This window comes from Podarcis melisellensis (genome assembly GCF_964234715.1).
Source record: "Podarcis melisellensis genome assembly, chromosome: 8".
In the NCBI taxonomy this organism is placed as follows: Eukaryota; Metazoa; Chordata; class Lepidosauria; order Squamata; family Lacertidae; genus Podarcis; species Podarcis melisellensis.
This window is the reverse complement of record NC_138540.1, coordinates 9,781,351-9,924,242: the sequence shown is the minus strand read 5'-3', so window position 1 is coordinate 9,924,242 and position 142,892 is coordinate 9,781,351. Positions and strand designations below refer to the sequence as shown.

Here is a 142,892-nt window from a genome sequence, read left to right as displayed (position 1 = left end):
GTAAGTCACTTTGACACCAGCTAGGTTGATTCCTTCCAACTCTACAATTCTATGATTCTACAACCTGCTAGGCAAATTACAAATTAAAAGCAATCGCCACCTGTCTTGTCCAGCCATTCGAATACCCCTTTTCTCATTTTCCTAGGCTGTAGTGTCCGATGTTCATGGCACTTTTAGAGTACGCCTACCCATGTACAATAATGAGGTGGTAGAATGGACTGTACCACACCTGGGGTACTGTGTCCAGTTCTGGGCACCACAATATAAGAAGTATATTGACAAGTTGGAAAATCTGCAGAGGAGGGTGACCAAGATGGTCAAGGGCCTGGAAACCAAGCCTTATGAGGAACAGTTATTATGATTAATAATAATAAGAATAGATAATAATAATACTAAATTTTATTTATACCCCGCACTCCCCGGCCAGGGCCAGACTCAGGGCTGCTAACACCAGTAAAATTACAGTAAAAACATAATAGGAAAAAAAACCCAATTTAAAACACAGGTTAAAATGCAATTTAAAATGCAGCCTCATTTTAAAAGTAGCCCATAGATCAAAAACATAAGGGTCAGACTGAGTCCAAACCAAAGGCATGACGGAACAGCTGTCTTGCAGGCCCTGCAGAAAGATGTCAAGTCCCGCAGGGCCCTAGTCCCTTGTGACAGAGCGTTCCACCAAGTTGGGGCCAGTACTGACAAGGCCCTGGCCCTAGCTGAGACCAATCTAACCACCTTGCGACCTCCAAAATGTTGTCATTTGCGGACCTTAAGGTCCTCCGCGGGGCATACCAGGAGAGGCGGTCCCGTAGGTACGTGGGTCCTAGGCCGCATAGGGCTTTAAAGGTCAAAACCAGCACCTTAAACCTGACCCTGCACTCCACTGGGAGCCAGTGCAGTTGGTAAAGCACTGGATGAATGTGATCCCGCGGCCTTGGGTACGCTTAGCCTGGAGAAGATGAGACTGAGAGGACATATGATAGCCATCTTCAGGTATCTAAAGGTCTGTCACATGGAAGACGGGGCAAGATTGTTTTCTCCTGCTCCGGAGGGTAAAACCCAAAACAATGGATTCAAGTTGGACCAGATGACCCCTGGGACCCCTTCTTCCAACTCTACAATTCTCAGTTGCAAACATCTAAGAATATACAGAACTTTATGATGATAAGAACTGTTCAACAGGGAAATAGACTCCCATAAGTCATGGTGGACTCTCCTTATTTGGAGATTTTTAAGCAGAGTGTGGATGGCCATCTGTCGTGGATGCTTTAGATGAGATTCCTGCATTGCAGGGGTTTGGACTAGTATGAGTATCTGGCACAGAGCTCTTTAATAATAGTAGTAGTAATAATAATAATAATAATAATAATAATAATAATAATAATAATTTTTATTTATACCCCGCCCTCCCCAGCCAAGGCCGGGCTCAGGGCGGCTAACAAGCAATAATAAAAACAAATTGAACGAATACAACTTTAAAACTAGATTAAAATACAACATTAAAATATTGAAACATTTAAATATTTAAATACAGCCTCATCACAGGAGGAGAAAGGAAAAAGAGGGGGAGGGAATCTAGACAGGGGAGCATTTTAAAATGAACCAACCAAAGTGGTACAGTCCAGTCTACCACTTCAGGACTTTCATACCTAAACATGCAAAGCAGCTCTCAGCCTCTAGAGGCCGTCCAATGCCAACTGTCCCTTCTTGTGACAGGTCAGCCTTAACTCAGCTTGGTGAGCAAACCCACAGAAGTTGTACAGTTTACTTGCCCACCTGAACAGCATCTGAGCCTGCTCACCTGGAAGCCATTCTGCTTCTCTGCAGGCAGGAAGTCTGAAGGCAAACCAGCCCAGCAGCCAATTTATAGTGTTCAGTTCAAAAAACAACAACACCAAACACATTTATCCATCCATCCAACCATGAACATCAAGCTAGGGCAGAGTCACCAAGAAACAACCCTCGATCTCTCTACTGCCACTACTGAATCATAGGACTTTTTCTTTTCACCTTTCTCCTCCTGAGATGAGGCTGCATTTTAATATTTTAACGTTTCAATATTTTAATGTTGTATTTTAATCTAGTTTTTAAGTTGTAATCAGCTTGTTTTTATTATTGCTTGTTAGCCGCCCTGAGCCTGGCCTTGGCTGGGGAGGGCGGGGTATAAATAAAAATTATTATTATTTGGTTTCAAGAAGCACTGTGAAAACAGAGATATATTGTTAAAAAAACAAACAGGAGTGGGAGGGAAGTTTAATGGCAATATAAACAGAGAAATGCGTAAACTGAGAAGCAAATATGGATGATTGTCAGAGAATCCGAAGGAAGTCTAAAATGTAACAAATTTGTGAAAATCTGTGAAAATTTGGCACAATTGTATTTTTTTGTATTGGAAAATAATAAAAATTATATTTTAAAAAATTATTATTATTATTGTTGTTGTTGCGAGGGATCCCGAGGGTCATTTAGCCCAACCCTTTCCAATGCAGAAACCGCAGCCGAAGCATCCATGAGAGATGGCCTGATCTCTCTCTCCTCTTCACCTCCATCCTTCCCCTTCCCCACCAACTTCACCCACCACTAGAGACCCCCCCCCCCAAAAATATACAGTACTCTTCCCTCTTCTGACCTTCTCAACCAAGACCCAGCCTGGTACCCCCCCAAAAAAATTCCTTCTCCCAGTTCTGCCCCCTTCCTAGCTTTCCCTCCAACACGCCCCACTTTACCTCCCCCCAAACGAATGGGGACCCCCCCCCACAGGGAGGCCCCCTCCCTCCTGCCTCCTCTGTGCCCCCTCCCTCTTCCCCTCAAACGAGGCGATTCGCCCCACACAACACCCTCTTCCCTTTCCTGACCCCCAAGTCTGCCCCACTTTCTCCCCCCCCCTCCCCGACACACAAACAGGGGCAGCCCCACTGTTCACCCCCATATTTTTTTACATAACTATTTTAACCCGCTTCCCCAAACCCCCTTCCCACATTTCGACCCCTTCCCCCTAAAACCCCAAACACTCTCCCCCCCCAAAGCCCCCCTCTTCCCCCCAAGGGCCCCCCCCCGCACCCATCCCGCCTCCTACCTCCCTCCTGTCGCCCCTGGCGCATCGCTTCCTCTCCCTCCAATCCAACCTCCAGTTCCTCTACTTCGTCTCCGCCCATTGGAAGGCCGGGCCGTCCCTTACCCGCCTCTCTCCTCTCTTATTGGTTCCTGCTCACGCCCCTCTCCCTCTGCCCCGCCTCCGCCGACAAGGCCTTCAGCTCATCTGCTCTTCTTCCATTGGCTACCCCGCCCCGCCAATCTGTTTGTAAGTCCCCGCCAACCTTCCCTCCTCTGGAGAGGGCGGGCAAGGAGGGATGAGAAGCTCCGTGTTCGTGGACGGATGCGATTGGTCCATGTCTCCGTCCGTCCAGAAAGCCGGGTTTGGCCAATGGAGAGGTTTCGAGGGCGGGGACAAGAAGCGCCCTGGGAAGATGGCGGCCTGGTTGCCTGGGCAACGGGTGTGAGGCGTATGCGAGTGCGACGTCAGGCCCGGGCCGGTTAATGGCTCTCGCATTTGGAAAAGCAGACGGCAGCAATAGCCTTTAATTTTTGTCTGCTCGATTTTAGTGGTGCCCGTTTCAAACACGAAAGCATTTTATATACTGTATATAAAAAATAAGCTGTAGCACTTAAGGAGTTGAAATCACGTGTTCTGAAGCTACACACATTTGCTTCCCCCCTTTTAATGTTCTTTTCTTGTTAACAAAAAGTGCAAACATTGCAAAAAGAAAGGAAACCTAGGGGTGGGTGGGAAATAACTATAAAACGTTACAGCATGGAAAGACACAGTTCCAAAAGAATAATAATATATTAACTCATACAAAATTTTATTTCTTAAAAACACACAATATTTGTCACTTGCGAATTTCGTCCTTATGAAGAATAAATAAAGTCTTAAATGAGCTAGATACTTAAAGCGCTGAATGACCACATGCCTCAATATTTGTTTGAGAAATAATACCATACAGAATCATAATTGTACAGTTGGAAGGGACACCAAGGGTCATCTAGTCCAACCCCCTGCCATGCAGGAATCTCCGCTAAAGCATCCAAGGCAGATTATATTTTAATGGAGTGCTTTTTATTGTTAGCAGACACTAGACTAGGAAATGCTATACGTAATAAAATCCTTGTTTTAATTTAAATGTAAACGTAAGGGGACCCCTGACCATTAGATCCAGTTGTGTCCGACCAACTCTGGGGTTGTGGCGCTCATCTCGCTTTATTGGCCAAGGGAGCCGGCATACGGCTTCTGGGTCATGTGGCCAGCATGACTAGGCCGCTTCTGGCGAACCAGAGCAGCGCACGGAAATGCCGTTTACCTTCCCGCCGGAGCTGTTCCTATTTATCTACTTGCACTTCAATGTGCTTTTGAACTGCTAGGTTGGCAGGAACAGGGACTGAGCAGCGGGTGCTCACCCCGTCATGGGGGTTTGAACCGCTGACCTTCTGATCAGCAAGCCCTAGGCTCAGTGGTTTAGACCACAGCACCACACGTGTCCCGTTTGTTTTAATTTAAAATCCTTTAAAATAAACACAAGGCTCCAAGCAGATTAAAAATACAAATTCTAGAGGGGTAGTTGGGGCAGATGGGGCTTGCTCACCTGAGAAGGTAGCCCGTTTAAGAGATGGTAAACTCCTAAATCACTGTTGTCTTGCAGGATATCTTTAGGAGAAGAAAAAGCTAAGGCGTAAACCACAGAGCCTAGGACTTGCTGATCAGAAGGTTGGCGGTTCGAATCCCCGTGACAGGGTGAGCTCCCCTTGCTCGGTCCCTGCTCCTGCCAACCTAGCAGTTCGAAAGCATGTCAAAGTGCAAGTAGATAAATAGGTACCGCTCCGGTGGGAAGGTAAACGGCATTTCCGTGTGCTGCTCTGGTTCACCAGAAGCGGCTTAGTCATGCTGGCCACATGACCCGGAAGCTGTACGCCGGCTCCCTCGGCCAATAAAGCAAGATGAGTGCCGCAACCCCAGAGTCAGCCACGACTGGATCTAATGGTCAGGGGTCCCTTTACCTTTACCTTTAAACCCTACACAAATCCAGAGTGGAGTCCCTAAGGCGGTTGGATGGTGCCTTGTACGGTGGTACCTCTGGTTACGTACTTAATTCGTTCCCGAGGTCCGTTCTTAACCTGAAGCACCACGTTAGCTAATTGGCTTCCCGCCACCGCCGCGCAATTTCTGTTCTCATCCTGAAGCAAAGCTCTTAACCTGAGGTACTATTTCTGGGTTAGTGGAGTCTGTAACCTGAAGTGTCTGTAACCTGAAGCGTATGTAACCCGAGGTACCACTGTACGCCTCCTTCCAGCAACTCCTGCAGCCAAGCTGGTGCCAAATGTATCGCTCTGCTTTCCTTTGGACCACTATTAGCAAGGCCATGAGCAGGGTGTTGTCAGTGGGGAGCCTGGGACCCCCATACACACTGCTCAGGCTTGTGCCCCGGGGGAGGTCACTTCAGTTTGACTTCATCCCTGGATGTGCCTTGTCTCTCGAGACAAACAGATCGCAACAACAGTTTGAGACAGGACATTGGCAGAACATCTGCCTTGATTGCAGAAGGTCCCACGTTCAGTCCCCCGTAGCATCTCTAGTGTAATAAACGAAAAATCTGCCCTTATTCCCTTATGGGAGTCACAAGAGCCCTTATAGAGTCCTTTGTAGGTTCTCCATCAGTCGGAGAAAAGAACAGAGGCCAACCTGAGAATATTGAGAAGCAATGCAGCTAGTAAGCCTGATCGTTATTGAACGTAGCATGGGTTGTCAGCACCCGGGGCAAGGCAAGTAATTTGCGCCCCCAACCCATGGATTTGCGCCCCCTAACCCCCAGATGTTGCGCCCGGTGCGGCCGGCCCCCCCCTGCACCCACCACGCTACGCCACTGGTTGCCGTAACAAACACAGAGGCAGAGTTGTCACCTGGGTGTGCTGCAGAGACGGGTCCCTGGCTACCTATCTCTGTTATGTGACCTATTCAATTAACCACAACAATTCAGTAAGCTGGTGCCATGAGCTAAGGTGAGACGGAGGTCTGACGGTGCAATCCTGTACATGTTTAGTCCAAAGTAAGAACATCAGGAGAGTCTTGCTGGATCAGATCCAAAGAGTAATCCCAAAGAGTAAGCATGGAGATATGCTTAAAAGAGCAAAGAAAATTAAAAAGAAAATTAAAAACTCAACTCATGATGTGGAAATTTTTCTCTTTCTCCTGCCAATAGAGGGCAGCAAGTGATTTTGTTTCATGTTGAATTAGTTCATAAAAATCTATTCTTGACTTTGTCAGTTGTGCATTCTGACATTGTAGTAATAATGAAAAATGAACTCTGAGAGAGAGGTGCCTTCTGTACACGATCAGAGTTGGAAGGGACCTCCAAGTCAGCTGCTCAGGGACAATTAAATCTAATTTGAATTTATTGACAAATGTATTTATTGCGACCAATCTCTTCTGAATTAGTCATGATGCTTTAGTCATGATAGTAAAATGGAGCCAGAATGTGCAGGTGCAGTCTATCTCTCAGTATCAGATGCTGCAGAGGCTCAGTTACCATTATTATTATTATTATTATTATTATTATTATTATTATTATTAGCCTGTTTTATGTATTTCCTCCATCTTTAGCACATGAGTGCTCTCAGGGCAGCTCAGTTTAAAAACAAAAATAAAATACAGGCGAACATAGGTAAAGGTAAAGGCACCCCTGCCCGTACGGGCCAGTCTTGACAGACTCTGGGGTTGTGCGCCCATCTCACTTAAGAGGCCAGGGGCCAGCGCTGTCCGGAGACACTTCCGGGTCACGTGGCCAGCGTGACATCGCTGCTCTGGCGAGCCAGAGCCGCACACGGAAACGCCGTTTACCTTCCCGCTGGTAAGCGGTCCCTATTTATCTACTTGCAACCGGAGGTGCTTTCGAACTGCTAGGTTGGCAGGCGCTGGGACTGAGCAGCGGGAGCGCACCCCGCCGCAGGGATTCGAACCGCCGACCTTTCGATCGGCAAGTCCTAGGCGCTGAGGCTTTAACCCACAGCGCCACCTGCGTCCCCTACAGGCGAACATAAAGCCACATAAAACCAAGAAAACAGTAGCAGCAAGTAAACAGTACACGTGAAAAGCATTTTGAGGCCTTAGTCATAGTACCATTGTACTGTATTCTGTCTTGGTCAGAGCACACCTGGAATACTGTGTCCATTTTGGGGCATCACAGTTTAAGAAGGCTAATGTCAAGCTGGAACGTGTGCAGAGGAGAGTGACCAAGATGATCATTGGGTTTAGAATCCAAGCCATGGGAGGAACAGATGAGAGAGTTGTGTATGTTTAGCATGGAAAAGAGGAGACTGAGAGGAGATAGGAGAGCCATCTTCAAATATCTTCAGGGTTGTCTCATGGAAGATGGAGCAAGCTTGTTTTCTCCTGGTCTAGAGGTTTGAACTTGAACCAATGGCTTCAAGTTACGAGAAAGGAGATTCCGACTAAACATCAGGAGGATGCATGTGTATGTAAACACGCATGTATGTAAACATGGGTGTGTGTATGCCAAACTGAGTTGTTGACCCAGGTGGAAGAAAGCCTAGTTTCACCCCTGCCTCCAGAGTTCATAGTCTGAAAGCTTGCATACCCTGAAGGTCCATTGCCCTCTACAGGTAACATCCCTGGACTTGGTTGGAGCAAGTTGCTAAGAGCTTTCCATGGATGCTTACTTCTTGCTACCAAGGTCAGAGCAGGGCCACGTTTGTCAGCAGTCAGTGTAAAGCTGCCTTCCATCACCTGATGCCCAGTGGTCATGGATGATGGGATAGGGAGTCAACCAGCTTGGGGAAAGTTTAGTGTAAACAATGCAGGGCTGGATGTGCTGATGGCCTGACTGGGTCTAAGACAGATCCCTACATTCCTAGATGGATCACAGTTTCGTAAGAGGTAACCGAGAGTTAGTTTGGCTACACAGTGGATGTGCAGTTTCTGAAAGCGTCTGGTTTGAATGTTTAATTGTGTGTGAAAATACAGAAGTGAGCCTCTCTGCCTTGGCACACAAACTCTCCCTGAATATTACTCCCCAAGGGAAAGGCAGCCAGGTCCCTTGACCGCCAAGCTGCCCAATATCAGAGGCATCCCAGATAGCAGCTTGGGAGGTCGGCTCCTGCCAGCCTCTGATTTAATGTTTGTCAGGTGCTGGAAATTTTCTGAGCCAATTGATCATTGCACTCTTCATTGACCCATCCATCCATCAGGGCGAGCGGCTCATTTCCTGAGCACTAGTCCCTTGTCACTCAAGAATTATAGATCCGCTTGGCCGAGGCGTGTAGAAAATAATTGTTTTGGGTGCTTCAGAGGCCTGAGAAATTCAAAAACTGAAATGGGATTCTCTGGCCTGCCTCTCACTTGCTTGATTTGCATCACGGTACTGACTTGTCAGATGAAAAGACAACAACTGTTTTTGAATGCCAGTGTGGCCAAATGTATATCTTTGGAGCCCTCTTCTCCCCTTAGATATCCCTGGAGAATTAATCGATTCAAGATCAGACCCACAGTGTAATGGGATCAGTTCAAGCAGAATGTGAGAAGCCCAAGTGACTTTGAAGGCACGGGAGGCGCCCAACTTGCTAAAGGCGGTGGGGTCTTGTCACTGTCTGGAAGGAGTTCTGCCTGGCTGATGCCCCCTGGGGTTTCATAATGGAAGAAAATAAAGCAATGAATACGTTTTCCTCTTTTGTATGGTTTGTGTTAGATGCTCGGATCTGGAGAAGAGCAAAAGCGGCTTGCGGCATGATCCACCCTGAGACGTGAGAGCATTGTTCTTATTCATTTCAATGATTCTCCATCCTTTTCAATGTTTGACTTAGACCCAGGGTGGCTAACCTTTTGCAAGAGCCAGTGTGGTGTAGTGCTTAAGAGCAGTGGACTCGTAATCTGGTGAACCGGGTTCAATTCCCCGCTCCTCCACCTGCAGCTGCTGGGTGACCTTGGGCTAGTCACACTTCTCTGAAGTCTCTCAGCCCCACCTCACCTCACAGAGTGTTTGTTGTGGGGGAGGAAGGGAAAGGAGATTGTTAGCCGCTTAGAGACTCCTTAGGGTAGGGATAAAGCGGGATATCAAATCCAAACTCTTCAAGAAATCTCTTCTCCCAGTCCAGAGCTTTGATGGGGAGATTGGGGCTTGGGGATCCACTTCAAATGGCTCTGCAAGAATGATCTGGGTCACGGCTTGAGGGTTTGCCACCCATGGCTTGACTGTTTGTGGCATTTCAGATCTTTATTGCTGTTTCCTGAGCTGCCTGCTGAACTTCTGTTATTCCTTCCCAGCTTCTAAAACAGTTTTTGTAAGATGCCCCCAGTTTCCACCAGAGCTGTCCATTTTTATATCTATGTTTTGGTCTCGGTCTTTGTCTAAGATTATCTCTCTTTGTAAAGCATTAACAGCACTTCAGACATCCTGAAGTGCAGTTAAACACTAAACCATACCTTTATGGCAGTGACTAATAAAACAGAGATATTGAAGTCTTAAAGCAAACCATTTCTTCTTGTGCTTTCTTCAGCTTCTCTTAATGTTTGCATGCTTGGCTTAAAAATAGACATAAAATCTAGCATCCAATTAATTAGGGGCTTCTTTTTAGCCAACTAAGGCATTGTTAAATTGCTTAACCAGTTAAGCAGCCCCCCTGTTGGGAGTTATCCACAGGCAAGTGGCGTAGCGTGGGGGGTGCAGGGGGGGCCGGCCGCACCGGGCGCAACATCTGGGGGTTAGGGTTAGGGGGCGCAAATCCACGGGTTAGGGGGCGTAAATTACTTGCCTTGCCCGGGTGCTGACAACCCACGTTATGCCATTGCCACAGGCTATATAAGAAAGGACGTGGGTGGCGCTGTGAGTTAAACCACAGAGCCTAGGACTTGCTGATCAGAAGGTCGGCGGTTCGAATCCCCGTGACGGGGTGAGCTCCCGTTGCTCGGTCCCTGCTCCTGCCAACCTAGCAGTTTGAAAGCACGTCATGTGCAAGTAGATGAATAGGGACCGCTCCGGCGGGAAGGTAAACAGTGTTTCCGTGTGCTGCTCTGGTTCACCAGAAGCGGCTTAGTCATGCTGGCCAAATGACCCGGAAGCTGTCTGCAGACAAACACCGGCTCCCTTGGCCTATAGAGCGAGATGAGCACCGCAACCCCAGAGTTGGTCACGACTGGACCTAATTGGTCAGGGTTCCCTTTACCTTTTTTATATAAGAAAAGCTAGGCCTGAGAACTTGTACAAAGAGTTTCAGCACCTTGGATAGTGACCATGGCCAATGGAAGACTGAAGCCTTGTAGGAAGAACCCAAGCCACTCAAATTCCTTTGCCATGGTGAGGATTGCATTTTTAAGTAACCTTTCTTCTAAAACCTCCCAGGCTACCACTTCTGGGATCCTGTTACAATGGAAGCCTTAAAACGGCACAATTTATGGAAGGAGCAGGCAATTCCTTGCCGGAGTTGTGTAGGACTTTATGCCTGGTAAAATTTGATGCGTTGTCATAAATTACTTTTTGGCTGCAGGTGCTGTTAGATATAAAGCAAAGGTAATTGTTCTACTGGCCCCTCCCAACCCAGCTGGTGGCTTTGCTCCAGATACCTGTTCAAGATAGTAAATGTGGCTTCTGGAAAGCACAGGTCCTTGGCTTTTCCCCATTCTGCCTGTAAAACACACAGACACATTCCCCTACCCACATGGTGGCAGCCATATAAGAATTAGAGAAATGCAATAGCCTCTCAACTACATCCCTGCCTTCCCCCTTAGTCTATGTAGTAGGAAACATCATCCAGTTTGTACAAACTTCACACACACTCACACTCACACACTACATACACCACACTTCTGTTATAAATTCATAGAAAAATCAACCATACATCGGATTTGCACTGTTCCATTTTTATTTTATTCCATATGACAAGGACTATCAAAAGGGGGTGGCTTGGTTCTGGTCAGCCATAATCCCTTCACCATCTCAGCTCATCCACAGGAGCCCTGCCCAGTTGCTATGCCAACCCTGATGATCCCAGACAGAAGACAATCAAGATCACAAAGAACTTGCATATGGGAGTGGATTCAGCATGGACTGAAACAAAGGACAATGATCAGATCTTCCCTCTGGGGGCAGGAAACTGCCAACTCCCCTTTGTCTCCTGGAAGTGACTCATGGGGAGGGGGGAAAGGAGGAGCCAGCCAGGTGACAAGACACTCAGGTTACCACCAACTCCTCCCTCAACCCCTCCTTTCTGTGATGTATGCATGATGTTACCACCACAACTCCTCCCTCAACCCCTCCTTTCTGAAAGGTATGCATGATGTTTCTGGGGGTGGGCTTGACCTAGAGGAGGGGAATTTCAAAAGTTTTTATAAGACCTTGCACACTATTCTTCTGGGTCTTTCCTCTTTCTTGCAAGTGAGGGGAACACCCTGTTGCAACAGTTCAATAAAGACCAAGCCTACAGGCTGCTGTTTTGCTCCAAGTTATCCTGGTTGGTGTCTTTGTTTTGTCCAAGGGAGCCCTCGGATTTTTCCGGTAACAGTCTATAACTTTAAAAGTCTTCATTTCAAAAGGTACCAGTTTTTAAAGTAAAACACCAAGAATGCTTCATTTTAATAATCTTGTGCTCTTAGGAAAACTGGAATCTGCCATACTGTGGTCCATCTAACTCGTTAAAAAAAGCAGGGGGGGGCATGATTTGCCTACCAACACACAGAGCCTGCCTGTCACTAGTGACCTCAGGAAGGAGGGTGTCTAAGTAAATTAAAGACCCTCCTGGTAACCAGCACAGAACAAAGAGAACTTATACCCCAGCCAACAGTCTGGGCACTGGACTTAGAAATTGGACTTCCCTACCAAGAACTCAAGGGTGGCGCTGTGGGTTAAACCACTGTGCTGCTTGGGCTTGCCGATCAGAAGGTCAGGGGTTCGAATCCCCGCGACGGGGTGAGCTCCCGTTGCTCAGTCCCAGCTCCTGCCAACCTAGCAGTTCGAAAGCACGTCAAAGTGCAAGTAGATAAATAGGTACCGCTCCGGCGGGAAGGTAAACGGTGTTTCCGTGTGCTGCTTTGGTTCGCCAGAAGCAGCTTAGTCATGCTGGCCACATGACCCAGAAGCTGTACACTGGCTCCTTCGGCCAATAAAGCGAGATGAGCGCCGCAACCCCAGAGTCGGCCATGACTGGACCTAATGGTCAGGGGTCCCTTTACCTTTACCAAGAACTCAACACTGCTTTAAAAGAACAAAACTTTTATTTAGAAAAAAACACACAAGGGTTCATTTTTATGTCGTGAACTGCCCTGAGATCTTCAGGCGAGGGTGGTATGCAAATTTAATAAATTATCGGTTGGCATCCATCTGTCTCAGGGGACAATGGAGGAGTGGCATTTCTTCTCTTTGTGCTCCTCCCACACTTTGTGCCGTAATTTCTCCTCTGGCCACTGCTGTGGATACACGACTTGCCTGCCTGTCTCCAGGTACTGCAACTGCAGCCAAAATGAGTGCACCTGTGGGGTTTTTTTGGGTGGTGTTGGTGGGGAACCCAAGGTTTGTAGAAGTACAAAAATAGAATAAAAGGAAACATCTGGACAGTAAACTCGCCGAAACATCTGACAGAAGACTGAACATGCTCAGTTAATGGAATGTTGTCTATCAACTGGGAAAGTAGGAGGACTAGAGTAGCCTAATGGGTGCCTGGAGCCCTAAACAGAAGCACTCTTATGGGGGGAAGCAGATGGCATGCTGCAACATTTTGTTGCAGTCCCGATGGTCCCTTAAACCTCACTGTCCATCCCTGATTTATTGCCCTGTGGGAAACGGTGTGGCTGTTGATTTGGAGAGCTGGGAACTGATTGCCTTTTGGTATTTATGACCTCCAAGTGCTGGACATTTAATCAGCAAACATTTGTTGTTCCTCCACCTCCTTCTCCTCTCAGGCACTGGAAGGAGAGCAGTAAAGAATTTTGAAAGCCTTGACTTAAAAAAAAAAAATCACACACACCCCTGGGAAAAAACAACCCCACTTTTAAAATGTGCCTATACTATAATATGGGTAGTGAGCCAGGTGTCAAAAAAGACCACCCATTATATGCATAGTATACTCTCCATGTCACATTTACATACATTTTTGTAACCCAGTTAGTCTGCCAATTGGCCTGGTGCTAGAAGCCGGCTCCCCATAGACCATTGGTAGGCAAACTAAGGCCCAGGGACCGGATCCAGCCCAATCGCCTTCTAAATCCAGCCCACGGACGGTCCGGGAATCAGCGTGTTTTTACATGAGTAGAAAGTGTCCTTTTATTTAAAATGCATCTCTGGGCTATTTGTAGGCCATAGGAATTCGTTCATTTCCCCCCAAAAAAATATAGTCCATGAAAAGATTGATTTGTTTTTAATTGTTTTCTATTTTTCATGTATTTTGCATTTTTCTTTTGCATTTTTGTATCTTTTTTAATTTTAATATTCTCTTTTTTCCTATTCTGTAACTTTTTACTTTTGTTTGTAAAATCTTAATAAATATCATTTAAAAAAACAACAAAAAATATAGTCCGGCCCCACACAAGATCAGAGGGACAGTGAACCAGCCCCCTGCTGAAAATGTTTGCTGACCCCTGCCATAGAGCATGTCTTTGAGGATCCTGCCATCTTCCATTCTTTGGATGTGACCAAGTCTGTGTAAATGTCACTGAGACTGAGTGCAAACATGGTGGGAATATGGACTTGGGAGAGCACATCTTTCTTTGAATTTCTGTTCTGCTGTGTGATACCCCAAATCCTTCTGATGAAGCTTAGGTGTGGAGGGGCCGCCCGTGGCATGTGTAAGTCACCCACGACTCGATTCCATAAAGCAGCGTGCTCAACGTGCAGTTGATGAGTCTCTGTAGAGCTTCCTCGGAAGTGGGCCGACAAGCCTGCGTCGTCTGCAAACAGCATCTCTCGGATAAGGGTCCTCTGTACTATTGTCCTGGCATGGGGACGTGCCAGGTTAAACAGACCTCCATCACTCCTTGAATGGATGCATACACACCACCTTCAGATATCTGAAGACAGCTATCACAACACCACTCAGTCTTCTCTTTTCCAGACTAAACATCCCCAACTCATTTAACCGTCAGAGCAAAGAAACTGGGTCATGCAAAAGGAATGTGTGCATAGGGCATGGTTGAATTGGTAGGCACTAGAGGTGGGGAGCATGCGACGTGGGTGGCGCTGTGGGTTAAACCACAGAGCCTAGGGCTTGCCAATCAGAAGGTCGGCGGTTCAAATCCCCGCGATGGGGTGAGCTCCTGTTGCTCGGTCCCTGCTCCTGCCAACCTAGCAGTTCAAAAGCACGTCAAAGTGCAAGTAGATAAATAGGTACCGCTCCGGCGGGAAGGTAAATGGAGTTTCCGTGCGCTGCTCTGGTTGGCCAGAAGCGGCTTAGTCATGCTGGCCACATGACCTGGAAGCTGTACGCCGGCTCCCTCGGCCAATAAAGCGAGATGAGCGCCGCAACCCCAGAGTCGTCCGCGAACAGTCAGGGGTCCCTTTACCTTTAGAGGTCGGGAGCAGAAAGACCACCAAGGCACCTAGAACCATCGAATCAGAAGGGAGACCAGGGGACATCTAGTCCAACCCCCTGCAGTACAGGAATCACAGCTAATGGGTTAATGTTGTAAAATACAGTGGTACCTCGGGTTAAGAACTTAATTCGTTCTGGAGGTCCATTTTTAACCTGAAACTGTTCTTAACCTGAGGCACCACTTTAGGTAATGAGGCCTCTCGCTGCCGCCATGCCACCGCCCCACGATTTCTGTTCTCTTTCTGAAGCAAAGTTCTTAAGCCGAGGTACTATTTCTGGGTTAGCGGAGTCTGTAACCTGAAGCGTCTGTAACCCGAGGTACCACTGTACTGAGAAATCTTCCTGGTGGATGCTATATTCCCTCTCCCTCCTTCGCACACCTTGTATTTGGAAAGCTGAAATGAAATGAAGCAACAGGCTTCTGCCAAGACATTATCCAATCACTCTTTCCTGAGCATCTTCAAGACGTGGAATTGATTTGGTTCTTGCAGTTCTGATCAAATAAAGCAGGAGATCAAATTAGCCTGCAGATGAATTATGAAGCAGCAGGCTGCGAAGCCCCCAGATCTCAAGGAAAACAAGATACCCTCAGCAGAGAAGGTGAATATCAGAAGTGACAGTTCTCTTCGGATGGTAGATTTTCTGCCCTGCCTATGGATGCTGTTCCATACTTACTGCAGAAACCTTTGTAGAGATGGCTGTTGTTTATGGAGGTCTGTAGCCATGGGCGATGCCTGCAGTCTTTTGAAAATCTACAGGGGGTCACTGCCATAGATATATGAGGATCTCAGGCAGGTGTATTGATATAGATTTAAAAGGGTACTGAGTGCAAGTTCACAGCGTCTCAGTTATTGGAACCAGGTCAAGGTGTTTGTAGCCCGCATCTATGACTGTCTCAAGTGTGGCAGCTGTTGTGTGGAGACTCTGTTAGCTGCAGCCAGGGAAACCTGAACCCAGGCCTCAAATTTCTCCAAGCAGTTTTTATTTTTTTTATTTTTAATAATATTTATTAAGTTTTTACAAATAGAAGTTTAAAAAAGAAAAACACACAAACAGACAAAAGACAGAAACCAAAATTTAAAAAGAAAAATTAAAAAAGAAAAATCACTCTTTCAGATATCGTACCACTCATTAACTTATTTTCATGACTTCCTCACACCTCCCTTTCTTGTATTCCATTTATCAAATTGTTCAGCAAATTCATACCCTCTTATTTTTCCCTTAGTTATTTTTCCTCATATATTGTAACTTCTAATCATATTGCTAGAACCACTTCATTTCATTTCAACATCATTCACATTCAAAAATTTTACAATATTTCTGTAAATAAATTTTAAATTTCTTCCAATCTTCTTCCACCGACTCTTCTCCCTGGTCTCGGATTCTGCCAGTCATTTCCACCATCTCCATATACTCCATTACTTGCATCTGCCATTCTTCCAGAGTGGGTACATCTTGTGTCTTCCAATGCTTTGCTATGAGAATTCTAGCTGCTGCTGTTGCATACATAAAGAAAGTTGTATCCTTCTTTGGCACCAATTGGCCAACTATGCCCAGAAGAAAGGCCTCCGGTTTCTTCCTGCAAGCTGTTTTTAAAGTTGCTGACCAACTCTGGAGCCTTTGAAATTCTTTTGTTACCGTATTTTTCGCCCTATAGGACACACATTTTCCCCTCCAAAAATGAAGGGGAAATGTGTGTGTGTGTCCTATGGGGCAAATGCAGGCTTCAGGAAGCTATCCGCAAGCTTTGCACGCCCGGCGGGAGTTCTACAATACTCTGAGGCGATGGGTTGGGCTTTCTTAACCATCTGGGTTGTATTGATTTTCCAAGTAAGGTCTTGGAAAAAAATGTCCTGGAAAATCCGGACGTACTGCAACCCAGTAATGTTGATTTTGGCGAATTTCCTTAAAAGTAGCTGATAAACGGATCAACTTTTGGGAAAAGTTTAAAAAAAACCCCAAAACTCAACATCTTTTGTGTCCAGATTTTCACCTTTTGAAATATGGCAACACTAGTATATAAAGCCCTTAACAACTTGGGACCAGTTTAGCTGTGACCTCACCCCATAAATGCCCACTCCAGTCTGTGGAACTGGCACTCTTACAGCTGCCACATAATACCACCTTTGTAAGAAATCAGTCTTCTAGTCTGACAGCACCCACACTTTGGAACTCCCTCCCTTGTGCCATCAGGCAGGCACCTTCACTGTACTCTTTTTGGCCCCTGCTAAAAACATTCTTTTTTAGACAAGCCTGTCCAGATATGTGGAATGTTGATATGTGTTTTAATCTGTTTGGGGCTTCTTGTTGATCCTAATTATTTTCTGTGTTTCAAATAGTTTTCCAAGACTGCTTTTATTTTATATCATTGTTTTATTCTTTTTGTAGACTGCTTTGAGGGTGTGTGTTTTTCCCCAAGTGGTATGTAATTAAGGTTAGGCATGGCAATTTAGCCTTGCCATGCATTTGTGTTTTCAATTATCTTACGTGTAAACAGCCTTGAGATGGTAATAACAAAATAAAAGTAATAATAAGAGCTGTGTTGGGTTGGACAGAGGCTCCATCTCGATCAGCATCCGCATGGGCCAATCAGAAGCCCACAAGCAGGGCCGTCTCCTGCTGTTGCCCCTAGCAACTGGTACCCAGAGGGATATTGTCATTGTCTCCAATAGCTGGCATCTTTCATCCATCCCTTATTAGAGCCACCTGAGCCAGTGACCATCGTGTGGCAATAAAGAAACCTCTTCTTGTGGAAAATTGGGGAACTGAGTGGGAGGGAGCTCAGCACTGAATTTTGCATGTTTTCAAGAAAGGAGAGTCTGACTAAACATTAGGAAGAGGTTTCTGACTGTAAGAGCTGCTGTTTGACTGTGGAATGGACTCCCTCAGAAGGTGTTGGACTCTCCTTCACTGAAGGGTTTGAAACAGTGATTGGGTGGCTGTCTGCCAGATTTTTTTTTAACCTATGATTGCAGGGGGTTAGACTACATGACCCTTGTAGGTCTCTTCCAACTCTACAGTTCTTATGATTCTATGAAATCTTCCTTTTTCCTGTAGACTGACACTGCAGGGAAAAAAAGTTCACCCGTGTGAGAAGGAATGAATAAATTGAGCAAATCCCACACATTTTCAAAATAAAAAAGGTCCTTGTTTCCATGGCAACTGAAGTGACGCTCTGTCACTTAAGGAGGCATCTGCGGGGGAGAGAGAAGTATCTTCAGGAGAGCGGTGATCTCGCATCGGGTGCCATTTCCAAATTTTGCTTCTGAGCTCAAACCTCAAAGGTTGGGGCCAGGTTTGGTTTTGTGAATTCCCTCCACCTACCTCCTGGATGCTAGTTAATCAGTTACTCTCTCTATGCAAGGAATTTCTTTATTTTTCATATTCCCTCAGAAATGGTGGTTCTTATGCAAATTCACAGAGGTGGGATTTGCAAGGCAGGGCAGTATCGCTTGCCCATCATTTGAATATAGTATTGCTTAATATAGAATTGATTTTAGAATACTGATTTTAGAATGCTGTGTTACTTTTATTGCTGTTAGCCGCTCTGAGCCTGGCTTCGGCTGGGGAGGGTGGGATATAAATAAAATTTTATTATTATTATTATGAATGCTTCTGGAATGCAGGATGTGGTCCCAGGCACTCTGAGAATCTTAGATGCTCTTTTTTCAGGTCACACACAGAGAGTAAATCAAGTTTCTAGTATTCTTGCCGATTGCAAGCCACGAGATATGTGTTTCTCAGACTGGAGCCTTCATCAGCCAGTCTTCAGCCTCTTACTCCCTCCACAAACCAGACAGATTAATAATAGAACCACAGAATTGTAAATCACAACTAAACATAGTCTGTTTCACTGGGATGTGCTTGATCCATAGATTAGGCTGTATGGATTAAGGACAGACACAAACATCTAGGCTGCAATTCCAGCCTGAATACAGAACATGGTCAGTTGTCTCTGTTAAGTTGTGGGTGAACATATCAGACGACGCAGCGATTCTTCAAACAGCTCTTGTTTATTCACAGACCCAGAACAGAACTGAACTGAAGGATTCAGCCAGCCTGCTTATATAGAGCTCCACTACAATGCAACAGTAACAACTTTCTGTAACTATCCAATCACTGAACATCACTTTCAATTCCTTATTTGCATATGTGGACCTGAGTGAAAACTATCTACAGTATCCCCCTGCTGGCCCAGGGTGAAAACTTCAGTACATAACAGACTCCACAGGCCAATAGTGACACATTGGACATTACAAAAACCCACACAACTAAGTCAGCTACTGAGTCTGAGCAACCTTTTCACTAAAGCTAAATTCACAGCATACGTTCGAAGTACAGTGGTACCTCCGGTTAAATACTTAATTCGTTCTGGAGGACTATTCTTAACCTGAAACTGTTCTTAACCTGAGGTACCTCTTTAGCTAATGGGGCCTCCCGCTGCCACCGCGCCGCTGCCACACGATTTCTGTTCTCATCCTGAAGCAAAATTCTTAACCTGAGGTACTATTTCTGGGTTAGCGGAGTCTGTAACCTGAAGCGTTTGTAACCTGAAACGTCTGTAACCCGAGGTATCACTGTACTATGATACCATTTTAAGCAGCCATGCATTTTCCAAAATTATCATGGGAAGTGTAGTTTGCTAAGGGTGCTGAGAGTTGTTAGGAAATCCCATCTCATCTCAGAGCTATAATTCCTGGTGTGTTTTAACAGCCAATCTCTTTCCCAAGGGAACTCTGGGGATCGTAGCTTGCGGGGGTGGGGGAGGCCTCTAAACAACTCACAGCACCTTTAGCAAACTACGTCTCCCAGAGTTCAAGGTCACTCAGTGAGCTGCATGGTTGTGTGGGGATTTGAACCCTGGTCTCCCCTAGTCCAAAATTGTAACCGTTATAGAAGACTACCACTTAAAAATGTGCACCAAACTCAATCTTTGAGCAATCTTTTGCGCAAACTGGCTGAGTCAATGCAGAGCCTTTCTGTGTTCAAATTCCCAGCAGCTTTTGTGGACTCCTTTTTCTGTCTTCCTAAGACCCCTGTGCAAGAATCTGGTTTCAGACTCAAAGCAAAAATTTGTGGAAAAATGGGATGGTTACAGAAGATATTTTCAAAAATACAATAATAGTTTTGACTCCATGCTAGCATTCGAGTGATAAAGGAACTAAAAGGAGGTGGACAACAATTAAGGATTTATTATGTTTTCAGATTGTATTAGAAAAATTATATAGAAAGGTTTATTGTTTTGTGTACATTCAAATGTAAGATAAAATATATGCAAAGGGACTTGAGAGGAAGTCAAAGTTGAAGAAAATATTTTGGAAGATAAAAGGGGGGGAAATATTACTTTCATTATCATTTTGTGTGCGGGTGTGGGTGTCTGCACATATGTGTGTTGTTGTATGCAATGTTTGGGAGGAAATAATACAGTAAATAACAAACTAAATATTTATGTATGTAATTTTTATTTCTTAATTATATTTAGTGGTAGTATGGCTGTATTGTTTTTTGTAACATAAAATCATTCAATAAAAATTATTTTTTAAAAAGAAAAAGAATCTGGTTTCAGAAACCTTTGGAACGCCAGCCCAGCCGCATCCATCCATCCCAGTTCCTGCCAGCCTCATCTGTCACAATAATCAGACCCCCAAATTCATGCCCTGACTCCTGACGGCCGCTGATGAGGAACTGCCAGGCAGAAACTCATTTTTATCCATTGATGAACAAGCCAGGGGAGCGTTCAGGAAAGCTGCGTTGCACTCGGCAAAGATGACGAACGGGCTGGATAGAAAGAAGCAGCAACTGCCGGTGCTATTTATTTTGCTACATGAGAAGGAAATAACACCTGCATTTTAAGGGGATTTTATTCCCCCTCCCCAACCATTCCCAACACGCATTAATTGCTTTACTTTTTATGTAGGAGAGGACTAGATACCTTATTGTTGCATGTACCCCGATCTCCAAGTGGCAAGGGTGCCTGCGCTTTCGCAGGGCTGGGATTCCTTGGGATGAAGGTCCGTGAAGAGACTGTGGTGTCTTGAGGATAAATGGTTTTATTTACGCAAATATACAAGCTGAGCCCTGCTCGGTATAGTTCATAGCTTCTCTGAGTTCTTCAAGCCCCTTCGCCACGGCAAGGCAGTGATCCAAGAAGGGGATCCAAGAAGGCTGATCACCGAAGAATTGATGCTTTTGAATTATGGTGCTCAAGGAGACTCTTGAGAGTCCCATGGACTGCAAGAAGATCAAACCTCTCCATACTGAAGGAAATCAACCCTGAGTGCTCCCTGGAAGGACAGATTGTGAAGCTGAGGCTCCAGAAGAGAAGACTCCCTGGAGAAGACCCTGATGTTGGGAAAGATGGAGGGCATAAGGAGAAGGGGGCGACAGAGGACGAGATAGTTGGATAGTGTTTTCGAGGTTACCAGCATGAGTTTGACCAAACTGCGGGAGGCAGTGGAGGACAGAGGTGGCTGGCGTTCTCTGGTCCATGGGGTCACGAAGAGTCGGACACGACTAAATGACTAAACAACAACAACAACAAGCTGAGCAGAGGATGAAGAGGCTAACGGCATTAATACCCTGGTTCCCCAGCAGATCTTGCCTCATTGGGGTTCCAGAGAAGCCCCAGGCCCACAGCCCACAGAAATGCAGTGGTACCTCAGGTTAAGAACTTAATTTGTCCTGGAGGTCTCTTCTTAACCTGAAACTGTTCTTAACCTGAAGCACCACTTTAGCTAATGGGACCTCCTGCTGCCGCCGCCGCACAATTTCTGTTCTCATCCTGAAGCAAAGTTCTTAACCTGAGGTAATATTTCTGGGTTAGCGGAGTCTGTAACCTGAAGCGTATGTAACCTGAAGCGTATGTAACCCGAGGTACCACTGTACATGCCTCTGTCTCCGCAGCATCCAGAACAGGGGCCAGCAAACTTTTTCAGCAGGGGGCCAGTCCACTGTCCCACAGACCTTGTGGGGGGCCGGACTATTTTTTTTAGGGGGGGGATGTACGAATTCCTTTGCCCCACAAATAACCCAGAGATGCATTTTAAATAAAAGCACACATTCTACTCATGTAAAAACATGCTGATTCCCGGACCGTCCGTGGGCCGGATTTGGAAGGCGTTGGGCCGGATCGGGCCCCTGGGCCTTAGTTTGCCTACCCATGATCCAGAATCAGCCAAAACTCACTCTCTTACACAGCCCCCGTTTCTCGGTTCTCTCTCCTTGGGTGATGTGGCATCCAGCCAGGTGAGGTGGGAAAAGGCCCACCCATTTGTTTCTCTAGCAACAAAGCAACTTCTTTGGATATAGTAAATGGCAGTACTTAACTGGCCAGCGAGAGCCATTACCTTAACAAAGGAACTGGCTTGACTGGTTTAGCAGCCTCTTCAAGATCCTAAGGAGACCTGCAAGGGATCCAGGGTATCATTCAGACTGACACCCCCTCCCCCAAAATCAACACTGCGTTGAGTTTTCCCTCATTTTGAATCACTATGACGCATCCTTGTGCAACGGAAGTTTACCTTGGCAGGGCAAGAAATAGATCGCAGCTATTTCCTTCCTACTCTAACCAGGATCTCATTTAACAGTCAATCTCTTTTCACACAGAACTCTGGGAACTGTAGCGCGGTCAGGGGAACAGGGGCCTGCTAACAACCTTCAGCACCCTTTACAAGCCCTATACCCAAGGGTCTCAGGGCGGTTCACATAATAAAATCAAGATATAAAGCCATATAATAAAAATAAAAACAACCCAATGTTGTTGTTGTTTAGTCGTTTAGTCGTGTCCGACTCTTCATGACCCCATGGACCAGAGCACGCCAGACACTCCTGTCTTCCACTGCCTCTCGCAGTTTGGTCAAACTCATGTCTGTATCTTCAAGAACATTGTCCAACCATCTCGTCCTCTGTCACCCCCTTCTCCTTGTGCCCTCCATCTTTCCCAACATCAGGGTCTTTTCCAGGGAGTCTTCTCTTCTCATGGGGTGGCCAAAGTCTTGGAGCCTCAGCTTCAGGATCTGTCCTTCCAGTGAGCACTCAGGGCTGATTTCCTTCAGAATGGAGAGGTTGGATCTTCTTGCAGTCCGTGGGCCTCTCAAGAGTCTCCTCCAGCACCATAATTCAAAAGCATCAATTCTTCGGCGATCAGCCTTCTTTATGGTCCAGCTCTCACTTCCATACCTCACTACTGGGAAAACCATAGCTTTAACTATACGGACCTTTGTTGGCAAGGTGATGTCTCTGCTTTTTAAGATGCTGTATAGGTTTGTCATTGCTTTTCTCCCAAGAAGCAGGCGTCTTTTAATTTTGTGGCTGCTGTCACCATCCAAGAAAGTAAAATCTCTTCCCCTTCTATTTGCCAGGAGGTGATGGGACCAGTGGCCATGATCTTCGTTTTTTTGATGTTGAGCTTCAGACCATATTTTGCACTCTCCTCTTTCACCCTCCTCACTTTCTGCCATCACATTTTGAAAGGGCATAGGGTATAAATCAGATCAACCAAAGGCCTGGTTAAAAAGAAATGTTTTTGCCTAGTACCTAAAGGTGTATAGTGAAGGTCCCTGGGGAGAGCATTCCACACATGGGGAGCCACTGCAGAGAAGGCCCCATTCTCGTGTTGCCACCTTCCGGACCCCTCGAGGAGGCGGCACACAAAGGAGGGCTTCAGAAGATGATCTCAGGGTCTGAGTAGGTTCTTATGGAAAGAGGCGGTCCTTGAGGTATTGGAAATGATATCACTTGTACAGTGTGAATGTGTCACTCCCTTGGGTGTCCCACCAAGCTTTGCTTTGTATCTACCTACCACCAGCAGTAGAAGGTCCCCAACCTCTTTCTCTCAAGGGAATGTGGCCCTCGAAATCGAAAGGTTGTGCATCCCTGGTCTATATGGACTTGGAGCTTTCTGGATGGCCGGCACCTGGCTGATCCAGAAATGGCATTTATCCAGGGTGCCGGATGGCATCCAACATTGCCAGGATAAATTTCTGGACTTGTGCAGAGAGGTCAGTCTGTGCTGTGGTGGTACTTGACCTCACACAATCCGCTAACTGGGCTTTTTCCTCCCCTTGGCCCCTGCAGCTCAGCTAGAACTAATTCATTCACTAGCAAAAATTGATTTTGCTTCACAGCCCTGGTCAGCAACCGCTCAAGGAGCCAGCCAAGCATTTTGCTCGCTTACATCCTGTAGCCATTAAATCGAGACACAGACATTTGCTGCTGGGTTGGGGGTCGTGAGGAAACCCTGTGAGTTTTTAAGGTTACAATAAAGAGAGCATCAACAAAGGTTCCCTGTATTTCTGATCTCGGCCTAAGCAGGAACTTGGGTGTTTTGCTTAAGGCACAAAATAAAATAAAAGGAAGTAGTTCTTCATGCGGGACGCGGGTGGCGCTGTGGGTTAAACCACACAGCCTAGGACTTGCTGATCAGAAGGTTGGCGGTTCGAATCCCCGCGACGGGGTGAGCTCCCGTTGCTCGGTCCCTGCTCCTGCCCACCTAGCAGTTCGAAAGCACGTCAAAGTGCAAGTAGATAAATAGGTACCGCTCCGGCGGGAAGCTAAACGGTGTTTCCGTGTGCTGCTCTGGTTGGCCAGAAGCAGCTTAGTCATGCTGGCCACATGACCTGGAAGTTGTACGCCGGCTCCCTTGGCCAATAAGGCAAGATGAGCGCCGCAACCCCAGAGCCGGCCATGACTGGACCTAATGGTCAGGGGTCCCTTTACCTTTACCTTACTATTTTATGCAAGTTAAACTATGGAGCTCATTGGCCACAGGTGGTAGGAATGGCCACCCCAACTTGAGTGGCTTCAGAAGAGGATTGGACAAGTTCTCAGAGGTGAGATGGCTACTAGGCATGATAGCCAAACTGTCTCTACAGTTGGAGGCAGCAAAGCTTCTGAATAACAGTTGCTGGAAGGGGACCAGTGGTTCTGTCTATCTGTCTATCTTATCTATCTGTTGAATAGTGGAAAAGATGGACGGAGGACACAGCTCTGTTGGATTCACAGCTCTTTATTAAAGCAGTTAGAACTGCTCCTGGAATCAGACTGACTGAAGCCTAGCTGGCTGCTTTATATAATACTAAGTAACCTGAAACAGTAACAACTCACAACTAGCTAACCAATCAGGAGCGACAGTTTTCAATCCTTCATTTACATACTGGTGGCCCTGAGTGAGAACTGCAACAACTAATCTTAATACATAACACTATCGTCTCTCTCTCTCTCTCTCTCTCTCTCTCTCTCTCTCTCTCTCTCTCTCTCATCTATCTAAATCAAATAATTGTGGGTTTTTAAAAATTATTTTATTTTGTTACATAACAATACAACACAAATGTTTGAGAGATACAGAAACGAACAATGGTTTTCCTGTTTGAAACCATCGGGTCCATAACTTAAGAAAAAAAAGGATACAGAGTGGAGTAATGATTAATCCAGAGAGATTAAAAGCAATGCTATGAATAATAAGATCATGATTCCACGGAAGCACAATGGAGTGGTCAATAAGAAGTCCTGGAATAAAATAAAATCCATGCTTTGCAGACATCTGCCAGCCATCCATTTGTCATTTCACATGTGAATGAACACCATGCTGCAGAGTCCATAGGCTTTGCCCCATAGGTCAACCCTGGAAACTCTGAGAGAATGAGTGGGTTTTTCAGATATTGCAGTACCTAAACCTGGTATCGGGGGAAGGAGGGCTGCAGCCACCCCCTAGCAACACCCCTTCACCTTGGGTGACTTTATAGCTCATATTCATCAACAGCTGAAGAATTAAGCTCAAAGCAATCTCCCAATAAGCAGGCCTCTGTGAGTTGGTAGATAAAGCACACCACAGGGCTTGTGTGTCTTGACTGCTGTGCCGTAAACCCACAATCACCCTGACCTGCTTCTAGACGAAATGCAATGGATCCTTCAAGAGGCTAATCCTCACCTGGAACTGTTATAAGAAAAACCTGCTCCTTTTCCTTTATGGGATATCCAAGAGCCCGTACGGAGTCCTTAAGTGGGTTCCCTATCAGCAGGAGAAAATAACAGAGGCCAACCAGAGAATATTGAGAAGCAAAGCAGCTAGTAAGCCTGATCTTTATTAAACTGTTGCAACAGGGTCCTCACTCACCACATGCAGGAGAGAGGAGGAACCCAGAACAATGGTGCGCAAGCCCTTATATAGACTTTTGAAATTGCCCACCCTGTAGCTCAAGACCACCCCCCAAAACATCATACATACATCACAGAAGGGGGCGGGGCTGCAGCAGAAATACATCACAGGAGGTCGTCTACAGCAGAAATCTTATTTGCCAGGTGTCAGGGAACTGCCATCGGAGCTAGAGGCGGAGGGAAGGCTCCAGAGGGATGCCGGAGAGGGTCCCAGTAGGGAGAGAGGCAGCCCATCTGCTTGGGAAGGAAATCAGCGTAACACCAGTGGAGAATGGGGGCAGATGGGGGAATCGGAGAGGAGGCTCCAGGACTCCTCGCTGGAGACCAGTGGGGAGAGCACGGGTACTCCGCTGCCCACACCCTACCTGCGCAGAAGACTTCCGCGCAGGGAGAGTAGGAGGAGACTTGGCGTCAAAGAACTTCTTTGCTGGAAGAAGTTCAAGAAACGTCCACTGACGGATTCTGCCAGCGATTGAGACAGCCATGGGTGAAAGGCTGTCCAGACAGAAAGGGTTCAACCAGGCAACCTAGCCAGGAGTGGCGGCAACTTACACACGAGCAACCCCTAGAACCATTACACCAGGATATCTGTTAATGGTCACTAACTGTTTTATCTGGGCAGCCTGGCCATTCTTTTGTGATGGTAAATACTTCCTGAAACCAGGTCACAGGCTCGCCCTATTCATACACAAATACACCCTTAAGACAGGTAAACAAAAGTCAATGGAAAGGCATTCCCATTTCCTTCCTCCTTGCAGAGAAATATTTGAGGTCAATTTGGGAGAGTCAAAATGGTTTGGGAGAGTCCAAATGGCTTTAAGGTTGCTCTCCTGTACTATTTCAGACATGTGGTATATATACTTATGTATGTGTTTGTCTTGTACATTTATGAATGTTTCTTTTATATTTGGGCTCTTAAAATTCTTATAACAGAAGCTTCTGAACTCTGGCTTAATAACATCTTAGGAATCTTCCAGTACGGCTGATTCTGTTGCTGGTAAGGACTCAGTGACCATCAGTGGGGGTTTAAGGGTGTCTCTCCTCTGGCCTCCTGGGTCTCATTCTATAATTTGAGAGTTGATTGAGAAAGCACAGACCTCTAAGTAGGAGATTAGTGTGGCTCAGTGTAATTGAAACCAGGCAAACAGCTGTTGGCTGATAAGTCCATCTCGATCTGGCTTTACACTGTCTTTGCTCATCATCCTTCCTGGGTAAGGGCACTGAGCAGAGAAAATGACACTTTTAATCCGGGCGCCCAGGTGACGCTGTGGGGATGCCAGAAGCAAAAAGGGCACAGGGGCGGCTTTAATTATTTCGCTCGCATCCCAGCTCCAGCGGGGAACAAGTCCCACAGGTTCCAGAGGGACCTTTGGTCTCCTGCAGCATAAAGGGTTAAAGAAAACCATGGCACACAAATCTATCAGCAGCTATTAGAGAGGCATCAGTCTGGATGTTGTCCGGAGTCCCTTCCAGATCTTGGGGTCCTGTTTCCAAGGAAGCTTGGAATCTAAGGGAGGAGGTTGCTAGGTTTCTTTGTGAGACAATGGAACCTAGCAACCTAGCTGACCACGTATGTGTCTTCATCAGCATGCCCAAAGAATGAGCCAGAGCAAGAGCTTAAACTATGTGATGGTGTGACGTTAACATATGAGAGTGCTGGAGGTGAAATAGTTAAACAGGTTACCCAATCAGGACCCAGGGGGTGGAGTCAGAGGGACTATAAAATCAGCTCTGGGAGGGGCGAAGGGAGGAGTTCCTTGGGAGGTTGGTTGGAATGGGAGTGAATTGGGACAGAGTCTGTGGGTAGGTTGAGTTAAGGTAAAGGTAAAGGCACCCCTGCCCGTACGGGCCAGTCTTGCCAGACTCTAGGGTTGTGCGCTCATCTCACTCTAGAGGCCGGGAGCCAGCGCTGTCCGCAGACACTTCCGGGTCACGTGGCCAGCGTGACGAAGCTGCATCTGGTGAGCCAGCGCAGCACACGGAACGCCGTTTACCTTCCTACTGGTAAGCGGTCCCTATTTATCTACTTGCACCCGGAGGTGCTTTCGAACTGCTAGGTTGGCAGGCGCTGGGACCGAACGACGGGAGCGCACCCCGCCGCGGGGATTCGAACCGCCGACCATGCGATCGGCAAGTCCTAGGCGCTGAGGTTTTACCCACAGCGCCACCCGCGTCCCTTAGGTTGAGTTTGTGTAGCGAAATAAGCTGAGTCAGGAATACCGTATTTTTCGCTCTATAAGACGCACCAGACCACAAGACGCACCTAGTTTTTGGAGGAGGAAAACAAGAAAAAATATATTCTGAATCTCAGAAGCCAGAACAGCAAGAGGGATCGCTGCGCAGTGAAAGCAGCAATCCCTCTTGCTGTTTTGACTTCTGGGATAGCTGAACAGCCTGCATTCGCTCCATAAGATGCACACACATTTCCCCTTACTTTTTAGGAGGGAAAAAGTGAGTCTTATAGAGCAAAAAATACGGTAGTTAGGGGCTAGGAAGACATGTGAATATCTGAGAGGTGGTTTAGTGAGTGAGAGCAGGTAGCGGAAGTTATAGGTCTGGATAGGCTCCCCACGATTGTAATCGACCGATACCGTTTATGAAACCACATGCTTGTTAAACTTCAATAAATAAACAGAAGTTTATGTTCCAATTTAACCCTGACTGGACTCAGTATTGTACCAGGTAGGGCCTGGGTGGTGGCAGCGAAAAATAAAGTGGTGGCACAGGGATCAATAGACGGTGAAACGTCCGGGACCCTGTGTGATCCCACAGATGGGACCCTGCAGGCTAAGGAGTGGGCCTTTCCTCTACCCCCTCGCCTAGTAGGAGAACAAGAGTCAGTGGGGTATGTGCGAACTGAGCTGGGAGCAGGCTGGAAGCTGAAGACACAGAGTCTCCACTGCAATGTGCTGGATCCAAAGTTGTGGCTAATGGAGAACCAAGATCTGTTGGGGTGTTAAGGCTGAGAGCCCTCTGCCAACTTTCACTCTAAGGAAACTGAACCTAAGTAAACAGCTGGAACCTCTGGAGGCTCTCACTGTCTCTACTGTCATCCGAATCTCCAAGGGCAAGACTCTGGGGAGTATTGTGTTTTCCCAGGGTTCAGTTTCCTTTGAATGAAAGTCAGTGGAGACTGTGGTTCTGTTTTGTTTTAAATTGCCTTGTTTAAACATGTTGACGTATGCCACCCTGGACTCCTTTGAGAGGAAGGATAGGATATAAATTTTAATTGTTATTATTGTTTTTGATGATGATGAATGTCTCCTTGGAATTTGCTGCCAAGGAGTGTGGTGGAGTCTCCTTCTTTGGAGGTCTTTAAGCAGAGGCTTGACAACCATATGTCAGGAGTGCTCTGATGGTGTTTCCTGCTTGGCAGGAGGTTGGACTCGATGGCCCTTGTGGTCTCTTCCAACTCTATGATTCTATGATTCTATGATCCATGAAAACAGACTCACCTTTGCTATTGCATTCAACAAAAGCTGTGGTTCACTGTTAAATAAGTGTAGGACAAAAATAAAATAGAGCACAATTCAAAGTGTTGGTGTTGACCTTTAAAGCCCTAAACGGCCTCGGTTCTGTATACCTGAAGGAGTGTCTCCACCCCCATCGTTCTGCCCGGACACTGAGGTCCAGCTCTGAGGGCCTTCTGGCGGTTCCCTCACTGCGAGAAGCAAAGCTACAGGGAACCAGGCAGAGGGCCTTCTCGATAGTGGCGCCCGCCCTGTGGAACACCCTCCCATCAGATGTCAAAGAGATAAACAACAACCTGACATTTCGAAGACATCTGAAGGCAGCCCTGTTTAGGGAAGTTTTTAATGTGTGACATTTTAATGTATTTTTAATCTTTGTTGGAAGCCGCCCAGAGGGGCTGGGGAAACCCAGCCAGATGGGTGGGGTGCAAATAATAAATTATTATTATTATTATTATTATTATTATTATTATTATTATTATTCCGAAATTTAGAATTAAGGAAGCAGTTTTATACTGATTCAGATGATTGACCTTTCTAGCTCAGCACTCCATTGGCTAGAAGCAGCTGTCCATGATTTCAGGTAGGGAACATTCCCAGCCCCACCTTACAATTTTCTGGACTCGTGAACGATTCAGGAAGGTCCAAGCCCCCACTTGTCCTCTTCCCGAGCTCCTGAGGCCGCTAAAAGCAGCCCGTAGCCCCACCCTAGCTGAACTGACGTTGGGTTCTGCCTGGGCTCTTCAATTCAGCTCTATTGATTTATAAAGCCTTTTCATTACTGAATTCTCCTTGGCGTTGGCAGTTGGTGGAGTCGTCGTACGTGAGCTTCATGCTTTATGGACTCCTGCAGACTTCAGGAAGAGTCTGGCTCAGGTGAAGAAGGCGTTCTTAGATTGATGAAGGCCCCAGATTTTGAGGAATGCCTATGCAAGGTTTATTAAAAGGGACACCTTAAACTCATTAGCGGGAAGGACCAGATATAAAGAAAGGAGATGAGGGCAGGGGGAGGAACAGGGCGTGTGTGTGAGAGAGAAAGATCAGTCGGAAGAGGGAGAGGGAATACAGTTACTGCCATGAAAATAATTTATGGAGCAATTTTAAATTCACAGGAAGGCAATTTGGGGTCTTGTATTGACTTCTCTCTACCTTTCTCTCCCTTCTCCTCCTCCCTTTTGTTTTGCAAGTACGGCTTGGATGATTTCTGAGCAGGAAAATAAATAAATAAGCAAACACCACCGCAGACTGGAAAGAGAAACCGTGCCTTGAGATCTTCCTTGATTTAGGATGCCTCGCAGGGCTGCAATTCTAGATCCCATTGCCAGCCGCTGCCGACTTGAGAGTCAGGAGTCGTCAAGGTACGAGGAGGGGGCCCAGGGGTGGGTGAACCATTAAGTGAAATAAGCACATGCTGAGGACAGAAATTTCCCATGGCTGGATTTTTAGCATCAATGGTCACAAATTGCTCAGCCATGTGTTCATTTTCTCAGTTGAAGTATATTAAAGAACACCTATGCAACAAGGCAGGCTGGGTGCCTTATCTCTGCTTAGAAGCGGTTGTGTTACATAAGATTAGTTTTGAGGATCTGATCAGAGACTTTGCAATTGGAAAAAGCAGGAGTCATCCCCCCCCCCCAATATAAATAAAGTAGAAGAACAATGGTACCTTGGTTCTCAAACACCTTGGTTCTCAAACGCCTTGGTACTCAAATGCCTTGGTACTCAAATGCCTTGGTTCCCAAATGTCGAAAACCTGGAAGTAAGTGTTCTAGTTTTTCAGAAACCGAAAGTCCAATGTGGCTGTCAGTTATTGTTTCCGGGGCGCCTGCACCAATCAGAAGCTGCACCTTGGTTTTCAAACATTTCGGAAGTCAAATGGACTTCCAGAATGGATTAAGTTTGATGCTTTTGTTTTTGCTATTTATTTTGTGTTTTTGTTTTTGAGGCTGTGGCGGTTGCCCTTTCGTTTATAGCCTGTCTGTGCAGGGGGGAAAGAAAGGGTTAAAAATGTAGACCAATAGGAAAGCTGGAGGCGGAGCCTACATGTGTATAAAAGGGGTTAGCCCGAGGTTTGTTAGAGGGTAGTTGGTTGGTTTTAGTGGGTTGGCTGGTTGGGAAAGGCAGTTGGAGAAGCAGTTGGCAGACAGGGCAGTTCTTGAGTGGGGGGAGGTAGAAGAGATAGAGAGAGGAAAATAAGACTAAGAAAGTAAAGAGTAACAACGTTTGGAATGCCATAAAAGTTTGTTTGTGGCTGAAATAAACTACACTCTTCTTTATTAATTTGAGAACCTGACTGAGACTGAAGTGATTTTACTGGGGAGGGCCTGGTTAGTGGCGGCGGATTAGTGGTATACAGGTCAATAGTCCGTGAGACAACCGGGGGCGCCACATGAACGCCACAATACCCTTCCAAAATTGTGCTAGCAAGTTCCTTTACTTAGCAGAGTTTACATTCCCCTTCTCACACACAGCAGAAATCTGGTTGCAGGCTCGTTAGAACCTCTTACTATTATTATGCAGTACCATCACCCTCAGATTGAATTGTATGTTCCTGGTAAGAGCCCCTTTTAAAACCGTCCTAAAAGAATAAAGGCACCACAGTCTTATTCATAAGTAATAAAAAGAAAGTTTACTCATGATCAGGCAGAGCACAGTGTGATCCCTGAAGGCAGGTGTAAAGGGAATTGGGGTTGCTCGTGCGTAAGTGGCCACTGCTCTAGGCAACATTGTCTGGCTAAACCTTTCCCTGGCTGCACAGCCCTTTCTCCGTGGCTGTGTCAGTCACTGGCAGAATCCGTCAGTGGGCGTTTCCTGAACTTCTTCCAGCATAAAAGCTCTTTGACACCAAGTCGCCGCCTAGCCTCCCTGCACGGAAGTTTTCTGCGCAGAGTGGGCGTGGCCAGCGGAGGTCCTGGGCTCTCCCCGCTGGTTTCTGTGGAAGAGTCTAGGAGCCATCTCTCCGAAGTCCTTCCCTGCTCCCCTTTCTTCCTGGTGTCACGCTGATTTCCTTCCTCAGAGGAAGTGTTCCCTCTCTCCCTACTGGGTCCTTCTCCTGCATCGCTAGGGAGCCTTACCTCCACTCTTGGCTCTGATGGCAGTTCCCTGACAGCAGGCTTGAGGCTTAAAGTAACAAATACATAAAAACAGGTTTACCCCATCAGGGAGATGAGCTGGGGGACTGCTTGGCTGGCAGGTAGCAGTTCATTCCAGGAAGTTCGCAGGATGAAAAGTAGATGGGGGGGGGGGAAGAGTGCAAACATGCCTTGTCCTTTTACCAGGTCTGGAAAGGTCACGCCTACCCATTAGTCACATGTAAGGAAGGATGCTCCAGGCCAGGAGGAACAGGAAGTTTCAACTGGCTGCATCAAACATTCCCTTGCATGTCCACTCTAGCAAAACAAGGAATGTTGTACTTGACTGCTCTCAGTGGATTACGTCCCACACTGGTTTCCCACAGGCATCCGGTTGGCCACTGTGAGAACAGGATGCTGGACTCGACGGGCCATTGGCCTCATCCAGCAAGCTCTTCCCACTTTCTTTATATCCAAAAGGCCAGTGAGTTTTTCGGAATGAAATAATGCCGTTTCACAAAACCCCAGCGCTCCCCTGCCCCTCGTGAAAGAATATATGGCCTGTTTCTACCTTGGCTGCTAATAACCCCTTTAACTCTTTTAGGAAAAGGCCCTGCCTTTCTGCTGCCTCATCAGGATTTTCTGCTTCTCGTGGCTTCTACTGTGGAAAAAAAAAAGAAAATAACTGATGCTGATTCAGCTCACTGCTTGCTTTCAACTTAACTTCCAGGAGCCCAGCGCTGCAGCCTTTGAATGCTAAACATTTCTGAGGCCATATTTGTTCCAACAGCTCCCTTTCATCCAAGTTTTATTTTTTCTTTTGCAAAACTACCCCCTGCTCCATGGCTAAATTATGTTTATTTTTATTATTATGGAATAAAGGTAAAGGGACCCCTGACCATTAGGTCCAGTCGTGGCCGACTCTGCGGTTGCGGCGCTCATCTCGCAGGGAGCCGGCGTACAGATTCCGGGTCATGTGGCCAGCATGACTAAGCCGCTTCTGGAGAACCAGAGCAGCGCATGGAAACGCCGTTTATCTTTCCGCCAGAGCGGTACCTATTTCTCTACTTGCACTTTGACGGGCTTTCGAACTGCTAGGTTGGCAGGAGCAGGGACCGAGTAACGGGAGCTCACCCCGTCGCGGGGATTCGAACCGCCGACCTTCTGATCGGCAAGTCCTAGGCTCTGTGGTTTAACCTCCCGTGTCCCTTTTATTATGGAATAGGATGTCCTATTTTCATCGGAGAAATGTTGGTTTGATGGTCCTGCCTTTCCCATTTTTCACCCTCACAAAAATCGTGCAACGTACCTCAGGCTACAAGACATTTACAGACCTAGGGAGCTTTGTGACTGAGTGGGGATCTGAACCTGGATGTCATTGCCCTATTAAGTTTATTTTTCAATGTGCCTGGTTTCTGTATCCCCCCTTCCACCTTGCCCTGAGATGCTGTTGATGTGGCCTCACTCCGATATGGACTTTGCCTGGGGGCAGTGGCGTAGCGTGGGGGGTGCAGGGGGGGCTGGCCGCACCGGGCGCAACATCTGGGGGTTAGCGTTAGGGGGCGCAAATCCACGGGTTAGGGGGCGCAAATTACTTGCCTTGCCCCGGGTGCTGACAACCCATGCTACGCCACTGCCTGGGGTTTTTTTGGAACCTGATCCATGCAGAAGTCAACCAGGAGCCACAAAGCTTTGGCAGCTTTCCTGCCAAAGCGAAATCATCGCTCAAGCCCCTAATAATGATGATAATAGCAACCGTCTGCAGGAGAGTGTAAATCCTACATAACAAACCTCTGGAAAGAGAAAGGAAAAATAGGAGCGGGCGGAACCTCAATGCGCCTGCAAACCAGGTAATTTGACATTCTGTTGCTAGCAGCCCTGTTGCAGTATTAATAATCTTTGGGTGTAAAATTACTGCATTTTAAAATTTCATTACATCTTTATGTCACGGGACATAAAGCAGAAGAAAACTTAATTAAATTACCTAAAATTATTGCCTCAGCCACTTGCCAGAAGAGACGGGAATGCACAAGGGGGAAAATAGCGTGTGCGTTATTGGCGGCTTGGCTGCAACAGTGTTAAACTGCAAGTTCCAAGATTGTGTGTGTTTTTATTGAAAATGTAAATCCTGCCACAAAGTCCCTATTTACCTCCACAAAGCGGCTCCACCCTGAAACGCGACACCACCCACGTTTTATGGGTCAAAACGGACTGCAAAATAACTGCTAGGCCCCATCAACAGCCTAGGTCCAAAGAAGACTGAAGCCAAGCAACAATTTTTATTGTTTAAAAAACACGCATTTGTTGATTTTACACAAAAAAGCCCTTTACAAATTTTAACATAAATTGTAAATTACTTTATACATTGGCTACCTGTCCTCCCCTTCCATGGTTTACATATTTACCCTTGAAAAATTATTTTTAATAAAATAATTGCAACTATAAAGAAATAAAGTGATGGGAAGGGAGGGGGGGAAACAACAAAGATGCTTATAAAAAAGAATGGGGGAAAATACAAAATGCTATCCAGTATAGTGTTATCTACCCTTGAATGCTAAATATTTTGCCTATACTATTCGAGACATCCATTTTAACATATCCATCTTACTAAAAGTCCTGCTTGCTGTTTTAAGTCCCAAAAGAGTCAATAAAAAGTGTCCAGTCCTCAAATTCACTGCCAGGTGGAGGGTCAGTGTTGCAGGTGTCATCTTCAGGGGGGCTCCTTTCCCAGCTGATGACATTCTTGCGGGGGGTCTTCTTCTCTCCGGACATCTAGGCTCCAACAGATAGGCTGCCATTTCCCATTGTGGTTTTGTTCCATGCAGGAAAGAGAGAAAAGAGATTCTGTTAAAAAGGGTACTAAATCTCATGAATATTAGACCCTCTAGTTGCCCCCAAAATAATCCCTGCTGTTGGTGAATAAAGAATTAAAAAAGAAGGAGGTGTTTTCTAATAAAGAAATGGAAGAAAGTTGCTGCTGGGGGGTTGCTTGCCCCCCCTCAAGAGGACGGCAGAGAGTCCTGCAAGGAACTGGACCCTGGGCGGACACCAGCGACTGGGGGAGCTCCATAAAGCCTGCCTGTCCTGGGGGCGGGACCCCCAACAAAGGGGAAACAACAAAGGTAAGATCGTCCCTTTGGGGGCGGCACTTAGGGGGTGGGACCAGCTCGTGGGCCAGCCCCCATTTGTTAACATGACTATTTTAACAAGGATGGGGTTTTAACTTGTGTGGGTGCTGTTTGATTTGCAGGGTGGGGTTGTTTCAAATGGTTGTTAAATGTGATATGTTGATTGAGATTGTGTGTTTGTGGGCTGGAGTGTTGTTTCAGGGCTTTTGTATTGTTTATTCGTGTGCATATGTTTTTTATTATTTTAATTTAGATTACATTCTGGTATTTTTATTATGAATTTTGTGCAGTGATTATTTGTATTATGTATTTTGTGCTTTGTATACTGTAACTTGGTGTTGTGAACCACCCTGAGATTCAAAATCAATCAATAAAATCAAGAATCAAAAACAACATGAACAAGAAACACAACAACAACAAAAAGGTTTCCTACCGCTGTGTACGGAGGTCGTGAGGGCAGCACCACTCCTCTTGGTTGATCCTGATGGCGTTGATGCTCCTGGCACTGGTCCATACTGGATCCCGCGGAGAGCAGAAGATGGTTTCTCTGCAGCACAACTCTGGTGTTACGTTGCCTTGGCCTGGCGCTGCTGCGGATGTTCTGTCAGGAGGAGAAAGGGGCTCCTTGAGAAACGTCCCATCCAAACAGTCCACCAGATGTCCCAATAGCCCACCAGATGCCTCCCTCACCTGGCATGCGGCTCAGGAAGTCCTGTGGGTAAGGTTCCCTGTGAACACAGCGGAGCAGCCTCCTCACCAGCTCCAGTGGAATTGAGGACCTTCTGAGCTCTGATGATGAGTATTTGGTTCCTTGACGCTCGTGCCAGCGTCTCTGCAAAGGAAAGCCAAAAGGTTAGTTCGGGTCTTGCCCCCATGCTGGGATGCATTCTTCCAGTCTTACCTTTGTTGCGCCGCAGGATGGGCAGAAGATGGCAGAGGGCCGAGAGACTTCCGGTCGGCGCCAGCGTTAATGGCGGTCCTTGCTTCGAGCTCCGAAGCAGGACTGCTCCGTGAGTTCGGGTCTGACCCGCTACGGCGAGCGGGGGACCCCTAAAATCACAGGCGCTGAAGCCTGTGAACAAGGAGATTCGGTGGGCACCTTTGTGCCCCCCGGTATCGCGAAAGAGCCTTTTTAAAGGCTCCGGAGCGGCATCGGGTGTGAGCGCGGTGCTGAGGATCGCAACCCAGCTCACGGAGCGAAGCCGCGTCGCCATTGACGGAGAGCGCCGATTCCTTCCTGAAACTACCGATTGGAAACAACACCCGTGAGTAAGAACAGCAAATAAAGGGAACGGGACTTTAAAATTTAAGAAGATTCGGCTGAAAACGGGATAGGCAAAAATTAAGGAAGTCTGCCTCCCGGAACTGCATGATTGACTGAGCAACGAAAAGAGTAAGCTGTGCTTAAAGGGGACGCATTTATGCTTTTTAATCCTGTTAAACCTGACATCGGAAGAGGACCTCCCCCCCCAATGAGCAGGAGAGGGGGGGGAAGAAATTTGACTTAATTTTATCTGCTTAAAGAAAGGAGTTTTGAACGGGAAACCTTCCACTGCCGATACCTCTGGCCAGGCTGCCGGAGCAGTGAGCGCCTGAAGTGAACTGTCAAACTAGATTGAGGATATAAAGTAAGATTTATCTGAAATAAAATAACGGGACTTTAGTGGACAAAAACTGTAACATTTTAAATTGCAACAAAGTAGGGTTTTTACTTGGACTTTCGCTTTTGGAACTTTGTATGGCTACTTCTTTCCCTGTTTCTTTGTTTTCGTATTGGATACAATGTACTCCCTCTAGAGGCTTAAAAGAGAGACTGCTGCATTGAGATAGAAACACTGGGATTTTCCAACTGCAACTGTTCCTGTGGGAACGACCTTGAGATATGAGCGGCCCACTGGATGAAATATCAACAAGATCCAAAGCAAAACAGGCTCAGGCTCAAAAGAAAAGAGGCTCCTTGACAGGAGCAGCAGCAACACAGGAAAGAACAACAACGGTATCAATGGATTCCATGACACAGGCTCTACTCAGGATAAATGAATCTTTAGAATCACTTACTAGGCAATCTACAGAGAACTCCAAGAAATTGACTGAATTGACAACAAGATTGGACTTGAACACGACAATAATATCGACTAATACAGATTCTATAAATCGTTTAATTCAGGAAAGTACAGAGACGAGGAAAATAGCTGAAAGCGCGAGGACCACGGCCGAGGAAACCAAAGGGAAATTTGTTCCTATTGCAAAGAAGGTACATGAACATGATGAAGCCCTGGCCCTCATGGAATTGGAGAGGAAAGGCAAGAATTTGAAATTGAGACTGGTACCTGAGGAGGAGGAGGACAAGCTCGGGGAATTTCTTACAGACAAGTTCCAAGAATTTTGGAGCGAAGAGTTAGGGGAAGAGGAAGAGGATTTTACAATAACTACAGCCTTCCGGATCGGCAGAAAGCAAGGCAAGAAGCCAAGGGACTGCTTAATTACTCTCAGATCCAAGGAAGAAAGAGACAGAATATTGAATCTACACTTCCAGAGGGCATTGGTTATTAAAAATTCCCAAATACAGATCTTTAAAGATATTCCTAGATATTTTTTGGAGGTGAGAACACAATTTAAAGACTTAGTCGACCTATTGAAACAAAACAACATTCCATTCAGGTGGGAATTCCCATAAGGGTTGTCCTTCAACTTCAAAGGGAAGAAAATCAAAATAAAAACAATTCAAGACAAAGAACACTTTTTGGAGAGAAACTCTGAGGACTTTCAGAAAGGAACTGTAGAGAGGGAAACACTGGATATTACAAACCTATCGTTTGGATTGAACCCAGCACCGACTGATGAGGAACAAGAACTTGGAGCAGTGGGTGGGAAAAATACCCAATAACAAAAATGTCCCTGCAACTTCTGAGTTGGAATTGTAATGGTCTAAACCATCCCCGAAAAAGAGATCAAGTTTTTCACATATTAAAGAAAGAACAGCTAGATATAATCTGTTTGCAAGAAACCCATATTGCCAGGATACACAGGAAACTTTTGATAAATAAGAGATTAGGACTGGAATTTGTTTCCTCAGACAAAGTTAAGAAAAGAGGGGTGGTGATTTATGCCAAGGAAAAATGGGAACCAAAAATGATCTTTAAAGATGATGAAGGAAGATACCTGGCAGTAGAAATTCAAATTCAAGGAGAAAAGATATTAATTGTTGGAGTTTATGCACCTAATGAGGGGAAGGCAGAGTTCTTCAAGAAGTTGCATGAGACTTTAATGGACTTTATGGACTTTAAAATCATAATGATGGGAGATTTCAACGGAGTTGTCTCCACAAACATGGACAAGGCACAAAGACAAGTAATATCTAAGGACGGGAGACTACCAAAGACCTTCTTTGAACTCACTGACACCATGGACTTGATTGACATTTGGAGAACTAGGAACCCTCTGGAAAGAGAGGGAACCTTCTTCTCGGAAGCAAAAATGACCTGGACTAGAATTGATCAAATTTGGATTTCTAGCAGTCTGGCACCAAGAGTGAAAAAAACAGAAATCTGCACAAAAACCTGCTCCGATCATAACGCAGTCAAGATGGAAATGAAATTAACAACGGCTGGAACCTTCAGATGGAGAATGAATGACACCCTATTTAGAGATGAAGAAATTTATCAAAAGGCCCAAAAAATATTGAAGGATTACTTTGAGATAAATTTGAGAACGGAGGTGGAAAAAAGAATAGTATGGGACGCAAGCAAGGCCGTGATGCGTGGATTCCTAATCCAGCAAAATTCTATAAAAAGGAAGAAACAAAATGAGAGGAAGGAAAAGATTTTGAGCCAGATAAAGGAAGGAGAAAAGAAACTGAGATCTAAACCGAAGTCTCATGAGATCTTAAGAGAAATAAAATATCACCAGACGCAATATATGGAATTGATGAATCAAGAAATAGAATGGAAGATAAAGCAAATGAGACAAAAGACATTTGAATCGGCAGATAAATGTGGGAAACTGCTGTCATGGCAACTGAAAAAGAGGCAAAAGTTAAACACTGTGACATCCCTGGAAATAGATGGGAAAATTATCAACAAACCAAATGAAATAAGTAATTGTTTTCAAAGTTTTTTCAAAAAACTTTACGCACAAGGGCCTATAAACGAACAAGAAATAGAGGAATTTGTTAAAAAATATGGACTATCAAAGATTTCAGAACAAAATAAAAGGATTTTGAATGAAAAAATTACAGAACAAGAAATAGAGGGTGCCATCCAAAATATGAAATTGGGGAAATCACCAGGACCAGATGGTTTGACTGCGAAATACTACAAAGATCTTAAAGAATGGCTAATACAGCCATTGAAGCAAGTATGTAATCAGATACTAGAGGGGAAAAAGGCTCCCGAATCGTGGAGAGAAGCATTCATCTCACTTATACCGAAGACAGAAACTGAGAAACATCAAGTTAAGAACTACCGCCCTATATCACTCTTGAATGTGGATTATAAAATTTTTGCAGACGTTTTAGCAAAAAGATTTAAGAGAGTTTTGATGGAGGAGATTCATAAGAACCAAACAGGCTTTCTCCCAGGGAGACATATGTCAGAGAATGTGAGGAACATTATAGACATTTTGGAGATGCTAGAGGTAGACATTAATAGGAAGGCAGTTCTGATCTTTGTGGATGCGGAGAAGGCCTTTGACAACATTTCTTGGAAATTTATGAAGAAGAATCTCCATGGGATGGGGGTAGGCCAAGGGTTTGAAAACGGTATAGGTGCAATATATTCTGAACAAAGAGCGAAACTAATTGTGAACAATGTGGTAATGGATGAAATATCAATAGAGAAAGGTACACGACAGGGATGCCCTATATCCCCTTTACTGTTTATATCTGTCCTGGAGGTTTTATTAAACATGATTAGGAAGGACCAGCTGGTAAAAGGAATACAGGTCGGATCTAAACAATATAAGTTAAGGGCATTTGCAGATGACTTAGTGCTAACTTTGCAACAGCCAGAAGCTAGTACCAAAAGAGTTTTAGAATTAATGGAGATATTCGGCCAGGTCGCAGGATTTAAACTGAACAAACAGAAAACAAAGGTGCTGGAAAAAAATCTAACAAAAGAGGAGAAAGATAGGTTTCAAAGTGAAACTGGGCTGGAAATAGAAAAAAAGGTTAAGTACCTGGGGGTAAATCTGACATCAAAAAATGTGAATCTATTTAAGGATAACTATGAAAAATGCTGGACAGAAGTTAAAAAAGATCTAGACATATGGTCTAGGCTGAAACTTTCCTTGTTAGGCCGAATTGCTGTTATCAAGATGAATGTATTGCCAAGAATGTTGTTTTTATTTCAGACGTTGCAGATTCTAGACAAAATGGACTGTTTCAAGAAGTGGCAGAAAGACATATCTAAATTTGTCTGGCAGGGCAAAAAGCCCAGAATAAAATTTAAGATTTTAACTGATGCAAAAGATAGAGGGGGCTTCGCCCTGCCGGACTTAAGACTTTATTATGAATCAGCAGCCTTTTGCTGGTTGAAGCAATGGCTACTTCTTGAAGACACAGACATTCTTGATCTGGAAGGATATGACAATAGTTTTGGTTGGCATGCATATCTGTGGTATGACAAGGTAAAGGTTTATAAAAGTTTTAAAAACCATATTGTCAGGAAAGCATTGTACAATGTTTGGAATAGATATAAGGATTTACTGGAAAGTAAAACCCCTAGGTGGTTGTCACCAATGGAAGCGAAAGCAGTGAAAAAAAATAACATGGACTCTAATTGGCCTAAGTATTGTGAAATTTTAGAATATGATGGCGAAAAACTGAAGCTACAAAGTTTCGAGAAGCTAAAGCATAAAGTTCGAGATTGGTTACACTACCGCCAGATAAATGAGATGTTTAAGCAGGACAGGAAACTTGGTTTTCAGAAGGAGAGGTCAAAGTTAGAAACAGAATTGTTAGAATCCAATACTAAAAATCTATCTAAAATGTATAATTTGCTGCTGAAATGGAATACACAGGATGAAACAGTGAAATCAGCTATGATTAAATGGGCACAGGATATTGGTCATGACATTATGTTTGACGACTGGGAACAGTTATGGACCACCGGTGTTAAATTTACGGCATGTAATGCCCTGAAAGAGAATATAATGAAAATGATCTATAGGTGGTACATGACCCCAGTCAAACTTGCAAAGATCTATCATCTGCCCAATAACAAATGTTGGAAATGTAATGAGGCTGAAGGTACTTTTTACCATCTTTGGTGGACCTGCCCAAAGATTAAGGCCTACTGGGAAATGATCTATAATGAAATTAAGAAAGTCCTTAAGTGGACATTTGTTAAGAAACCGGAGGCTTTTCTCTTGGGCATGGTCGGCCAATTGGTACCAAAGAAGGATAAGACATTCTTTATGTATGCAACCACAGCAGCAAGAATCCTGTTGGCAAAGTATTGGAAGATGCAAGAATTACCTACTCTGGAAGAATGGCAATCGAAGGTGATGGAATATATGGGACTGGCAGAGATGACCGGCAGAATCCGTGACCAGAGGAAAGAGACAGTGGAAGAGGACTGGGGGAAATTTAAAATATATCTAAAAAACTACTGTAAAATTGTGGACTGATAAGATGTTAAGGGGTAGGAAACAAAGAATTACAGCTGTAAATCTCAAACCTTAAGAAAACTCAAAAGGCACTTGACTAAAGACTGATCGATGAGTTGCTCGAAAAAATGGTAAAACAAGGATGTGGCGAAGGGAAGGCATGGGGAAGTCAATTTTTGTTGTTTGTTTTTAATGTTTATGTTTGTTTTGTTTGTTCTTATTATGTGTAAAAACCAATAAAAATATTTTAAAAAAAAAGAAGATGGCAGAGGGCCTCTGCTGCCCACTGCCTGCTCCCTTGGTCTGGATCCAATGCACAAAGTCAGGAAATCGCCACCAGTTGGCCAAGGGAGGATGCAGAAAGCGCTACCGATGGCTGAGAAGAAACCCAGAGAAGGGACTGATAAGAGAAGCAACCCACCACCATTTTTCCTATAACATTTTTATTAAACCTTCCAAACATTCCAAAACATTTAGCATCCTATACAGGGTGGTGCTGTGGGTAAAACCTCAGCGCCTAGGACTTGCCGATTGCATGGTTGGCAGTTCGAATCCCCACGGCGGGGTGCGCTCCCGTCGTTCGGTCCCAGCACCTGCCAACCTAGCAGTTCGAAAGCACCTCCGGGTGCAAGTAGATAAATAGGGACCGCTTACCAGCGGGAAGGTTAACGGCGTTCCATGTGCTGCGCTGGCTCACCAGATGCAGCTTGTCACGCTGGCCACGTGACCCGGAAGTGTCTGCGGACAGCGCTGGCTCCCGGCCTATAGAGAGAGATGAGCAGACAACCCTAGAGTCTGGCAAGACTGGCCCGTACGGGCAGGGGTACCTTTACCTTTACCTTTACAAAAAAAACAACCATTTCTTTTCGACTTCCCACCCTTCTTTTCCTGATGTTCACTTTTTACTTCTTTTCTCAGCTGTTTTACTCACTGGGGTTCGTTCTGCTATGGCCCAGCTCTGTTCTCCAAATTGGATAAGTGCTGGGATGCCAGATTGTCCCTTGGGCACCTTGCAGGGTGGGCCTAGAAGCAGCAGCCTGAAGGCCTTGACAGCCCTGCATGATTGCAATTCTTCCCTTCAGTAACTCACATATTCCTGGATCTTCTGCAGGAAGGCGGAAAGATCTCGGAGCGCCTTCCTTCAGACCATCATCTTCCCACTCTTCATTGTTGCGCCGACATCCGTAAGTCTGGCCTTCAGCTGGTCCTTGCTGAAGCCTTCAGGAGGAACATCAGCTGCATCCGGAGAACATGTGGTTGGGATGCTGAGGGGAGAGAGGAGTAGCACTTTTGTCAAAAGGGTTTATTGCCTCCCATCCTTCAAAGACCCCAAGCACCACCACCATAGAAAAGGACCGTTTTTTTTTTAAAGCAATTGATTATGTGGGAGGGGATTAGCACAGGATTACCTTGGAGGAAGATCCTCCCCATCTTCCAGGCTGATTTCCGATATTTGATCGTCGTCGAAATCAATTCCCTGTCCGTGAGAAAAGAGAAACAGGAACGTCCAGATGTGAGGAGTGGACCAGACCCATTCATGTTTTTGTGTCGATCAGGAAAGCGCAGGCAAGGTAGGTTGGGAAACAAACTGAAAATCTCTGTCCTCCATTTCCTTAGAGACCTTATTTGTCCATTCATTCCTTTAGAGCATTTGTACCCCTCTCTTAAGCCAAAAAAGGCTCCAAGAGAGCCTTCCATGAAATCAAATGCAAGAAGCTCCCTAATTGCAGACTTCTATTGTAATGAACAATCTGACCAACAGAAATACAACACACAAGGAAAGGAGGGCAAGGAGGGCAGAGGAAAAGACAATTCACAAGCTCAGGCCCCAGGGTCTAGAATGCTGTTCTCATCTCTCTCACTGAGGCAGCCTGATGAAATGGCTACTGCCAGATGCCAGTTGGGGGAGAGGAGACCTGAGGGAGCTGGCCTGTCTCAGCAGAGCCCATGGCGCTGTTTCTCATCCATCCTTCCTCCAGGAGCAGAGCTCCGCCAGGGCTCCTGTCTCTCCCTCGCCTGCACCTGGGAGCAGCCCTTTCCTGTGATGGACTCTGTGGACAGGTGGGCAGCAGGGCTCCCTGCCTCAGCTCTGCAGAAAAACCAGCTCCATCCGACACCCCTTCCCCCTCCACTGGGCCAGCCACTCACACTCTCTTTTCTTCTTCTCTTTTTCCCTTTCCGAACTACAGTGGTGCCCCGCAAGACGAATGCCTCGCAAGACGAAAAACCCGCAAGACGAAAGGGTTTTTCGGGTTTTGCGACGCTTCGCTAGACGATTTTCCCTATGGGCTTGCATCGCAAGACGAAAGCCCATAGGGAAATCTCGGGGACCTTTTTTTAAATGCTGGCGGTGGGGAGCAAAGCCTTTTTCCCCCCTCCGGACTTCAGAAGAGGTCCAGGAAGGCCGGCGGGGGCGAAAGGCTTTGCTCCCCACCGCCAGCATTTTAAAAGCGGTCCGGGATAGCAGGGAAGCGCTTCCCGCTATCCCGGACGGCTTTTGAAGGCAGGCAGGGGGGGCAAAGACTTTTGCCCCCCCGCCCGCCTTGGGAAGAGGTCCTGGACCTCTTCCCAAGGTGGGCGGGGGGCAAAACTCTTTGCCCCCCCTGCCTGCCTAACCGGGGGCTTTTAAATCGCCCCGGGACTGTCCGGGGCGATTTAAAAGCCCCCGGACGGCTTTTGAAGCCTCCCCCCGCCGCCCGGCATCGGGGCATCGTCCCGATGCCGGGCGACGGGGCAAGAAAGCCTCCCCCCGCCGCCCGGCTTCGGGGCATCGTCCCGATGCCGGGCGACGGGGCGAGAAAGCCTCCCCCCGCCGCCCGGCTTCGGGGCATCGTCCCGATGCCGGGCGACGGGGCGGGAAAGCCTCCCCCCGCCGCCCGGCTTCGGGGCATCGTCCCGATGCCGGGCGACGGGGCGAGAAAGCCTCCCCCCCGCCGCCCGGCTTCGGGGCAACGTCCCGATGCCGGGCGACGGGGCGGGAAAGCCTCCCCCCGCCGCCCGGCTTCGGGGCATCGTCCCGATGCCGGGCGACGGGGCGAGAAAGCCTCCCCCCGCCGCCTGGCATCGGAACCATGTCCCGATGCCGGGCGACGGGGCGAGAAAGCCTCCCCCCGCCGCCTGGCATCGGAACCATGTCCCGATGCCGGGCGACGGGGCGAGAAAGCCTCCCCCCGCCGCCTGGCATCGGAACCATGTCCCGATGCCGGGCGACGGGGCGGGAAAGCCTCCCCCCGCCGCCTGGCATCGGAACCATGTCCCGATGCTGGGCGACGGGGCGAGAAAGCCTCCCCCCGCCGCCTGGCATCGGAACCATGTCCCGATGCCGGGCGGCGGGGCGGGAAAGCCTCCCCCCGCCGCCCGGCTTCGGGGCATCGTCCCGATGCCGGGCGACGGGGCGGGAAAGCCTCCCCCCGCCGCCCGGCTTCGGGGCATCGTCCCGATGCCGGGCGACGGGGCGAGAAAGCCTCCCCCCGCCGCCTGGCATCGGAACCATGTCCCGATGCCGGGCGACGGGGCGAGAAAGCCTCCCCCCGCCGCCTGGCATCGGAACCATGTCCCGATGCCGGGCGACGGGGCGAGAAAGCCTCCCCCCGCCGCCTGGCATCGGAACCATGTCCCGATGCCGGGCGGCGGGGCGGGAAAGCCTCCCCCCGCCGCCCGGCTTCGGGGCATCGTCCCGATGCCGGGCGACGGGGCGGGAAAGCCTCCCCCCGCCGCCCGGCTTCGGGGCATCGTCCCGATGCCGGGCGACGGGGCGAGAAAGCCTCCCCCCGCCGCCCGGCATCGGAACGATGTCCCGAAGCCCGGCGGCGGAGCGGGAAAGCCTGGGCGCGCTTGCAACTCTTTGTCCCCCCTGCCTGCCTTCCCAGGGGCTTTTAAATCGCCCCGGACAGCGGAGAAGTCCTCCGCTGTCCCGGGCGATTTTAAAATGCCGCCCGCCAGAAGAGGTCGGGGGAAGGCGGTTTCCATAGGAACGCATTAATTGATTTTCAATGCATTCCTATGGAAAACAGTGCATCGCAAGACGAAAAACTCGCAAGACGAAGAGACTTGCGGAACGAATTAATTTCGTCTTGCGAGGCACCACTGTATAGTACAAAGATAACATCCAGCATGTAGAAATAGAAATGAAGCCTCTCCCAGATTCACATGTACATAAATCAGAAGGAATCCTCTGTTTAAAATAATATTCAATCGACTGCAACATAGAACACTAAAATTTCCTTTTCGGCATTTCTTCTCCGCTTCCACAAACCTGGGCAAAGCTGAACCCTTTCTTTGACTTTGGATAGCTCTTTGTCAAACTTGGTGATACCATTAATCTAGGTTCTAGAGTTAAGTCGAGGGACGCGGGTGGCGCTGTGGGTTAAACCACAGAGCCTAGGACTTGCCGATCAGAAGGTCGTCGGTTCGAATCACCGTGACGGGGTGAGCTCCTGTTGCTCGGTCCCTGCTGCTGCCAACCTAGCAGTTCGAAAGCACATCAAAGTGCAAGTAGATAAATAGGTACTGCTCTGGCAGGAAGGTAAACGGTGCTTCCGTGTGCTGCTCTGGTTCGCCAGAAGCAGCTTAGTCATGCTGGCCACATGACCCGGAAGCTCCCTCAGCCAATAAAGCGAGATGAGCGCCACAACACCAGAGTCGTCCACGACTGGACCTAATGGTCAGAGGGGTCCCTTTACTTTTACCTAGAGTTAAGTCCCCTGGCCATGGCAACCTCCACTTACCTCCAGGAGTCTTTAGGACGCCATCTTCTACTGTAGTGACTGAGCGAAGGTCACTGTAGGCCACCTCTGCAAACCTCGAGATGCTGAGGATGCAGGAAGCTCAGTTCAAACGGTCACAAGTTCCATTGTAGGCAACAGCCCTTGAGAACATGGAATTCCCAGCCTCAGTGCCAAGGTTCTAGGAGAGTCCGTGCGGCCTAGCGGTTAGAACAATGTTACTGCCATGCAACTCAAGGCTGAAATGTATATATTCTCTGAAATGTACAGTTTAATCCTTTTCCTCTTATTTTTATCCTGCTTTGCAGACTCTTGTTGTCTCCTAAAGCAGCTGACATCGATTTAAAAGAAGGTGAGACAAGTCCTGTCCTCAGGTTTGCAAAGTCCAAAGACAAGAAACCGAATGGAAGGGATGTGGAGGAAGAAGGCAGAGGAAAAGCCCCTTTCCCAAGGCCCAAGGAGAGGCCTGAGATGTCCCCAGGCAAGTCCTGTCCTGCTGGGGCCAAGCTGCCCCAGTGGCGTAGCGTGGGGGGTGCAGGGGGGGCCGGCCGCACTGGGCGCAACATTTGGGGGTTAGGGGGCGCAAATCCACGGGTTAGGGGGCACAAATTACTTGCCTTGCCCCGGGTGCTGACAACCCACGCTACGCCACTGAGCTGCCCTTCCCCACCCCCAGCTCTTCTTGGACAGAGACGCAGCAACTGACCCTGTAGGCCTTCATGCCCAACTCCAAGGGGGCTGTGGGGCTCCAGCCCCTCTCAGATTCCCCTGGGGGGCTGATCTGGGCCCCACAGGCAGCAGCAGGCAGTGCCTGGCAAATGCGCAGGCTCCCTTGAGGGGCTCACTTGCAACTGCCTTGTCCTACCCTAGGTTCCAGGATGGGCTGGGTGGGTGTTTATGGAGCATTGGTAGTCATAATGGTACAGTGGTATCTCAGGTTACATACACTTCAGGTTACATACGCTTCAGGTTACAGACTCCACTAACCCAGAAATTGTGCTTCAGGTTAAGAACTTTGCTTCAGGATAAGAACAGAAATCGTGCTCCAGCGGCGCGGCGGCAGCGGGAGGCCCCATTAGCTAAAGTGGTGCTTCAGGTTAAGAACGGTTTCAGGTTAAGAACGCACCTCTGGAACGGATTAAGTACTTAACTCGAGGTACCACTGTACCTTGGTTCTCAGACTTAATCCGTTCTCGAAGTCCGTTCCCAAACCTAAGCGTTTCCAAACAAAGGTGCGCTTTCCCATAGAAAGTAATACAAAACGGATTAATCCGTTCTAGACTTTTAAAAACAACCCCTAAAAAAAGCAATTTCACATGAATTTTACTATCTAATGAGCCCATTGATCGATAAAATGAAAGCAATAAACATTATACTGCAGTCACACAGATTCCCCTGGGGGCTTAAATGGGCCCCACAGGCAGCAGGCAGTGCCTGGCAAATGGCCCCCACCTGCTGAATTTCTGCCTGCCGGAATAATCATAAATGTGGAAACCAGTCCAAAATAGAAGGAAGGAAGGGAGGGAGGGAGGGAAGAGATAACAAGAAATTATGCAAATGCACAGGCTCACTTGAGGGGCTCAAATACAACCCCCTTATCCTACAGGTTCCAGGATGCGGTGGGTGGGTGTTTATGGAGAATTGGTAGCCTGGCTCCAAGGGCCCTTTGTCCTCCCAAAGGGAAGAGAGGTGGGTTTCAGCAAGACCCAGGGCAGCCATTCAGCCTCCAGGCTTCCTAGAGGCGCCCAGAGCAGACTGGCGAAACAGGGCTTATATACACTTCCGCCCGCCCCTGGCGACACCCATCTAGGGCAGGATTGGCAGCTTTGAAACTAGGCGGCCAATCCCAATGCAGGCTTGCGAAGCCTGTCCTGCCTTGTGATGCGGACTCAGCTGAGAGCAGGAGACCCCAAGGAGCAGACAGAACCCCTGACACCCCACCTTTCCTGGGAGCAAGCGACTGCAAGGCCTCTGCATTGCCCCACAGACAAGGGCTGAGGTCGGAAGGCGGCTGGACTGGCCCAGTCAAGGGCCTCCCTGATAGGAAATAGAAATACGGCCTCCAACTTTGTTTGCAAGGAAAGGCTGGGCCTTCGGTTGCCCCCTTTGGCAGACCCTCCAAGTGTCCCTATTTTCCAGGGGTGTCTCTGATTTAGCAAAACCATCCCGGTTTCTGATTGAATCCTGGATTGTCTCACTTTTCCTTAGAGTGTCCCTCTCATTGGAAAAATGGCCTGGAGGGTATGGAGTTATCTGTTCCCCGATCCGTCAGAAGGCAATCCTTTATAGGGAAGTTGTTGTTGTTATTTGTTGTTGTTTGTTTGTTTAATTTTTAGTGTTTTATTATGATTTTTTATATGTTGGAAGCTGCCTAGAGTGTCTGGGGAAACCCAGTAAGATGTTTGGAGTATAAACAGTAAAATCATCATTATGCAATGGGACCCCTCTCTTTTTATCGGAGAAATGTTGGAGAGTATTCTGTGGTTAGGCAATATAAGGCCCTTATATTGGTGGGGGTGTGGGGGAATTGGGGGGGGGGACGACTAAAAATTACTTTACCCAGTGCAGAAACGGCTTCAAAGCAATCAATTACAATGATGAAATAGAAGTGATCTGTAAGTGCAAACATCCCAAAAAGAAGATTGAAAGGAAATGCTCCCCTACCTGCTGAATTTCTGTCTGCCAGAAGGATGGTAAATTTAGAAACCAGTCCAAAATGGAAGGAAGGAAGGAAGGAAGGAAGGAAGGAAGGAAGGAAGGAAGGAAGGAAGGAAGGGGAAAGAGATAACAATAAATTCTGCTTCTCTTCCTCATGGAGCTTTGCCTCCAACATCCTAAGGGGCATAACCCTTCATCCCCCTGAGAGCTCCAATATAGGAAGGTTATGGTTGTAGCTGTCAACCTTCCTTTTTTTTGCTGGGAAATTCCCTTATTCCAGCGCTGTTTCCCACTGCTTCCCGCTGCTATCCCGGATTGTTACATATACCGTAGGCTTTCCCCAGGACGGGTGAGGCTGCTGTTCCCTTATTTTTGAGGCTGCTGGTCCCTTATTTTCAAATCTGAAAGTTGACAGCTATGGTTATGGCGCTTTAATGCCCAGCGAATAGCAGGTGGTGGTGATGATTTCTAAAATTTGTATGCCAGCCTTCATGCGGGCTGTTAAGTTGTGGGTGAACATATCAGACGACACAGCGATTCTTCAAACAGCTCTTGTTTATTTACAGGTCAGGACAGAACTGAACTGAAAGGTTCAGTCAGCCTGCTTATATAGAGCTCCAGTACAATGTTACTGTTACAACTTGCTAAAACTATCCAATCACTGAATGTCATTTTCGATCCCTTATTTGCATAACTATCTACAGTATCCCCTGCTGGCCCAGGGTGAGAACTTCAGTACATAACACGGGCCATTTCAGCGACAGAACCCTCAAGGGAAGAAGGCCTCCTTTGCAGCCTCCATTCTAGAGGTGGAAAGGAGCCCAGATACCCCTTAGACCCCCAGCAAGAGGCCAAGGGAGAGGGAGCTTTGCAAGCAGAGGGTGCTGCTCCAGGAAAGGTCTGGCTGCTTCTGTGGGAGCCATTGGCAGCAGCTCCACCCACCCAGAAGAGATTGCTGTCTGATGAGCTCTATTGGCTAGCCTGGAGCGTCAATCAGCCAGCTAGGGAGGGCGGACTCCTCTTGCAAGGTGCCTAGCCAGGTAGGCTGCGCAAGACAAGCAGGTTAGGGTGAGGGAAGAACTCTGACATTTTATTTCTTATGCCTTAAAGAACGTGACCAACGGCATTCCAATGGGAGCAGGGGACTCTGTGCCCCCAAAAGGGAATCAGACCGTCTTTGGAAGGCCAGGTGGCCACCCCAGCTGGGGCTTTGCTCCTGGATGAGGCCCTTCTGGCTCCCAGGACTGTCCTGACCGTCCAGCCAGGTCTTGGGCAGTCCCTGATTCCTAAGGAGGACCTCCAGGCTCCCTGGTCCTTCTGGCCTTCTTCTGGGAGAAGCTGGTTCTCAATCCTTGGCCACCTGGGCCTTGGGACCTCAGCTGGCGTCACCCAGGATGTGGCAGAGTCTCCCTGCGTCTCTGTACAGCTTCTTCCTGTGGCGTAGACTCTCCCAGTGTCCCTCTTTTCCAGGGACTGTCCAGGATTTACAGAAGTCGTCTGGGTTCCTGATTTGACCCCAGAATGTCCCACTTTTCCTTAGGACGTCCCTATTTTCATCAGAGAAATGTTGGAGGGTATGGAATTATTTGACCCCTGAGCCAAGGAGCGAAGTAACTATGTACCCTTTAGAAGCAATCTGATGGCAGCAGCCCTGTATAGGAAGTCTTTAATGTTTTATTATGTTGTTATGTACTGTATGTTGAAAGCAGCCCAGAGTGGCTGGGCGGATAATAATAATAATAATAATAATAATAATAATAATAATAATAGGACATCCGTATTTCCAACAGAGAAATGTTGGAGGGTATGCAATCTGTTGAGATGGAAATACACAAGGGAGAGTAGTGTTTGTGTGTGAGGAGGAGGTGAAAGAGGCATGAAGGCATATTTGGGCCCTTTCTTGGAGCACTGGCCCAACTTGGCGGTGTGCAAATGTGAAGTCCTATGTTATAGAAAAAGCCTGCTCCTTTCCCCCTATGAGGTATGCAAGAGCCCGTACGGAGTCCTTAAGTGGGTTCCCCATCGGTAGGAGCAAATAACAGAGGCCAGCCAGAGAATATTGAGAAGGAAAGCAGCCAGTAAGCCTGATCTTTATTCAACTGTTGCAACAGGGTCCTCACTCACCACATGCAGGAGGGAGGAGGAAGCCAGAACAATGGTGTGGAAACCCTTATATGGACTTTTGAAATTGCCCACCCTGTAGCTCAAGACCACCCCCCAAAACATCATACATACATCACAGAAGGAGGCGGGCAACAGCAGAAATCCTGTTGGACAGGATATTTGTTAATGGTAACTGACTGCTTTACCTGGGCTGCCTGGCCATTCTTTTGTGATGGTAAATACCTTAATTCCTGAATTCAGGTCACAGGCTCACCCTATTCATACACAAATACATCCTTAAGACAGGTAAGCAAAAGACAATGGAGAGGCGAATTTCCCCTTTCCTTCCTCCTTGCACAGAAATGTTTGAAGTCAATTTGGGAGAGTCCAAATGGTTTGGGAGAGTCCAAATGGCTTCTGGATTGCTCCCCTCTACTTCTGTATGTGTTTGCCATGTACATTTATGAACATTTCTTTTATATTTGGGACCTTGGAATTCTTATAACAGAACCTTCTGAACCCTGGATTATTAACATTTTAGGAATCTTCCAGTACGGCTGATTCTATTGCTGGGAAGGACTCAGTGACCCCGGTCTATTTTTGGAGAGAGGGTGGTATGGGGTTGGGGGCAGGTGAGATGGAGCTGCTTGGCAGTGGGTGTGTTGTATGCAGAAAGCATACGCTTCAATTCCCACAACCCACCTCCTTCAGTTACTGGTTTCTTGGGGTTGGGGCTAAATCCATGATGGCTCAGAGAAAAATGAGCGGCGGCAGGAACCAGTCAAAGCAAGGCAGATCTTAATTTTACTGTTGTGACAGAGTTTCTCACCTTACATGTTGCATGGAGGTGAGGAACCAAGACAAGTGTGTGTAAGAACTTTTAAAGATAATAATAATTTTTTTTATACCCCCCCCCTTCAATCTAGCTGGGTTTCCCTTAGCCCCAGAGATTTTTGACTTTTTTGAGTCCATGGCTCCCTTGACCAACTACATTCTTTCTGTGAGGCTCCGGAGCCCAGCTATGTCACCCCTTGCCAGCAGAGATGGCAGCCTCTCGTCCTTTTTCTGACTCCTTCCTTTGTGGAGTGTTCCCTCTTCTCCTCTCCCCTCTCCTTAGGAGTCCTCTGGACAGCGGCAGCTGCCTCCCCTTCCCCAAAGAGAGGTGCCTCCTCATGTTTATAGCTTTGGAAGGATTTGTAAGTGAAAATAACATTTGGAAAAGGTTTTTCCTTCAACGGCAGAGTAAATGTCTGGGGTCATTAAGAGGGTCAAGATGGCTTCAGGATTGCTCTGTGAACTCAAAGAAAGTGTCTCTTTTTTTCAGGGAATAGGATTGGTTTTTCTCTAGGGTGTGTGTCTGCTATGTGTGCACCTTCAGATTTGTGTAACACTCATGCCAACTTTGGTTGCCCAGCGCCTGCAAGCCTCCTACTGTGACATCATAGAATGTGTGTTTTTTTAACCACGCCAGCAACTGCTCACCAGGAGCAGAACTGAGCAGCTTCTGTGAGTGAAGTGAAGAGCTGTTTCTCAGAAGGGGAAACCCTGGGAGAGACTAGGGTTCAAATACCTCCTTATTCAGCTGTGTAGCTCACTGGGTGACCTGGGGCCAGGTTGTGTGGATTAAATGAGAAGGTGAGAACTATGTATGTCATCTTGAGCTCCTTGGAGTAAAAGATGGGATATCAATTCAGATGCCCTCAGAAGGTGGTGGACTCTCCTTCTTTGGAGGTTTTTTGTACACAGAGGTTGGGTGCCCATTTGCAAAGGGTTCTTGAATTGGATTCCTGTTTTGTATGCAATTGGACTAGATGCACCTTGGGGTTCTTTCCAAATCTACAATTCTATGATTTTGTTTTATTGATTAGATTGGAAACCCCTTTGGGACTACTCTGAGGTGCCAAGTTGGATACAAGCGCCGTAAATAAGAGAAGAGAGAGACACGGCGTCCTGTGAACGACCCCAGGCAGCTGGCAGAAGGCACACATCTCCACTGAACCAAACTGTCTTACGTGAGGATATCCACCCCAGGGAAGATCCACCTGCATGGAATCTCGATTGGATAAATGATCTCCTAAAAGCAGGTGAGCAAATCTCCCCATGGGGAATCTGGTTGGTTTGGCCCCTTTGGCTTATTTGGACTCACCTGTAGCCTAGTAAAAGATCCCTCAGCATGTGGTAGTGGACAGGGTAGACATTAATCCTAAGCACCTGAGTTAAGAAGGCAACCCAAAGCGACATTGCTGAATTACTTTCCTGTTGTCCCTTGGTGGCGGGTCATAAATCATGCTGCTGAGTTTATAGAGACTTTATACAGTATATCCTATATAAAAAAAGGGGGGGGGAGAGAAATCCCAAACACTGACGACAGATTAATAATAGCCTGTTGGGGAGATAAAAATAGCAGAGGGTTTTCATGCCCACAGTTAGCATCAAATTGGAACTCAGCTCACTTTTGGAAGATGTAAAGACCCCCTGACCGTTAGGTCCAGTCGTGACCGACTCTCGGGTTGCGGCGCTCATCTCGCTTTACTGGCCGAGGGAGCCGGCGTTTGTCCACAGACAGCTTCCGGGTCATGTCGCCAGCATGACTAAGCCGCTTCTGGAGAACCAGAGCAGCGCACGGAAACGCCGTTTACCTTCCCGCCGGAACGGTACCTATTTATCTACTTGCACTTTGATGTGCTTTCGAACTGCTAGGTTGGCAGGAGCAGGGACCGAGCAACGGGAGCTCACCCCGTTGCAGGGATTCGAACCGCCGACCTTATGATCTGCAAGTCCTAGGCTCTGTGGTTTCTGTACCAGAAAGCTGGGGATTTAACTTGGTGGATTTAGATGCAATTGTTGTGTCTGGCTTGTTAAGGTGCATTCTTTGTTTAATTGGGGGGGGGGAATCAATAAAAAATAATCTTTTAAAAATAAAATTAAAAAATCTCTGAGCTCATACCCTTCCACTTTGGGACAGTAAATGCCAGCAGAGGCAATGCAGTCTCCTTTCCCCTACAGTTCATATTGTACACACACCCCTCTCTCTCTAAACAAAGGCTGCAAGATGCAAACCTGATTCACGATAGGAGCTGCAGCTCTGAGGTTGGTTGCTGCTGAAACAACATTAGTGTTGTCCTCATATTTATGGGACCGCCTCTCCTGGTATACCGCACAGAGGACCTTAAGGTCCGTGAATAGCCGTAGTTTAGAGCAGTGTTTCCCAACCGGTGTTCCGCAGCACACTAGTGTACCGCGAGACGTTGCCTGGTGGGCCGCGGGAAAAATTAAAAAATTCGAAAGATATCCGGAGAGGCGGCCTTCAGGCGAGTTTTAATTTTAATTTTCCTTCTCCCACTTAATGCCCCACGCTCGCCCGAGCAGCTTGCAGTCCTCGGTAACCACGGCGACCCGAGGGAGGGGAGGGAACAGGGAAGTCGAGGGCGGCGGTGAGCCGCGATGACGTCAGTGGGCCGCGCCGCCTCGCCCTGGCACGGTGTGAGAGCCCCGGCTAGTGGCGCGAGCTTCGGAATAAGTGGGATCCGCGTGCGCGAGACCGAGATCGCGGATAAGGAGCTCAGCCCTGGGCAGGAGGAAGCGGGGCCGCGCGTGCGGGCCACATCCCCACAGACAGCGAGCCTCCCCCGGCCCACCACTCCGGGCAGGTCCACTCGCATGAGGGGGCGGCGATGGCGACGGCCAGCAGCTTGCCTGCAATGCCATCCCTCGAGCAGGCGAGGAGCCCGGAGGCTACCAGATGCGAGTCCTCTTTCCCACCCTGCTCGGGAGTCCAGAGCACTTGGTCGCATTCAGGATCTAGAGTGGGGAAGCGGGGCTTGTGTCTGGGCTGGACACATTGGGCTGCCTGTGCCGCTCGACCTGTGGGGAGAAATCAGGGTGGGAGTCACGACCGTGAGGCAGGGCTGCCAAGTGTGGCAGAAGAGGACACGGCCGTCGCACCTGTCCTTAGGTAGGAGCTTCTTCCGTGTCGACCTGCTGCCCTAAAGTCTTGGCTTTTTTCTTGGCTTTTTGGCGGTTGGCACAGAAGGAAGGCAAGGGGGAGGGGAAAAAATTGAAACTTACACTTTCGTGCGTCCCTCCCGGCGTGACGCTGCGCGCTGACGTCATGGGGCTGTAATGGTGGTGTGCCTCGAGATTTTTTTCATGAAACAAGTGTGCCTTTGCCCAAAAAAGGTTGGGAAACACTGGTTTAGAGGTCCCGGGCCCTAAGGAAGTCAGAGTATCCTCCACCAGGGCCAGGGCATTTTTAGTGATGGCTCCAACCTGGTGGAATGCCCTGTCCTATGAGACCAGGGCCCTCCAGGATTTAACCTCCTTCCGTCGGGCCTGTCGGACAGAGCTATTCCGCCTGGCCTCTAATTTGAATTCAGTCAGACCTTTTATTCATAGCTGTCAACTTTCAGATTTGAAAATAAGGGATCAGCAGCCTCACCTGTCCTGGGGACAGTCTACGGGATATCTAACAATCCGGGATAGCAGCGGGAAACAGCACTGGAATAAGGGAATTTCCCGCAAAAAAAGGGAAGGTTGACAGCTATGCTTTTATTTCCCTTCTCTGCCCTCCCCCTCCCCTTTTATGAAGATTACCCGCTCTGAGACCCCACAACTAATTCTCCCCTGGCCTCCTCACTGGTCCAAGTAGGACCAATTCAGCCAGCCAGCCCTGGTGATTATCTAATGCTTATTAGATGGATTTCCCCTAAATTGATTTCTGAACTTTGAATTTTATTGTTATTCATGTTTTTATACTGTATTTTATGCTGCTTTTAAAATTAAAGTGTTTTAAATTTGTTGTTAGCTGCCCTGAGCCCAGTTTTTGGTTGTTGTTTTTTAAAAAAATATTAATTTTCCAGAAAGGTTTTTTTAAACAAACAAATAAACAAACATAAATCTCAACCGTATTTAAACCCAACTTAATAACATTGTTACATGACTTCCTCATATCCCCCTGTTTGAATTTCACTGTACAGTATATCATTTTAACGGTTTTCCAAACCCTGAGCCCAGTTTTTGAACCGGGAAGGGCGAGGTATAAATAAAAAATTATTATTATTATTATTATTATTATTATTATTATTATTATTGCTATTGCTCTGCATGGAGCTGTACAGGGTGCTGCTGAATCCTGAATGCCTTGCCTTGCATTCATACAGACTTTGCCCCGGCTTGCTCTTTTTTGCCCAACCCAGAGCTCTTAGCTCAGGTCAGAACCCCTGAACTGCTACAGCCAGAACAGATCAAAATGTCAATATCAAGGGCAAAAGCTGCAGGAGGGAAAATCCCTGGAGGATCCTTGAGTAAAGCTTGAAGTTCTAGCTGCCCTTACCTGAAAGGAAGCACCACTGAAATCAAAGGTGTGGACTTCCAAGCTAAGAGTTGAGTTTCACAAGTCCTTCCTCTGCCTAAGGTATTTTGCAATTTCAAGGATCACAGTGGGCAAATCCAGGTGGCACATAGCATATGCCTTTCCCGGGTGCTGCTGTCAGCTCCTGGGGCCTTGGGCTCCAGAGAGAATGCAATTTATATCTGCCCATCGTGTTTCTAATTTCTGGGATTTTAACTGCAGGGCCATGAGCTGTATTAAAGACACGGCTGATCCATCACCAGTAAATCAAAAAAGAAAAGGGGGAATAAAACCAACCTCCAAGAGGTGCTTTGGAATAAATTATTTCCCCATGTCACGAGGGGAGATTCACTTGCCTGCCACATTTTAATGCACTTCCAGATCGAGATAGATAAGGTGAACTTGCTGCATTAAAAAGTTAAGAATGAGCACCTCCTGGCTGGCTTTAAAGTTCAAGCATGGTGCAGATCATAAATTGAACGGAATGGCAGCCTCCTGCTAAATGCCAGGCTGACAGAATGCAAATATATGCCTTTTCTCACTCACCATTAGGCTCAGGAAGCAGAAGAGCTGCTCCAGGGAAGCTCATGTTGTTGTTTAGTGGTTTAGTCGTGTCCGGCTCTTCGTGACCCCATGAACCAGAGCACGCCAGGCACTCCTGTCTTCCACTGCCTCCCGCAGTTTGGTCAAACTCATGCTAGTAGCTTCGAGAACACTGTCCAACCATCTCGTCCTCTGCCGTCCCCTTCTCCTTGTGCTCTCCATCTTTCCCAACATCAGGGTCTTTTCCAGGGAGTCTTCTCTTCTCATGAGGTGGCCAAAGTATTGGAGCCTCAGCTTCACGATCTGTCCTTCCAGTGAGCACTCAGGGCTGATTTCCTTAAGAATGGATAGGTTTGATCTTCTTGCAGTCCATGGGACTCTCAAGAGTCTCCTCCAGCACCATAATTCAAAAGCATCAATTCTTCGGCGATCAGCCTTCTTTATGGTCCAGCTCTCATACTGGTATAGGTCATCTTTTAACAGCTGGTAGTTTGTGGATCAGTTTATGACATTTATATCTCGCCTTTCTTCCAAGGAGCTCAATAAAAGGTAAAGGTAAAGGGACCCCTGACGATCAGGTCCAGTTGTGGCCAACTCTGGGGTTACGGCGCTCATCTTGCTTTATTGGCCAAGGGAGCCGGCGTACATCTTCCGGGTCATGTGGCCAGCATGACTAAGCCGCTTCTGGCAAACCAGAGCAGCACACGGAAACGCTGTTTACCTTCCTGCCAGAGCGGTACCTATTTATCTACTGCTAGGTTGGCAGGAGCAGGGACCGAGCAACGGGAGCTCACTCCATCACGGGGATTCGAACCACCGACCTTCTGATTGGCAAGATCTGGGCTCTGTGGTTTAACCCACAGCGCCACCCGCATCCCTAAGGAGCTCAATACGACATGCATATTTCTCCTCCTCCCTATATTCTCTTCAAAACATCCTGTAAGGCTGGTTAGGCTGAGAGGGGGGGACTAGCCCAAAGTCACGCAGTGAGTCTCAGGGCTGAGAGGGGATTTGAAAATTGCTCTCCCAGGTGAGAGTCCAGCGCTCTAATCACTAGGCCACACAATGTCTTCCAGAACCTTGGCACTGTGGCTATGAATTCCATGTTCTCAAGGGCTGTTGCCTACAATGGAACTTGTGACCGTTTGAACTGAGCTTCCTGCATCCTCAGCATCTCAAGGTTGGCAGAGGTGGCCTGTAGTGACCTTTGCTCAATCACTACATTAGAAGATGGCGTCCCAAAGACTCCTGGAGGTAAGTGGAGGAATATGTGAGTTACTGATTTTTATTTTTATTTTTATATTTGCAGAGACACTGGCATGAACGTCAAGGAGCCAAACACTTATCACCAGAGCTGAGAAGGTCCTCAGATCCACCGGAGGACCGGTTCCTGAATTGTTTGTGAATAATTGTTACTCTCTTGCCAGGGTAAGTCGCTGTCTCTCAAGCCACATGTTCTGGGTTCCGCAGAGGCAGCACCAGGGCTTTCTGCTCCCCAGCCCTGCCCTGTGGGCATCTCTGACCTTCCTCTCTTGCTTCAGGTCTTTGGCGCCTTTGTCCCTGCAGAGCAGCTCTTGGAGGCCATGTGCTTCCTGGCCAGAGACCTGGTTGTCGAGAGCAGCTTCAACCCCTTGGACATCTCCCACCTGCTGCAAGAGTTCATCAAGCAGTTTAGTGGGAAAGCAGTGGAGGTAAGGCGTCTGCAAAGGTAGGAAAGAAGAAGAATCTCCACTTTGGTGTAGGGGAGGCCACCTCATGCCATTGGGTGGCCAGGACACATGTTAGTTGAGAGGGGCCTGGCAATGTCAGGACAAGAACCGCAGCCAAGGGTCCTGAGAAACATGGATTCAGGGATGGGGAATCCTCCTCCTTCTGGGAGCAGACTGGCAAGCTTCGTCTCTTGGCCCACAATGGATAGGGGAACTGGCGTCCTGGAGCTGCCTGGGTCCAATACTCCCCAGGACCCTGAGTGGTACCTTGGAAGGAAGATGGCTGTGGTGGCACAGGTCAAGGGTCCCTCTTTCAATGAGGGATGGAGGGATCTGCCTGCAGACAGCCCCGCTTCCTTGTACTCTCCAAGCAACCCTCTCCTTTTCTCTGACAGGTGAAGGTGCTGCTGGAGGCCTTCTATAAGATCAGCCAGGGGCCTGTAATGCAAGGCAGAAGCATGGCTGTCTTCGCTTTGCCCATCTTGTCACACCACCGCCTGGAGAAAGTGGCTGAATACCTCCTCCAGTTTCCCTTCGGGTATGGAGCCCTACAGGTTCTACTGGGCTATCAGACTAAAGCCTAGGACTAGCTGCCAGAGAAACAGTTTCTACCCAAAAGTGATTTTGGTTTTAAACGCAGTGTAAGGAGTCTCTGTGGGAGTATATTGTATTTAAAAATGGGGTATCAGAGTTTTTAGGGGGCTAACCAGCTTGGGATAGCTGGGATGGCAGGCTTGTTGGTTTTTGAATATCTTATGTAGATTTTTCAATTTCGTTGTTCTGTATGGGACAGTGACAATTTAAATTATAATATTCTCATATTGTATAGTATCGTTGGCAAGCTGCAGGGCTTGCTCAGAACGCCCTTGCTGCCATTTCCTCTCTCTGTAGCATGGCAGCAAACAGAAGACTTGAATCTGACCATTGCTCTTGTTTTTGCATTCACAGAGACTGCGAGAGAGTATGGAAGGAGGTTTTGGCATCTGCCGACCAAGAACAACTGCTCCATCTCACGGCCGAGCAGCTTTACCAAAGCCCCTTGGCGGAATCTGCCACCCAAGTGGTAAGAACCAACCACCTGCTTTCTGGCTTCCTTCTTCCCAGGGTAATATCTAGAGATTCCTGTATTCTGCAGAAAAGCAGGGAAAGTGACTTGCACCCCTCTCTCTTCCAGCAACATCTCACCAGCCTGTTGCATGCCATCCTCAGGATGGAGGAATACAAGGCAGCTGTGCGCCGGAACTTCCCACAGCTGCTGATCGCTCTCCTTGGGATGGTTGCCAACTTCTACTGCAACCAGGAATTCCTCGGGTGAAAAGTGTGTTGCAAAGGGACCAATGGATTCCTTTCCCCTTCAACCTCTGGGCGTCTCCAGTCCAGCTTGGTTTTCCAAGGGAGGCTCTCTTTCAGGCAACTGCTAGGGAGCAAAGATCCTTAATCCAGGACTGTTCTACACTTCTCACTCAAAATACAACATCTCCTTCTAATTCCAGTGTCACGGGATTGTTAGAATATATGGCTTATTCAAATAGAATTATCAGAATCAGACGTAAGCACTGGCACATTCTGTGGAACATGCCTGATTGTGATCATTTCCTCTTAATTGACCTTAGTGATACCAAATCTATCAAGGACATGTTGGTTCCCACTGATATGACTCTTACTTGGTCCATTGGCAATTTTGGCCCCACTGGCCATTACACATGTAGTAGATGTTCATCCTGCCCATTTTCACTAAGGATCAAAGAGATCTATGATGATAAGTCTAATTTTAGATTTTCCACACATCAATTCAGTACATGTCAAACTAAAGATGTGGTTTAACTTATTTGATGTCCATATAATTTATTATATATAGGTTCTACCACATGAGAAGTCGGGGTTTGCATTGGGGAACATCGGTCCCGCATACAAAATGCCATTATGGAGGCACCTTTGTTCGAATATTTTATTTCCTATAAACATTTGGACACAGATTTATTATGTACAGTATTATGGGTAAATCAAATGAAATTTGGGATTAGGCAAGATTTTGAACGGTGGCTACGTCAACAAGAAGCTCATTTTATTTTTCTGTTTAAATCAATTCATCGAGGAGGGGGGGGCTAAATTCTGAACTTGACTTTGTTTCATTTTAAAATTGTTGTATGTTTAAACCATTTGTTGTATGTTTAAACCATTCTTTTTAAAAATTATTTTTATTAATTATTTCAGCATCACATTTTATCAAAAAAATGTATCATCCTTAAATTTCCCCCCTCTGTTTTTTCCCTTCCCCCCCAAAAAAAAACATAACCCCCCCCTCCTCTCCCCCCCCCCCAGAATTCCCTCAGCTCCTCTCTCTGGTTTATCAACCTATGTTATTTTCTGCATGTTACAAAACTGTATAGATCCTTAATTTATCTATCTGAGTGTTATCAATAAAAAGTTTGTGAATGTTTCTTCAAAGCCTGCCAAGAAGTCCAGTTCATTTTGTTGTTTCTTTAAATACCTTGTTAAGGGTTCACATTCATCTTTAAAATCACAGTTATCCTTGTCATGTAGTTTGTGTGTCAATTTTGCCAATTCTGCGTAGTCCATCGATTTCTCTTGCCATAGTTCTTTAGTCGGGATTTCCTCATTCTTCCAGCCTTGTGCTATCAAGACTCTTGCCGCCGTTGTCGCATACATAAAGATATTTTTCAATTTCCTTGGCAGGTCTTTTCCTACAATCCCTAACAAAAATGCTTCAGGTTTTTAAACAAATGTTAATTGGAACATTTTCTTCAGTTCGTTATATATCATTTCCCAAAACCTTTTAATTTCATTACAATCCCACTTATGTTTAAACCATTCAATACCATTCCACTATATATTTGTTTTTCATGGGTCTACTTCTGCTTCTTGGGAGAAAAGCAATGACAAACCTAGACAGCATCTTAAAAAACAGAGACATCACCTTGCCAACAAAGATCTGTATAGTTAAAGCTATGGTTTTCCCAGTAGTGATGTATGGAAGTGAGAGCTGGACCATAAAGAAGGCTGATCGCCGAAGAATTGAGGCTTTTGAATTATGGTGCTGGAGGAGACTCTTGAGAGTCCCATGGACTGCAAGAAGATCAAACCTCTCCATTCTGAAGGGAATCAGCCATGCGGGAGGCAGTGGAAGACAGGAGTGCCTGTTGTGCTCTGGTCCAGGGGGTCATGAAGAGTCGGACACAACTAAACGACTAAACAACAACAACAACAAGGTTGATCACCATTACTGCCTCCTGTGGCGGTGAGTTCCACAGTTTAACTATGCCCTGTGTGAAAGAAGAGTTCTAGGGTGGCGCGATAAATGTTTTCTTACGATCTACCTGCAAGGATCTTTTGATGAGCAGTCCTGACAAGCATGGCTGTGGATCTTTGCCAAAGGTTTCGCAAGAAGCGCAACCTGTTTTGTTTTTTTAAAAAAGGCATGTGAATCGACTCTGCCGCTGAATATAAGATGAATATGTAAAGCAAAACATCCCGTGTGCTGGCACAGAAGAGACAGTTTTGCTGATTTCACAAAGATTGGAGGTGGTGGCGGGAGAGGGGAGGGAGACATGGGACTTTTGCAACTGCTGACTTATAAAAAGCAGCTCAGGCAGCAAAAGGAGCTGGGAATCAAGTCAATGCGTGCCTGAGATCCTGATGACATTGCCAAAACTCAGCTCTGGAGCTTGCATTTCTGCAGCTGAGCAGCCGAAAGCAGATACATAAAGCATAACATTATAAAACACACCCTGTGCATATGGAATGAGGACTTTCAAAGAGCTGGAGGAAATACCTTATTTAAAAGCACATCTCTTTGGTCTCACTGACCTCCCCCAAGTCATATTTTTTTACAGGTCTTCTTTTTTTTAAGCCAATGCACCCCAAGAAAGGTGCAAACACATGCAGCCATCACTCTTTGCAGCCTCCTTCAAATATTTCTTGCCTTCTGCGGGAAGCATAAAAACAGACTTGCAAGCGGTTTTCTCACCATTGAGGAAACTCGAGGGATTGTGTTCTGATGAGGTGCCGGTGTTAGTTCCTGTTTACAGACTTCCGCTTACTCCCCGCCCCCCCATCAGACTACAGTTTCCAGAATTCATTAGAAAATTGGAGTGGAAGGGGAGGAGATCAGGGACTCCACACCAAAGTTTAGGCAGAGGGGTCAGCAAACCTTTTCAGCAGGGGGCCGGTCCACTGTCCTTCAGACCTTGTGGTGGGCCAGACTAGCCAGTGGTACCTTGGGTTAAGAATTTAATTCGTTCCGGAGGTCCGTTCTTAACCTGAAACTGTTCTTAACCACAGGTATCACTTTAGCTAGTGGGGCCTCTCGCGCCACTGCTGCACGATTTCTGTTCTCATCCTGAAGCAAAGTTCTTAACCCGAGGTACTATTTCTGGGTTAGCGGAGTCTGTAACCTGAAGCTGTAGCGGAGTCTGTAACCTGAGATACCACTGTATTTTGAAAAAAATAATAATGAACGAATTATTACGCCCCACAGATAACCCAGAGATGCATTTTAAATAAAAGCACATATTCTACTCATGTAAAAAACACCAGGCAGGCCCCACAAATAACCCAGAGATACATTTTAAATAAAGGCACATATTCTAATCATGTAAAAACACTTGAGAAGGCGATTGGGCTGGATCCGGCCCCGGGCCTTAGTTTGCATACCCATGTGATAGATAGATAGATAGATAGATAGATAGATAGATAGATAGATAGATAGATAGATGGATGGGTGATAGACAGACAACAAGAACTACCAACGAAAGAAGAGTGGCAGATGAAAACGATGGACTTTGCGGAACTGGCGAAGCTGACAGGAAAAATCCGAAACCAGCGTGATCCAGTATTCCAAAAGGACTGAAGTAAATTTATACGATATTTGAAAGATTACTGTAATAAGCAATTAAACATCACTAGCAGGGTTGTCTGAAGACTTGTAATGAGAAACTTTCTCCCATTTTATTTTAATCTAAATTTTAATGTCTTTTTGTAACGAGTGAAATTAGAATTGGAAAACGTATAAAATGCAATGATATAAAGGTTGATTTTGAAAGCCTTGAGGCGGGAGGGAAGGAAGTCGATGGGCTCTAAAGAGCCAGAGGTAAAGTGGTTAACAATGATATGATTGTATATTATTAAATGGGAAACTAATAAAAATTATATACAAAAAATAGATAGATAGATAGATAGATAGATAGATAGATAGATAGATAGATGATAGATAGATAGATAGATAGATAGATAGATAGATAGATAGAGTACAACACAGACCACCTTACGAATGTATGAAACCGCCTTGTACCAAGTGAGAAAGTGAGAGCATAGCCTCAGTATTGCCTGCACTGACTGGCAGCTTCTCTCCCGGTTTCTGGCAGGAGTCTCTCCCAGCCCTAGGTGGATGTGCAAGGGATTGAAGGCGGCACCTTCTGCATGCCAAACACCGAGCCTTCTTTGGCAATACGGCCTGCACATCTGCTGACAATTCATCAGTGAAATGTGGATCTGGTTTTCCCCATGATGTCTACTTCAATGCTTTTAAAAAATAATAATCAAATTCTTTATTAAAAGTCAAAAACGAAACAGTATCTCATTTGTTCGCTTTGCTGGGGCACATGCTTAGCCTTTGAGAGCCAGTGTGGTGTAGTGAGAGCCAGTGTGGTGTAGTGGTTAAGAGCGGTAGTCTTGTAATCTGGTGAACCGGGTTCGATTCCCCGCTCCTCCACCTGCAGCTGCTGGGTGACCTTGGGCCAGTCACACTTCTCTGGAGTCTTTCAGCCCCACTCACCTCACAGAGTGTTTGTTGTGGGGGAGGAAGGGAAAGGAGATTGTTAGCCGCTTTGAGACTCCTGAAGGGGAGTGATAAGGCGGGATATCAAATCCAAAGTCTTCTTCTTCTTCTTCTTCTGTCTGATGGGTAACCTAGCACTGAGTTGGGTGGGAAACACCCTGGGGAGACTTCTAGCCAGTGCCAAATTCGCTTTCTCCAGAGGCCACCCATCCTGTGACCCAACTCGCTATCATCTTTAATGATGTGCTACCACCAGAAGGGTCCACCCTTGGCTGGCTCCATGGACAGGTGGGCAAGGCCAGTGTGGAACCATGGCATGACATTCTTCATTTATACGTCAGTGCCTTGGTAACCATGGAACCAGACAGAAAACACATCAAAGGTTGAGTCCCTGGAAACATTTATGCCCAGGTCCTTGCATGCCATGCAAAGAAGGTGTTTTTAGTGAGGTCAGGAGTAGCTATTTGGTGTGGAACCAGCTATAATATCCAAATACTTTCTTCTTGGGGTTGTTTTTTGGGCGGGTTGTTTTTAAAGCTGCTTTCATAACTTGACAGCTTATAGGTTTGCTGTAACAGACTAACACAGCTACCCCACTGGGATTTGCTCTCCAAACTGACCACCGTTCTCTCCTTTTCTCAACTCGGAATTTAAGTGTCGAAATATCGAGCGCCAGCAAGATTGCCACTGATGTGCTTCCAAATTCTGACATGTTGTTCTTGTTTGGGTGGTGAGTTTTATCCTCCCGAACTTTAACTTTGGGGATGTTCCTGGAAATAATTTCTGTAAAAATTGGCTGTTGCCAAAACCACAAATTCTGCCCTCGGTTTTAACAGAAACCAACGTTTTCCAGTGGTGGGAGAGAGTTGGTTTTAGCCTTGAGCATTCCTTACATGGAGTTAAATCCTTGGCCCATCTATTTTAAGACAGTCTTCCCTAAGTTACAGGCTCTTAGGTGGAGTTCTCTCCCCACACCAGAGAAGAGTGCTCAGGAGGGGAGCTGTTACAGGGTGGCTCTTGGAGCCTGAAGTCCTAAACCATGGGTAGTCAAACTAAGGCCCGGGGGCCGGATCTGGCCCAATCGCCTTCTCAATCCGGCCCACAGACAGACTGGGAACCAGCGTGTTTTTACATGAGTAGAATGTGTGCTTTTATTTAAAATGCATCTCTGGGTTATTTGTGGGGCATAGGAATTTGTTCATTATTATTTTTTCCAAAATACAGCGGTACCTCGGGTTACAGTATAATCCGGCCCCCCACAAGGTCTGAGGGACAGTGGACCGGCCCCCTGCTGAAAATTTTTGCTGACCCCTAATCATCTATCTATCTATCTATCTATCTTGATCTCATTTGGTCAATAGGACAGGACTTTCTGCTCGATTAATGCCAAGTTCCAACTCTTCCATCTCAACCCTTCAACTGCCATGAGTGAGCCAAGGGACGCTACACCATGTCTTAATTCTTGGACTAGAGTAAGAAGGGGTCATGGACTCAAGGTACATTCTTTCACATTTGGTGGACATGCCCAAGGATTAAGGCTTTCTGGGAGATGATCTATAATGAAATGAAAAAGGTATTTAAATATACCTTTCTAAAGAAACCAGAGGCCTTTCTCCTGGGCATGGTCGGCCAATTGGTGCCAAAGAAGGATAGAACTTTCTTTATGTATGCTACAACAGCAGCAAGAATACTTATTGCAAAGTATTGGAAGACACAAGATTTACCCACCCGGGAAGAATGGCAGATGAAGGTGATGGACTACATGGAACTGGCGGAAATGACTGGCAGAATCTGAGACCAAGGAGAAGAGTCGGTGGAGGAAGATTGGAAGAAATTTAAAGACTATTTACAGAAACAATGCAAAATTAATGAATGTTAGAATGATGTTGGAATGAATTTATGTGATTTTAGCAGAAATGTTACAAAGATTTAGGAAAAAAACCAGACTGTTAATTGGTGAAAGGAGGGAAAGTAAAATTATATTAATATCAAGATAAATTACAGGACAAAAATTTGAAAAGAGGGAAAGGATTTGCTGAAATGGATAATTGACCTAGAATACAAAAAAGGGAGGTGTGAGGAGGTCAGGGAAATAAGCTGATGAAAGATAAGTAATGGGAAGATTTATTGTATTTTCCCTTGTTTTTTCTTTTTGCTTAATGGATTTTAATTCTCTGCTCTTTTTATTTTATTTTTTTATTTTTTGTATTTTATCTTCTTTTTGTTTAAAATGATGTTTTTTTGTTTTTTTCTTTCTGTACCTTTAAAATTTTTAATAAATATCTTATAAAAAAAAATAGAGTAAGAAGGGGTCATGGAATTGTCAAGTTGGAAGGGATCCCGAGGGTCCTCTGTTCGAATCCCCTGCAATGCAGGAATCTCAGCTGCAGCATCCACGACAGATGGCCATCCAACCTCTGCTTAAAAACCTCCAAGGAAGGAGAGTCCACCAACAGGTCCCTGCTTCATCTTCACTTCCTCAGGCAGAGCAGCCAGCAAATTTGGCCTTGGTCTAATGTGGCTGGTCCTCTTGGCAATACATTGTGGGGCAGAACGGCTGCCCACTGAGACAGTGTCCTTCCTCTGCTCACCAGCCTCCCTCCCTTCACAACACACTTGGCTAACTCCGGCCATGTTACCTGAGGTGACAACGTATCTGGTCCTGTCACCCTAATGCAATGTGACGGGAGCAGCAGGCCTTCAAATGTCAAAACTAACGTGGCACAGCTTTTAAAATAACATGGATTCTTTGGGGGAGAATTGTCCCTTCTCAGCAAATGACCCCATGGACCAGAGCACTCCAGGCACTCCTGTCTTCCACTGCCTCCCGCAGTTTGGTCAAACTCATGCTGGTAGCTTCGAGAACACTGTCCAACCATCTCGTCCTCTGTCGTCCCCTTCTCCTTGTGCCCTCCATCTTCCCCAACATCAGGGTCTTTTCCAGGGAGTCTTCTCTTCTCATGAGGTGGCCAAAGTACTGGAGCCTCAGCTTCAGGATCTGTCCTTCCAGTGAGCACTCAGGCCTGATGTCCTTAAGAATGGATAGGTTTGATCTTCTTGCAGTCCACGGGACTCTCAAGAGTCTCCTCCAGCACCATAATTCAAAAGCATCAATTCTTTGGCGATCAGCCTTCTTTATGGTCCAGCTCTCACTTCCATACATCACTACTGGGAAAACCATAGCTTTGATGAAGTGAACACGTGTGAGGGCCGACCAAGGTTGCTGAGCTTTTTTTTTATTTTTAGGATTGATGAAGTTGTTGAGCTTCTTTTACAATTTTACAGTCTTTTAGGGTTTTATCCCAAGACATATACTGCCGGATTAAATTGAGCGGTGGGCCAGATTAGGCCCCCGAAATGGACTTTGGACATGCCTGTTCTAAGTGAATGAGCTAAATACAATTAAGAAGAAGTATATTAATCGTGAAATAATTATTAAGCTCTAACTTAAAATGATTGTTTGTTCAGAACAAACTTAATAATGCAAACACATTGGCATTTGGCAAGAACAAAAGTTCCTTTAGAAACGCAGTTTATAAGGACTGATAATCTAGTCTCTAGAAACTTGCTGTAACATGAAATAATAATAGGTGTCAATAGATGATGCAAACTACTAATAATTATAAATAGCAGAATGTAGGCACCCTATATATAGAAATGAGCAAACCAGTGATAATTTAGGGAGCAGGCTAGCAGGCGGGCCCCATTACTTACACCAGGAATCCCCAAAATTGGCCCTCCAGATGTTTTGGGACTACAACTCCCATCATTCCTAGCTAACAGGGCCAGGGATGATGGGAGTTGTAGTCCCAAAACATCTGGAGGGCAGAGTTTGGGGATGCCTGACTTACACCATAGGAGCCTACACAAAATTGCTTTATGTAGGTTTTATTTTATTTATTTTTTATCTTATTTTTTGGGAAATGTACATCCAGGTTTTATTCCTTTAATTTTTTGGGGGGCCCCCAAGAGAGTAGGGCCCTAAGCTATAGCTTGCTTAAAGCTAAAGGGACCCCTGACCATTAGGTCCAGTCATGGCCGACTCTGGGGTTGCAGTGCTCATTTCGCTTTATTGGACGAGGGAGCCGGCGTACAGCTTCCGGGTCCTGTGGCCAGCAGGACTAAGCCGCTTCTGGCGAACCAGAGCAGCGCACGGAAACGCCGTTTACCTTCCCGCCAGAGTGGTACCTATTTATCTACTTGCACTTTGACGTGCTTTTGAACTGCTAGGTGGGCAGGAGCAGGGACCGAGCAACGGGAGCTCACCCCGTCATGGGGATTCGAACCACCACCTTCTGATCGGCAAGTCCTAGGCTCCGTTGTTTAAGCCACAGCGCCACCTGTGTCCCTATACTTTGTTTAGCTTATACGTAAATCCGGCACTGGGTTGCATCTTCTGGCTCACGCTTGCAGGAAGAGGAGGGGATAAGGTCACCTCCTTGCAAAAGGAGGGCAAGTGGAATGGTGCTTAAAAGTCAAGGAAGAAGGAAGGATGTGAGTCACGGGCTTTGGAGATGGATATCACTTTACTTCTTCCTTTGATGCCTTCAGAGAAAGGGGGGAAAGCTTGTCCAAGCAAGAAATACTTTCAAGCATGGGTAGGCAAACTAAGGCCTGGGGGCCGGATCCGGCCCAATCGTCTTCTAAATCTGGCCCACAGACGGTCCGGGAGTCAGCGTGTTTTTACATGAGTAGAATGTGTGTTTTTATTGAAAATGCATCTCTGGGTTATTTGTGGGGCATAGGAATTCATTCATTATTATTTTTTTCAAAATAATAATAATAAAATTTTCGGCCCCCCACAAGGTCTGAAGGACAGTGGACCGGCCCCCTGCTGAAAAAGTTTTCTGACCCCTGCTTTAAAGGGTAGTGATGTCTTGTGCCCCAGGGCTCAGATGGGAACTGTGTTCAGTGGAACTGGCCCTGTTATAGGTGCCACGTAACACCCAGTCCACATTTGTAAACACTCTTTAGTTTGGCAGCATCTACCCTTTGGAACTCCCTGCTACTTGACACCAGGCCTTTGCTGTGCTCTTTTTGGCCTCTGCTGAAAAACTCCTTGTTTAGAGGCTGTGGGTTAAACCACAGAGCCTAGGACTTGCTGATCAGGAGGTCGGCAGTTCGAATCCCCGCGATGGGGTGAGCTCCCATTGCTCGGTCCCAGCTCCTGCCAACCTAGCAGTTCGAAAACACGTCAAAGTGCAAGTAGATAAATAGGTGCCGCTCCGGTGGGAAGGTAAACGGCGTTTCCGTGCGCTGCTCTGGTTCGCCAGAAGTGGCTGAGTCATGCTGGCCACATGACCCGGAAGCTGTACGCCGGCTCCCTCGGCCAATAAAGCGAGATGAGCGTCGCGACCCCAGAGTCGGCCACGACTGGACCTAATGGTCAGGGGTCCCTTTACCTTTACCTTACCTGTATGTTTAGAAAGCTGGTGCAAGTTTTAACCTGTTAATTCAACTTATTGACAGTGCCTTTTTCTCTAGGGGGTACACAGCGTCGGCCCCTGTTTTTGTTGTTGTTAAGAAGAAGAAAGCACTGCTTATTTATATATCTTTTTTGTAAGGCCCTTGGAGGGTTATATTGTTGTTTTACAGCGAAGCAGTCTATAATTTGATAGTGCGGCTGAGAGCATTGGCTCTCCTGGGGCAGCTGTTCAGGGGAAGGTGTGGTGACAGACATAGCCCCCCCCCCCCAATATAGGGACGGGGCTGGAAAACCACCACCACCACCCCCTAATCTTGAGGGGCCGGCCCTCGCTGGGCCTGCCCACGGCTGCCATGGAATGTATTTGTTATGTACTGAAGTTCTCATCCTGGGCCAGCAGGGGGATACTGTATATAGTTTTCACTCAGGTCCACATATGCAAATAATGGATTGAAAGTGACGTTTAGTGATTGGATAGTTACAGAAAGTGGTTACTGTTATGTTCTAGTGGAGCTCTATATAAGCAGGCTGGCTGAACCCTTCAGTTCAGTTCTGTTCTGTGAATAAACAAGAGCTCTTTGAAGAATTGCTGATATGTTCACCCACAACTTAACAGTATTGCACCCAGTACTTTGTTTCTGGGGGTACGCATACCCCTAAACATTTTGTGAATCTTTCTACTTTTGTCCATTTACTGTACCCCCCCCCCCTGATTTGAACTATAAAATAGGGATTTTCTTGAGTCAAAATGAAAGTACCCCTAAACATTTTTTTTAGAAAAAAGCACTGTCTTTCTTTTTCATTTTCTTTTTCTTAATATTATTCTTTATTGATTAAAAATTTCCATATCTATACAAACATTATATGCTATCTCTTTACATATGAAGAAAAAGAAAATTATGTAGAGAATAGAAAATTTCTAAAGGAACAAAAAAGGGGGAATAAAGAAATAACAGAGATACGAAGTAAAAAAAATCAAAAGAGGAAAAGAAAAAGACAACACTGTCTTTCTGATGCGTCCAAATTCTGCATGCAGAACAGCGTAATTCTGCAATTGGTACCCATTATCATTAGGGCTAGACTGACAGTTCTCCTCAAGGAACTTCCACCTGAATTGAGGGTGAGAAGCGGACAAAAGCAGGCCTATTTTTTTTGCTTTTTCTTTCACTACTTTTTCTTTTTCTTTCGCTGTTGCTCCAGTTTCAAGCAATAATGGCAGGCCTCCATTTTAACCCCCACCCATGCTCTCATGACTGAAGCTACATTGTCACCTAGCATTGTTCCAAGGGGAGTTGTGGGTAAAAACAAGTGGCGGCCATTTTGGGAATACTCCTTCTGCAGCCCCAGTAAGATCCAGACCTCATTTTTGCTGCCTGGAGAGCTGTTCTGGTTCAGAAAAACAACCGCCGCCACCATATCATTAAATACAGATGATAAAGAGTTTCTCACCCACATTAATCACACACCTTCTTGCTTCTAGGCCTGTTGACTGGGACAGTCGCTGCCTCTCCCTTTGGTGCGTTGGTAGTTAGGCATGCAAATAGATCTGTATACCTGAAGGAGCGTCTCCACCTCCATCGTTCAGCCCGGACACTGAGGTCCAGTGCCAAGGGCGTTCTGGCGGTTCCCTCATTGCGAGAAGCAAAGCTACAGGGAACCAGGCAGAGGGCCTTCTCGGTAGTGGCACCCACCCTGTGGAACGCCCTCCCAGCAGATGACAAGGAAATAAGCAACTAACTGACTTTTCAATGGCATCTGAAGGCAGCCCTGTTTAGGGAAGTTTTTAATGTTTCATGTTTTATCGTGTTTTTAATATTCTCTTGGGAGCCTCCCAGAGTGGCTGGGGAAACTCAGTTGGAGGGGCGGGGTATAAATAATACATTATTATTATTATTATTATTATTATTATTATTATTATTATTATTATTAAAGGTAAAGGGTAAAGGGACCCCTGACCATTAGGTCCCGTCGTGGCTGACTCTGGGGTTGCGGCGCTCATCTCACTTTATTGGCCGAGGGAGCTGCTGTTTGTCCGCAGACAGCTTCCGGGTCATGTGGCCAGCATGACTAAGCCGCTTCTGGCGAACCAGAGCAGCACACAGAAATGCCGTTTACCTTCCCGCTGGAGCGCTACCTATTTATCTACTTGTACTTTGACGTGCTTTCGAACTGCTAGGTTGCCAGGAACAGGGACCGAGCAATGGGAGCTCACCCCGTTGCGGGGATTCAAACCGCTGACCTTCTGATCGACAAGCTTTGTGGTTTAACTCACAGCGCCACTCGCGTCCCTATTATTATTATTATTATTATTATATCATCATCATCTGAGGGGGAAGATGGAAGTTGCTACCAGTGTTGCTTCTGTCGCGAAGGCACAGGTGGATTCCTGAAGCAGGGCGAAGCAGGGAAACCCCTCTTTACAGCCCCTAACTAAGTCTGGGGGCAGAAATTGCCTCTCTAGCGAAAGTTGGCAGGGACACAAAACATCCCAGGACTCGCTGTCAAAGCGATTGTGGAAGAGGCAGGCAGAAAAACCACCTCGTGAGCATTTTGGGCCATCATCGCCCCCGTAAACAATGCAATATTTATCTCGATTAAATCTGCACCTTGGAAGACGCCCGAGGCAGTGTGCGTTGCGCAAATCAAATAACTTTTGCTTAGGGCTGCTTATTTTGCAAACCAGCTGATGGGAGGAGAGAGCAAAACAATAATGCCAGACAACCTTAACATCTCCCCCCGCCCCCCGCGCCCAACCCCAGCTTCTCTGGCCTCATCCGGCATTGCCCACCCGCTTCCTGGAATGGGGGACATCCCGGCAGCCCAGAGGACAATTTCCACCAGGTGCCAGAGCAAACCAGAAAGGGGTTACGAAAGAGGCAAATGAGATCCATCGGTGCGAGTGGGTGGGTGCCTGTTTCGAGGGAGGTTCGCGGCCCGGCTCTTGCTGGGATGTCTGGCTGTCCATCTGGGGAAAGGTCACAGCTCTCTCAGTGCAGAAGGCTGTTCTGCAGTCTGAAGGCCAGTTGATGTGAGCAGGACCAGGGAGAAGGCCAGTGCTGTGCTCAAATCCAGCTTGTGGTCTTCCCAAAAAGAGGTATCTGTTTGACCACCGTAAGAACAGGAAGCTGGGCTAGATTATGGTTACCAGATTTTTTTCAATGAATCCAGGGACACCTCTCTTTTTTTTGGAAGCTGAGTAGCAACAGGGAGTCAGTAGTGGGGATGGTGAGGCAAAAGACCCTGGGCCCAAGCAGACATGCATGTTGTATAAAGGTGCAAAGCCCTTCTTTCGCGCCCTGTGAAACATGAATGTGCAGAGTTTTTAAAAAAATTGGGCAATGGTGAACCGCGCGCCCGTGACTCCCGAGCCTTCCCCAATCTCCTTCCCCCTTTGTTTTGACAGATCAGAGGAGGCTCAGGAGTCATGGGCAGGTGGCCATTGCCCAGGAGGTGCCAGCCTGGTAGTGCAGTTGACTCTGGTTGGCTTCAGGAGATGCTTGCTGCCATAGCACAGGGAAAATGGCAGGCGGCACGGCAACGAGCAGCGCTAACAGGCTCGCTCCAGGCTGCTGAGGCTGCTACTGCCACGTTTCCTGGGGACAGATTTGCAAATCTGGGGACTGTCCGCCGGGAACCGGGGACGTCTGGTAACCCCAGGCTAGATGGGTCCTTCTCATGTCCTTATAATTCATGGACGATCAGTCTACCAATGCTTACGAGCCAAAATGGCTGTGCTCTGCCTCCAAAGGCAGTAATGCAGACCCTTCTCAGTGTCCCTATTTACAGAAGCCGTCCCAGTTTTTGGTTAGATCCCAGAATGTCCCCCTTTTCCTTAAGATGCCCCTATTTTCATTGTAGGAATGTTGGGCACGCCTATTTTCATTGAAGGGTATGGTGTTATGAGACCCCAGAGCTATATGCAACCTTTAGAAGCTGTCTGAAGGCAGCCCTGTATAGGGAAGGGTTTTTTTAAAAAAAAGTTTAATGTTTATATGTACAGTGGTACCTCGGGTTAAGTACTTATTTCATTCCGGAGGTCCGTAATTAACCTGAAACTGTTCTTAACCTGAAGCACCACTTTAGCTAATGGGGCCTCCTGCTGCTGCCTTGCCGCCGGAGCATGATTTCTGTTCTCATCCTGAAGCAAAGTTCTTAACCTGAAGCACTATTTCTGGGTTAGCGGAGTCTGTAACCTGAAGCGTATGTAACCCGAGGTACCACTGTATGTTGGAAGCCACCCAGAGTGGCTGGGGCAACCCAATCAGATGGGCAGGGTCTAATTGTAAAATAATAACAACAACAATTACAACAACTATGAAATAGGACGTCCCTATTTTTTTCCCAACAAAGGTCTGTACTGTATAGTTAAAGCTATGGTTTTCCCAGTAGTGATGTATGGAAGTGAGAGCTGGACCATCAAGAAGGCTGATTGCCGAAGAATGGATGCTTTTGAATTATGGTGCTGGAGGAGACTCTTGAGAGTCCCATGGACTGCAAGAAGATCACACCTCTCCATTCTGAAGGAAATCAGCCCTGAGTGCTCACTGGAAGGACAGATCCTGAAGCTGAGGCTCCAATACTTTGGCCACCTCATGAGAAGAGAAGACTCCCTGGAAAAGACCCTGATGTTGGGAAAGATGGAGGGCACAAGGAGAAGGGGACGACAGAGGACGAGATGGTGGGACAGTGTTTTTGAAGCTACCACCATGAGTTTGACCAAACTGCGGGAGGCAGTGGAAGACAGGAGTGCCTGGCGTGCTCTGGTCCAGGGGGTCACGAAGAGTCGGACATGACTAAACAACAACATTTTTATTGTGGAAATGTTGGAGGATATGAGTAATGTTTCTGAATACCAATTGTCGGTAGCTTCAGGAGGAGAGAGGCAGGGTTGTCACACGTCTGGACATAGCTGAGACAAACTCAACAACTTTTGTGTCCATTGAGGTATCTTGCTGGTCACTGTGAGTTCAGGATGGGCATTTGGCCTGATCAGCAAACTCAACTTATGTCCTTATGTTCTAACTCTTGTACGGAGACCCCTTTAACCTGAATAGCCCCTCCTCCCCTCCAATGCTGTCCCCACCTGCAGAGTGCAGCCTGTTGCACCTTCATCTGATAAAACAGGCCAGTCTCTCTTCCAAAGACCTCAGTTCCTTTGATTTTTCTGAACGGTGCCCGGAGCAAAATCCCAGTGGGCTAAAAAAAAGAGAGAGAAAAGTCTGCCATTGGGTTCTTCCCACTACCAGCCCTTATTAGCCTATGGCTCACCAGCAGGATATTCGCCAGCTTTCCTAGGTCAGTGGGTTACACCCTCTCCTTCCAGCTGCTGATTTAAGGGAAGGGATCCCTGCCAAATTTCTCATCCTGATATTCTGGTGGGGCTTGTTTGTTTCCTTTCGTCTTTTTCTCTTCCTCCGTTCTTTAAAAGGGAGATGAAATGCGGCACGTTGTGCCTTCATGACTTCAGTTTAGAGGATCTGTGTGTTCTGGGAGCAGCCACTTCTGAAGATGAAGAGGAGTCCCAAACACTTCCTGACCATGTGCAAAGGGCATCGCCTCTGCTGAAGGACTTTCTCTGTTACCAGCTCCTTGGAAAGAAATGTTCCTCTCTGCCTTGATGCAACGGTTTGGAGAGATCGGTGCAGCTTCTCGTGGGGAAGAAAAGTGTGAGCTGCGAGGCAGAAGCGGTGGAAAATTCAACTAATCAGAAAGGTATTTCCTTCTCATGTTTTGCTTTCATCTAGCAAACTCTGTGTTTAGTTAGAGTCAGCTAAAACTTGCAGAACTTGAGGGGCTGGTTCGAAAGAGAGCCCTCTGGAAGTGCTTAGTTGTTCTGTCAGTTTGGCAAAGGCCAGTTTTGCTCAGATGGGAAGAAAGAGAATGAATGTTTGAAACAAGGCCATCTCAGTCTGGGGTTTGTATTCTCCCCCTGCCAAATATATAGATTTGGGTTTCAGAATTGAATTCTGGTATTTAAAAAGGCTTGTTTCCTGATTGGTTGTGCGAATGAAGTTAGCACAGAATATTTGACTCAATGCCATTTCAAATAGTTAGCTGATACCATCAAATGTGGTCTGCTGTTAAAAATGCGCTGGAAGCCAGGTGTAGATGTTGAAATAAAATGCGGCCAGAAAAAGATTTGCCACCTGGCAGGGGGGCCGGCCGCACCGGGCGCAACATCTGGGGGTTAGGGTTAGGGGGCTCAAATCCACGGGTTAGGGGCGCAAATCCACGGGTTAGGGGGCACAAATTACTTGCCTTGCCCCGGGTGCTGACAACCCATGCTACGCCACTGTCACCTGGCTTTGCAGAGGAGAATCTAGGGGAGTCCCCCCCCCCAGCAATGTAGATGATGCTTTAGCATTCCTGCCCTGACATCTGTTCGCCTTGGATTCGGTTCCCCTTTTCTGCCCCCGCTTTCTGCAGAGCTGAACTTCAAACGCCAAGCAAGCACATTTTCTCCTGTTCTGAAGTTCTGGGTGGTTGTGAAATAGTTTAATCGACAATAAACCTCTGGAAAGGGGTGTGTGCGCCGCAGAGACGCAGTGACTTCACTGTGCTGTGTAATCCAAAAACCATTTCCCTACTGAAAGCTGAGACAAGCAGGTGTTGCGAAGGCGTTTTCCACCAGGGTCCAGAGTGCCTGGCTTCGGAGCTGCTTTCGCAACAGAGAATCACAGAACTGGGAGCACCAGTAGGTCATTTAGTCCACCCTCTGCCTTTTTTAAAATATATATATATATTATTCATTTACCTTCTTTAGCTTGTTAAACGGGAGCAAAGTGCTACGAGCCCTGCCCCGAAATCACTGGGAATATTATGCAGTCACTCATGGGCTTCTCCTGAGATGTCCAAAGGAACTGTTGACACACTTCTAAGTATACTTTCCCCACCTTAAGGACTAGAAACTTACCTTTAAACAAAGAAGCCTCAATGTCAGCTAACTTCAAGTCTTACTTCAGGGCTTCCATTGGTCACTTGAACAGCCATTATGGGACTAGATATGGACTTGGGGTGATCCAGAAGGAATATTTTACATTGTAGGTGTTATTTCAGTTCTGTTAGTGTCTTTAAGCTTTTACAGTTCTCCTTTAAATACAGTGGTACCTTGGGTTAAGTACTTAATTCGTTCCGGAGGTCTGTTCTTAACCTGAAACTGTTCTTAACCTGAAGCACCACTTTGGCTAATGGGGCCTCCCGCTGCCGCCACGCCGCCGGAGCCCTATTTCTGTTCTTATCCTGAAGCAAAGTTCTTAACCTGAAGCACTATTTCTGGGTTAGGGGAGTCTGTAACCTGAAGCGTCTGTAACCTGAAGCATGTGTAACCCGAGGTACCACTGTACTCAATAAATTTACTCCAGTTATTCTGGTATCTCTGGTCATCCTGGTCCCGGATCCTTCCTGTCAATTTGGCAAGTTCTGCAAAGTCTGTCATCTGCCACCCTATAATAGTAGGTATGTCTTGTATTTTCCATTTTTGGGCCAGTAGAGTCCTTGCGGCGGCTGTGGCATGCATAAATAGTCTTCGGTATTTTATTTTAATTTCCCTTCTCATTAGACCGAGCAGGAAAGCCTCCGGTCTTTTGGGAAAGGTATACTTAAATATCTTTTTAAGCTCATTATAAATTAACTCCCAGAATTTTTTCACCTTGTCACAGGTCCACCACATGTGATAGTATCCTCCGTCTACTTCTTTACATTTCCAACATCTTCTATCCCTCTTCCTATACGTTTTAGCAAATTTTGTTGGCGTTAAATGCCATCTGTAAAATCATTTTTAATAAGTTCTCTTTCAAAGCCATACATCCAGTGTATCTCAAACCCTCATTCCATAATTTTATCCATGCTTCCAATTCAATATTGTGCCCAAAATCTATGAGGGCGTTTTTATTTCTTGTGTGTCCTGTGTGCGATTTATGGGTGTGGCCATGCCCATTTTGGATTTGGTCACGCCCCCTGCTGAAACATGGCCCCCGGACACTGGGCAAATGGGAATTGTGGCACTTGGGTCAGAAAAGTTCCCCCACCTCTCCATGCAGAGATTCCCAGCACAGTTCCAGCATCTATGGCTAAAAGGATGGGACCGAGGGCATAGCTGTCAAGCGTCCCTTATTTCGAGGGACAGTCCCTTATCCCAGCGCCATGTCCTGCTGCTGTCCCTTATTGATGGATGTCCCTTAAATTTCCCGGATTTCTAAGGAAGCAGCTCCTCTCCCTCCCTCCTTGCTGGCCAGGGAGGAGGGAGGCTCCAACTGTGTTGTTTGGCTGCCCAGCCCGCCCCCTTCCGGCCTCCTCTCACCAGCCTCAGCCCCTGGGAGCCCCTCCCCGCCGGGCCCTTCCGCTGTCATCCTCCTCGCGGCCGCCGAACTGAGCATCTCTGCCTGGGGCCTCCCCTCTGCCCGTCGGTGCCGCTCCTGCTCCCGCTAGGACATACTGAGGCTGTGCTGCCGAAGGACCCAGATAAGATGGGCAGCTGAGGAGCCTTGAGAGGAGAGCGAGGGCAATCATAGAGAAAGCAGTTCAGAGAGAGGAGGGAGAGGAGGAGGCGGAGGCGCGGGCAGGTGTTCCAAGGGCTACAAGGGAAGGACTGCAAGCACTTCTCCCATAGATTTGTAGTGGTAGACTAGCATAGATGGTCTGATCTGAGGGTATGCTTCGGGCGCTATTTCCCCCCCTCCTCCCACCCCACCTGATGGAATTGAGAGCTGCAGATGGAGCACGAGAGAAAAGATACAGAACTGCAGCAGCATCTTCGTAGCTTGGACTTCGTTTTGCGCGAAAAGTGGTTGCTGCTTGTAGTTATTTAATTGCAGCGTTTCATCAGCTGGTGTCTTGAGCAGCAACCTCTGGAAACGAAGGGCTAAAAACCGGCGCTGCTCTCCCAAATTATCTGGTCCCTTTTAACTTTGTATTTCAGCTGGTTGACTAAAATCCCTTATTTGGGCTGCTGGTCCCTTATTTTCAATTCTGTAAGTTGACAGCTATGGCAGAGGGAGATGTCAAGATGCTGGAAAGCCATTGCCATAAGAACAGAGGGAGCGGTGTTATACTGAAACAGACTATTGGTTCACCTTGCTCCGTATTTTCTGCTGTCTTGCAGTGTCTGTCCAGGATTTCAGACATTAACTGCCCCAAATCCATCCTCATGCATGACTCACGGCATTCTGCAGCAAAAAAAGGAAAAAGAAAAGTTTCTATTCCTGGAGGATTCTAGCATCCTGTAGTCGTCATTGGTTAGAGAAAGCGGAAAGCATTGGTTGTGCATTTGGTGGGTTTCTCAAATGCTGGCACGAGAGTCAGCCTTGTCGCAGAGAGAAAGCAGGAAGCCGGCCTTCTATCAGGCCAGCCTGTTTCCTACGCAGCCCAGGATTTACTCAGACTAGCATCCAATCTCCAAAGCCTCTGGCTGCTGTATAGGGAGGGGTGACTCTGCCAGATGCAGTTTCTCATTTTCCCAGCCTTAAGTGTAGCTCTCCACATCAGGTTGTGAATCGTTCCCCCTCCCCTTCTTCTTAAAGTCCTCAGAAAATCTCACCAGCGTTTTAGTGTGAATCTGAAATATACTCTTCATTCAGCTCATAGTGGTGAGGAGGAATGGAAGTTCCCCCAGAATGTCTGCTTTATATTACAGTGGTACCTCGGGTTAAGTACTTAATTCATTCTGGAGGTCCGTTCTTAACCTGAAACTGTTCTTAACCTGAAGCACCACTTTAGCTAATGGGGCCTTCTGCTGCCGCTGCAGCGCCGGAGCACGATTTCCGTTCTCATCCTGAAGCAAAGTTCTTAACCCGAGGTACTATTTCTGGGTTAGCGGAGTCTGTAACCTGAAGCGTCTGTAACCTGAAGCGTATGTAACCCGAGGTACCACTGCACATTATTTACACAATGCGCCCCACGTGATTGGCTAATTACAGGATTCACCTGTAGGCCAATCAGGTTGTGGATTCACTTCCACCTGGAGCTGGATTGGGTAGCTCCTGTGGACCAATCAGACTGTTGGATTCTGGACCCTATTGTTCTAGGACCAATCAGACTGTTGCATTCTGGACCCTATTGTTCTAGGACCAATCAGACTGCTGCCTTTTGGATCCTATTCAACTCAGTACATAACAGATTCCCTCCTAATATACCGTATTTTTTGCTCTGTAAGACTCACTTTTCCCCTCCTAAATAGTAAAGGGAAATGTGTGTGCTTCTTATGGAGCGAATGCAGGCTGTACAGCTATCCCAGAAGCCAGAACAGCAAGAGGGATTGCTGCTTTCACTGCGCAGCGATCCCTCTTGCTGTTCTGGCTTCTGAGATTCAGAATATTTTTTTTCTTGTTTTCCTCCTCCAAAAACTAGGTGTGTCTTGTGGTCTGGTGCGTCTTATAGAGCGAAAAATACGGTACATACTTTTGCAGACCTTTCAAGTGTTGCTATTTTCCAGGGGCCGTTCCAGATTTACAGAAGCCATCCTGGTTTCTGATTTGATCCCAGAATTTCCCACCTTTTCCATAGGACATCCCTATTTTCATTGGATAAATGTTGGAGGGTATGGAGTTCTGAGACCCCCGAGCCAAGGAGATAAGTACGGTAACTATACAACCTTTAGAAGACATCTGAACGCAGCCCTGTAGAGGGAAGTTTTTTTCCTTCGTGTTTAATGTTTTATTATGTTTCTATATACAGTGGTACCTCAGGTTACAGACGCTTCAGGTTACAGACTCCGCTAACCCAGAAATAGTGCTTCAGGTTAAGAACTTTGGTTCAGGATGAGAACAGAAATCGTGCTCCGGCGGCGCAGCAGCAGCAGGAGGCCCCATTAGCTAAAATGATGCTTCAGGTTAAGAACAGTTTCAGGTTAAGAACAGACCTCTGGAACGAATTAAGTACTTAACCCGAGGTACCACTGTATGTTGGAAGCTGCTCAGAGTGGTTGCGGCAACCCAGTCAGGTGGGCAGGGTGTAAATAATAAAAACTGAGCTCAGTTTGGTTCTGGTACAAAAAATAAATTCCTAGGCTCAGAGGCACCCTATCACTTCATTCTAGTTACAGTCATAACTCTGGTTAAAGTAGCTTTGGGTTAAGCGTTTTCGGATTGCACTCCTCGGCGACCTGGAAGTAACGGAACGAGTTACTTCCGGGTTTCGCCTCTTGCGCATGCGCAGACGCTCAACATGACATCATGCGCATGCGCAGACATAGCGAATCGCGACCCGTGCACGCGCAGATGCGGGTTGCATTCGCTTTAAGATGCGAATGGGGCTCTGGAACAGATCCCGTTCATATCCAGAGGTAGAAGAAGAAGAGTTTGGATTTGATATCCCGCCTTTCACTCAATTTCCCATAACCTTTCCCAGTCTGAAAGTTGAATATTGTGCCCTAAATCCCCTGCCCAGTGTAAACATTGGCTGTGTCTTCTGGTGTGGACAACTGGTTGGTGACCCAAAGAACCCTGCTTGCTGCCCGACAAGGCCAGAATTTGCCCCTGGCAGCAAAGATGCTGACCATAGCCTCTTTTTGGAGAAGCGAGGCGACTTCCCTGCGATGGCTGATGCAGCTGACTTTGCATGAGAGCTGTGGAAGGAAGGAAGACTTCACCACAATTTCTTAGAATAATAAAGCCACTTCCTCACTGAGATGCCAGTACGATGTGGAGGGTGCTTTTGACTGGAACCTCTGCAGCCTAGATCCAAAAGCCCCTCTCTGCTTTTCTCTCTCTTAAATAAAGGGACACCTTGATTTCTTGGCACCAGACAACACACGTCCACTTCAGCAGTCCTCGTAAGAAATGCTGGTTTCATTCAAACGCAGTTGGCCAACTCTGAGCAGCTGGTGATATAGCCCAGGATCAGTTCCTCTCAAGGGTGGACCCAGGAGACTGGCATTTTCCTCACTGTAGGTAAGCTGATTTCCCATCTCACCTCCATCTATTCTAGGATTCATGTGATGATGGGCTGGCCTGATCCTGATCCTGGTGGCCTCACAGGAACTAGAGATTGGGGTAGTGATGGGTTGGTGTCCAAAAGGGAGAGAAAGAGACCTTCAGGGTCTCTTCTAATTCTGTCTGACAGACAGACAGACAGACAGACAATGCATTTATTTAGTGGTGGCTGTAGAGCAGGGGTCCCCAACCTGTGGCCCATGGGCCAGAGGTGGCCCACGGAGGCCATTTAACCAGCCCCCGAGCCACCCCCAGACTGAGCCACCCACTCGGCAAGTCCCCGCACGCTGCACCAAACCGCCACAGCGCGGCGCGGGGACTCTTTTCCATGGCTCCGGAAATTGCTTACATTGCTACATTGGCTCCCAGTACGTTTCCGAGCACAATTCAAAGTGTTGGTGCTGGCCTTTAAAGCCCTAAACGGCCTCGGTCCTGTATACCTGAAGGAGCGTCTCCACCCGCATCGTTCAGCCCAGACACTGAGGTCCAGCATGAGGGCCTTCTGGCGGTTCCCTCCCTGCGAGAAGCCAAGTTACAGGGAACCAGGCAGAGGGCCTTCTCAGTAGTGGCAACCGCCCTGTGGAACGCCCTCCCATCAGATGTCAAAGAGAAAAATAACTATCAAACAGAAGACATCTGAAGGCAGCCTTGTTTAGGGAAGCTTTTAATGTTTAATAGGTTATTGTATTTTAGTGTTCTGTTCGAAGCTGCCCAGACTGGCTGGAGAAACCCAGCTAGATGGGCGGGGTATAAATATATTATTATTATTATTATTATTATTATTATTATTATTATTATTATTATTATTATTATTGCATGCCCAGACGCTGGAAATCGCTTCTGCACAGGCACAATTTTTGGTGTCTGGGCATGCGGAGAAGCAATTTCCGGCGCCACGGACATGAGCAGACCCGATTTTCGGCGTTGCGAATCCGGCCCATGCCTGGTAAGCCTTGCCCAGCCCTGCTATAGAGAATGGTAACATTGGGCATTTGCTGGTGGCGCTGTGGGTTAAACCACAGAGCCTAGGGCTTGCCAATCAGAAAGTCGGCGGTTCGAATCCCCGCGATGGGGTGAGCTCCCGTTGTTTGGTCCCTGCTCCTGCCAACCTAGCAGTTCAAAAGCACGTCAAAGTGCAAGTAGATAAATAGGTACTGCTCCGGCGGGAAGGTAAACGGCGTTTCCGTGCGCTGCTCTGGTTCGCCAGAAGCGGCTTAGTCATGCTGGCCACATGACCCGGAATCTGTACGTCGGGTCCCTCGGCCAATAAAGCGAGATGAGCGCCGCAACCCCAGAGTCGTCCACGACTGGACCTAATGGTCAGGGTCCCTTTACCTTTATAACTAATAGGAGGATGATTTTGAAGAACTGTTTTGTCTCACAGAAGATGATGCTAGGCCACATGGACCAGAGGTCCTATCCCAGTGTGCAAAGCATCTTAGTAGGCAATGCTATCACTTAGTAGGCAATGCTACTAGATCCAGCCCTCTCATTACTGGTCCCTTTGGCATTGACTGATGGACCCATCCAAGGACTCACTACTGTCAAATTTCACAGAATCATGGAATTGTTGAGTTCATCTAGAGCAGGAAACAGAGCTTAAAATAATCCCTGACCTCTGTTTAAAAACCTCCAAGGAGGCAGAGATCTCCAAAGTCCATTCCACCGTCGAATAGTTCTTACCCTCAGAAAGTTCCTCCCAATGTTTCATTGGAATCTTCTTTCTTGTCATTTGAATCTATCGGTTCAGGTCCTCCCCTCTGGAGTAGCACAAAAGCAAGCTTGATTCATCTTCCATGTGACAGCCCTTTAGATATTTGAAAATATTTCTTTTTTATATTCCTGACTGAAGTTTTTTCTCAGCACTTTGGCTGAGAAGAAGAGTGGTTCCCCCCCCCTCTTTTGGGGGGGACGAGGGGGACGGGAATATGTAACCGGATCCCTTCACTTAAGTCAGATGGCTTCTGATTCAGAATCACCACAACTGCAGCTTACCCTTTTAAATAATGCTTTGCACTCCTAAATTAGTTCTTCATCTCACCCACTCAACCATTTCCCCTCATGAAAAGGTCCCTCAAATATCAAAAGCTTGTACTTCCATGAGCCTGAACTGAATGTTTTCCCATTTAGATATTTTGATTCAAAAGTAGTGTGGATGAAAATGTCTGTTTTGGTATCTCTCAGTGTCTCATTTCTCCCATATTAAGTTCTCATTTCTCTGATATTAAGTTTAGTTCACATGAAAAGTCTGGACAAAAATGTGTACAGATATTCATGAACATTTCTACTAATATTTTTAATGCAATTTGCCTAATATTGCAAGCAATGTTTTCTTAATACGATTATTTTTTTTAAAAAAAGATGCTCAGATAAATGCTTCGATATTGTCTCAATGCTTTTTTGGAGGCGGGGGGTGGGGTGTAATGAAAAACTGAAACTAAATATTGTGAATATTAGAAATTATGTTAATATAAGCCAATACGAAAGACGTGCATATGAAAAATGGGAAGTTAGTGGAAAGAAAGAGGTGTGTGGGAACAGATTTAAATTTTGTATACTTTTTTTGTTTTTGTTTGGAGAACTGCATTGCAAAATTTGGAGAAGTGTATGGCTGCCTTTCGGTTTGCGAGTTGGTTTGGGAAATGTGAATTAGGTCACTTTGTGTTAGGATGCAAATTTCTGAACAAATTTCTGCTCCATCCCTAGTGTTGCAAGGGAGGACTATTTCCTAAAACTCACTACAGTTATGTACAAATTCACTTTCTTCGTTAAAAATGAAAGCAAAAGAAGTTTTGTTTACTGTCCCTTAGTTTCTGGTCTGCTGCGCCTGCTGCCCCATTTTATCTGAATTGTCTTTCTCTTGTTGAGAAGTCTTTGAGAACTTTGTATCAGAAGTTCCTGGCCATTGAGAAGCCACTTGTATGGATGGTAAGTGGAGCGTTCCCAAGGCCTCACAACCCCCTGCTGTGGGTCACCAGCATATTAAAGGTAAAGGTAAAGGGACCCCTGACCATTAGGTCCAGTCGTGGCTGACTCTGGGGTTGTGGTGCTCATCTCGCTTTATTGGCCAAGGGAGCTGGCGTACAGCTTCCAAGTCATGTGGCCAGCATGACTAAGCCGCTTCTGGTGAACCAGAGCAGCGCACGGAAACGCTGTTTACCTTCCCACCGGAGTGGTACCTATTTATCTACTTGCACTTTGACATGCTTTCGAACTGCTAGGTTGGCAGGAGCAGGGACCGAGCAACGGGAGCTCACCCCGTCGTGGGGATTTGAACCGCCGACCTTCTGATCGGCAAGCCCTAGGCTCTGTGGTTTAACCCACAGCACCACCCGTGTCCCATCAGCATATTACTGACAAAATAATAATAATAATTTATTATTTATACTTGGCCCATCTGGCTGAGTTTCCCCAGCCACTCTGGGCGGCTCACAATCGAGTGTTAAAAACAGTACAGCATTAAATATTAAAAACTTCCCTAAACATATTCCAAAACTCTGGATAACCGCATTCAGTCATTTCATGTAGATGTTAGGCTTAGGGATAATGACAGGGAATGAAATCAAAGCCTGAAGTCTCCATGGGGTCGAAGAACACTCCCCAAGCATCACCCTCTGGAAACAGCCACCCAAGTAGGACCAGAATCGCTGCAAAGTGGTGCGGTGCTACCCGCCCCTACAGTACCAGATTTACATATAAGCTAAACAAGCTATAGTTTAGGGCCCCACTTTCTTGGGGCCCCCCAAAAAGCTTAAAGAAAAAACAAACACCGGATGTACATTTCCAAAATATAAGTAAAAAAACAAATAAAATAAAACCTACATACAGCAACAGTGTTTTGTGTTGTGTAGGCTCCTGTGATGTAAGTAATGGGCCCTGCCTGCTAGCCTGCTCCCTAAAATATCACTGGTTTGCCCATTTCTATATATAGGGTGGGACGTGGGTGGCGCTGTGGGTTAAACTACAGAGCCTAGGACTTGCCGATCAGAAGGTCGGCGGTTCAAATTCCTGCGATGTGCTGAGCTCCTGTTGCTCGGTCCCAGCTCCTGCCAACCTAGCAGTTCAAAAGAACGTCAAAGTGCAAGTAGATAAATAGGTACCGCTCCGGCGGGAAGGTAAACGGTGTTTCCGTGCGCTGCTCTGGTTGGCCAGATGCGGCTTAGTCCTGCTGGCCACATGACCCAGAAGCTGTACGCCAGCTCCCTCGGCCTATAGAGCAAGATGAGCGTGCAACCCCCGAGTTGGCCACGACTGGGCCTAATGGTCAGGTGTCCCTTTACCTTTACCTATATATAGGGTGCCTACGTTCTGCATGGACTGGTTGCATGGTAACATGTACAAATGGCTTTAAATACCTATTAGGTCCATAAATTACCATGTAGCATACATTCAACACAAAAAACCAGCGACCATTTGTTGTTGACAAAGGACAGCTGGACATGTAAAGGGCCTCATTACATTCAGTAGCTTAGGGCCTCATCAAACCTAAATCCGGCCCTGCACCCCTAACTTGGACAGCCACTCCAGAAGGATCCCATAGCTGATGGTATCGAAAGCTGCTGAGAGGTCAAGGAGAATTAACAAGGTCACATTTCTCCTCTGTCTTCCAACAGAGGACACAGTAGACCTTGCAAAGCTGATTAGCTAGACTGTCTTCAAGGGAAGCCCCATGAAAAATGGATTACAGTAATCTAGTTAGAAGGCTACTAGGCTATGGCAAGGCCATCTCAGCCCAGGAATAGCCTTAGCTGGTGTAAGGTAAAGGTAAACCATTAGGTCCAGTCATGGCCGACTCTGGGGTTGCAGCGCTAATATCGCTTTATTGGCCAAGGGAGCCGGCGTACAGCTTCCGGGTCATGTGGCCAGCATGACTAAGCCTCTTCTGGCGAACCAGAGCAGCACACGGAAACGCCGTTTACCTTCCCGCCGGAGCGGTACATATTTATCTACTTGCACTTTGACGTGCTTTCGAACTGCTTGGTTGGCAGGAGCTGGGACCAAGCAACAGGAGCTCATCCCGTCGCAGGGGTTTAAACTGCCAACTTTCTGATCGGCAAGTCCTAGGCTTTGTGGTTTAACCCACAGCACCACCCTCGTCCCTTTCTTAGCTGGTGTACCAGCTGAAAAATACACTCCAAGCCAGTGGTAATAGTGCTGAATCGATGAGGAGCCCCAGGCTACAAATTTGCTCCTTCGAGGAGAGTGTGACTCAATATGGAACAGACTGTTTACCTAATCTCCAGACAGGTTAACCATCTGCCCACAACATCTCTTTCTTTTTATCAGGATTTATTCTGAAAGATTTCCTTCAAAGTCCCCCTTTAAAGACAGGGAAACTGAGGCGAGGTTTGGCCTGACTTACTGAAATCCCCCTGCTATTTCCTGGTGAAAGTCCAATTCCTTTAAGGTCAGGACTTTTTTTCTTTTGTGCAATACAAAAGACTCCTCACATTTCAGTGTGAAGGGATGGAAAGGTTATGAAAGAAAGAACAAAGAAGAAAAAAATGCTTGCGGGGATTTTCTTTTGCAGAAGTGAAAACAATGTATTTGCAATGGTTAGACCAGGATAGCAAAACCAGTGGAGGGGGGAATGAAGGAAGTGTAGAGATTTGTGGAAGGTTGGCTGCCGCGACGATTTCAATTCTCTCCTTGTTTGCGTAGTTAAAAGGACATCTGTTCATAGTTCCCTCTTGCAGATTTCTCAGGGAGCGTTTTCATCAGGACTCTGGTATTGAGGAAACGAGAGTTTCCTCATTTAACATCAACATGTTGTGCTCGGATTTCAGCCCTGTGACTCTGGAGGATTTAGACACATACGGAGGAAGAAAGTGTTGGAAGCAGCCTGGTTTTCAACCAGCTGTGCATTTTTAATGGCTTTTGTGGGGGTCAAGGCTTACGCAAAAGAGTAAGCCCATTTTGTCAAGAGAGCTGGAGACGGTTTGAAAGAGGGATTGCCGCTTGGGGTGTGAATACTCTTCCTGCTTTTGATACTCTGGTAAACAGGTCTGCCTGACTTTTAAAGTGTTTTCGAAGCCCCGATGGAAGGAGACAGTGGGATGAAAGAAATGTATTTTCGTGTGCACCCAGTTGCCAAGTGTCGCGCAACTCCAGGGTTTCCTAGAGATGAGTGTCTTTGGAATGAAGGTCACTGGTTTGATTGATATTATTTTGATTGATATTATTTTATTGCATTTTTCTGCTGCTTTTCATTCAACTGAATCTCAAGGCGCCTTACAAACAATAAACAACATCAACATCAAAAATGCAGCATATATCGTGTGGAATAGTTAACAAGTCATTGATAAAGCAGTTGCAATCTATAAAACCCTGTTAATCAAACAGCAGCTGAAAAATAAGCTGAATATCACAATGACAGCAAAGGTCACATCACCGGTACATAGAACCATAGAATTGTAGAGTTCGACTCATCTAGTCCAATGCAGGAATCTCAGCTAAAGCATCCAGTGGAGGTGGCCACCCAACCTCTGCTTGAAAACCTCCAAAAAATGGAGTCTGCAACCTCCCAAGGGAGACTATCCTACTGTTAAACAGCTTTTACGGTCAGAAAGTTCTTCCTGATGTTTAGTCGTAATCTCCATTCTTGCAACTTGAAGCCATTGGTTTGAGTCTTACCCTCCAGAGCAGGAGAAAACAAGCTTGTTCTTGTTAATTATTATTTTTTGCATATATATACAACCTGAACATAAGAGTACAGCATTCGCACAGCAAGAGCTCTTACCTCCCCATTAATTTTCCAGGGGAGCCCCAAGCCATAGCTTTGGGTCTAGCACACAGCAAGACATGCCTCTGTCTCCCCAGCATCCAGAATCAGCCAAAACTCTCTCACACACACAGAGAACTCCTTTCTGGCTCCTTTCCTAGGATTGCGCGGCATTGAGCCAGGTGAGGTGGGAAAAGGCCCACCCATTTGTCTCTATGGCAACAGAGCAGCCTCTTTGGATATAGTAAATAGCAGAACCTAACTGGCCAGCCAAAGCCATTACCTTAACAAAGGAACTGGTATGACTGGTTTGGCAGCCTCTTCTGCTGGATTCGAAACATTTCTGGATTGGCTTGGAAAGGACCCAGGCATCATCCAGCCTGACCCACAACCCAATAAGGTAAAGCTAAAGGGACCCCTGACCATTAGGTCCAGTTGTGGCCGACTCTGGAGTTGCGACGCTCATCTCGCTTTATTGGCTGAGGGAGCCGGCGTACAGCTTCCGGGTCATGTGGCCAGCATGACTAAGCCACTTCTGGTGAACGAGAGCAGCGCCCAGATACACTGTTTACCTTCCCGCCGGAGCGGTACCTATTTATCTACTTGCGCTTTGACGTGATTTCGAACTGCTAGGTTGGCAGGAGCAGGGACCAAGCAACGGGAGCTCACCCTGTTGTGGGGATTCGAACCACCGACCATCTGATCGGCAAGTCCTAGGCTCTGTGGTTTAACCCAGAGCGCCACCAGTGTCCTATAGGAAGCGATACCTCCTCTCAAACCACTTTCAAGAGGGATAGGACCATAGCTGGGTGCAGGGGGGGGGGTAGAGCAGCTGTGCAATGGCTGCAAGGATGCCCACCCCTGCAAAGGGGTGATGGGCCAAGGAAGGGGATGGGTCAACTTCTTGGAAGGCAAGAAGAGTGGGCGTTCAGCACCATGGATGCATGGATAGCAGTTGAGGTCAGGCATACAAGTTGCCTCAGCAAGACCTGGGTTTTATAGCAGGGCTAAGTATGGAGGCCTCACCTCTTTAAAAAAAACCCCTGGCAAGTTAAAGATCTGGTGTTTTCTTTCACAGCCACTGGTTCCCTTGAGGTAATGGTAATGGTGTTTTCAGCTGTGGAAATCTCTTCCTGGGACTCTCTTGGTCCCCCAAGAGTCTGGCAGCAGAGGTGTCTCATTGGGGCTGAAGGGAAGGAAGCCGGCTTCTGGTGCCCCCAGACCTATATGTGGCAAATTAGGAAGTGGACCCATCTCTTCCTCCTCTGAAGAGGAATTGCTGGAGAACTCTGCCTCCAGAGTCCTGGTCTGGGGCCGTGACAACCTGTTTTATGTGCTGAAGGTTCCAGTTTCAAATCCTGGCATCTCCCATTAAAGTGGACCCAGAAGCAGGTCATGGGAAAGGCCTCTCTGTGTCTGAGACCCTGGATACCCACTGCCAGTCAGTGCAGGTAATACTGGCCTAAATAGGGCAATGGTTTGAGTTGGTAGAAGTTGTAGCTTTCTTTAAAAATGGACGGCTTCAGCCTGAAAGAGTCTGATCCTTAACTCTCTATGTAGCAATGTCAAACATCCTACGGGATGGCAGGATTTCAGTATGGAACACCTGGCTGGTCAGAATATCCGGCATGTTAGGAACACAGTATTCAGGAAGTCAATGACTAGCACTTGCTGTGGGAGACTTAAGATGATAGAACAGAAGGACATCAGTCTTCAACTGGTTCTGGGAGCTGCCCTCACCCTGGCTCTGGGCATCATCAGCCATTGTGGATGCCAGGCTGATGCTCATGGGCAGTCCCTACACAGAAATCGGGGGATGGAAACCAGAGAGTGGCACTCATGTTATTTGATGGTTTCCCTTCTTGGAAGGTGATGCTGGCTGGTCTATAAAACAGAGGTCAGGTCTATCCCATCTGTAAATTTAAAGACTTTTTGGTGCAATAGTGCATCATTGGTCTTCAGTGTGGAGCAAGAGGAGTGATCAGGGCTGGCTGGGTCTATTCTCTAAAGGTCAATATGTCCAAACCAGCTGTGGAGACTGTTGCAGCTGTTTGTTTACTGGGGTCTGTTTGCTGCTCCAAGGAAATGCTTTTGGCTCCGTAACTGTCCCTGGATGGATCCAGGGTCCAGCTTCTCCACATGCCAAGCCTTTTGCAGGCTAGGCAAAGGTGGGGAGGGGACACAAGATTTTTGGGATGAAGAACATCTGCGACTTTTTGTGTGTCCTCCTTCTCCTCTCAGCCACCTACTCAAAATGTGTGCTGCATTTGTACTGATCAGGCAGTTAACAGAAAGATCATGGCCGAACAGGCCCTTTTCTTCCAATGCCAGATGGTAGTCCCAAAAATTCTGCATCAACGTGCCCCGAATCCTGCAGCCAAGTTGACTCTAGGTAAAGGTAAAGGGAACTCTGACTGTTAGGTCCAGTCACGGACGACTCTGGGGTTGCGGCGCTCATCTTGCTTTACTAGTGGAGGGAGCCTGTGTACAGCCACGTGGCCAGCATGACTAAGCTGCTTCTGGCGAACCAGAGCAGCACACGGAAACACCATTTGCCTTCCCACTGGAGTGGTACCTATTTATCTACTTGTACTTTGATGTGCTTTCGAACTGCTAGGTTGGCAGGAGCAGGGACCGAGCAATGGGAGCTCACCCTGTCACGGGGATTCAAACTGCAGACCTTCTGATTGGCAAGCCCTAGGCTCTGTGGTTTAACCCACAGTGCCACCTGCATCACGTTGACTCTAGAAATAGTTAATTCACAAGGACATCAACTCTTCATTAGTAGTTGTTGGGGGGTTTTTGGGGGGGAGGGGGTTCCCAGTGCTGAACCCAGTGCCGAACCTGCCAACACCTGCTCACCCTGTATTTAGATTGCAGGAAAAACTCTGACCCTCCTAATCTTGCTGGACCCCATCAGCCCCAGGCAGCATAGCCAATGGTGAGGGATAAAGGGAACTGTAAGGCCGCTTCTTCTTCTTCTTCTTCTTCTTCTTCTTCTTCTTCTTCTTCTTCTTCTTCTTCTTCTTCTTCTTCTTCTTCTTCTATCACTCTTAGTAAGATTGTCTTTCATCAACACAGTTTTAACACTGAGTCCATAAGTGACTTTGGAGGCCCATGTCCTTCCACAGTGGGAACATAGGTTTCCAGGCAGGAGTTGATCGTGGTGAGGGTTTGCCAAGCGTGCCTTCCTCTTAGCACATTTCTCCCTTGCGTCCTGAGTTCGAGGATCTTCAAAGCCCACGACACCTTTGGTAAAAGCTGTTCTCCTATTGGAGCGCTCACAGGCCAGTGTTCCCCAGTTGTCGGTGTTTATCCTACATTTTTAAAGATTTGTCTTTAAACCTCTTTTGTTGACCACCAGCATTACGCTTTCCATTTTTAAGTTCGGAATAAGAGTAGTTGCTTTGGAAGACGATAATCAGGCATCCACACAACAGTCCAATGAAGTTGATGTTGAAGAATCATTGCTTCGACACTGGTGATCTTTGCTTCTTCCAGTACAATTGCATTGGTTTGCCTTTCTTCCCAAGTGATGTGTAACTTCATTTTGTTTTTAACATCTGGAGGTCCACAAGTTCCTCAGTCCTGGCTTAGATCATAATGGAACCAGAACAGTTTGTCTCGACATCCACAGAGAAAGCTGTACATGGGTGGACACCCCTACATGAAAGGACGACCAGAACCAGATCATCTGTGAAAATGAACTCAGCGTGTTCTCCAATTCCAGCACAAGACTTATTTCCTGAGCAGTGGGCAATATAAGAATCATCGGGGAGTTATTTCCCCCCATTGGATGCATTCTCAGCTTGGTTCTGCAGGAGATGTCCTTAGCTAAGACTTAGAATCATAGAATCATAGAGTTGGAAGAGACCACAAGGGCCATCGAGTCCAACCCCCTGCCAAGCAGGAAACACCATCAGAGCACTCCTGACATATGGTTGTCAAGCCTCTGCTTCAAGACCTCCAAAGAAGGAGACTCCACCACACTCCTTGGCAGCAAATTCCACTGTCGAACAGCTCTTACTGTCAGGAAGTTCTTCCTAATGTTGAGGTGGAATCTTCTTTCTTGTAGTTTGGATCCATTGCTCCGTGTCTGCTTCTCTGGAGCAGCAGAAAACAACCTTTCTCCCTCCTCTATGTGACATCCTTTTATATATTTGAACATGGCTATCATATCACCCCTTAAACTTCTTTTTTGAACACACACTGCTGACAGTGGATAAGAGCAAAGAAGGAGCCCAGCCTGCTCCAGAGGTTTCTGACATTCCCTTCATCTTCTCTTATTTTGCTATAGTGGCTGCTATTAATTTTAGCATTGCTTCCACTCCGCAGATGGTAAAAGAGGCCAATAAAAAAAAACCTGCTGGTTTCTGCATGGAGTACAGTGCCAAAGATCTGCCTTCGATCTGCCACCTTCTAAAGGTCTGCCTTTTGTGGAGAAGTAGCAGTCGAAGCTCAGAGACATGCAATGGAGCAAACGGATCCCCATGCATGGAAATAGTGCATCTCAAACACCAGACTTTGCACCACCACTGCCCCCACCCAGCAGCTCGCATTTAGCCTAGAGAAGAGAAGACTGAGGGCTTAGCCACCCTTACCTTTTGCCCTGCTGTTTCCAGGCACAGGTCCTTACTTTAAAGCTCCATGTCTGCACCCCAGAGCTCTCCTTGCAAAAACCTGCTCTTTAAAGCTGATGTGCAACAAATGGCAATTTGGGTTTTCGGAGGATTGCCATTTGCTCCAATTCAGCTTTAGAGAGTGGGTTTTCATGGGCAAAGTGGGAACAATGAAAGGAAAGCATAAAGGACAGGTAAACATGGATAAGCCCCAAGAGGTGATGTGATAGCCATCTTCAAATACAGTGGTACCTCAGGTTACATACGCTTCAGGTTACAGACTCCGCTAACCCAGAAATAGTACCTCAGGTTAAGAACTTTGCTTCAGGATGAGAACAGAAATTGTGCTCCGGCAGTGCGGCAGCAGCAGGAGGCCCCATTAGCTAAAGTGGTGCTTCAGGTTAAGAACAGTTTCAGGTTAAGAACGGACCTCTGGAACGAATTAAGTACTTAACCCGAGGTACCACTGTATATGGTTCTACCCCTCCTCATGAAATCTCCACAACAACCCTCTGGAGTAGGTTAGGCAGAGAGGCTGTGACTGGACCATGGTCACCATGTGAGCTTTGTGGGCAAGTTGGAATTTGAACCCAGGTCTCTCCCAGGTCGAGGTCTGATGCTGTAACCACTACACCTCAATATATTGGCTCAGTCTGTGCTCTAGACACAGCATTCCCTGTCCCTTCCATGCCACTGTTGTCCCATTTTTGACGCACCTGTAGCATCAAGCCACCTTTGCCTCCTTCCGCAACCACCCTCTATCCCTGGAGAAGCAGCCTAACGCAGACTTACAGAGGGAAGGCTTGGAGTTGAATCTGTGTGCAACACGACCCACACTTCAGGTGAAAAACAGAGCCTTTCCTGATTGGAAATCTCCAGAGATAGGAGCAGCGGAGTGGGAGCAGGAGATTTCTCTCTCCATCTGTGTGCAAAGCCCTCTCTGGCATTTATCAAGGGAAGCATGAAACAACGTTTTGTCACCCTCTATCTTTCCAGCTGGCAAGTCGGAGCTCGGAAAGTGCTTGGTGGATGCTGGCAGTTTACAAATGTGTGGCAGAGCTGCCTGGAGGAAACCACAGAATCATAGAGATGGACAGGACCTAGAGGGTCATTTAGCCCAACCCGCCTGCAACACAGGAATGTCAGCTAAAGCAACCCTGACAGATGGGAATCCAACTTCTGCTTAAAGGCCTCCAAGGAAGAAGAGCCCACCACCTTCTAAGGGAGCCCATTCCCCTCTTGAACGACTCTTGTTGCCAGAAAGTTCTTCCGAATGTTTAGTCAGACTCTTATTTCTTGCTGTTTAAATTCGTTGGTTTCGGGTCCTCCCCTCTAGAGCGGCAGAAGAAAAGCCTGAACTCTCTAGCAAGTGTTCTTCTGAGGTACAGAACATACCGGAATGAAAGATGTTCCTTCCCAAGGGCGTGCCTGGTATTGCTGAGCCAAAGGGATGTATGTAGGGAGCAAAAATACACACCTGCCTCCTCTCCTCTCCCTCTTTGTGGCTGGAAGGACAGATCCTGAAGCTGAGGCTTCAATACTTTGGCCACCTCATGAGAAGAGAAGACTCCCTGGAAAAGACCCTGATGTTGGGAAAGATGGAGGGCACAAGGAGAAGTGGACGACAGAGGACGAGATGGTTGGACGGTGTTCTCGAAGCTACCAGCATGAGTTTGACCAAGCTGTGGGAGGCAGTGGAAGACAGGAGTGCCTGGCGTGCTCTGGTCCATGGGGTCACGAAGAGTCAGACACGACTAAACGACTAAACAACAAGCCTCCTCTCCCTCTTTGTGGCTGTTGTTGCCTTGAGGACCTTTTCTTTTCCCCCTCTTTTTTATTATCAACAATTCCTACAAAACCACATTTTCACAACATATCATATTCATCTCCCCCCCTTTTCCCCATCCCCCCGTCCAACCCTCCCTCCCCCCCAAGACTTCCCTCAGCTTCTCTCTCTGATTTCTCAGCCCATGTTGTTCTCTGCATTTTATAAACTTGTACACATCCTTACATTATCCATCTCTCATGTTATCGACCAATAAATTTGTTTGTGTTTATTCAAACCCTGCCAAGGAGTCCAGTTCATTTTGTTGTCTTTTTAAGTAATTTGTAAAAAGCTCCCGTTCTTCCTTAAAGTTGTCCTCGTCTCGCAATTTGTATGTCAATTTAGCCAGTTCTGCATAAGTCATCAATTTCTCTTGCCTCTATTCTTTCGTTGGGATTTCCTCATTCTTCTACCCTTGTGCTATGCACTGAGGACTTTTCCGCGGACCCGACACAGAATGATGCAGGAACAGGATGAGGTGGACTTACAATTGAACACCTGCAAAAATGATCTCGGTCCTGTATACCTGAAAGAGCATCTCCACCCCATCATTCAGCCCAGACACTGAGATCCAGCGCCGAGGGCCTTCTGGCAGTTACCTCATTGCGAGAAGTGAGGTTACAGGGAACCAGACAGAGGGCCTTCTCGGTAGTGGCGCCCACCCTCTGGAACACCCTTCCTTCAGATGTGAAGGAAATAAGCAGCTATCCTATCTTTAAAAGACATCTGAAGGCAGCCCTGTTCAGGGAAGTTTTTAATATTTAACGCTGTACTGTTTTTAACACTTGATTGGGAGCTGCCCAGAGTGGCTGGGGAAACTCAGCCAGATGGGCGGGGTATAAATAAATTATTATTATTATTATTATTATTATTATTATTATTATTATTATCTTTTTCTGTCTGTACTGGGAGGCAGCAAACAGCAGCCCCAGCTAAGAACCACTTTCAACATTGCAAGGCAAGGCCACTTGGAAAAACCAGAGTGCTGATCTCTCCAGTTCTTTTGGAGAGTTCAGAGTGCTGATCTCTCCGGTTCTTCCCACGCTTTGCAGCCCAAAAATTTCATGGAGTCCACTTCTCTCTCTGAACAAACGCAGAGTGGCAGGCACCTCCCATTAAAATGTATGAGCCGTCTGCAGGGAGTGCTGAGCTGGGCTGATGAGATCAGCATCGAAAGGTTTTAATTAACGGCCGGCTTGGAGGAAATTTATTGAGGAGGAAATTGCCACTCCCAGCCAGTTGCTTGCTACTGAGGGCCGCTAAATCGGGACTGGGAAACGGTTGGAAATCTCTTTCATCTGTCCGGAATCATTCAGTTCATTGGATGTCCAAAAGTTCTAGCGAGAGAGGAAGGGAAACCTCTCTGTATCCACTTTCTTCATGCCAGGCTTAATTTGATAAACTTCTGTCATGTCACCTTTTAACAAGACTTGGGGAATGGCCAGCAACGCTCCCACAGGTGATTTTAGTGAGCGAGCTGGGATAGAAGGGTTTGGGATATCCCTAGGGTACCCTGGACCTAAGTTGTTCAGGGATTCATAAATTAATACAGTAGAACCTTGGTTCTCAAATGCCTTAGTACTCGAACATTTTGGCTCCCGAACGCCAAAAACCCGGAAGTAAGTGTTCCGGTTTTTGAACGCTTTTCGGAAGCTGAACATCTGATGCGGCTGTCAGCTATTGTTTCCAGGGTGCCTGTGCCAATTGGAAGATGCATCTTGCTTTTCGAATGTTTCAGAAGTCGAACAGACTTCCAGAACAGATTACATTTGAAAACCAAGGTACCACTGTACAAGGAACTCGAACCTAGCTAGTAGATGGGCAGCCAGGATAGAGGCATTAAGAATGGTGTCCTGTGTTCTTGAGCAGATGTTCCCACCAGCAATCTGGCACCTATATTTTACACTGCCTGGAGCTTCCAAACCAGGGCCAAGGGCAGCCCAACGTAGAAAACACTGCAGTAATCCAGCCTCAAGTTTACTAGCACATGGGCTTTAATATTTTGTTGAGAGCCACCCAGAGTGGTTAGGGCAACACAGATGGGTGGCTGATAATAATAATAATAATAATAATAATAATAATAATAATAATAATAATAATAATAATAATAATAATAGGCTGCAGTGGTCAGGGTGTTGCCCTGTCATTACAGTGAAGTCTCATCTTGACCTCAGAACCCTGGATTTTGGTCCTGTTTTTCATTTCTCCCCCCTCTGTTCCAGATATCTTTTGAGCAGAGCCAGCGATGCTAAGTTCACAAAAGCCTCCCCCACCCCCAAACTCTGCACACATCCTTATCTCCATTCTGGAAAGTAATGACTTTGGAAAACAAACAGAGAAGTCTGTATTGTATCTTGAAAGATAAACAGACTCTGGGGCTTAGAGAGCTGTGACAGATTGCTGGTACAGAATGGGAAAGTGGGATGGAAGGAAGAATGGGAGAAGCATACCGGTCCATGGTTGGGGTCAGAGAGGATCTGGGGCAGTGGGTCCTTGCCATTTTGGTTGCTCTGTCTGTAGAGAGATAGAATGAGCAGTCCTCTGAATTATGCGCTTCTCAAGTGGTGACTCATATATTCAGATGCTCCTCACGAGATATGTTTTTTAAAACACGCACACACACCAACCATCTCATTTCAGTATATAAAGTAGCAAGTCAGGGAGAGGGACGCATGAAACCTTTCTCCCTGCTGTGCTAGATTTCTCCATGCAGGGATCATAAAAAATGTGCCCTCTCCAGTTTTAACCTAAAGCTGTGCGGTCCAGAATTCTGTGGTTTGGTCTAGCGCTTTGTTTTGCGTCAAGGGTAGATTGGCTCTGAATTTTAAGCCATTGTGGTGGTGAAAACATCACAGTCAATCAGAAGGCCTTTGATCAGGAGACCCGTGCCAGGCTTGATATGAAAACCCTCAAATTCAGGGAGCATTATTTTGCCTCAGAATGTGGTGATAGCAAATCTGGATTAGTCTTAAGCATCTCTTCAACTGCTCACCAAGCACGGTTTTAGGTTTGCGTCTAGGAAACAGGTTATATTTTTGGCAGTCTTCTCAGCCATCTGAATGCCAGACCCTTCCAAATATTGTTGTGGGTGGGTGGGGGCCTGTCTGGATGATGCCCTGAGTCCCTCCCGATTTTTGGGATCCTGTATCTGTGGGGGTAGAAGGTATATCCTGAAGACACCACAGTCTCCATGGACCTTCATCCCAAGGAAACTGAACCCTGGGTAAGTGCAGGAAGCCTTGGGAGTCTCTTGCCACTCAAAGGTTGGGCTGATGTGCAACAATATCTTTTCGGAATGTGATTGGAGTCCTTGACAGAGGCAGGGAGGGACAACTCTAGCATGCCAGGTGGAAAATGAGCAATAGGATGGCTTGATGGGAGGAAGTTAACAGAAATGGACGTCTCCAGCTGTCTATTTGGGGAACATCACATGAGGCCGTTGCAATCACGTTGGCCTCCTGCTTCTACCACATCTCGTGCAATTTTATTTTGTTGTTTTGTCGCTCGAAACATGATTGTGTCTTTCCCACTCCCAGGAAGGACTGATGCTCACATGTCATCTACAGTCATACCTCGGGTTGAAGTTGTTGAGCACTTTTGGGTTGCAATCCGCAGCGACCCAGAAGTAACGGAATGTGTTACTTCCAGGTTTCGCTGCTCACGCATGCGCAGACGGTCAAAATGATGTCACACGCATGCGCGGAAGCAGCGAATCGCGACGCGCAGTTGCAGGTTGCATTCGCTTCAGGATGCAAACGGGGCTCCAGAATGGATCCCGTTCGCATCCTGAGGTACCACTGTATTTGAACCTGGAGAAAAATGGCTGTATAGTCATACCTCGGGTTACAGACACTTCAGGTTGTGCTTTTTTGGGTTGCGGACTGCCGAAACCAGGAAGTACCAGAACAGGTTACTTCTGGGTTTCAGTGGTCGCACATGCGCAGAGGTGCTAAATCGCGCTTTGCACATGAGCAGAAGCGCCGAATTGCAATCCGCACATGCGCAGACGTGCCACTGCGGGTTGCTAACGCTGCAGGTTGCGAATGTGCAGCCTGCAGAGATCACATTCGCAACCCGAGCGTCCACTGTATTGTAGGTTTTTCTCAAGGCGTTGCGGTGAAATGGAGAATAGAATCAACAGCTGTTTGAAGTCCAAATGGACTGCAACTCATAAGGACGCCCATCTAGTCCAGCATCCTGTTCTCACAGTGTCCCACCAGATGCCCTTTATGGGAAACCCATAAGCAGGATTCGATCTCAAGAGGACTCTCCCCTCCTGTGTTTTCCAGCAACTGGTATTTTCAGAAGCATTGCTGCCTCGGAGTGGGTAGGCAGAGCATAACCAAATGTGGTTATTAGCCAGCTGTGCTGAGCCCGTGGGTAACCCGAGAACCGCGGTCCAGGTCTGGTCCAGAATCTGACGGTTCCGCTAGGAGTCAGTCCGACAGGGTCAAGGCAGGAAACCAGGCAAGGACAGGGGCAGGATCTGGCATACAGCAATGTTGCTCCCGCAACCTGGGGTGGGGTCTGACAGCCTTTTATCTTTGTTGGGGTAACGGCTGGTCCTGATCCCCCGGTGACTCACCTCCCTGTCTCGCCCGAAGGCGAGCACTCATCCTGCGAGTATTCAGGTCTCTCCTTCTCTCAGACCTCAGTCTCTGCACCTCGGGAGACGTCGGTGGGTTACTAGACCCAGGGGCCGCCTCAGCCTCCTCTGACCAAACTGGTAGTGGAGCAGCTGTAAGTGATGGCCCAGCTGGAGGCAATGAGGTAATCCCCGCATCTGGAGCCAGGGCAGGCTCAGGCCCCTCACTCGGCCCAGCTGGTGTTTGTTGCAGGGGAACCTGTGCAGACTGGGACTCTTCAGGATCAGGCCCCAGACTTGGTTCAGATGATGCCTGAGGCAAAGGATCCGGTGCAGACTGAGACTCCTCTGGCTCAGAGTCCGAGGAATATCAGGCCAAGGGGTGATATTCCTGAGGATTCCAGATTCATAGTTCCAGACACAGTTTGCACAAAACATTAGCATTTGATAAGACAATCGGTATGCCTGTCAGAGATCGCTCAATGTGGAGCATCTGGGCAAACAATGACAATTAATACAAAGGAGGTTGATAGATATAGGAGAGGAATCCCTTCCCCTGATTGCTATCTGCCTACGTTTTCTCGAGCAAAGGGGGATTAAGGAGGAAGAGGAAATATTGTGAGTCTTTAGAAGAGCCAAGATGGCTTTGGGATTGCTCTCCTGTACTGTTTTAGACATGTGGTCTATATACTTATGTATGTGTGTTTACCTTGTGCAGTTATCAACATTTATCCTACAGTGGAACCTCAGGTTGCGAACGTGATCCATGCGGGAGGCACGTTCGCAACCCGCAGTGTTCGCAACCCGCAGCAGCGTGTCTGCACTCGCACAGGTCGCGCGTTAGCACTTCTGCGCATGCACAAAGCATGATTTAGCACTTCTGCGCATGTGCAAGCGCCGAAACCCGGAAGTAACCTGTTCCGGTCCTTCTGAGTTCAGCGCGGTGTGCAATCCAAAAACATGTAACCTGAAGTGTCTGTAACCCGAGGTACCACTGTATATTTGAATTCCTATAACACTTTGTACTTTTTGCCACTTCTCTCTTTCCGTCCATGTAAATATCTCATCCCTTCTGGCTTTGGACGTGGGGAATTCAAACTTCAGGCCTACGTCATCTTTCCAAGGATGAGATGTAGCCAGCAAAATGGGCTGATGCTGTAATAAATGTCTTTAAGGTGCTGCCATATCTTGAAAGGTTGTTGCCTTTGGGTAGATATTTGCCTTAAAAGACCTTTCAGTTTCTTCTGACTAATGGATTTCCCCACCCCATAACCCCGTAATTGAGCTAAATTATAGGCCTGCAGTCAAATGCGACATTTCCTGTTTATTTGAAGCTCACCTATGAAAGTTGGCCTTCTTTAGTTCCACAGCCCATGTATATGAGAGACTATAAATAGAGAAGGCCTTTAGGATGTTGGACTAGGTGGTTTTGATCATTTTGCTAGCCCTTTCCTGAACTTTCTCCAACTCTGCTTCACTCTTTCTGAGGTGAGGCAACCAGTGCTGTACACAGTGTTCCCAAGGCAGCCACACCAGAGATCTGTATAATGTTATGGATTCTTCCACGAGGGCCAAAAGAAATACAAAGGCTCATTCAGTACGGAAGGTGATGTAACTGCTGGAGACGTGCTATCTCCATGCTTTAATGTCTAAGTATGAAGCATTTGACGGCAGAAAGTCTGAAAGCAGCTGGCTGTGAAGAGGAAAGGGTGCTGGCTGCATCAAGTTCCGTCCAGGAAGGAACAGAGCCAGCTCTAACTTTGGGAAAGGAACCACTCTGTTGGCCGCTGGGCTTTATGAGCAGCGTCAGGAATTCAGGCCAGCCAGTGGGAGTGTGAGACCTCCCGACAGATGTTCTTTCCACATCTGCTTGCGATTGCCGTTAATTACATGTCCGGACTGCCTCGCAGCCAAACTCCAATGACAAAGTTTCTTTGGGTGTTTATTCCGGCTTGTTGCTTTCGGGTTCTGATGTTGGTACCTTTCTGCTTCCACCCTATCAGGGGCATAGCACTGTCTGCCAGTGCCTGGGGTGTGGGGTGGCTCATGCGCCGGGCAGGGGTGGGGCATGGAAGCTGAAGAGCTTCCTTCATGTTCCCCAACCCTCGCCACCGATCGGCGGGTGCACATGGGCTGGATCTCTGTGGGTGGCACCTGGTTTACGCCCCCTTATGTGCGCCCAGGGCAACGGCCCCCCTGGCACCCCCAACACTATGTCACTGCAACCCATCTCTCCCCACTCCGGAAAGTGGCCGGATTGCAGATGCAGAAGGGACGGGTTGAGACAGGCTTGTGCTTTAACTAGTTAAGGAAAAGGTCCTCCATCTAGCTTGGGAAGGATACGGGGAAGGCCAGCCCCACCAGAAAGCAGAGAGGGGCGTGATGGAAGAGCTGCAAATTGTCAGTTGTTTAATTTATTATTAGTGGAATTTTACTCTCAGGTGCCAAGGTAAGTTGGCCAGCCTTGGATATCATGAAGTTTGGGAGGGAGATGCCCGTGTGTTGATGTGGTTAGAATGCTGAACTAAGTAAAAGGTAAAGGTAAAGGACCCCTGGACACTTAAGTCCAGTCAAAGGCAACTACAGTGGTACCTCTGGTTAAGAACTTAATTTGTTCCGGAGGTCTGTTCTTAACCTGAAACTGTTCTTAACCTGAAGTACCACTTTAGCTAATGGGGCCTCCCGCTGCTGCTGTGCCGCCGCCACGCGATTTCTGTTCTCATTCTGAAGAAAGTTCTTAACCCGAGATAACATTTCTGGGTTAGCGGAGTCTGTGAAGCGTCTGTAACCCTAGGGAAGCGTCTGTAACCCGAGGTACCACTGTATGGGGTTGTGGCGCTCATCTCTCTTTCATGCCAAGGGAGCCGGTGTTTGTCCACAGACAGCTTTCTGAGTCATGTGGCCAGCATGACTAAACTGCTTCTGGCGCAATGAAAAACCGTGACGGAAACCAGAGCACACAGAAACGTCGTTTACCTTCCCACTGCAGTGGTACCTATTTATTTACTTGCACTGGTGTGCTTTCGAACTGCTAGATTGGCAGGAGCTGGGGCAGAGCAACAGGAGCTCCCTCTGTTGTGGGGATTCAAACCACCGACCTTCTGATTGGCAAGCCCAAGAGTCTCAGTAGTTTAGACCACAGCACCCCACTCAGCCATGAAGTTCACTGGGTGACTTGGTCCAACATTTCCCTGCCTGCAGGGAGTAGGCCAAGATGGTCCTCAGGATCCCTTCCAACCCCACAATTCTATGATTCTATGTGTGGATGTTAAAGGATAGCTGTAGTTCCCCTTCTCGTGTTGTTTAGGGATGTGTGAATTAGGTATGCATTAAAATGCAACCCAACCCTACTACAAATCATGGACGATTACAAATCATGGGGGAGATTATTAAGAAGTAGGGGTGGAGGAGAAGATCGGTCCATTTGTGCAATGGATGCTTTCTGCCTTACAATTCACAACCCCCCCCTTTCCAGTAGCACCTTAAAGGTAAAGGTAAAGGTACCCCTGCCCATACGGGCCAGTCTTGACAGACTCTGGGGTTGTGCGCCCATCTCACTTAAGAGGCCAGGGGCCAGCGCTGTCCGAAGACACTTCCGGGTCACGTGGCCAGCGTGACATCGCTGCTCTGGCGAGCCAGAGCTGCACACGGAAACGCCGTTTACCTTCCCGCTGGTAAGCGGTCCCTATTTATCTACTTGCACCCGGAGGTGCTTTCGAACTGCTAGGTTGGCAGGCGCTGGGACCGAGCAACGGGAGCGCACCCCGCCGCAGGGATTCGAACCGCCGACCTTTTGATCGGCAAGTCCTAGGCGCTGAGGCTTTAACCCACAGCGCCACCTGCGTCCCACTTCTTCAAATATCATATCTGATATCTTCTTCAGATATCTGAAGAAGTGTGCATGCACACGAAAGCTCATACCAATAACAAACTTAGTTGGTCTGTAAGGTGCTACTGAAAGGGGGGGAAATTATTTTGTTTCGACTACGGCAGACCAACACGGCTACCTACTTCTAATTACAATTCACAGGCAACCAAATGTTTGGTCTTTTTCATTGGCACTGAAATGTTGGAGACAAGAAGGCCCCCTTTGGCACACAGACTGAAAATGCTGCTTCAATAGCCTGTTTTGTGCTGTTCCACTGTAAAACAAGAGGACTTTCCCTTACGAAAACCATGTTGGAGTTATTCCCTGGCCCTGTGACACCGGCATTCTCGCTGCCTGCTTGTTTTCTCGCCGCTGCTAACATGGTGGGCAGCAGCTGAGTCAGGAAGTTGGAGGCTTCTAATTTGGGATACACTGTCTGGTGGTTTAGCAAATGTGCTGAGGCAGCCTTGTGGGTGAGAGAAGAACTCTGCGAACTCTGACAAGGCAGAGGAACCACAGTCAGCCTGCCTGCCTTGCCATGTAGGTGTGTGTGTGTGTGTGTGTGTGTGTGTGTGTGTGTGTCTTCTTGGGCTTTGACCTGACATTGCCTGCAACTGCAAAATTGCGGGATGGGGGAGGTAATAGGACCATAAACCATGGCAACACCTTTGACTGGCTGTGCAAAAAGCAGACGACAGTAAGCCTAAGTTCCTGTGAAGCAGAACTCAATGCTCTGTCATTTTCACTCATGGATTGTGAATGGTTGATGCAACTGTTTCAGGACATCAAGGTTTCTGTGAAATGTCCTATACAGGTGTATCAAGACAATAGATCCTGTTTGGCTTTGCTGAACTCAGAAAGTTGCAAGCAAAGAACCAAATGCTTGCAGATAAAGTTACATCGAGCAAGAGAGTGTATTCAGAAAGGATACATTCAGGTGTCCTACATGCCAGGAAACGAAATTCCTGCAGATCTGTTGTCTCAAGTTGTTAACAGAGAGCAACTTAAGGTTTATGTACAGAGGTTGCAATTGGGTTGAACCACAGGTACTACGGATTACACGGAAAGGGGGAGGATGTTAGGATATAGTTCCGTTCCACCTTAAAAGGAACAAGCATGACTGTTGTGTGTCACATGCCTGTTTACTTCCAGCACAGGCTTGCTGGGAACTTCCGTTTGTATATTGCTTTTGCTATACTGCTGTTTTGCTGGACATGAAGGGAAGCAGACATGTTTTTCCTTTATTCCTGAACTTTGCTGAATAAACACCTGTAAATAATGCTTACACATGTCTCTGTCCACCACTTCCGTTGTGAGGATTTATTTACTCTGCTGATAAGAGCATGCACAGGTTCTGAACTTTCGGAGGCTCGTATCGCCGATTGATGCTGCTCCGGGAACCGGAGTTGGCCCAGCTGCCGGCTGGTGGCTGGAGGCAGCTGGGGGCCTGCTTGATGCCCCCCTCTCCCCGGCAGCTTCCCAACACTTTCTTCACAGCTTTGCTTCCAGACACCCTCTAATGTAGGCATGTTTTGGGGGTCTAATCCGGCTCGCCGGTTGGTTTAATCCAGCACCTGTGGCAGTTTATATCCTGGGGTAAAATCCTAAAAAAACCTCAACAACTTCAATCCTAAAAAGAGCTCAACAGCCACCAGGGAGAAGAGTCAGTGGAGGAAGATTGGAAGAAATTTAAAGACTATTTACAAGGATATTGTAAAATTAAGGAATTTTAGAATAATGTTGGATTGGAACTAAGTGTTTTCTAGCTGTGATGGGTTAAAAGAATATGAAAAAATGGGTTTATATAAGTAAAAATCTAAGATTGTAATAATTTAAGAATAAGATCTGGGTAACAAAAAGAGGGAAAGAAATTGTTGAATTAATAATTTGATTTGGAATACAAAAAAGGGTGGTATGAGGAGGTCCGAAAAACAAGTAAATGAAAAATAAGGAGATGGAAAGATTGATTGTTTTTAACAATTTTTGTTGGATATTTTTTCTTTTTTCTGTTTTTATTTTATTTTTTGTAATGTAAAATCTTTAATAAAAATTATTATATAAAAAAAGAGCTCAACAGCCCTTCGGTCAGTCCTCACAGCCCTTCACTTCATCAAATCTGGCCCTCTTTGAAAAAAGTTTGGACACCACTGCTCTAATGAGTCCATTAAAAAGGACAACTGCTCAGAAACACAGAAAATATAGCGGGGCTTATTTCTGAGTAAGCACAAATAGGATGGCACTGGGGCCCTCAAACTCAGTAGGACTTAATTAAGTAAGGGGTCAATAACCCCCTGTGGCCCTGGAGAACTGCGCCTCTGCATCTGAAAAAAACTTCACTGCTCTCAGCCCAGAATTCGGCCAGAGACAAAAGGAAAAGAGCTGTAAATTAGAATGCTTCATCCTGACTTAGTTTCCCAGCCACACTGTTGGGTTTTTGGTCAGGCTGCACTACCTCTTCATACGCACATCTCTATTGTCTTTGACATCAGTTTTGAATATTGCAAATGATGTCATTAGTTATCATCATCTGAATTGTATACCACTCCAGGGCAAAGGAAAAGCCACACTAATCTCCTTATGTCCTTTATCCAGAACACTCCCAACACTCCTCTGTGCATTGCAAAGAGAAATCTGCAGTGGTGAGAAAGGTGTCTTGACTGCCCTGATTGATTTTGGACTGAGCGTCTGTTTTGTATTGTCCAAGGTTCAATTCTCAGCATCAACGGACAGGACTCATGCAAACATAGAATTGTATGCAGGAAGACTCAGAAAGGTTATTGCCTGAAACTCAGGAGAGCTGTCAGTGTGGTCAGTGCTGTACTAGACGGAACAGTGGTCTAACTCAGTAAAAGGTCGATTCACATGTTTATATATTTCCATGGGAAAACTCCAAACACACTTCCAATGAACTCAAAGTTTCACAACCACTGATAACAAGAGTGAGAGAGCTGATTGTGTGTAGCTTGAAAAATCTGGTGGAAGGAATTCCAGGAATGTAGGGCTTGGAATCTTCATTGGATATATGAAGTTTTATATCTTCCCGTCTTATACGCAGTAAAACCGGTATACCTTCTCCGTAACTCTTACAGTGGTACCTCGCAAGACGAATGCCTCGTAAGACGAAAAACTCGCAAGACGAAAGAGTTTTTCGTTTTTTGAGTTGCTTCGCAAGACGAATTTCCCTATGGGCTTGCTTCGCAAGACAAAAACGTCTTGCAAGTTTGTTTCCTTTTTCTTAAAACCGTTAATACCCAGGGAATCCGTGCTTCGCAAGACAAAAAATTCGCAAGACAAAAAAACTCGCAGAACAAATTAATTTCGTCTTGCGAGGTACCACTGTACTTCCTTTTGCAAAATTATTTTGAGGCATGTATTTTTAGGACCAGCTATATTTTTACGGCTGCAGGTTGTTTTAATTGGTTTTTAATATTGTGTTTTAATTCTGTAACGCACCCTGGGATCTTAGGGTGAAGATCAGACAATAAATAAATAGAAGGCTTCCAGTTCTGGCCTTCGAAAACATCAAGCCATTTCCTAATTACTGGTGCTCTGTTGCCACCATAGAAACACCATTATCTCTTGATAGCTTGGCCAAATATGAGACATGCTTGGAACAGCAAAACTTTATTACTGAAGTAAAAGCTGAAAACAGCAGCTTCTTATGTGATTTGTTTCTAATACCTGTGTTGGGATACTTTGTATTTTAACATATAATTAAAATGCTATTCCTAATGCAAACCCTAATGCTAATCCCCTAATCATCAGGACCCACAACAACCACCCTTCTCCTTCTCCCCTGAAAACCCAGCTCACTCTTTCCCCACAACCTGTTCCAGCGGTCATACTCCACCCTTAGCCAATCAGCACACAACACTCCTCTTACAAATATCTCCCATGAAGCATTTTACTGTGTATCTCTTGTCCCATCTTGTCCTTTGCCTCGGGTAGCAAAATGTCTTGAGCCGGCCCTTACTGCAACTCTCCCTCTCTTTTGTCAGTTAGCCTCTCTTGTCTACAACTGCAGTCTCTAAACCTGTTCAAGCATCATGTTCAGCTATGCAGGCAACCAACAGGTGATCAGGGAAGCCAAACTTTGCCCTCCAACCTGTGCAGAGTGGTGGGTGTAGTGGCATGGCTGTTAGAAGAAGAAGAAGAAGAGTTTGGATTTGATATCCCGCAATTCACTCCCCTTCAAGAGTCTCAAAGCGGCTAACATTCTCCTTTCCCTTCCTCCCCCACAACAAACACACTGTGAGATGAGTGGGGCTGAGAGACTTCAGAGAAGTGTGACTAGCCCAAGGTCACCCAGCAGCTGCATGTGGAGAAGTGGGGAATCAAACCCGGTTCCCCAGATTACGAGACTACGGCTCTTAACCACTACACCACACTGACCTTATAGGGCTCATCCCCACTTGCACTACATGCAAGTAGCATGCTTGAATAGAGCTCTCCCCAATCATTCAAGGAGTCTACCACCAGGGCCAAATTTAGGGGTCTCCAGCTGTCTCTGCTCCTCTCCTTTGGAGTCTGCCCTGCAGTCGTGCTTGCACAAAGTTAACTTTTTCACCAATCTGTGTTCCAACAGGTCATGGATCTACCTGATAATTTTACGGACTACTACGATGATTCAAGCCGCTACTACAATGACGACTACTACATCACCACTGACGAAAGCCACCGGACGAAGGAATCAGCCCAAGACTTTACATTCGTCACTCGAATCCTTGCACTCCTAATCTTCACGGTCACTTGCATCCTGGGCCTCCTGGGCAACGGCTTGGTCATTTCTGTCATCACGCTCAAGATGAAGAAGTCGGTCAATGCCATCTGGTTCCTGAATTTGGCGGTGGCTGACTTCCTCTTCAATGTCTTCCTGCCCTTGAACATTGCCTACACAGCCATGGGCTACCACTGGGTCTTTGGCAAAGGAATGTGTAAGGTCAACACCTTCCTTCTTATTCTGAATATGTACACCAGTGTGTTCTTGTTGACCATGATCAGCATCGATCGCTGCATCTCGGTGGCTTTTCCAGTCTGGTCTCAAAACCACCGGAATCCTAAGATTGCTTGGTTGCTGTGTGCCCTCATCTGGGTTCTTGGCTTTCTGTTGAGTTCTCCTGCCCTTGTTTTTCGGGACACAGCAGCATTTCAAGATCGTGTCATTTGTTTTAACAACTACTCTTTGTCCAGCCTTCCAGCTCACCACCATCTAGATGAAAAGAGGCACAAGACAGTCACCATTCTGCGATTCCTGGCTGGTTTCATAGTACCAATGACTGTCATCACAGTGTGTTACATTATCATTATTGTCCGTCTGAAAAGAAACCGCCTCGCCAAGTCCAAAAAGCCCTTGAGAATCATCATTGCCATTATAATGACTTTCTTCTTCTGTTGGTGCCCATATCATGTGCTCAACCTCATGGAAACCCAGCACCACTTTCTCAGCAAAGCCGTCCTTGAGAATGGAATACCAATTGTCACGGCCATTGCTGTTTCCAACAGTTGCATGAACCCTGTTCTTTATGTCTTCATGGGCCAAGATTTCAAAAAGTTTAAGGTGACTGTCCTCTCCAGGCTGGCCAATGCGCTGAGTGAGGACACTGTCCATTCAACTATTGCCCGCAGGAGCTTCACAAAACCCTCTTCAATGACTGAAAAGGAGACAATTCTAGTCTGAGCTGTAGAATATACGCATCTGTTGGTCTGCTCACAGAGGCAAGGAGGAGGTCGGATATTGCAGAGTGGGTTTTCCAACTACAGTCTGATATTCCCAGGGCTTCTAAATTTTCAATGGTTCCAAAAAGGAGTTTTGCATCATATCAATACAATCCTGTCATTCATCCTCATGGGATAAATCACAAAGGCCATCCCATAAACATTTGCCCATAGAGACCCATGCAAGCTTCAAGGCCAATTAAACTTCACTGCATCAAACCATCCTTCAGTAATGAAAATACAGGAACTATGGAATAAACTCTGTTGTTTATGCTCCCTTGCTCTAAACATTTGAAAGTGTAGGACAGATTTTTAATAGGCTGGAGCAGAGAGAACACTGTAGGCTTTGTTTTTAAAATAGCAATAAACTGATTGCAACCATACATGTTGAAAACGGCACAGAAGCAGGCAGGCAGTGCTGCTTCCAAAGCAGTATTCATATCCTCAAATTCATTTATTATTTCATTTATTTAGACCACTTGTACCCTGCTCTTCAGCCAAAAAGGCTTGCAGAGTGTCTTATAGGCAATCAGTCAAAACAAGCCAATCCCTCTGGGCACGCTCCGTCGTCATGTGGCTGTGCTGCTTCCTAAGAATTCCCCACCCCTCTCCCGAATTCATTTTAACCTTCTGCCAACCTTCTGCCAGGGGGCCCAATTTTTTGCATGAGGCTATTTCCCCAGACCTGCCAGGCCAAACCACAGGCAGCTGACAGCCAGCTGGTTCCACTGGCCAATATCTCCTGATGGGTGGGGTGGGGGTAGAGTTCAGTTCTGCTGGGTCCATGTACCGCGCAGAACGCAGTGGCTAAGCAGACACTCCCCCCCCCACTGCCCTGCCATGGGTCCGTGGATGGGACCGCCCACCTATAAATCACCTGACATCAAAGCTGGACCATGGGCTGGGCTTAGATAAGGGTCGGGGCCCTCCAGGCCAAAATAGTCTCCTACTTCTGGTGCATGAAAATGGGTCAGAAAATGAAACTCTGGTGCTGAAGGAAAGACCATATTTTTGGGGAGGGTCCAAAGGTCCAAAACCTGCTTCAAAGACACACAGACAAAGATTCAGGCAGAATCTTCTGCCCTGTACCCAGTGTTGCAAACAAAATTGCCCTTTCCCCTTATGGGGTATCCAAGAGCCCATATAGAGTCCTTACATGGGTTCCCTATTGGTAGGAGAGAATAACAGAGGCCAACCAGAGAATATTGAGAAGCAAAGCAGCTCGTAAGCTTGATCTTTATTGATCTGTTGCAACAGGGTCCTCGCTCACCACACGCAGGAGGGAGGAGCAACCCAGAACAATGGCGGGCAAGGCCTTATAAAGACTTTTGAAATTGCCACCCTGTAGATCAAGACCACCCCCAGAAACACCATACATACATCACAGAAGGGGTGTAACCTAAGACCACCACCCCCAGATACAACATACCTACATTACAGAAAAGGCGGTCTAAAACAGAAATTTGAATGTTGTTTTTCCTGTTTGCCAGGTTATCTGTTTGCCTTTTCTGATTGTCTTTCCTGATAGTCTGTCACCCATTAAAATGCTGATTACTCAATTCCTGAGACAATGGGAAGGCTCCCTGACTTCCCCCCTCCTTGCAGGGAAAACATTTGGTCAGTTTGGGAATCAAAATGGTTCCAGGTCAGTCTTCCTGTGCTGATCTATGTATGTGCTTGGTTGGTACGCTGATGAACATTACCATATATCTAAGACCATAAAATTCCTATCACACAGGAAATGTCACACCCCCACCCCGCCCCCCAGTGGAGGATTTGATTCAAGTGGAAGGAGTCTGAAGTTCCATGGGTATAAATCATGCTTCAGGGATTTGTTGTTTCATAGAGCCTGTCGAGCAACTTTCTTGCTCTTTCTGTTGTCTTTTCTGTTAATATTTCATAGTCCATTAATAAATCTTTTCTACAAAAGGTGGGCTGAGCCAGTCTGTCTATCCAATTTCACGTGCAGTTAATTCGGGAGATAATTCACGATTTCACCAACGGGGCTGTGGCAGCGAACAAAAACCAGCGCTGGGATTATATGAAGATCGATTTGACCGGCGCACTTTCTCGCAAAGAATTGTGGCGCAAAAGCACATTGAAAATGTGCTGCCCTGAGGTGACGGCTCGGCCACCTCCATACAGGAGGCCCGAAACCTGGTGCGCAGTTTACTTATGTGATCGCAGCCTCGCATGCTCCGTTGGAAAATATAGCGAATCAATAGAAAGAGGGCGAAAGAACTGCCAGAAGGGGTTGCATGAGAGATCTCACGAGAGCCTCCAGAGACCCGAGGGCTTAAAAAGCTCATTCTGCATGTACAGCTGAAAATGCTGGCAGCATTAAGATAAATTCGTCAGAGTAAATAATTTTTGATGGATGTAAAAGTGGGAAATTGATTTGAAGGGTTATGGTAAAATATGCAGGCATGTATGATACGTAAAATGGAACCACAGAAGGAGAAGAAGGGAAGTCACTGGATATTTTAAAGTTTGCAAAATGTTTATTTGAAACTGTAAAACAGAAAATTCGATGAAAATTATTACCCAAAATAAATAAAAAGCTCTTTCTGCAAGGCAGAAGTGCCAACTTGCTTGAAATTTTGGGGGACCCAGGTAAGCCCTGCGGTCCTCCCAATTTGGGGGGGATCAAAGGGACCTTGGCCCCCAGGAGTTGGTTCCTATGCTGCAGTGAGAAAACTAGGAATGAAAAGAGCTTTCCAAGCCCCCCCCCCCCCGTCATCCAGCCTCCATGGCTCCAGGCATAAATTCCCTATTTTAATGGGCATTGCCATTCAAATGGTGTGTGTCCGATTGATTATTTCAGGTGGGGCTTACTTGCCCCCTCCCCAATACATAGCTGTCAACTTTCAGATTTGAAAATAAGGGATCAGCAACCTCGAAAATAAGGGATCAGCAGCCAAAATAAGGGATCAGCAGCCTCACCTGTCCCAGGCCCTCCTGTCTTCCACTGCCTCCTACAGTTTGATCAAACTCATGCTGGTAGCTTCGAAAACACTATCCAACCATCTCGTCTTCATGGTAAAATGTTACTAGTGAGCAAAGTTACCCAGTCAGGATTTGAATCTTTGTCCTAACTTTTGGGGTTAAGTTTCTATTTAGCTGTCCATTAATACTGACAATCCGTATCTCCCATTCGTCTCTCAGATCCCCTTGTAAATCTAAAGTAATGACCTCACAACATCCTGCGGCAAAAAAATTCCCCAAGTTAATTACACATTATGTGAAGGTAAGTGTGTGAAGTTACAGCATTCCTACTATCACCTTAAGTGACACATTCTCTCTCTCTCTCTCTCTCTCTCTCTCTCTCTCTCTCTCTCTCTCTCTCTCTCTCACACACACACACACACACACACACACACAGTAAAGCCAAAGGCCCAAAGGCAGAAAGCTCAGCCAGCAGCCAAATGAAGCCTCAAGCGGTGGTTCCCACAGCGCAGCAACCCGGCAAAGGGGATGCAGCAAGGAAAACCACCATCACCTCTCCGCTGGGAAGCGCTGAGCAAAGGCAAGTCCCCAGGCAACACGGCCGATTTGATCGGCACAAGGCATGCAAGCTCCACCCCCCAGTCGTTCTTAGACTCCTTATTGGGTGAGCAACGCAGCGAGCAACGCAGTTGAGGAGCCTCCCTGGCCGGCAGGGAGGGAGAGGAGCTGCTTCCTTTGAAATTCGGGGAAAATATGTGATATCAACAATCTGGGATAGCAGCAGTAAACGGCGCTGGAATAAGGGAGTTTCTCGCCAAATAAGGGAAGGTTGACCCAATATTTTATTCAAGTTGGCACCCATGCCCCCAGGAAAATCACCCTAGGGCTCTGGGAGGGCCCTGTGAGGCTCCCGAGATCTCCCAGAGCCCACCAAGTATGGCCCTCTCGGCACGCTGCCTTCAAACAGGTGGGGGGCATTGTGGGGGGGTCGGGACATTTCCAGGGGTCCTTCTGACTTGGCACAATTTTGCCTTTGCGCCCAGACGCCTGGAATGTAAACACACATATTCATTTAAGCTGCAGGCCTCCTGTTACCGCTGATATAGAAAAAACCTGCTCCTTTTCCCCATGGGATTTCCAAGAGCCCATAAAAAGGTAAAGGGACCCCTAACCATTAGGTCCAGTCGTGGCCGACTCTGGGGTTGCGGCACTCATCTTGCTTTATTGGCCAAGGGAGCCGGCGTACAGCTTCTGGGTCATGTGGCCAGCATGACTAAGCCGCTTCTCGTGAACCAGAGCAGCGCACGGAAACGCCATTTACCTTCCCGCCGTAGCGGTACCTATTTATCTACTTGCGCTTTGACGTGCTTTTGAAACTGCTAGGTTGGCAGGAGCAAGGACTGAGCAACGGGAGCTCACCCTGTTGCGGGGATTCGAACTGCCGACCTTCTGATTGGCAAGTCCTAGGCTCTGTGGTTTAACCCACAGCGCCACCCGCGTCCCTATCCAAGAGCCTGTATAGAGTCCTTAAGTGGGTTCCCTATCGGTAGGAGAAAATAACAGAGGCCAGCCAGAGACTATTGAGAAGCAAAGCAATTAGTAAGCCTGATCTTTATTCAACTGTTGCAACAGGGTCCTCACTCACCACATGCAGGAGGGAGGAGGAACCCAGAACAATGGTGTGCAAACCCTTATATAGACTTTTGAAATTGCCTACCCTGTAGCTCAAGACCACCCCCCAAAAACATCATACATACATCACAGAAGGAGGCGGGCAACAGCAGAAATCCTGTTGGACAGGATATCTGTTAATGGTCACTAACTGTTTTATCTGGGCAGCCTGGCCATTCTTTTGTGATGGTAAATACTTTAAATTCCTGAAACCAGGTCACAGGCTCACCCTATTCATACACAAATACTCCCTTAAGACAGGTAAGCAAAAGACGCTTTCACATCTCCTTCCTCCTTGCAGAGAAAAAATTGAGGTCAATTTGGGAGAGTCAAAACGACTTCAGGACTGCTCTCCTGTACTATTTCAGAAACGTCGTTTATATATTTATGTATGCGTTTGCCTTGTACATTTACGAACGTTTCTTTTACTGTGGAACCTCTGGATACGAAAGGGACCCGTTCCAGAGCCCCATTCGCATCCTGAAGTAAACGTAAGACGTGACTGTGCATCTGCGCATAAGCGTGTCGTGTCTTGCCGCTTCTGCGCATGCGCGTGACGTCATTTTGAGCGTATGCGCATGTGCAAGCGGCGAAACCCGGAAGTAATGCGCTCCATTACTTCCGGGTCGTCGCAGAACGCAACCCGAAAATATTCACCCCGAAGCTACTTCAACCCGATGTATGACTGTATATTTGGGACCTTAGAATTCTTATAACGTTGCAGATTTTGTTGACGCTCCTCCGGCTACTTTCCCCCCTGCAAAGCATCCCTGTTGAACCCGCCAGCCCTCGGTGCCTGTTTCTGACAGAAGCCGACACGGAACCTTCCGGGTCTCCACAGGGCGCTGCCTCCCGTTTCTCTGTTGCGCAGCAGGCCTCTCTCAACAACAGGCAGTGCTTGACGCCTCGGCTTTTAATATGCAGGGCGTTTAGCACGCTTTTTGCTAATTAATCAAAGTGTCAGATGAAGAGGGCAAACCTGGTTCCCTGGAGGAAGATGAGGAGGCAGCCAGCGCCATTACTTGCTGAAGCAGCTGCCATGCACTTCACTGTGCGGATGAGGGAGATACGAAGAACCAATTCCCTCCAGGAACAGTACACGAAATTTCAACTGAGGCGGCAATTTCACGGGTAGCTGTAGCTCTCTCAGTCTGTTTATTTGCTTCAGTTACCAACCAGTTACCGACCGGGTGGCGCTGTGGGTAAAACCTCAGTGCCTAGGGCTTGCCGATTGCATGGTCGGCGGTTCGAATCCCCGCAGCGGGGTGAGCTCCCGTCGTTCGGTCCCAGCTCCTGCCCACCTAGCAGTTCGAAAGCACCCCTAAGTGCAAGTAGATAAATAGTTTCCGCTTTATAGCGGGAAGGTAAACAGCGTTTCCGTGTGCTGCGCTGGTGCCGGCTCGCCAGAGCAGCTTCGTCACGCTGGCCACGTGACCTGGAAGTGTCTTCGGACAGTGCTGGCTCCCGGCCCCTTAAGTGAGATGGGCGTACAACCGTAGAGTCGGACACGACTGGCCCGTACGGGCAGGGGTACCTTTACCTTTTACCGACCAGTCACTTTTTGAGGCTGTGCCCTCGCAAAGCAATGTGCAGGAGTGGGTGGGCAGAGAAAAATAGAATTGTAGAAGGCACACCAAGGGTCATCTAGTCCAACCCGCTGCTGCGATGCGGGATTCGTCCCTGACAGGCGGCTGTCCAGCTTTTGTGGAAAGGCGTGGCATGCGCATGTATGTTGTAAACAAAATCTCTGCCCTTTCCCCTTATGGGATATCCGAGAGCCCATATAGAGTCCTTATGTAGGTTCCCTATTGGTAGGAGAAAATAACAGAGGCCAAGCAGAGAATATTGAGAAGCAAAGCAGCTAGTAAGCTTGATCTTTATTGATCTGTTGCAACAGGGTGCTCCCCTCACATGCAGGAAAGGAGAAAGAACCCAGAACATCTGGACACAAGGCCTTATATAGACATTTTGAAATTGCCACCCTGTAGATCAAGACCAGCCCAGAAACATCATACATACATCACAGAAGGGGTGTAGGTTAAAACCACCACCCCAGATACATCATACCTATATCACAGAAAAGGTGGTCTAAAACAGAAATTTGAATGTTGTTTTTCTCCTGTCTGGCAGGTTACTTGATTGGATTGCCTGGGGAGCCTGGCCAGTCTTTTGTAATGATAAATACTTAGTAATGATAAACACTTAGTTCCTGGGCCCATGTCACAGGCCCACATTCTATTCAAACACAGACATACCCTTAAGACAGGATTTGTGAAGGAAAAAACAATGGGGAGGCTTTTCCATTTTCCTTTGACCTTGCAGAGAAAACATTTGGTCAGTTTGGGACAGTTTTGGAATAAAAAATGGTTCCAGGTCGGTCCCCCTGTGCTGATCTATGTATGTGCTTGGTTGGTACACTTATGAACATTTAACACATAACTAAGACCTCAAAGGGACGCAGGTGGCGCTGTGGGTTAAACCACAGAGCCTAGGACTTGCCGATCAGAAGGTCGACAGTTTGAATCCCCATGATGGGGTGAGCTCCCGTTGCTCTGTCCCAGCTCCTGCCAACCTAGCAGTTCGAAAGCACATCAAAGTGCAAGTAGATAAATAGGTACCACTCCAGTGGGAAGCTAAACGGCGCTTCTGTGAGCTGCTCTGGTTCGCCAGAAGCAGCTTAGTCATGCTGGCCACATGACCCGGAAGCTGTACGCCGGCTTCCTTGGCCAATAAAGTGAGATGAGCGCCGCAACCCCAGAGTCAGTCATGACTGGACCTAATGGTCAGGGGTCCCTTTACCTTTACCTAAAACCTCAAAATTCCTATCACAGCAGTAAGCCTCTTTGAGCACAGAAAAGCAGCGAACAAAATTACGAAGGAAGGAATGACACAAACAGGCACTGATAATTCTCTTTAGAGACCATTTGTCTTTTCTTACGGGATTGCAGCGGTGTTCCCTGGGTTCGGCTTGGGAGCCTCCCAGGGAAAGAACCGCAGCAAAGCTCCGTTTCACAACATAAATAGAGAACTTGGCACAGGTTCTTTTAGCAGGAGATCTTATTTTCCTGGGGCATATTGATGTCTAACACCCCACCCACCAAGCAGACATAACTAGCATTCTCTCATGCTCCAGGAGACCACTCCAAAATAAGCTCTTGGTGACAAGCAGGACTCAAAGGTGCCACTTATCCCCCCAGAGAGTTGAAGCAGAAGGTTTCTGACTAATGGGAAACCTGCAGCTGGAGATAAAGGAGCTTATCTGATTGTTCCACCTTGTATTGATGCTTGACGGCACAACAGTGCGCTAGGAGCAGTGTCAACAACAGGGAGTGTTTTCCCTTGTTAGGAAAAGAAGGCAAGAGACGCTATGGACCATGCCTGAATTGCCTCTTGAAGGGATTGCTCAAGAAGCACAAGCATTTCTCAATGCCAGTCTCAAGCGTTACACTCTGGAACTACCTGCCTCTTGACACCAGGCAAAACATTTTCTTTCTTTCTTTCTTTCTTTCTTTCTTTCTTTCTTTCTTTCTTTCTTTCTTTCTTTCTTTCTTTCTTTCTTTTATGTACTGAGTTGAATAGGATCCAAAAGGCAGCAGTCTGATTGGTCCTAGAACAATAGGGTCCAGAATGCAGCAGTCTGATTGGTCCTAGAACAATAGGGTCCAGAATGCAGCAGTCTGATTGGTCCACAGGAGCCACCCAATCCAGCTCCAGGTGGAAGTGAATCCACAACCTGATTGGCCTACAGGTGAATCCCAGAATTAGCCAATCACGTCGGGCCTATTATGTAAATAATGTATATAAAGCAGACATTCTGGGGGAACTTCCATTCCTCCTCACCACTATGAGCTGAATAAAAAGCATGAAATCCACTCTCAACTCCGAGTATATTTCTCTCTCTCTCTCTCTCTCTCTCTCTCTCTCTCTCTCTCTCTCTCTCTCTCTCTCTCTCTCCCTTTCTTAACGGTAGGGGAAGAGACTTGGGAATATGCATTATTGATCTGGAGGATCAGGGTGTATATTTCCACAGAGCTGTGAACATTTAAAGGAATTTCGAGGATACCCTTGAACTACCGTATTTTTCGCTCTATAAGACGCACCAGACCATAAGACGCACCTAGTTTTTGGAGGAAGAAAACAAGAAAAAAAAAATCTGAATCTCAGAAGCCAGAACAGCAAGAGGGATCGCTGTGCAGCAAAAGCAGCAATCCCTCTTGCTGTTCTGGCTTCTGGGATAGCTGCACAGCCTGCATTTGCTCCATAAGACGCACACACATTTCCCCTTACTTTTTAGGAGGGAAAAAGTGAGTCTTACAGAGCAAAAAATATGGTATGTCTCCCTCTGTCCCTTTCATGGTTCAGTAAAATATATATTCAGTGGGGGACGAACGGACATACATTTCAGTTTGGGCAAACCTACACAGATAGGTAGAATGTCAATGTGTGTTTTAATCTGTTTTTAGCAGATTGCTGATTTTATCTTCTGAATGTTCTAAGGAGTTGTAGTTTCATTGTTTTAGTCTCTTTGTAAACCACTTTGAGGGTTGTTCTTGTTTTTGACACTCAAGCAGTACATAAATTTTATTTATGCATGTATATATATATACACACACACAGGCACACACACACATAGAGAGTGAGAAAGTTCTCAAGTTTTTATAGCTAGGAGATGCTACTGGGCTACATGGAGATGGTGAAATTGATGGCAAAAATAAGTGACCAAAAAGATGGAATATTTGGGGAAGAGTGGAGGCCCTTTCCAGATTATCTGAGAAACTATTATAGCCAAATGAAATTGCAGGCAGGACTGGAAATATAAGCAAAGGAATGAGAATGACAAAGGAACGTAATGTAGGATACAGTGGTACCTGGTTCTCAAATGCCTTGTTACTCAACTTGGAACCCAAACACTGCAAATCCAGAAGTAAGTGTTCTGGTTTGCGAACCTTTTTCAGAAGCCGAATGTGCTCCATTTTGAGTGTTATGCTTCCACTTTGAGTGCCACACTTCCAATTTGAGTGTTACGCTGAGGTCTGTCTTTTTTTGCTATTTATTTTGCGTTTTTGCAGCTTTTTTGTTTTGTTTTTGTTACTGTGTGGAACCCAGTTCAGCTACCGATTGATTAATTGATTGTGTGACTGCAGTACATTGTTGATTGCTTTCATTTTATGGATCCATGGTCTCGTTAGATTGTAAAATTCATGTTAAATTGCTGTTTTAGGGGTTGGTTCTAAAAGTCTGGAACGGATGAATCGATTTTGCATTACTTTCTATGGGAAAGTGTGACTTGGTTTTTGAACGCTTTGGTTTTGGAATGGACTTCCAGAACAGATTAAGTTTGAGAACCAAGGTACCACTGTATATGTTCTAGAAATAAATATTATATTTAAGGCAGTAGCTATAAGGCTTTGTAGAGAAACATAATGGAAATAAGGATGGGAGGTCAAAATGCTAAGGGAATAGTGTATGGAAACTGAACTGAATATTGTATGAAAACCAATTTTAAAAAATGTTTAAAAAGGAGATGCTCAATTATTTATGAAACCTGATGGCTCTTGGGTCAGTCTGGTCCCCAGTCTGATGACTGGGCCTTGAGAGCACCTTTGCTGGTCAGTCCTCTCCTGGTCAAAGATGTTCAAGAGCAAGACTGCTTGAATCCTGGCAAACAGAAGACAGGAGGTCACGTGTGGGTGCAAACCATCTCTTTCTCAGTTCACTCTTATTCCTGTTCTCATCTCCTTTCCAGGTTCCCTCCATCTTGGACCAAATGGGCCATTGACATGATTCAGAAGGCTCTTCTCATGTTCTCACCCATATTTGTAAAACTGAGAAGAACACAATTACCGTATTTTTCGCTCCATAAGGCACACCGGACCATAAGGCGCACCTAGTTTTTAGAGAGGGAAATCAAGGGGGGGAAATATTATTTCTCCCCCCCCAGCCCCAAAGAGCAGCGGAAAGGCTGAGCGCAACCTGTCCGCTTCTCCCAGAGCTTCTCGGGGCTGCCGGGAGAAGCCCGGGTCCCCCCCCCAGCCCCAAAGAGCAAAAAAGCCAAGACAAGAAGCTGGATCCATCCCACTTGCTGTCTTGGCTTCTTTAGCCGCGCACAGCCTCTCCAGCCGGGAGACGGTGCGCGTGGCTATGGCAATTCCCCTACTTCCCACAAAAGCCCACAGGAGCCGCGCGCCCTTTAAGGAGCATGCAACTCCTGCGGGCTTTTCTATGAGGATAGAGAAGGGACTGACTGGCCGCGTCAGTCCCTTCTGGGGAAAAGCCTGCAAGAGCCGCGCGGAGCTTGTGTGCGGCTCTTGGGGGCTTTTCCTGCCTGCCTCCCCCCTGCATTCGCCTCCATAAGACGCACACACATTTCCCCATACTTTTTAGGAGGGAAAAAGTCCGTCTTATGGAGCGAAAAATACGGTGTTTCATCTTTCGCATTCACTGTCAGGGACTTTCAGAAGCTTTAGATGGTCAGGACTTCACACCTGGAAAGATCTGCCTGGCACATTGCACCGTCAGGGCAGGAAAGACGACGCGCTGTTTATTCGGCCTCCTTTGGCTTGAAAATCAAACTGGTTCCACTATAACCCAAGCGGCTCATGACTGTAGCAGGCAATGTGTCACCAAGTGAATAGGAGAGAGATTGCTGCCACCTATTGGACATTTCACCCAATGACTGCTGCATTGCAGAGAGGGTAGAAGCATGTTTATTTTGGGAAAAGAGAGAGGAAAAAGGGACACAGGTTATCTAACAACACTGAAATCTACTTTGACCTCAGAGTTGCAAATAGGGGTCTTTCTCATTCTGTCCCGGGGATACTGAGGACTGAACTAGTGTGCTGGTCCCGGGGATTAACCGTGAGGCGAGGTCCGAGTCCAGTTCGAGGTTGAGGGTGCAGTACGGAGGCAGTCCGTCAAAACTGAAGTGAGGTCCAAGGCAGGGAGTCGGGTGAGGTCAGGAGCTCCGGCAGAAGAGCAGGACAGGGTGCAGGCAGGAACAGGCTACCAACAACATTGCTCCCGCAACTTGGGACTGGGGCTGGCTGGCTTTTATCTGCCCCGAGGCATAGGGCGGCCCCGGTCCACAGGTGACTCGCCTCTCCTGGCCTGGAGATGAGCACTCCTCCTGTGGGAACTTAGTTCCCTCCGCCTCTCTGCCCTGAGCCTCTGCAGCTCAGGAGAGGCTGGAGGGTTACCGGACCCAGAGGCAACCTCAGCTTCCTCTGACGTGGCTGAGAGTGGAGCACCTGCAAGCAATGGGTCCTCCATCACCTCAGGAGCCAGGCTCAGCTGGTTCTGGCAGCAGGGAATCCTGTGCAGGCTGGGATCCCTCAGGTTCAGCCTCCGAGTCCGAATCTCAGGCCATCATACCCAGGGACCTTTGGCCTACTTTTTATTTTATTTTATTTTATTTTATTATTTTATTGGATACCCCAACTTTCCTCCAAGAAGCACCCGGGGATGTACATTCCCCATTTTATCCTTGCAGTAACTCTGTGAGGTCAGCTAGATTGAGAGACTGTGACTGACCCAAAGCTTCATGGCTGGTTTTCCAGGTCATAGTCCCAGCTCTGAGGGGAGACTCATCCAGAAATCTGGAAGGCACAGAGTTTGTGAAGGCTAATTTGCAGTATTAGGGAAGTGGGTGGCACTGTGGGTTAAACCACAGAGCCTAGGACTTGCCGATCACAAGGTCAGCGGTTCGAATCCCCGTGACAGGGTGAGCTCCCGTTGCTCGGTCCCTGCTCCTGCCACCTAGCAGTTTGAAAGCACGTCAAAGTGCAAGTAGATAAATAGGTACCACTCCGGCGGGAAGGTAAACAGCGTTTCCGTGCGCTGCTCTGGTTCGCCAGAAGCAGCTTAGTCATGCTGGCCACATGACCCAGAAGCTGTACGCCGGCTCCCTCAGCCAATAAAGCAAGATGAGCGCCGCAACCCCAGAGTCGCTCACGACTGGACCAAATGGTCAGGGCTCCCTTTACCTTTTTAAATGCATTTTGAATAAAATATGCATTTTAAATAAAAGGGCACATTCTACTCATGTAAAAACATGCTGATTCCTAGACTGTCCGCAGGCCGGATTGAGAAGGCCCAGAGCCTTAGGTTGCCTACCCCTGGCTTAGAAGTACCGTCACTCACTTCAGCTCAAGCTGCTCTAAAATGGCACAGGAGCAGTGGCCAGGATGAAAAGTTGGCAACCTTTCTGTTACTAGACCATATATCCTTCACATGCCTTCATCAGTTGGGAATAAAGGTATAAACTGGTGTAGGACTCTGAGAGGATATGCTGGATTCTCTCTCTCTCTCTTTCTCTCTCTCCTCCCCCCTTCCTGTCTTTTTCCTTGAAATTCGGTCCACCTGTTTCTAAACAGCAGGGGGCTGAGTGAGAGGGATTTTGCTTATTCCGTGTTTGGCAGCTATAGGGAGTCTTTGTTTGCTGTCCTCAATGGAAGATAATATTTAATTAAGTGCTAAAAGGTACGTTTCCAGAATCCTATTAACTCAACATGCGTAGAGGTCGAATGCTTGTCTAAATCACGCTGAAAGCACAGGCAGTTTTATAGCTGGCAGAAGGTAGAGATGTCCTCTATTCAGTGCTGAAAAGTCTGGGGCGTATCCTTCTCTCCCTGAACCACCAGCCACCATGGAAAGCACCAGTGAGAGCCATGGCTGCAATCTGTGCTGGACACAATTCACCCAATGGAGCCCCAAATCTAGGTAAGGTAAAGATAAAGGACCCCTGGACAGTTAAGTCCAGTCAAAGGTGACTATGGGGTAGCGGTGCTCATCTTGCTTTCAAGCTGAGGGAGCCAGCGTTTGTCCACAGGCAGCTTTCCGGGTCATGTGGCCAGCAGGACTAAACCACTTCTGGTGCAACAGGACACCGTAACGGAAACCAGAGTGCACGGAAACGCTGTTTACCTTCGTGCCCCAGCAGTACCTAGTTATCTACTTGCACTGGTGTGCTTTCAAACTGCTAGGTTGGCAGGAGCTGGGACAGAGCAATGGGAGCTCACCCTGTTGTGGGGATTCGAATCGCTGTCCTTCCAACTGGCAAGCCCAAGAGGCTCAGTGGTTTAGACCACAGCGTCACCCGCGCCCCTGCCCCAAATCTAAACATACTGAAGTCCCATTGGTAAAGCAAAGAGAGAAAAGGTTCTTTACCTTCAGTTTCTTCCTACTTGCAAGGATGGCTTTGTGGGAAAATAATGCCCCAGTCAAAAGACATACCATATTTTTTGCTCTATAAGACACACTAGACCATAAGACGCACCTAGTTTTTGGAAGAGGAAAACAAGAAAAAATATATTCTGAATCAGCCAGCCTAAGCCAGCTCTAGGAGTCCTGGATGTGGTGCAGAGCCTTTCCTCTCACCCCTAAACTAGCCTCTGCTCTTCCACCTCCTGCCATTCCATCATCTATCATCCCTGTGAAATACTTTCCAAAACGGATGAGTAGTACATGAAGCCCTTAGGTTAAACCACCAGCCTAAAGACTGCTTTGGAAAGCTAATATTTGATTTCTGTCTTTCCAGCTTGTTTGCCTATTTAATATAACAAACCCCTTTCACATATAAATACAGCCGCCTCTTTCTGCACTGAGCTGTTGCTGCTCACGTACAGGAGACGGGAGCTCAGAGCCCCACTCCCGCTGCCTGGGTTTTTTCAGCTGGCAGCAGCATCAGGGCCTCTTTCCACAACCAGCCAGCAGGCAAGGGCTGGGTGAGAATCCTGCTCCTTGTCCATTGCCAGTTGATTGGATGCGCCCATTGGTCGTGATTCCCCCCCCCCCCAAGTTGACAAAGGCTCATTTGACAGCAACAGTGTTATTGGCCCAGTTCTGTGGAACAGTCTGCCACTAGAGATTTAGCAGACGGTTTATGTTTTAATGCCTACTGAAAACATTTTATTCCTTCGGGCGATCTTAACACTTTTATATTTTTTAAAATTATATGGTGTTGTGTACAGTCGTTGCAAACTGCTCTGACTTTTTAAAAGTGAATGCCAGCATATAAATAAACATCAACAAAATGTCAGAAATTCCTTCATATCACCCATACAGCACTGAAGTCTTGATGTGTAGCAAGTTTGGACAACTTATCGGAGCAGCGATTTGGTCCAAGAAGATGTTGTAAAACGGATGTTTAGAAAGGACACAGTTGACTGTTCCTGCCGGAGGATTAAAGAGAAACCGCAAACAGTACTGCACTGTGTTTCAAACACATAACACAAAAACAAAAACCCCACATTTGTTGATGTGCCTGGATCAGGGAGGAAATGGTCTTGGGTTGACCTCATGAATAACACTGGGGGAGAACTGTTTGCATTTGAAGCAAAGTCTATCAAATCCACACTCTCCAAAACAATATAAGAAATGAAACACAGAAACAACCTTCAAAATCTGCACGTATCCAAATTTCACAATGCATTTTCTCCTGCCAAATAGTATTTACAAAACTGCATATACAGTGGTACCTCGGGTTACATACGCTTCAGGTTACATACGCTTCAGGTTACAGACTCCACTAACCCAGAAATAGTGCTTCAGGTTAAGAACTTTGCTTCAGGATGAGAACAGATATTGTGCTCCGGCGGCGCGGCAGCAGAAGGAGGCCCCATTAGCTAAAGTGGTGCTTCAGGTTAAGAACAGTTTCAGGTTAAGAACAGACCTCCGGAATGAATTAAGTACTTAATCTGAGGTACCACTGTATTAGGTAAAAGTGTGCTTGAAAAGAAATGTATCAGTGATAGGAGAAATTGCTCGCAAAACTGTGTACAGTGGTACCTCGCGGCTTCTGATTGGCTGCGGGAGGTTCCTGCACCCAAGTGGAAGCTGCATCAGATATTTGGCTTCCAAAAAACGCTTGCAAACCAGAACTAAGCCATTCGAGAACCAAGGTACCACTGTAACTTTTTCTTGGTGCCCTGTGCAGTGAAGTTGTGTGAGACCCAGCGTCTGCTCTCGCCCTCATGCCAGCTCTTCTCTCTGGCCAATCCGTTTACGCCCTCGACAAGTGGCCTACGATATCTCACACCATATTTGTGTCAGTGCGACGTGTTCGCCCTCAGATAAGATCTAGCAAATATTCTGTTACGCTCATTTGAGAGAGAATTATTAACGACAGCTTACAAATTGCTGTCTGCTTTGCAGCAAATTTATATATTGCACAGCAGGGGGATGGCATTCCTATCTCTGCTCTGTGGCTTTTTCAAGCCTGTCTTTTATTAGAATTATAAAAACATAGAATTGTAGACTTGGAAGGGACCCCGAGGGACATCTAGTCCAACCCCCTGCAATTCAGGAATCCCAGCAGAAGCATCCATGATAGATGGCCATCCAGCCTCAGCTTAGAAACCTTCAAGGAAGGAGAGAGTCCATAATGTCAGCATCGCCCTTGAGCTAGTGCCACGAACTGGACTCATCCACTTCAGCTCCGACTGGGCTAGGTGAGCTGGGTAGCACTTCCAGAGACCACCTTCTGCACAGGAACAGGTCAAAGTGCTGTGGACTCACAGCTTTGAGTTGTGCGCACGGGATTCACTTCTACAAGATGACAGTCATCGCACAGCAGAGTATAGCAGAGCATAAACGACTCGGAGAGCAGCTCTGTAGAATATCTTCTTTATTCTATCTACAACTATAATACACAACTATATACAGAGCTAAATGAGGTCTAAACGAAAAATGCTGAACTGCACTGAGTGTCTGCAGCTGCTCTTAGCAGCAACCTTATCTATACAGAGATCACACACAGTCTCTCTCTAACACTCAGTCTCTCTCTCTCTCTTTGATGTGAGGCTGGAACGGAATAAGTAGAGAGCAGAAACCGCCCCCTCCTCTCTGGAGAATCAGCAGAGAAGATCAGCAGATTATTGGATATGGGAGGGGTGAAATCTCCTCACATAATGCACTGGGGTAACAAGGTACAGAATAATATAAACCCATCTACTATTTTATGATTCATGACCCTCACCAGCGCATGAGTGTGGGTTTGTGAGCCTTGCTTTAAAATATCATTAACTGTACATGTCTTTTTTTGCTTTCTTCCTTTTCGTGGACTCATCGGTCAGTTTGATTGAGTTTCGGAAGTCTGCCACTGAGGTTTAGAAACTGACCCAAGTGGCGAAGCAGGACTTAAATGATCTGCCACAGAGCAGAAGGTCTCGTGCATTCAAAGAATTAATCTTGCAACCACCAGGCTGACCTTGAGTCTGGCCGTCCCATTTATCTCATAATCACACCGAGACTCAGGATTTAAGTTCCAAGGTGGCCGTTTCCGGAAATTAAATCATGTCTTCCAAGTTGAAACCGGAGCAAAAACCTGAAGCATGAATTGTAATCAATGCTTGGAGTTGGCACTTCTCTTGCAGCCATAATGGGATGCGATAAAGAGATTTAGCACGTGTGGAGGCCAAACCAGCCCCTGGTTAGCTCATCTCTATCGGAAATAATCTGCTTCTGGGCTCGCCCGAGGGGCACCTTCACAAAAGATACCAGCCTCATTGCCTGACCGGGGGACCATCTGGTATCAGCTTTTGCAGCCAGCAAACAAGAGAGGCAATGTGGTGAAGGGAATGTGTTGAATCAACATCTGTGCCACAAGCTTTTCATCCAAATACAGCAGGGTGACATCCAGGGGTTTAGGAATCAGCCAGCTGCCAGGCATCTTCAGACAATTCTCTTTGAAATTAGAACTAGCTTTGAACAAGGTGTGTGTGTGTGTGTGTGTGTGTGTGTGTGTGTGTGTGAAGAAGACTGCGCATGGAGCTTGCAAGGTTCAGCGCAGCATAAGACAGATGCAAATTGCTAAATTGGTGGCTGCCTGCCTTCCTTTGCTCCTTCCTTCCCTCTCCCAATTAACCTCCATCTCCAGGGGTTAGCGATGGGAGCTCAGAGGAAGAAAACAAACTGGGCGGGGATCAAGAGGAGAGGTTTGTGAGTTGGCATGAGCTCCTGATGTGGGACCTGTCCCATGTGACATCACCCTGAAATCTTAGGGGCTGGAATTTTCCTGACCTGGCAACCCTAAAAGAAAAGGAAACCTCCCTAACCGTTTTCTTCACATAATGTGTGATTTTATAAGCCTCTATTATGTCATTAGGGATTTGCTGATCAGAAGGTCGGCGGTTCAAATCCCCGCGACAGGGTGAGCTCCCGTTGCTCGGTCCCTGCTCCTGCCTACCTAGTAGTTCGAAAGCACGTCAAAGTAGATAAATAGGTACAGCTCCGGCGGGAAGGTAAACGGCGTTTCCGTGCGATGCTCTGGTTCGCCAGAAGCGGCTTAGTCATGCTGGCCACATGACCTGGAAGCTGTACGCCGGTTCCCTCGGCCAATAAAGCGAGATGAGCGCTGCAACCCCAGAGTCGGCCATGACTGGACCTAATGGTCAGGGGTCCCTTTACCTTTTTATTATGTCATTCTTTCGTCCTTTGATAAACCAAACAACCCCAAACATTTCCACCTTTCCTATGAGGCAGTGTTTTCTTACTGACCTAAGACCTGAAGGACATTTGTAGCCAAATGAGAGCCCATGTCATCTAGTGGTTAGAGTGCTGGGAGAGACCAGGGTTCGAATCCCCACTCACCCATGATGACCTCAGGGACAGTCTAATCTACCTCACAGGGTTGTTGTGAGGATAAAACGGATGAGGAGAAGTACGTGAGTCACCTTGAGCTCCCTGGAAGAAAGGTGGGTGTAAATATGGCAAGTCAATAAAATAAAATTTTGTTTTCCAGCACTAGGGATCTGTTTTAAGGGTCCTGCTTGTACTGGGGAGGAAAGGAAAACCCTTCCAGCAATAAAGAAGGGAAATCCTTTCAGCAGCAAATAGGTCAGTTGCCCCTCCTGCCCCTCTCCCCATCACATCTACCATATTTACTCGAGTCTAATGTACCATCAAATCTAATGTGCACCTCAATTTTCAGAACCTTGAAACCAAAAAAGGTATTTGCTGGTGAATGTAAATGTGCCATCAAATCTAATGTGCGCCTTAATTTTTGCAGCGTAATTTGGCCCCCAAAAAGGTGAGCGTTAGATTTGAGTAAATACGGTATCTTCCTTGCTTCCTGCGGCTGCTACTTCCTTTCCTCTGGTGCTGGCCGTGGTGCTGAATACCAAACGAGGCAGCTCCAGCCTGGTTTCTCCCTAGACACTCCCCTTCTTGGACTGTTTGACTCAAGCACTGCATATGTGACCAGCATATTTCCCGGATATATTTTAGTGGACGACAGGAGGTGTCACGGTGGTGCTGGGTCTCCCCGACTGAAGCTTTGAGACTCTCCTCCAGTGTCCTGTGATATGGGTGCCCCACTGCTGACCTCTCCTTGCTTGATTCAGTATTTATGGAGAAAAGGGAGTTCATAATAGAAAAGCCTCATGAAATTTTAGCGACCTGGCAGAATGCAATTCCCAGGGCTATTAAGGAAGACATATATTAAGAAATGGAACTTCGACGTCTGCGTTAGACACAAAAATAGGAAAATGATTTATCTAAGGTGCTGTTGTCAGCTAGGTGTTGAGGCAAGCACTGGTGGGAGAGGAGGAATAATATTTTTATCCACTACCACACAATCAAAGGTCTCTAGGAAGGATAGGGGAGGGGTTTAATTTAGTCTGCTTTCCACAGAAGACCAACCCAATCTGATTCTCCCGAGTTTGGATTGGGATGCAACTCCCAGATAGATTACATGCTTCTCAAATTTTCAATTTTCAAAGGTGTTTTCAAAGATGGGCAAGCCAAGTTCACATTTTACTAGTGAAGGCATTGAAAAAGCACTGAAAAATGTGTATTTCAAATGGAAACTGTGTGTTTTAGATAAAGCACGCACACAGAATGTGTACCTACGGGACCGCCTCTCCTGGTATGCCCCACAGAGGAACTTATGGTCTTCAAACAAAAACATCTTGAAGGTCCTAGGCCACAGAGAGGTTAGGCTGGCCTCAACCAGAGCCAGGGCTTTTTCGGCTGTGGCTCCGATCTGGTGGAACGCTCTGTCACAAGAGACTAGGGCCCTGCGGGATTTGACATGTTTCCGCAGGGCCTGCAAGACAGAGCTGTTCCACCAGGCCTTTGGCCAAGGCACAGCCTGACTCCTTTGGCAATCTTCACAGAACTCTAGCCCAATGGTTGCCATTAATTTGACTTGAATTAATTTTATAATTAAATGATTTTAGAATGTTGTATTATTTTATTGTTGTTAGACGCCCTGAGCCTGGCTTCGTCTGGGGAGGGTGGGATATAAATAAAAATTTAATATTATTACTATAATGGACCTGCAATTGTCAGTGAGACTGAGGTGGGATGAAATCAGCTGCTCAGCCCATCTCTAGGCTTCAGGATGTGTACAGGGCAATGGTAGCATTCAGTGTTCATTCTGTTACCTTCTCTGGGATTTTGGGTGGCCTATTCCCCCTCTCCAGCTCTAGTACCTACCCAGCTGCACACAATCTCACCTGCTGAGAGTACTTAAAAAAAAATTGGCCTCACCTTGGCTTCCAGTCTATCTTTCCCCTCCATGCGATGACCTGGCTGTCTAAAGAAGCCAAGATTCCCTCACCGTCCTGCATCCTGGTTTACTGCTTAACCACAAAGGGTCCTGCAGGGAAGAAATTCTGCAAGGAAGCACACACCCCTTCTAAGATGGGAAATGTTAAGAATGTCAAAGATATATTGTTGGAGCAGAGCAACAAAGGCTGATCTGGGCCAGCATCTTTTTCTCACTTGATGAACGTCAAGAAACCCACAAACAAGGCATGTGTGATGGCCTGGGATTCGGACTCAGAGGCTGAACCTGAGGGATCCCAGCCTGCACAGGATTCCCTGCCTCCAGAACCAGCTGAGCCATGGCTGGGGATTGAGCCTGAAGGGTCCTCACCTGTGCTGGGTCCTCAGGTGCAGGCATCAGCTGAGTCTGCTCTGGCTCCTGAGGGGATGGAGGACCCATTGCCTGCAGCTCCACTCTCAGCCCCATCTGAGGTTGCCTCTGGGTCTGGTAACCCTCCAGCCTCTCCTGAGCTGCAGAGGCTCAGGGCAGAGAGGCGGAGGGAACTACGTTCCCGCAGGAGGAGTGCTCGTCTCCAGGACAGGAGAGGCGAGTCACCTGTGGACCGGGGCCGCCCTATGCCTCAGAGGAGATAAAAGCCAGCCAGCCCCATTCCCAGGTTGCGGGAGCAACATTGTTGGTAGCCTGTTCCTACCTGCACCCTGTCCTGCTCTTCTGTCCTGACCTCACCCGATTCCCTGCCTTGGACCCAACTTTGACGGACAGCCTCCATACCGCACCCTCGACCTCGGACTGGACTCGTACCTCGCCGCATGGTTAACCCTCGGGACAGCATGAAGGTGAATCTCCCCAATGACTTGTCCTAAATGCTTATCTTAAAAGACCATGAATTCACAGGATCATAGAGAGTTGGATAAGACCTTAAAGGCAGCGGTGGAGGAAGCCTCTCAGGCACCTGTGGCGGTGTGCCAGGGGTGGGGCAAACTGCCCATAGAGGCGGGGCAGGGTGTGCAGCCCCCATAGGGACAGGATGGGGCGTGTGGTGTGCCGCGGGGCCTCAGCTGCCCTACAGCTTGGGAGGAGGCAGCGGGCGGACACCGTGGAGGCTGCGGGCACAGGAGAAGTGTGGCTCCGGTGCACTGCAGGCCCCGCGGTGAGTGCTGCCCGCCATTTTGTCACCCCCTCAGTGGGGGCACCCAGGGTGGTCTACACCTACCACACACCCCTGCTTAAAGTGTTGGAAGAAGAAGAAGAAGAAGAAGAAGAAGAAGAAGAAGAAGAAGAGGAGGAGGAGGAGGAGGAGGAGGAGTAGTAGTAGTAGTAGTAGTAGTAGTAGTAGTAGTAGTAGTAGTAGTTTGGATTTGATATCCCACCTTACCACTACCTGATGGAGTCTCAAAGCAGCTAACATTCTCCTCCCCCTACCCCCCACCAAACCCCCCACCTTCTCTCCAACTCTATCAAAGAGGAAAGCCAAAGTGTCTGGAGCAATGGCAGCCCCACAGCCACAATTCAAGGTTCTTTCCCCTGTCCGTAAGGATTTCCATTGCTCTCGCCCACAGAAGTGAGAAAGCCATCTCTTCCTGTGGTTCTGGAACAAATCCCTCGCCCATCACACACCTTTGCAACTCCCCCCACAATATCCCGACAGTGGGGTGGGGGTGGGCGGTGGAGCATCCCCCTAAAAATACCACAGACTTACTTCAGGTCTCGCAAATTCTGGACCAGGAGAGTTTTCTGGTCGGGTGACATCTGGGCAAAAATGGTGGCCCGGACCAGTATCTGCAGATGGCAGAGAGAAGAAGAAGAAGAGTTTGGATTTGGTATCCCGCTTTATCACTACCCGAAGGAGTCTTAAAGTGGCTAACAATCTCCTTTTCCCTTCCTTCCCCACAACAAACACTCTGTGAGGTGAGTGAGACTGAGAGACTTCAGAGAAGTGTGACTAGCCCAAGGTCACCCAGTAGCTGCATATGGAGGAGCAGGGAATCAAACCCGGTTCACCAGATTACGAGTCCACTGCTCTTAACCACTACACCACACTGGAAACATGCCTAGGAAGGCAGCCAACTTCCCAAGTCATCGGGGCATCCTCCCTGGCTGTAAATCTCCCTCAGTCCAGAGAGACCAGTGATAACTGACCCCTCTCTCCTTAGAGGAGCACACTCGTCTTCTGGCATCTCATTGCAGAAGAAAGACTCAATCAGTAGCTCTAAAACTACTTTATTTACAGTCTATAATACAAAGACTCCATCAGCATGTCTGTGCTCTTTGAGCACCAGTACAGAACAGCAACACTTCCAGAAGTGAAACTAACTTCCAACAGTACTCAGACTTCCTGTCCCACGCTCACATGATGTATAAAAAAACATAGTACAACAGTACCATTCGCTGGAGCAGTTCGGATAGATAAAAATCCTAACATAAAGGTCACATAGCCCAACACCAGCTGATGCAGGAGTTCTGTTGCTACAGCAGCCTGAATAAAAGGTGGTCATTCTGTTCCTGATTAAAAATATCTACCAAAGGGGTCTGTTGTTGTTGTTTAGTCGTATCTGACTCTTTGTGACCCCATGGACCAGAGCACGCCGGGCACTCCTGTCTTCCACTGCCTCCTGCAGTTTGGTCAAACTCATGTTGGTAGCTTCGTGAACACTATCCAACCATCTCATCCTCTGTCGTCCACTTCTCCTTGTGCCCTCCATCTTTCCCAACATCAGGGTCTTTTCCAGGGAGTCTTCTCTTCTCATGAGGTGGCCAAAGTATTGGAACCTTAGCTTCAGGATCTGTCCTTCCAGTGAGCACTCAGGGCTGATTTCCTTAAGAATGGAGAGGTTTGATCTTCTTGCAGTCCATGGGACTCTCACGAGTCTCCTCCAGCAGCAGAATTCAAAAGCATCAATTCTTCGGCGATCAGCCTTCTTGATGGTCCAGCTCTCACTTCCATACATCACTACTGGGAAAACCATAGCTTTAACTATATGGACCTTTGTCGGCAAGGTAATGTCTCTGCTTTTTAAGATGCTGTCTAGATTTGTCATTGCCTTTTTCCCAAGAAGCAGGCGTCTTTTAATTTCGTGACTGCTGTCACCATCTGAAAAAGCCTGCCCCACTGTTGGACAGCATGCACTGTCAGGAAGTTCTTAGACTCGTATGGTTGTAGAGCTGGACCCTAAGGTCCTCTAGTCCAACTCCATGACATCTCAGCTAAAGAATCCATGACAGATGGCCATGCAACTTCTGCTTAAAAACCCTCCACGAAGGAGAGTCCACCACCTCCCGAGGGAGTCAATTCCCCTGTCAAACAGCTCTTACTGACAGAATGTTCTTTCCACTGTTTAGTGTAGATCCCTCATCTTGCAATTTGCCCAAGCCTTTTCTTAAAGTCAACTAGGCGGGTAGCCATCGCATAGTCTTGTGGGCGGTAAATTCCATGCATTATTATTATTATTTTTTGCAAGGCGTCTGAAAACAGTTGAGCCACCCACAGCTGTGTGATACGCAGATTTGTTGCAGGCTGGATTCCAACCAAGCTGGCTGTTTTAACAATCCCCGGGGGCAGAAGGAGCCTTCAGAAAAACTGCTGGCGGGAATAAGGAGGTGCCAGGGTCAGAGTCGCAATCAGTCTGCTCTTGGCAAGAGTGGCTGTCAAATTATCTGCTTGCTTCCCATATGTTATTTGGCGCTGCTTTCCAAAAACCACATTGGAAGCATATTTAGCCTGTCTTTGATTTGGAGTAATTTCATTAAGATTGTGAAATGTATATCCAGTAGATTTATAGGACCGCATTATCCAACGCTGTCATTAAGTTAGTGAAACTAAACACCCTCAGCGACAGAAGGGAGGGGGAAAGATGCAACAGGGAGGGAAGGCAGGCAAATTGGAGGTCACCAAAAGGCTATGGTGCCCACTGCCAAGAAGAAATTGGGTCCCCCTGAAAGAGGTATAAAAGGCGCAAGGAGAGAGGATAATATTATATTAAGGATGGAATAACAAATAGAGTGAGTAATGCAACAATAACAAAAATAATAGTAGGCAAAGAAGATCGCACAAGGGTGGAGGGAAGTAATAGGTTGTGGGGGAGGGAGGTGAAGGGATTAATTGAAATTGTTAAAGATTGGTATAGGATTTAAGAGGTTTAAATTTCCATAAAGATTCTATAAGGAAAGCAGAAAGCAGCAAGAAATATCAAGTAAAGGAGATCAGTGTAAATGAAAACATGAGACTTACGGTTTTGCTATATATGATTTTATTTTGGAGTTGTCTGTTGTAAAGAATGTATATTATGTGAATAAAAGAAGAAAGAAAGAGAGAGAGAGAGAGAGAGAGAGAGAGAGAGAGAGAGAGAGAGAAAGAAAGAAAGAAAGAAAGAAAGAAAGAAAGAAAGAAAGAAAGAAAGAAAGAAAGAAAGAAAGAAAGAAAGAAAGAAAGAAAGAAAGAAAGAGGAGGTCAATAATGCCTAAGGCAAGACAAAAGTCAGCACCTTAGAAAGAGATTCAGGTGGAAATTTGGGACCATGGACAGTGCTTCTGGAGCCGAGACCAAACATCCAAGTTGCCTCAGCAGTATCCTGGAGCGACCGGCTGAGTTCATAAAGCATGGCTAGGTAGACATTGACTGAGTGCTGCCCCCTGAGTTCTGCCTCCAGTTCAAAGGCTGCCATTTTCTTTTGCAGTCATTCCTTCTTTGAGGTAGAACCAAAACCAACTGGTATTCAGAACTCCCCTATGAAGCGAGGTTGCAATCTTTGGTACTTTTTACTGAAGATAGAAAGCGAGGAAGAGTTGACATGATAGAAGTTTATAAAAGTTTTCATGGCATGGAGAAAGTGGATAGATATTTCTCTCTCTCCCTTTCTCATAACACCAAAACTAGTGAAATTGAGTGTATGCCTGGTTGGAATCGGTATTTATGATGTTACTGTACTTTTATGCAATAGTGTTTTGAGGGATAGGGTGGAGTGCTGGCTGGCCTTTGACTTCCTCTTTTATCCTCGATCCCTGTTTTCAAAATGTCTCTCTCCCCCCCCACTCTGCTAGAAGAAGCCACAAGCAGCCTCCAAGTGGTTGCTGTAGCAACGCTACCGCCAATTTATAAATCTTGCTTTATCACCCTGCAATTTTTTAAAAAAATAACTTTGGATGGGTGAATGTTTCTGAAGATGGAGGGAAATGACTCAGAACCCAAACAATGAAAGCCATGGACTTACCGGTTCCGAATTATGTGACTTACAACATTTCACAGGTATGAAGAAAGACCTGCTGGATCCAGCATCCTATTCTCATGGTGGCCAACTAGACACCTTGACACGAAACCCACAAGGATGGGAGTGGAACAGTAGTCTCCCCACTTGCGATTTTCAGCAACTGGTTTCCAGAGGGCTACTGCTTTCATCTGTTTGTTTGTTTTTTAAATTTTTATTGGGTTTTTACATTTTATAAAGACACACACACACAAAAAGACAAAGACAACACATATACAATTTCATACCCTAACTTTCTTTACCCTCTTTCCCTGACTTCCCCCCACCCCCTCTTCATACATCCCAATTCCGATAATTAGTTCAGCAAGTTCTTGTCTAGCATCTTAACCATATTATTGTTACTTTTAAAACTTAGCTCTTTTTACTTGTCCACATTCAACTTATCCAATTCTCTTATAAACGTTAAATCCTTTTTCTAAGGTCGATCTAATTTCCCTTCCACAAATTTCTCCCTTTATTATATTAATTGTAGGTCACATTGACCAAATAAGAAAATCATAAAATTTTGAAATTCTGTTCTCCCCTCCCTCCCTGCTACTGCTTTCATCTGTGGAGGAACATAGCCATTAAGGCTAGGACCCATTGATAGTCTTATCCTCCATTAATTTCTGCTGTCCTCTTAACCATTCGAGTTTAAAACCATCCCTGCCTCCTGTTTAACTAAGTGGAGCATGTAAAAGTCTCTTATCTGTCTTGAATCGTCCAGGATTCAACTTAATTGTATGACCACGAGTTCTACTGTTAGGAGAGCAGGGGAGAGACTTCCCTGTCCCCTTTCTCTACACCATGCATGTGGGATGTGATACATCAGTAGCAGTCAAGTACAACTTGAAAGACCTACATTGGCTCCCAGTACGTTTCTGAGCACAATTCAAAGTGTTGGTGTTGACCTTTAAAGCCCTAAATGGCCTCGGCCCAGTATACGTGAAGGAGCGTCTCCACCCCCATCGCTCTGCTCAGACGCTGAGGTCCAGCTCTGAGGGCCTTCTGGCGGTTCCCTCACTGCGAGAAGCAAAGCTACAGGGAACCAGGCAGAGGGAGTTCTCGGTAGTGGTGCCCGCCCTGGGGAACGCCCTCCCATCAGATGTCAAAGAGATAAACAACTACCTGACATTTAGAAGACATCTGAAGGCAGCCCTGTTTAGGGAAGTTTTTAATGTGTGACATTTTAATGCATTTTTAATCTTTGTTGGAAGCCGCCCAGAGTGGCTGGGGAAACCCAGCCAGATGGGCAGGGTACAAATAATATTTATTATTATTATTATTATTATTATTATTATTATTATTATTATTATTATTTGTTTTCCTAGAATGGACATGAGATGGAATGTATGGTCCAGCCAGTCAAACTTCCTGTTTCCTCCTGGCTGAGACATACTTCCTTTGCATGTGACTAGAGGTGGGCGTGACCTTACCTGTCCAGGTAACAAAAGGGACAAGGCGCGCAGCACTTTCCCCCTTTTCACTTCCTTCTTCATTGGACAAGCTTCTAGCTAGGACTGCTCTGCTTCCAGCTCGCAGAAGCACTGGGATCATTCCTCCCTATGGGGTAGATCCACATGTACATATTTGTAAATAAGTCTGCCTTCAGGAATCCAACTGTGAACCGATGTGAGTAAACTTCTTTTATTGACTTTACACAAGATAGTGGCGTGTTTATTCTTTTAAGAGGGATATAAGGGAACTTACCAGGAACCTGATAGTGAGAGGCTTACACAAGCCTGCAACAAGCTACCCGCTGTGTGTTTAAAAGGGGAATGTGAAACTCTGCTAAGTACAGTGGTACCTCAGGTTAAGTACTTAATTCATTCCAGAAGTCCGTTCTTAACCTGAAGCACCACTTTAGCTAATGGGGTCTCCTGCTGCCACCTCGCCGCTGAAGCACAATTTCTGTTCTCATCCTGAAGCAAAGTTCTTAACCTGAAGCATTATTTCTGGGTTAGTAGAGTCTGTAACCTGAAGCGTATGTAACCTGAGGTACCACTGTAAAGGAATTTGCTAGCGCAAATTAGGAAGGGTATTAATAAACAATATATCCTCTCCTGCCTCCCTGAACATTCCCACAATGCATATGTTTATGGATGTCTATCATGTCACCTCTTACTCACATTCTATCTTAACTAAAAAGCCCCAAATGCTGCAACCTTTCCTCACAGGGCAGTCTCCATCTCCTTGATCATTTTGCTTGTCCTCTTCTGAACCTCTTCCTGCTCTACAATATCTCTTTTGCTGTAAGGTGATCAGAACCGTTCACAGTATTCAAACTGAGAGTGCACCACAGATTTGTACAGCAGCGTTACGATACTGGCATTTTCTGTTTTCAATTTCTTTCCTAACGATCCCTTATATGAGTCTTTGCAAGACAATGACCTTAGCAGGCCACTTGGGTGTCCGTATCAGCATCCCAAAAGAACAAGCTGAGTTGCTGCAGCCACAAAGACATGGTGGTGGCCTCCAGGCTAAAGGGTGGGCTTTTCCTTCACCCCCTCACCTAGCTGCTGGGGAGGAGAACAAGAGCTAGAGCTGGGTGTATGTGAGCTGGAAGCAGACTGGAAGCTGGGCATAGAGACCTCCTTGCTCTGTACCAGATCTAAAGCTAATGGAGAAGCAGTACCTGTTGGGTTGTTAATGCTGTGAGCCCCTCCAACCAATGCTGAGGTTGTATATTGGTAAAGGTAACGGGACCCCTGACCATTAGGTCCAATCGCGGACAACTCTGGGGTTGCGGCACTCATCTCGCTTTATTGGCCGAGGGAGCCGGCGTACAGCTTCTGGGTCATGTGGCCAGCATGACTAAGCCGCTTTTGGTGAACCAGAGCAGCACACAGAAACGCCGTTTACCTTACCTATTTATCTACTTGCACTTTGACGTGCTTTCGAACTGCTAGATTGGCAGGAGCAGGGACCGAGCAATGGGAGCTCACCCCATTGCGGGGATTCAAACCGCCGACCTTCTGATCGGTAAGATCTAGGCTCTGTGGTTTAACCCACAGCGCCACCCGTGTCCCTCGAGGTTGTATATAGGTGTCAATAAAACCATATATCATAAAGACACTGCAGTCTCCACTGACCTTCATTCCAAGGAAACCAAACTTGGGTATGTGCTGGAATTCCTGGAGTTTCTCACTGCTTGGAGACTGGGGTGGTGTGTAGCATTATAGATACCCAAACAGTTCTAGATGAAAGGCAGGTCCAATTAACAACCCTGAAAATGAGATTTCCCCTACTGCCACAGCAGCCAAATATCCCGCAGCCAGCGTTTGCAGCTACAGTATTTAAATAAGATGGGGGGGGAGGGGACTGTTAAAAATGTAAACTACAGAGAGCCCTCGACTCATACTTTCATAAAAGCAATAAAATGTATGGGGAGATGAGAGTTATAAATCTGAAGAGCAATAACATTCATCCCTCAACAAAAGCAACATGTTTATTTATCACTTTTACTATTTTCCGTAAAATTTACCGCCCACAATCTGCCAGAATGCAGGAGCGATAATTTAAATGGGCTCTGAGCTTGGAATGAGGTGGTGGAAGGAACAAACAGCGATCAAATATGTCTTCCTTTTGTTTTGCTCGTGTCCAATTCTCAAACAAAAGGGGGTGATTTATCGGAGAGGTAACAAACCGCTTTATTTCAAGAGCCCGACAGTGCGCTAGGGGTTGTGGGCTGGGGGGTGGGGAAGGGAAACACACCCCACCCAGTAATTATGGAAAGCAGTGCGCTAGAGCAAAATGGCATTTGTGTCACCGAGAATAATCTCCCCAAATGTTTGCAATAATGTAGAACTGGAATGAATCCAGACATTGCAAAGGAACGGGAGAATGGTGTGCAGTCTTGCAGCAAGGCGCCACAACAGACCAGCAACAGAACATTAAATGGGGAGGAGAGGCACTGCTGAAGCTCTGACTCACTCCAAGGAGGCAATATAAAAAACACAGCGGGTGGGTGGTTGCAAGGGGAGCAATTCAGTAAAAAAGGGCTGGCTGCTATCAGGTTCTCAGGGAACAAAGCCGAGGGGAGTTAAGGAGGGGTCTTTGGAACCAAAACACATCCAAGGGAGACAGAGTAGTTTATTTTCAGAGAAGGCAACCCGAAACAATCAGGAGTCGTCACAAATGGTACATGGGAAGTGGCCTTATATGGAGTTGTTGTAAATAAAAAATATACCCTTTTCCCTTATGGGGTATCCAATAGCCCATATAGAGTCCTTACATAGGTTCCCTATTGGTAGGAGAAAATAACAGAGGCCAACCAGAGAATACTGACAAGCAAAGCAGCTAGTAAGCTTGATCTTTACTGATCTGTTGCAACAGGGTGCTCCCCTCACACGCAGGAAAGGAGACGGACCCACAAAAATGCTGTGCAAGGGCTTATAAAGACTTTTGAAATTCCCATCCTCTAGATCAAGACCACCCCCAGAAACATTATGCATACATCACAGAAGGGGTGTAACCTAAGACCACCCCTCAGATACATCCCAGAAAAGGCGGTCTAAAACAGAACATTTGCATGTTGTTTTTCTCCTGTCACAGTTTTCCTGTCTGGCAAGTTACTTGATTGGATTTCCTGGGGAGTCTGGCCATTCTTTTGTAGTGGTAAAATACTTATTTCCTGGGCCAGCTCACAGGCTCACACCCTATTCATATCTTAAATGTGTCCTTAAGACAGGATTTGTGAGGAAAGAGACAATGGGGAGACTTTTCCAGTTTGACCTTGCAGAGAAAACATTTGGTCAGTTTAGGAATCAAAATGGTTCCAGGTTGGTCTTCCTGTGCTGACCTATGTATGTGCGGTTATGAACATTACCATATATCTAAGACCATAAAACTCCTCTTACAGAGTCAAGCATTGGTCTATCAATCTCAGAATTGTGTAGAGTGATTGGCAGCACCTCTCCAGGGCTTTAGGTAAGGAGTCTCTCCCAATCCTACCTGGAGTTGCCTGGAGATAAAACCTGGAAGCTTCTGCATGTGAACCAGTTACTCTACCAATGAGCTACAGCCTGTTGTGGACAGGCTGGATACAGAGGAATGGTGGGAAGAACCTGCTGGGGAGCACCCAAGAGAAGAAGGCTCAGAGAACAGGCACTGGTGGTGGGACTACGGAGAGGGAGAAGAGGGAGAAGACAGTGAGGAGGAGGTGTTAGAAGCTGAGGAGGTAACAGGCCTTAGTGAGCTGGGAGAGTCTGTGTGTGAAAGCCTGGGAATCTGATTCAGAGGCTGAACTGGAGGAATCCCAGCCTGCACAGGAGTCCCTGCCTCCGGGGCCAGCTGAGCCGGGGCAGGGGCTTGAATCTGAAGGGTCCTCACCTGTGCTGGATCCTCAGGAGCAGACACCAGCTGAATCCGCTCTGGCTCTGGAGGTGATGGAGGACCTATTGCCTGCAGGTGCTCCACTCTCAGCCCCGTCAGGGGAAGGTGAGGTTGCCTCTGGGTCCAGTAACCCTCCAGCCTCTCCTGGGCTGCAGAGGCTTAGGGCAGAGAGGCGGAGGGAACTAAGTTCCCGCAGGAGGAGTGCTCACCTCCAGGCCAGGAGAGGCGAGTCACCTCCCCCCCAGGCGAGTCCCCTCCCCCCCAGTCTCCCAGAACCAGAAGATGCAGGAAAAGGGTGGAGGAGAGATTGGTGATGCTCAGATACAGTCTCCAATTGCTCTGGAGAGGAAGGGGATTTAGGCAGCTGTGAGGATGTGGGGACCTTCAGTCTCTACAACTGCTTCATGGGGGCCAAGACCTGCCAGACACGAGCTACTGTTCTCATTAGGCATAACACTCCTGTGCCAATCGTGTTTTGGTTAGCAAATAGTTAACTCCAAGTGGCAGGGTGTGATTTACTGCTGGCTCGTCGCGGACCCAGCCTTCCTCCTATGTGACTTTGCCACATGGATAGCGTGGAGCTCATATTGTCAACCAAGATGGCAAAGCTGCCAATAAAATCTGCAAGAAGCCCATCGAAAGCATTCAGGCTCCCTAGCCTATCTCCTCCCACTCTGACCATAGATACAGCAGAGAACTTTGATTTGGTTCTCATCTGAATGCAAAACTTCCTGAATTGCCTTTCCCAAAACAATACCCCGCTGTCATTCGAAATCTACACTTCTTTGAATTTTGCGGTGCTGTTTAACCATAGAATGTGCACAGAAAATTGTGTATTGTGAGAAAGTCTGCCTAGAAATGCATATATTCGTGAAAAACAAGCATCGTATTATGGGAAATGGCTAGAAATGTATTTATGTTACACAAAATTGCATATAGAAATGGATGTTCCCCATGAAGACAGATTGACTGTTCAAATGCTCCAAAAATTGTAGCTCTGTGGGGAGAATCGAGGTCTCCTAACAACTCTTAGCACTCCTAACAAACTACACTCCCCAGAATTATTTGGGGAAGAGCCATGAGTGCTTGAAGTGACATTCCGCTGCTTTTAATGTATGGTGCTAATGTGGCCTAAGATGCCGGTGAATTTTTGTGCGGTCTTTTAAGAAAACAGATGTGGAAATATGGTGAAATACAGAACGGAAACCCCAATGGACATACGCATCCATCCCGATCTTGTCCTTTTTTATGCCAAACAGCTGGACAGGAAGAGTTTATCTGTTTCCTTTTCGCATTTGAAAGCTCTCCAGATACCATCAATTGGACTGATGAGCTCCTGTTCTTGGGCTTCTATGAAAAAGAGGCAGCTTTACGTGCCTCTAGATGCTTGTTTTTGAAGAACAATGGTTTCAACCAAGTTATCTTTGTGATTGTAAGATTATAACTCGCAAAGCCGTGCTTGTAATTATGTCAGGAATATGCAGGAGCCAGATTTCTTGAGAGGGAGAGGCGCAGGAAGGCTTTGTAACATTTAAGACAAGAACGTTCTATTTTTCTTCGTCAAGATGAGTGTTGTGTTGATAACCTGTAAAGTTAATTGATTGGATAACGACAACAATAAAATATCCCATTTATATTAATGTCCTGTGATTTCCTGCCATTAAGCGAAGAATCTCATTTAAGTTTTAAAGAAACATTTCTGTTTTGTGAGTTTGGTGAGCACACCTGTATAATGCAAACAAATATTTATCACACACACACCCCCCGTAATTGGACACACACCAGTGGGCCTCAGATTCCAAATCCATTGCTACACCAGATTCCAAATAGGTTCCATGGAAACAATCAAAATGGCGGGGGGGGGGGGAGTTCAGCTCAGAGAGAAGTAAAAGGGAGACAAAGGACAGCAGGGAACATGTGTGACTCCATCTGCCTTTCCCTGAACGTGGTATAACCTTATCCCTGACCTTAAAAGACCCCCCCTTTTTTTTTGGTTCAGAGATCAGCCAGGATAGCATCAATCAGCTTATTGGCCTCTTCAGACACATTGCAGCCATGTGAAAAGGGGACTTAATCCACACCCCCACACCCAGTTCTTTCAATGCACATTTGTGTGGAACCGGAGTTTTGTGACACAACCACAGCTGTGGGTGGTGTTATTCCATGCACACCCTGGACGCAAATGGCTAGGATCCTGTAAGTGGAGTCAGAACCACCCATGCTAATTCAATAGGGTAGAGACAGGGTTGCTAGAAATTTGCGCTGAAAATGCTAAGCTCCCTGGGTGACTTTCAGAGAGGTTGGTACATGTATCTGTTCTGGAAAAGCAAAGAACGAGTCTTGTGGCACCTTAAAGACTTGCATATTTCTTAAAAGTCCATCAGATACATCTGGCCAAAGTAGACTCTCTTAGCCATGAAAGCGGTTTCCATAACCAGTGTGAGAGCCAGACTAGGAAAGTTTTAAGTCATTATTATTATTATTATTATTATTATTATTATTATTATACCACCCTATGCCCAGAGGTCTCAGGGCAGTTCACAGAACAAAATCAAAATATAAAACCACAAAATATATAATCAGAATAAAAACAACAACCCAATAATGTCCACCCCCCA

The 142,892-nt window shown here is 46.9% G+C and overlaps 3 protein-coding genes and 3 long non-coding RNA genes across 9 annotated transcripts in view; 2 read left to right on the top strand and 4 right to left on the bottom strand.

Moving 5' to 3' along the window:
* Nucleotides 1-3,175, bottom strand: part of FICD (FIC domain protein adenylyltransferase) — a 7,728-nt gene extending 4,553 nt beyond the window's left edge. Inside the window, exon 1 of one of the 2 annotated variants that reach the window (XM_081923255.1) lies at nt 3,074-3,175. The gene's annotated coding sequence lies outside the window, so the exon portion shown is untranslated. Of the gene's footprint in view, nt 349-3,073 lie in introns of those variants that run through there. The other variant, XM_081923256.1, reaches the window with a different exon arrangement.
* A 22,450-nt stretch (nt 3,176-25,625) lies between these two features.
* On the bottom strand, nt 25,626-114,452 carry LOC309376694. The gene is made up of 2 exons (XR_014171271.1): nt 114,163-114,452; nt 25,626-25,685 (listed from the first exon to the last, which is right to left on the bottom strand). It is a non-coding gene; the product is annotated as an uncharacterized lncRNA (long non-coding RNA).
* LOC309377191 lies at nt 34,537-36,346 on the bottom strand. The gene is made up of 2 exons (XR_014171483.1): nt 36,302-36,346; nt 34,537-36,232 (listed from the first exon to the last, which is right to left on the bottom strand). It is a non-coding gene; the product is annotated as an uncharacterized lncRNA (long non-coding RNA).
* Nucleotides 42,270-44,180, bottom strand: LOC309376692. The gene is made up of 3 exons (XR_014171269.1): nt 43,416-44,180; nt 43,097-43,271; nt 42,270-42,382 (listed from the first exon to the last, which is right to left on the bottom strand). It is a non-coding gene; the product is annotated as an uncharacterized lncRNA (long non-coding RNA).
* Nucleotides 58,693-61,389, top strand: LOC309375879 (uncharacterized protein). Its single transcript, XM_081921798.1, has 5 exons — nt 58,693-58,812; nt 58,926-59,075; nt 59,489-59,631; nt 60,042-60,156; nt 60,268-61,389. The coding sequence occupies exons 2-5, from the start codon at nt 58,968-58,970 to the stop codon at nt 60,406-60,408; spliced, it is 507 nt and encodes a 168-aa protein (XP_081777924.1). The 5' UTR covers nt 58,693-58,812; nt 58,926-58,967; the 3' UTR covers nt 60,409-61,389.
* Nucleotides 75,546-109,834, top strand: CMKLR1 (chemerin chemokine-like receptor 1). Of its 3 annotated transcripts, none has more exons than XM_081923260.1 (3): nt 75,546-76,027; nt 82,030-82,196; nt 108,446-109,834. In XM_081923260.1, exon 3 carries the CDS (start codon nt 108,449-108,451, stop codon nt 109,535-109,537), a length of 1,089 nt encoding a protein of 362 aa, XP_081779386.1. In that variant the 5' UTR covers nt 75,546-76,027; nt 82,030-82,196; nt 108,446-108,448; the 3' UTR covers nt 109,538-109,834. The 3 variants fall into 3 exon arrangements, with proteins under 3 accessions (XP_081779386.1, XP_081779385.1, XP_081779384.1); XM_081923258.1 differs by having other exon boundaries at nt 75,551-76,027; nt 82,030-82,200; XM_081923259.1 differs by lacking the exon at nt 82,030-82,196 and having other exon boundaries at nt 75,550-76,027.
* Nucleotides 114,453-142,892: the final 28,440 nt, after the last annotated feature.

Excerpts from the sequence above, each read along its gene's own strand:
- LOC309375879 (XM_081921798.1), top strand. The coding sequence starts at position 58,968 with ATGTGCTTCCTGGCCAGAGACCTGGTTGTCGAGAGCAGCTTCAACCCC. Across the intron at positions 59,076-59,488 it reads TTAGTGGGAAAGCAGTGGAG|GTGAAGGTGCTGCTGGAGGC; the intron begins GTAAGGCGTCTG and ends TTTCTCTGACAG. Across the intron at positions 60,157-60,267 it reads CGGAATCTGCCACCCAAGTG|CAACATCTCACCAGCCTGTT; the intron begins GTAAGAACCAAC and ends TCTCTCTTCCAG.
- CMKLR1 (XM_081923260.1), top strand. The coding sequence starts at position 108,449 with ATGGATCTACCTGATAATTTTACGGACTACTACGATGATTCAAGCCGC.